General features: G+C 42.2%; 1 protein-coding gene and 2 pseudogenes across 3 annotated transcripts; 1 reads left to right on the forward strand and 2 right to left on the reverse strand.

Moving 5' to 3' along the window:
* Nucleotides 1-44,286: 44,286 nt before the first annotated feature.
* On the forward strand, nt 44,287-45,052 carry LOC118663302 (annotated as a pseudogene).
* A 1,064-nt stretch (nt 45,053-46,116) lies between these two features.
* LOC118662764 lies at nt 46,117-47,955 on the reverse strand (annotated as a pseudogene).
* A 759-nt stretch (nt 47,956-48,714) lies between these two features.
* On the reverse strand, nt 48,715-104,764 carry MALT1 (MALT1 paracaspase). Of its 3 annotated transcripts, none has more exons than XM_036321557.1 (17): nt 104,325-104,764; nt 94,720-94,886; nt 83,922-84,043; nt 79,634-79,793; nt 77,761-77,939; nt 77,230-77,326; nt 76,412-76,444; nt 73,088-73,114; nt 68,286-68,318; nt 63,565-63,768; nt 58,126-58,303; nt 57,307-57,381; nt 56,391-56,518; nt 54,505-54,654; nt 51,316-51,473; nt 50,340-50,465; nt 48,715-49,323 (listed from the first exon to the last, which is right to left on the reverse strand). In XM_036321557.1, the coding sequence occupies exons 1-17, from the start codon at nt 104,597-104,599 to the stop codon at nt 48,883-48,885; spliced, it is 2,553 nt and encodes an 850-aa protein (XP_036177450.1). In that variant the 5' UTR covers nt 104,600-104,764; the 3' UTR covers nt 48,715-48,882. The 3 variants fall into 3 exon arrangements, with proteins under 3 accessions (XP_036177450.1, XP_036177452.1, XP_036177451.1); XM_036321559.1 differs by lacking the exon at nt 104,325-104,764 and adding an exon at nt 95,397-95,962; XM_036321558.1 differs by lacking the exon at nt 76,412-76,444.
* Nucleotides 104,765-105,593: the final 829 nt, after the last annotated feature.

A 105,593-nucleotide genomic window follows, 5' to 3' on the forward strand; every position in this document is an offset into this window, starting at 1 on the left:
AATCATTACTTTCTTGCCTGGCTGGCATGGCTCAGCGATTGAGCGTAGACCTATGAACGGGGAGGTCACGGTTCGATTACCAGTCAGGGTACATGCCTGGGTTGTGGGCTTGATCCCCAGTTGGGGGTGTGCAGTAGGCAGCCAATCAATGATTCTCTCTCATCATTGATGTTTCTATCTCTCTCTCCCTCTCCCTTTCTCTCTGAAATCAATAATTTTAAAAAAAGAATCATACTTTCTTAAACATCCCCAATTTCTCTTCACTTCCAGGACAAGCACTTGGCTTTTTTTTCAGAGCTGTGAGTGTAAGCTATGGCACATCCAATTACAAGTAGGGACCACCACAACTGAGATGTGGGTGCTGGGGGGCTCCTTCAAGGCCAGAGAAGGCAGGGCACCACCCCCAGTGAGCAAGGTTCAAAGTCGTGGCTCAGTGAAGTTGGGAAAAACTCCATCCATATCATTTACATTGGAGTCACCGATGGAAATGTGAAACTATCAATGCCGCAGTGCCAGGAACATAGTATATCAATTATCTATTGCTGCAGAAGACATTACTCCAAAACTTAGTAGCTTGAAACAAAACAAAACAAAAATACTCTTGGTTTCTGTGGGTTAGAAATTCAGACAGGGCACAGCAGGGATAATTGATCTTTGCTTCACAGAGTCTGGGCCTCAGCTGGAAAACTTGAAAAGCTGTCAGAGTGAGGCCTCTGTGGCTCAGTGGGTGAGCGTGGACCCATGAACCAGGAGGTCATTGGTCAGAGGAAAGGGGTTGAGGGGGGAAGAGATCACCAAAGAACTTATATACATACTAGAGGCCAATCATACTTATATACATACTAGAGGGGCCAATCAGGGGCAGGCTGGCTAGGAGGAGGGGCCTTAGGCAGTTTGGCAAGCTGGCCCCGCCCCCTGGTCAAACTCAGGTAGAACTCCCGGTCAAGGGGACAATTTGCATATTACCCTTTTATTATATAGGATAGGCATAACCCATGGACACAGGCAATAGTGGGGTGATGGCCTTGGGAGGGGATGGGAGTGGGGAGGAGAGAGGTCAATAGGAAAAAAAGTGGGACATCTGTAATGCTTTAAACAATAAAGATAAATAAAAAATTTAAAAAATGATTCTCATCATTGATGTTTCTCTCTCCCGCTCCCTTTCTCTCTCTCTCTAAAAATCAATAAAAATTCTTTTGAAAAATAGAAAAAAATCATATGGGAGCATTGTCTAGTCCAAGGCCCACCTAAAGTTTATTTCATTCTCTAGAAGATATACTTTTGTTTTTCTTTCTAGTTACTAATGACTGAGGTCGAGAGTCTCTGAGGTTACACGTTAACTTGGAGATTTCCAAAATTAGTGAAGATCACGTCAAAGGTCTAGTTTTATTTCTCTGCTGGACATTAGCCAGTTTTGTCTGTAACTTGGGAAGGTTATTTCAGGGTGCTTTTCCCGGCTGCCTGCACAGGCCTCTGCCCATGGAACTCTCCTCTGAACCAGCTTCACCTCCCTCCTGGCACCCTCGAGAGTGACTTACATGCAGATTTATCTGCGAGTCAGGATTTTAACTTTTTGAAATGTATATTTTGATAGCCCCAAGTCCTATGCACCATGAAAACGAAAACCTAACTAGTGTGCTAACAATTCACTGAAGAGAGCTGAAGGGGTCCAGGAAAACTTTAAAGAGAAGGCTTTGTAGAAAGGTGTTCCAGAAGAGATCTTAACATATGTGAGTGGTTACAGAACAGCAAAGGGCTGGGGGCCTCCGTGCAGAGGAGGGGCCAAGTAAGTGCGGAGGTCAACTGAACAAACCAGAAACCACGGTCTGGGAGGGTAATAAATCACATTATGGAGCTAACTCCATGACAGACTACTGATAACCTCACCACGTGACCAGCTGTAAATTATTCAGATGAAAACCAGCAGTTGTTACCTGTTTAAATCATATGCACTTTTGTTTTGTGCTTTTGTTTTGCTTTTGCAACACAGAGGAAGTAGAAATCTGGGTGCCTCAGTGCTGCTCTCCTGCTCGGGTCTGCACCAGCCTGCAGGGGTGGCCTCCCAGGGGGTTAGTGCAGAAAGGAAATGAAATAGTGCTCCTGGGAGAAAGGCCTGGGCCAATGCAAGGGGTTCGGATTACCAGCTAGACTTGTAACATATAAAAAAGAAGTCATTTTCTGCCTTTGAAATCTTTCTTTAGGGTGCATGCATTTTTTAAATTCTGCAAATTAAAGAATGATCAAATGCAATGCTTGGAACCAGCCCAACCAACCGTGTTGCAGAAAGTCACAGAAAAGGGAGAAATAAAGTCTTTCATTTCACCTCTCCTTTTATTCTCCTCACGTCTGCTGCAGGCATCTCTACCCTCAGCCATGCTTTTTATCTTTCTTTAAATTGTGATAAACTATGCACAACATTAAATTTCCTATTTTAACCACTGTTAAGTGTACAGTTCAGTGGCATCAAGTACATTCACATTGTGGTACCACCATCACCTCCATCCATCTCCAGAACTGAAACTATGTACCCCTATGAAACAGCAATTCCCCACCCCTCCTGGGCCCCAGCAACCACCATGCTACTTTCCGTGGCTATGAACTTGACTACTTTAAGTACTGTGTGTAAGAACAAGTGTACAATATTTGTCCTTTTGTGTTCGACTTATTTCACTTAGTGTAATGGCCTCAAGTTTCATCCATGTTATAGCATATGTCAGAATGTCCTTGTTTTTAAGGCTGAATAATATTCCAGTGTATGTAGATACCACATCTTGTTAATCATTCATCCATCGATGGACACTTGAGTTGCACCTACCTTTTGGCTATTGTACTTAATGCTGCTATGGACATGGGTTACAAATATCGGCACGCTGCTTTTTAAATGCCCACTTGAAAAAAACAAACAAAAAAACCCCCCACAAAAACAAATGGTAGGCATTGCCCAGGAAACTGAAACGTGTTCAACACCCTCTCAATCTCACCAGGGACTTTTGAAAATTTTTTGTCCAGTCCTAATCCCAATTAGACTTCTACCCATTTTAATGAAGAGTGAAGTCATAAACTGTGATAGCCTCTCAACATAGCATTTCTATTTACCCCCAGATCAAATATACATGATTATCCATTACTGGGCGTTTTGGGAGTAGCCATTGCCGTCCTTCCGGCCTATTTCCCAATTTCCCACACCCCTTTTTGATATCATACCCAGCTGTCCCTAACCGCAGGAGGTGGGCAGGTGATGAAGCCACGCCAATCAGATTATATTTCGTGGGAATTTGAAAAAAATCACCAGATGGCAAGATCTCCAATGGAAGCCCTTTTTGAGCCTCTGCTACTGTGGTCCACAGCTCTGTCCTGCTTCCTGTTTTCAATTCTGTGAGTTGCCCAGTATGATTCAAATAACATCTTCCTTTTTTTGTCTGAAGTTCATGAGTTAATTTCTATTGCGTTTTTATCAAAGAACCTGAACTGACAAACTATTCAAAGACTGATGCTTGAATTTCTTCAAGAAATATAAGAATACCATAAACTCATTCAACATGAAAATGATGTATTTTACTATGGTCCATTTTTCTCAGCACATCCTGATAGCTATTTTAAAAACCTGCCCTGGCCCTGGCCAGTTTGGCTCAGTGGATAGAGCAGCGGCCTGCAGACCAAAGGGTCCTGGGTTTGATTCTGGACAAGGGCATGTACCTCGGTTGCAGGCTCCTGTTAGGCCTGGGCCCTGGTCAGGGCGCTGTGCAGGAGGCAACGATTCAATGTGTTTCTCTCTGTCCCTCCCTCTCGTCCACTTTCTCTAAAATCAATGGAAAAATATCCTCAGGTAAAGATTTAAAAAAAAGAATAATAAAAAAAAATAAAATAAAATAAAATAAAAATAAAAACCTCCCCTGGCTAGGTAGCTCAGTTGGTTAGAACACTGTCTTCACACCAAGGTTACAGGTTCGGTCCTTGGTCAGGGCACATACAAGAATCACATACAAGTGAATGCATAAATAAATAGAACAACAAATTGATGTTGTTCTCTCTCTCTCTCTCTCTCTCTCTCTCTCTCTCTCTCTCTCTCTCTCTCTCTTTCTCTCTCTCCCCCAATAAATAAATAAAGTTAAAAAACAAACTAGCCGAAACCGGTTTGGCTCAGTGGATAGAGCGTCGGCCTGCGGACTGAAAGGTCCCAGGTTCGATTCCGGTCAAGGGCATGTACCTGGGTTGTGGGCACATCCCCAGTAGGAGGTGTGCAGGAGGCAGCTGATCGATGTTTCTCTCTCATTGATGTTTCTAACTCTCTATCTCTCTCCCTTCCTCTCTGTAAAAAATCAATAAAATATATTAAAAAAAAAAAAACTAACAGAAAAGTCATACTGAAGAAAAATCTGTTTTCATGTCTCTGCCTTTATGTCTCTGTTTCTGTCTGTGTCACCCAGAGGAGGAGAAAGGAAGATTAAAGAAGAAGGCAGAAGAGATAAATGTTACAGAGCAGAAACTTCTAGAAGAGAATCTGTTTTTTGTTCCTAGGAACGCACGCCTTCGTACAGAGTGTGTTTCTAATTCAGGGCTTGATTTACTGTCTGCAGCCTCTGGCATATCCTCATAGTAAAGATTTACTTGGGCTGGAAAGTTATTCCCATCAGAGTGAGAACAATTGTGTCTGCATTTTCCACATTGGCTTTTGTGCTTTCTTCACGGAGAGAATTCCTCCAGAGTCAGATATGCTCCAAATGCGCTCACGACTTCTCGCGTCTGAGCCCTGCTCTCTCTCTGAGCTTTCTTCTGAAGAGCTGCTTCTGGAAGCTCCTCCACAAAGCACTTTAAAATGTGGTGTTGGTCTCTTTTTTCCGAACCACATCAAAGAGCACATATTGTTTCCTCTCCGAGAACAAAACTCTTTAATGACAAGAAAGAAGAAGAAACTAAGCGGCCAGCCAGCCCTCTCAGGAGAGACCCCGGGAACCCTGGCTCTGACAGAGGCGCTGTGCCTGCGATCTCGTTTTGAAATTTAAGCCCGAAGACAGTAATTATGTCCTAGCACATACATCTCCAAAATGCAATCACACTTTCCCACTTTAAAAACTCCTTGTGGACCCAGATTAACAATGAACCCCACAGGCCAGTTCAGTAATACCTATCACGTATTTAGCATGCTGTTGAGCAAAATCACAACTATTTAGCAAATTACAAACGTTCTTGTTCTTTGATTCAGCAATGTCACTTGTAGGACTTTATCCGGCATATGTATATATATGTAATCTGTATTATACATATGCATATATGCAAAACGACAGATGTGAAAGGTTATTTGTTGCAGCGCTTTTTGTAATAACAAAATATTGGAACCAACCTGATGTTCATAGATGCCCTTCCTATTCCATCTAGCTAGTGGAATGCTATGCAGCTGTTTTGTTGTTGTTGTTTTAATTCATTCTCATATAATGGTATGGAAGGATCTTGAAGACATGTAAGAAAAAAAACCAGGCTGCAAAACACTATGCGTGCAGTGGTTCTTGACTCTGGATGTCCATCAGAAACACCTGGTGAATTTATAAAACTACTGATGGCTGAGTTCCTCCCCCAAAGATTCTGATTTGCATTTTCTGGAAAGCTCCCCCGAATAATTACAATGTGCAGCCAAGGGGGCTGAAGGCTGGTAAAGGGTATATTTTTATTTGCTTAAAGAAATATGGGTTTGCTTTTATAAGTGAGATTATCTCTGGAAGGCTACCCAAGAAGATGGTGTCAGTGGTTACACTGCGGATGGGAACTGGGTATAAGTTCATTTGTGTTCCTTTCTACCATTTGAATTTCATGAGCAGATTACCTCTTTAAAAACATATAAATGACATTAAGTTTTAGAAACACTCTTCATAAATGCCAACTTGGAAAGAACAGGTGAAAGGTAGTGAGCAAAATGGTCTCTCCTTTATCTTCCAACCTCAAAGACTGAAGAGGAAGATGCGTAAAGAAAGCAACCACAAGAAAGAATGAGGACCAGTTTTCCTGCGGCCTGCCCTTTCTGGTTAGCTTAGAAATGGAGCTACGCCATCTGACTGTGGGGGAGGTAAGAAAGGCAATAGTTCATATCAATTGTTGAAAGTAAAATATTTATCCACCCACCCATCCATCCATCCATCCATGCAACATTTCAGTAAAACATATGCTGAGCACTTAATATGTGGCAGGCACAGTGCTTCTGGTCTTAAGCAGCTCAGTCTAGCTTCAATGAAGTGAAGCTTCAGCTAAAAGATGTTTCTGTGGTTTTTCTTTCTTTGTGTGTGTGTGTGTGTGTGTGTGTGTGTGTGTGTTTGTGGTTTTGTTTTTTTTTTACAAATTGAAGGTAAGACCTTCCACCAGCAAAAAGACGACGACGACTTGCTTTACTGTGGTGGTCTGGAACCTAAACCACGGTATCTCTGAGGTCTGCCTGTCCTTGGATTCCCTGAAACTTATGAAGATGTAATAGTGAAAAAACTCACGGATAGGGAATTGTAAATTTACTGACACTATGTGTTTTCCTACCTGGGACAGGTACGAAGGGAATTGTTACATGTGAGAGGGGACATGCCAACAATAGACAAAGGACTTCTGCCTGAAAATATCTCCCCAACTCATATAAATATTTAACTATTTTTATTGTTGATCCTCACTTGAGGATATTTTTTCCATTGAGAGAGTGGAAGGGAGGGGGAGGGAGGCAGAGACAGAAAGAAAGACATCAATTGGTTCCCTCCTGTATGTGCCCTGACTGGGGCTAGGGAGCGAACCTGCAACCCAGGTATGTGCCCTTGACCTGAACCCAAGACACTAACCCCTGTACCACACTGGCAAGGGCCAAAAATATGAATTAGATTTAGTTTATTACTAGTTCCAAGGCAATTTATTTTCTCTTTTTTTTTTCTTGTAATCCCAAATTCAGCTGCTTGATTTATAATGCTGTCTCAATAATTCATTTCAATTTAGCAAATAGTTACTGTCTCTCTGTTCAAGGCGCTGTGCTAGGCACTGGGGTACAAAACTAAAGCAGACATTGTTTCGTAGCAGGAAAGAGAGTCAGGCAATTCACCAGAATTCAATGTGCCCATTCTGCCCAGAGTATCCTTCTGAGTAAGCAGACAACCTAATGCAAAGTTGTCCAAGGTATGAGTGACCATGTTGGATGCCCTGAGGAGGGAGTGGTTGACTTAGGGTAGAGAGAATTTTGGTAGAGGTTAATGTGGGATCTACCAAGGTGATACGTGAATTTGGAGTTGAGGAATGTGGAATCATAAAGACATGCTACAAATAAATAAATATTTGTTAGAATTTGGAGGTCCGCTGGTCATGAAAATGATTATGACTCTCATGTAAGGGTTTGGGAACAGGAGGTTAGAGATGAGGTGAACTGAAAGAATATAATAGCCAGGGGTCAGCTATGAAGTGAACTTAGGCTTATTCCATTGCAATAAGGAGTCGCTGATGCTTTGCAGGCATGAGACTAACATGATATGCTTTCGAAAGAAAAGTCTAGTGTCTATAACAGTGGTTCTCAACCTTCCTAATGCCGCGACCTTTTAATACAGTGTCTCATGTTGTGGTGACCCCCAATTTCATTGTTACAAATTGAACATAATTAAAGCATAGTGATTAATCACAAAAACAATATGTAATTATATATGTGTTTTCTGATGGTCTTAGGCGACCCCTGTGAAAGGGTCATTCGACCCCCAAAGGGGTCACGATCCACAGGTTGAGAACCGCTGGTCTATAACAAGGAAGGATTATAGTTTGTAGCTATGAGGTGTGAGGAAACAAGATTAAAATCTGGACAAGCAATTAAACTATTGTAATAGTTTTGAAAAGCAGTGATGAGGGCTTCACCAGAGTTTCAGGAATGGGAAGAAGTCAAGAGAATAACTGGACACAGTAGAACTGTGAGAGGCAGGGGTTCACTTCAGCATGTGGAGTTGTGATGACCACAAAGACGACAGAGCTAGGGAGTACTGGAGAAGAAGCAAGCTTTGAGGGCGAACGTAATTATTTTGGTTTTGATCATGTTGAGTCTCAAATGTTCCTGAAACACCCAAAAAGAGAGGACAGTATGAAATTACATATGTAGGCACAGAGCCTGCATGGAAGACCTCTCTCTGAGGAGCCTGAGTGATTCTTTCGTTGCACCCAAATTGAACACACTTGCTTCTCTGCTTTCTCAGCTCTCAGTAGATTTCCAAAATAAAACAGCTGTTTGAAAAGAAATGCTGACCTGCTGGATGCAGGAAACGAAGGAGAAAAACTGGAAAACAGACTAAAGCAGTAGACGGCCAAGCAGCTGGTGATGCCGACTCTGAGGAGATGTGCAGGTCATGGCGAGTATGCTCTACTTAAGAAGGCAGGGGCATGCGTCATAGTTTTGAGAAAATTTCCATTAAAAACAAATAGTGTCAAGGTTTGGCACTTAAAGGGATAGAGCAAATTTTTTTTTTAATTAATCATTTTACTGTGTTTAAATATACCTATTGTATCAAACTTGTTAATTATGTTGTTCAAAACTTCTACAGCCATAATTTTGCTTGACTAATCTATCACTCAGAAAGGTGTGTTGAAATCTCCCAATATGTTGATTGACTTTTTTAGCTTCCTTTAAGCCAGCGGTTCTCAACCTCTGGGTCGCGACCCCTTTGGCAGTCGAACAACCCTTTCACAGGGGTCGCCTAAGACCATCCTGCATATCAGATATTTACATTACGATTCATAACAGTAGCAACATTACAGTTATAATGTTGCTACTTTCATTATGAAGTACCAACGAAAATAATTTTATGGTTGGGTCACAACATGAGGAACTGTATTTAAAGGGCCAGAAGGTTGAGAACCACTGCCAGTTTTATAAATTTTTGATTTATTTATTTTAGGCCTATTTTGCTAGATGCATCCAAGTTTATAGCCTATCTTCTTGATGAAAAAAATGTTTGTCACTATGTAAATGGTCCTCTTTCTCTTCTAGAATTTTTTACTTTAATTCAATTTTATGTTGTATTATTATAGCCCTAATAACTTTTTAAAAATTAGTATTTGATGTGTACTTGTTCTACTCTTTTACTTTTCAACTTTTCTATGACCTCTATCTTTTTAAAAGCATTCATTTATTTTATTTGTTTTTTTATCTAGAAGGGGAAAAAAACATTGAATTTTTTCTGGGAGTTTAGTTCTTTACTTTATTAATTTTGAGTGCTGATACATATATTTTTATGTTTCTTGGCTTATTTTCCACCTAGTTATTCTGTTTTTTTTTTGTTTGTTTGTTTGTTTATGTGTGTGTTTGCCTTTTCTCTAAGGCATTTCAACTGAGATTTATATTCCCCATTCCATTTTTTAACATCTACCAGTTCGGAAGTTCCACATTCAGTTACTGTTTCTTTTAGGGATTTCTCTGGAAATTTAACCTGTATTCTTAGATTAAGATGTTTAAAGTTAGTCAATATCTTAACACTTCTCCTAAACAGGAGATGAACTTTAAACACAGCTCCCATCACTCCTCCTTTCAAATGAGATTTGGTTGTTGTCCAGAATTTAGGTCTATTTTGATTTTTTTAACCTCCCAATTTATCTAATTAATGTTTGTTTAGATTTACCAACATATTCATTATTTTAATTTTTATTTACTTCATTTTCATTTCAGATACACCTTCTGGGGTCATTTTCTTTCCACCTAAATACAGTCCAGATGCACTCCCTTTATGAGGGTCTGTTGCTTGCAAACTCAGTTTTTGTAGGAAAATTTATTTCACTCTTGCTCTTTCTCAAGTGTGTGCATAGATTGACAAGTATTTTCTCTCAGCACTTTCTATATCTTCCTCCCTGACTCCTGCCTTCCACTGCTGTTCCAGAAGCCAACTTTCAGCCTAATATTTATTTCTTTTTTTATAACTGATTGTAAAATCTTCTGTCCTGTCTTCAGTGTACTACAAGTTCACTATCATGTGTCCAGGTGAGTTTCTTTTTTCTTTTCTTTTAAAATTTATCCTTATTATTAAAAGTGTTATAGATACCCCACTTTTTCCCCCTACTAACTCCTCCACCCCACACCCAGGCCTTCAGCACACTATTGTCTGTGTCCATGGCTGTGCATATAAGCAAGTAAGTTCCCTGATTAATCTCTCCTCACCCACCCACCCACCCCACCTTCCCTCTGAGATTCATAAGTCTGTTCCATGTTTCTCTGTCTCTGGATCTATTTTGTTTCTTTTCATTTATTTTTCTTGGGATTCATTGGGATTTTTTAATTGGAAACTGGTGTTTTTGTTTTTTGGTTTTTTTATCAATTCTAGAGACATCTTAGGTATTATCTTTAGAAGCATTTCTACTCCCCGTCTTTCTTTTGTCTTTGTTTAGACACTTGTAACTGTGTCCTTCATGCGTCTTAATCTTCCATTCCCTCATCTCTCTGTACTGCATTCTGGGTATTTTTTCCGATCTCTTTTCCAGTTCACTAAGTAGCACTTCAATTGTGCCTAATCTGCTGTTAAAACCACCCATTGCACAGCAAGTCCGTATCTAAGCTCTATGCCTCGGAAATACACAGTGCAAATAGGTTTTGTATAAATGATGCTCCTTGCAGACTTATTTGAAATATGAAAAATAAACAAAATATCTCAGTAGGAAAATGGTTCAATAAATTAAACGCATCTGTTTAATTAAATTAACATTACATAGGAATCTAAATAAAGAGTTTTGCTTCATCTTGGACCCATGCCCACCTATATACAGCAGAAACATGTAAATACAGTGTGTGTGTATACAGAATGGATTAAAAGTGACTACTCCAGATTGATACGTTTTTAGTATAAAACACATTCTAAATTGCAAAGACTTGTATGAAAAATGTAAATTATCTCATTAATAATCTTATATTGATTGGATGTTGAAATGGTAATATTTTTAATTTATTGGGTTAAATGTTATTAAAATTAATTTTGCTTGTTTATTTACACTTTTTCTTGTGTCTACTAGACATTTAAAATTACATATTTTTTAAAGCTATTGATTTTCTAATTTAAAATGTATTTTACATTTTTAGAACTACCATTTGGATCTTTACTAATAAGTGCAATATTGCTATTCCCTACTTCATCACACTTTCAAACATACCCATCACACTTATTTCATAGCCGTCCTCTGGTAATTCCAGCATTGACCGTCATTAAGGGTGTGATTCTGAAAAACAATGCTTCTGTTCTCCCCTGGTGGCTCGCTCCCTCTTGTATTCTTGGAAGAATTTATTTGTGAAAATTCTGAGTTTAATTTACATTTCTCCAAAGCAAATTTGCATTTTTTTTTTCTTCCAGGGATATAGAACTTGACCACCCCACCCAAATTACAGCAAATGTTCACCATATGAGTTTTGGGTAAAGTCACATAAGAAATATGATTTTGTAAGCTTTTTATTAAAGTATAAGATGACACTAAAAAATGTGCACAGATCAAAAGTGACAGCTCATATATTTTCACAAACTATGCATACCTGTGAGGTCAGCGCCTAATCAAGAAACAGAATATTACAGGCACTCAGTACGCAGAAATAGAAGACCTCCACAGGCTTTGCACTTATAGGGCTGCAATATACACGGGGTCCCCCAAAAATGTATACATACTTTGAATAATGATTAATTCCATGGGTTAAATCTGAAAAGAAAGAAACATCATTTGAGCAATTAGAAACCAGAGTGTATACATTTTGGGGGACACCCTATATATAGTTTGTTTTGTTTTAACTCCTTGGTACTTAAAACCAAGGTTGAGTTCACTTGATACATTTAAGGTCACCTCTATGGGTGAATACTCATTTTCTGGGGCTTGGTTCTGCGTTCTCACTTGTTGGGGTCCCAGGCTTTGCCCCTGTCCTTTTTGTGAGTGGCCAATATAACCTCAGGCTCCAGGCAATTAGGGATATGCAAATATTCCCAGAATAAACATTGTTTCTTATACTTTAATATTCTCAAAAGTTGAGTTCTTTCCTTAATTCTAACCTTATTTTCCCCACAAGCTCAGAAATGTCTGCAAAGAAGGGAAAAAGAGGAGAAGCAAGAGGAAAAAAGGAAGACAGAAATGTCAGGCTGTTGTTTTTTTTAACTTTATTTCCTATTAAGATTTTCTTTTAAAAAAAATTTTTTTTAAATATATTTTATTGATTTTTTACAGAGAGGAAGGGACAGGGATAGAGAGTTAGAAACATCGATCAGCTGCCTCCTGCACACTCCCCACTGGGTATGTGCCCACAACCAAGGTACATGCCCTTGACCGGAATCGAACCCGGGACCCTTGAGTCCGCAGGCCGACGCTCTATCCACTGAGCCAAACTGGTCAGGGCAGAAATGTCAGTTTTAATGTAAACCAGGAATAAAGAAAGCAATTCAATAAATTATTATAAATGACAAAGATACAAAATTTACAGCGGTAAAAATCTTGCTTTTTGGGGGGTATCTAATATCGTGAGAAAATGTCTATGATGCTATTAACAAGGAAACAATGGTTCAAACCTGTAAAATTTGGCCCCAATTTTGCAAAAACACTTCTGTGTTTGTACAGACCTAAAAACGGGGAAGAAATGAATTGAAGCATTAACAGTGATTTTCTGTGGGGAATGGACCCCTGCGTTCTTTTATGTTTTTCTGTGTTTCATAGAAGTCAGGATCCAGATTTTACAGTATCAACGAAAACGAGGAAGCATTAAGAAGAGTGATCAGGAGCCTGAAAACACCCACTGCACTCCTTCTCACACGCTCAGACTGTGTCAGTGACATGAGAGAAATGGAAAGAATTGAATAGAACCAATGATTCTCAACAAGAGAAATCTGCAGCGAGGCGGGCCGGCACTGCTGCGCCTTCTACCCACGCCGATTACCTTCCCATGGAAAATGGGACTCTGTGGAGGAGGAAGCTTTTGACTCTTTCCACCCATGGGTTTTCTTTTATGTTGGAGCATTAAGCTGCCTTCCTCCAAGCAGCACAATCAGGTGCAGAAGGGTTGTAACAAAACTCTCCATGTCCTGTCATTAAAGACTCAACTTTTCGTTTCTTCAGCTTGATTGACTTTGTGAAATACTGGAAGGCATCACGGGAGTTCAGGGAAGGAGGGAAAAGCAGTAGTAGCTTTTTACCAACTTACATTGTTTGCAAATAAATTCTTAAGGAGGACTGTGCCTTTTTCTCCGACCTGACATGGTTGCTCTGTGCTCATGCTTTTTGGGCAGTAACTAGAAAGTAGGACCAGTTATTTTTTAATTGTTAAAATAATTAAAGGATGGCAATCATTTGCCTAAGAGAATTCTTTTGTGATTGTCTCTTTGGAGGTGTGACGCGGGGTGCCTCAGTCTCTATGGTCTTGCCACTCAAAAATGTGGTACACAGATCAATGCATCAATATCGCCTGAGAGTTTGCTGGTAACACAGAATCTTGGTCCCCCCACCAGGCACACCGAATCAGAATTTCCAGGGAATCTGTGGTTTAACAGCCTCCCTAATGATTCTTATACACACAACCAGCTCAAAACCACTTGAGGGCATGCAAAAAACCAATATGAAGCAATCACAGTTCAAATCAAAAAGAAAAGGGGACAATTTTATTCCTCTGAATATCTCAGTTTATCTCTCCTCTGAGAGAAAAACTTACTATAAACCTTCACCCTGGTGCCACAATTAAGTGTGGGAACTCTATGCACATCAATAAACAGAAGTCAGGGCTGCATGTAAGCAGCCTGGCCCATAACTGGTTCCCTTTCACCATCAAACCCCAGGAGGGGACTTTTTGTTCAATTTCTCCTCTCATCCTCTTTGAAGAGATGCAACTTTGAACTAACAGTGACGCTGTTGGGAACGTTTTGTGCCTTCCATAAAGTGTGTCTCTCTGTGATGCTCTGGTGAGCCAGTGCAAACATAGGGACAAAACCAGCAAAACATGCAAGGAAAAGGAAACTCTCTGAAACACAGAAGTTTGCCAGCTCAATTTCTGCTTTTTTGTTCTTATGCATTGCCATGCTATTTGATTTTGTACCTTTATTTTTAGAATCATGAATTATTGAACACATAAAAAAGGTTTGACAACAAGCATATGACATGCTCTGGAAATAAGTGAAATAACTAAACTATGCTTTTGGAAATGTCTTTCTTAGTATCATTCACTACTAAGGAGCTATGCTCTCATCAATCTAACTTTTGAAAAATGTTCATTTGTTATTTACCATGTGTTAGGAAGGCTTCAGGTTAACCATTTCCTCCCACCAAAATTTATCTGAGGGAGAGGATGAGGGAGAAAATGAGGGGTTACTTTAAATCAGAATCCTGCATTATGACAATATAATATATTAAACTCTACTATAATAGTAATGGTAATAATGATATATGAATGATTATGTTCTAAATATTTACCTCCCTGTATCAGTTATCTATGACCATAATGATGCCAAGTAACAAACAACCACAGAGCCTCAATGGCATAATACAATAGCATATATTGATCACATGGCAGGTGCCAGCTGGGGACATGCCTGAGGTCTCTGTGTCTTTTAGCTGGGCTGTTCACGTGCCTGTGTTCCAAATGACTGTCCATTCATCTAGACGAGTCTCAATTGGGCTGACTGGGCACTTCAAGTCTCTGCCATGTATCTGTTCCATGCCAGTAGCTACCTCAGGAATGTCCTCATTGGGATGACAGAAACACAAGAAAGAGCAAGGCCTCTCATATTGTAGACTTAGAAGCACCATACTTGCACTTCTGCTTCATTCTATTACCCAAAGCTAGGCACATGGTCAAGTCCAGAGACAGAGGCAGAGGACACTTCAAACTTAAATGCCCAAGGGGGTGGATGCAGAGAGGGTAAAAGATCATTCAACCCATCAGCAAGACCCTCAATGCTACCTTAGAAATACTTTCCACACCTGTCCAATACTTCTTCTATCTTATTGCTACCACCACTTCAGGTTCACCATGATCCCTCTTATCTATCACCACCTGACTGCTCCATCCAAATCTTTCCTGTCCATTCCTTCTCAGGCCATTCTCAATGCAGCAATGAGAATAAACTTAAAAAGAAAACCTGCTCTGACCACTCATTTAATTAAGTCTGCCAAATGGTTTCCTATTGTTCTCAGGATAAAGGTGAAAATCCTAAGGCCTGAATTGTTTTTAATTTTCAATTTAGGGGTTATTTTAAAGCAAATAGATGAACCTAGTGAAAGGGAGAAAGAGAGTGAAGAGGGAGTGTGGGAAAGAGGCTTTGTAATGGCTTGCATGTGAGGAGAGCCTGGGATCCCTTTCTCTAACCTCATCTCCTTCCATCCTTTCTTTCACTTTATGGTTGGAACACATCATAATTCCCCAACTTGTACACTATTTCAAGCCTCTGGGGTCTTACTTGGACATGCAGAAGGCAACCAATTGATGCGTTTCTCTCTGTCTTTCCTTCTCTCTTAAAGAAACGAAAAGAAGCCAACCCCCAGTGGACACAGAGGGCAATGGTAGAGCATAATACAGTTGATGAGTGGGGACCGCAGCCTGGCTCTTCAATACAAAGGTTGTGATTACTGTGCTCCTGGGACCCTTGGCCAAACCTGCCCCTACAGGGCTAAGGAACCACATAATTTACCACCTAAGAATAACAGTCATTAAGAAAATAGCCTCTCTTTCCCCCAATTGTCCAAGGACTCTGACTTTCCTAGGCCATATCAGCTGTCTTCTCTACGCTCTCTACACAGAAAGGTTTTAAACTCCTAAAGATAAACATCTCCAAGAGGTTAAGGAAGTGACCTCAGTGGGAAGAAAGTGAAGTCCTCACTGGAAAATTTCAGTGCAGGATGGCTTTCTTTCCAAGAGGAAACTTAAAAAACAACCCACAAGAATACTAATAAACATCAGAATAAAACATATGTTAAAATAAGGGTTGAGACTCAGCTGTAAAACTTCACTGAAGTCTAATCTGGAAAAAAGACTTTGAAATAATAAACCCTGCTCCAAATTAGGAACGCCTGCAAATGTAGTAATTTCTACCTAAGAGGCTTTGTGTCCAAACATGTCATTTGAGATCCCAGCAGACAAAGGAGAATGCCCTTGGAAACAAGGCCGCCATTCAGCCCACAGCCCAGGGCATTGGATTTCCTCGCTGGGCTCAATAACATTTTCAGCCACATTAGGCACCAGCTTCAAACCTGGTGGGAAGCAAATTTAAGTGTCTCTTTTAGGAGAAAACAATGAGAATGCTATATTTCACAAAAGAAAGGAATCCTATCACTCTTGGACTGGCAGACCTGGAGTCTTAATTATTACATTTGACAGTAGCTTGTATTCCTAGATGTTGACTTTTAGAGACCCCTTTGGACTGGCAAAACTTATCCCAAAAGGGGAAACGCCTTAAGTTCTTGAATAGCATAGGAGAAAATGTTTATTCTATTTGTATTTATCTTTGTAGTCCCAGGGATAAGAAAATGAATGAATGATCCTGTAAACAGAAAAGCAGCCCCATGTTACTGATGCTAAAGAATAATACAGCCCTAGCCAGTTTGGCTCAGTGGATAGAGAATTGGCGTGCTGACTGAAGGGTCCTGGGTTCGATACCAGCCAGAGGCATGTACCTCGGTTGCAGGTTCCTCCCTGGCCTGGGCCCTGGTCAGGGCACATGCAGAAGGCAACCAATTGATGCATTTCTCTCTGTCTTTCCTTCTCAAAGAAATGAAAAGAAAAATACATCGCCTGGCTGGTGTGGCTCAGTGGTTGAGTGTTGACCTATGAACCAGGAGGTCATGGTCCCATTCCCAGTCAGGGCACATGCCTGGGTTGCAGGTTCAGTCCCCAGTAGGAGGCATGCAGGAGCTCATCATTGATGTTTCTTTCTCTTTCTTCTTCTTCCTTCCTCTCTGAATCAATAATATTCTCTCTCTCTTTCTCTCTCTCTCTCTCTCTCTCTCTCTCTCTCTCTCTCTATATATATATATATATATATATACATATATATATTACATTTTAGAAAAACATCAATGACTCACATTCAACAATTCATTTATTCATTCACTAACAAATTTATACTAATTGCCACCATATGCCAAGTGCCTGAGATACAGTGTTAGAGAGACCTGTAGTGAGAAATAGAAATCATGGCATTCGGGGTGGGGAGTGGGAGATTCCCAGGAGCTATAGAAGAGAGGAGAAGGGATGGAGCCCTGGCACAGGATAGAGGACACAACAATGGATAAAAGGATATCAGATCAGGGAACGGGGAAGAACTCTTGTTAAAAAAAATGACTAAGAAACTAAGGGTTGAGAAATGAATGGAAGAAGCCTTACTGTCAAGCAAGGATCCCAATCCTAGTGCAGGTCTAGGGTCCAGGGCAGCCGTGGGCAAACTACAGCCTGCGGGCCGGATCCGCCCGTTCGAAATGAATAAAACTATTGAAAAAAAAAGACCGTACCCTTTTATGTAATGATGTTTACTTTGAATTTATATTAGTTCACACAAACACTCCATCCATGCTTTTGTTCCGGCCCTCCGGTCCAGTTTAAGAACCCATTGTGGCCCTCGAGTCAAAAAGTTTGCCCACCCCTGGTCTAGGGGATGAGTTGAGGAAGAAGCAGACATCTTTTAAAGCTGAAAGACCATGGACCATCTCTGTCCCAATTTGGGAGAGCAAAGTCGCTGAGTGTGGCTGATGGGTTTGTTGGATAAACAAGTCCTGGGCTTGCTAGAAGTGACTGGCTATGGGTGTTGGAGACATTTAGCTCCTTCTACCATATATATGAGGTGCCCAAATTGGGATCATTAGGGTGCCCACTTAGGTTTCATCATTGTCAGCAGGTCAGGAGGCCAGACCAGCATTTGTCATGCCCAGGAGAGATCCTTAGACCCCAACAGTTCTTCCTTTTGCATATAAGCTGAGACCCTTGTGCTAGGAAGAATCATAACATGCAGCCCTTGTCTCCCCTCACCCCCAGTGAATTTCTTGTCCTAATCTCAGGACCTCGGAATATGATGTGATACCATGCCCTCATTGTGTTACATTACATGGCAAAAGGGATTTTGCAGATGTCATTAAGGTTACTTACTAATCAGTTGACTTAGGGACATGATCTGAGTGGGTCTAATCAAATCACAGGAGCCCATTAGGAACAGAGATTTTTATCCAGCTGATAGCAAAAGGGGAAGACAGAGAGACTGGAAACATAAGAAGGACTTGAGGTACCCTTGCTAGCTTGAAGATGGTGGGGGTCACATACAAGGACCAAAGAGCAGCCCCTAGGAGCTGAGAATGACCAGCTGACAGCCAGCAAGGTCATGGGGGCTAAGTCTTACAGCTGCATGGAGCTGAATTTTGACAACAACCTGAATGAAATGGCTTCTTCTCCAGAGCCCAGCCCTGCCGACATCTTCTTTTCAACCCCGTGATGCCCAGTGCAGAGAACCCAGTTGAACCTGACCTATAGAACTGTAAGTTAATAAGTGAATGCTGCTTTAAGTGGCTACGTTTGAGGCCTTGGTTACGCAGTTATAGAAACTAATATAACAATTGCCCTCGCTGGTTTGGCTCAAGGGATAGAGCACTGGACTGCAGACTGGAAGGGCACATGCTCAGGCTGCAGGCTCAGTCCACAGCAGGGGGCATGCAGGAGGCAGCCAATCAGTGATACTCTCTCATCATTGATGTTTCTCTCTCTCTCTCTCTTCCTCTCTTAAATCAATAAAAAAAGTTTAAAAAAAAGAAACTAATACAACCTTCTGAGAATCAGACTTTGGGCTGGATAACATGGAAACATCTGTAGTTTGTGGGACAACAAATGCAGGCTGATGCAGAGAAATGCAGGATTGAAGGCTAAATGACTGGGACATGGAAAATCACTACTGACACGTTCTGAGAAGAGAGAGGGCTGTGGGCAGAGGTGACGAAGCATGATGTCAGGAATGAGGGTGGGAGCTCCAATTACAACACAAACCCCCAAATGTAGGTGATTATGGGGCCCCAAGGATGACCTATGGAAGGATCAGTATGCATGTAAGAACAGTCCTCTCTTTTTGACATCAAAATCAATGAAAAAAGAATCTAGAAGTACAAATTTAGTTGAGAGGACATTGGGCCAAAATGTCCCTTGTTGCTAAAAATTAATGAATTGTCCCCTATGGTGTTCATCAGGGATACATTTAATGACCATATATGTTTTGCTGTAAACGATGCTGTTACTACTGCCCAATTATCCAAAATTCTGTTTCTTTTCAACAGTACTTCATAAAACGACAGCACATTAAAATAAAAGGAGTGCTTAGGAACCCAGGGGAGATTAAGCTGTCAGCCAGCTGAGGCAGGCCCTCTCTTGGGAACAGATTAATTCCTTCTCTTTTTATCTCTGCTGACTCTCCCCCAAAATCCCATGGATGAGGTTGTCAGCGAAGAAATACACCCATTGCAGACTTCTCCCTTCTCTGACAGGTGAGAGGTGGACGGTGGAGATGGGCGGAGGTTGGGCACTGGAAGGAAAGGAGAGGAAGAGAACACATGCTTATTGAAGTATAGCCTGAGAGGTCCCCAGAAACATCACCTCCAAGTTGGTCATTTGTATCCTGCCAATTAGCATCTCCAAAGGCCCTGATAAATGGATGACAGAAATATCCGTTGGCTTTTGCCATGTAACGTTGCCACAGTAACAGTTTGCTTGGCTGTGACAGAGTGTATCTTCTTCCAATTCAATGAACATTTGCCCTCTTCCTTTCCAACCTAAACTATCACAGCAAAGGATGGAAGACCTCAGACCATGAAGAAATCATCTAGTGCAAAATATTGACCACTGCACAAATCAACTTCTTAGCTTCCATTCACTTGAGTATCGGTCTTGAATATCGCTATGGTCTGAATGTTTGTGCCTCCCCACCCCCCCAAGTTCATATGTTGAAATCCTAATCCCCAAGATGATGACAGGAGGTGCAGCCCTGGGGAGGTGATTAGGTCATGAAGGTGGAGCCCTTATGAATGGGATGAGTGCCCTTCTAAAGGAGTCCCCAAAGAGCTCCTTGTCCCTTCTGCCCTGTGAGGACACAGAGAGAAGATGGCTGTCTATGAGAAAGCAGGCCCTCACTGACACTAGGTCTGCCAGTGGCTTGACCTTGGACTTGCCAGCCTCCAGAACTGTGAGAATAAATTCCTATTGTTTACGAGCCACCCAGTGTGTGCTATTTTGCTATAGCAGCCTGAACAGACTGATACAAGTTCCATGGGAGCTATTTTGGGGTTTGGACGTAGGTGGGAAACAGAGGAACCTGGTGTTGATTCAATCGTTGGGGTGTGCCTATCTCCTTGAAGGGGCCCTTGCCCTCCCTTCAAGGTCTCCTGTGGTTCCTTTGGGCAGGATATACACTCAGCCCTTGATGCAATGACTCTCTCACTTGCTGCCTGCAGGAAGTTTCCACATTATGGCCTGTCATGAATTGTTCCTGACCACTTGTCTGGTTTCATAGTTGGAATTCTTCCCTCCATCCTGATTGCTGGGCTATTTCCTGCCTCCGGGATATGCTGGGCTCTCTCTTCCCCTTTGCTACATACAGACCTTCTCTTTGTCTAAAAACTTCTGGGCACCTCCTTCTCTCTCTTCTAGGCACACTCCTACTGATTCTTCAAGTCTCCATGCAAACTCTAGCTCCATTAAGCTTCCCATGGTTCTCTCAAACACGCAGGGACTGGTTTCTCCATGCTCCCGCCAGCCCTTGATTGGCATGTTGTGTGGCAATTGTCCGTTTCCCCGAAAGGCTCTCCACTAGAGTCAACCGCTTCAGGCAGAGATCCTGTTGTGTTTTGTACAGTTTCTTTTTGCATTTGTTTATTATACTTTCATAATAAACAGCTGTTGTGTGGGTGAAATTGGTCAAGTGCCCTGCACAATATCTAGCTCATCCACCACAGGTGTTCATTCAATGTTGGGCTTTTGTATGGAAAAGGAGTGATCCCACTGAGAAAAAAGTAGAACCCTTTAGAGTGGAACCACCTGAAGTGCTAACATACCTGGGGCGGGGGTGGGGGGACCTTATTCGAGGTAGAAGCAAAACAATAAGGCAGAAAAGTGCAGCAGGTCCTCAAAATAACAAACCTGTTTTGTTCAGTGTCAGATGCTGTAGGAGCTAACTGTTGTTTATATCACTTAGCCTAGGCAGTGGTCGGCAACCTCATTAGTCAACAGAGCCAAATATCAATAGTACAATGATTGAAATTTCTTTTGAGAGCCAAATTTTTTAAACTTAAACTATATAGGTAGGTACATTGTTATTAACTTAATTAGGGTACTCCTAAGGCTTAGGAAGAGCCACACTCAAGGGGCCAAAGAGCAACACCAGCCACTGCAACACCAGCCGGGCAAAATTAGCACTTTTATACAACGATGGAAAAAGTCACGTGTCCAAGACTTAAAAAAAAATATATATATATATATATTATTGATTTCAGAGAGAGGCAGGGAGAGGGAAAGCGAAATAAACATATCAATGATGAGAGAGAATCATTGATTGGCTGCCTCCTGCACACCCTACTCGGAATCGTGCCTGACAACCGGGCATGTGCCCCAACCTACCAGGAATTGAACCGTGACCTCCTGGTTCATGAGTCGACGCTCAATCACCGAGCCACATCAGCTGGGCATCACACATTCATTTTATATTTGCACGAGTGTCATGATTTTACTCGTTTGAATAGAAATCTGTATGTTCCTATGGACAGGGTAAATTTGTGTGTTCAGTTTTCTATTTGATTTCTATCCCCACAGAGCTGTTCCATAGCTCAGTCAATCAAAAACAGTTCAAACCCTAGCTGGTTTGGCTCAGAGGATAGAGGCATTGTCGGCCCTTGGACTGAGGGTCCCTGAATTTGATTCCAGTCAAGGGCATGTACCTCATTTGCAGGCTCGATCCCTGGCCCTAGTTGGAGGTGTGCAGGAGGCAACCAATTGATGTGTCTCTCTCACATCGATGTTTCTCTCTCTGTCTCTCCCCCTTCCTTCCACTCTCCCTAAAAATCAATGAAAAAATATCTTCAGGTGAGGATTAACAAAACAAACAAAAACAGTTCAAGAGGCACTACAGCCCCAGCCCTCCCCCCGGCCCCCCTCCCCCGCAGACTCAGCTAACTCCTGAAATTCCACTAGAAGCCCCAGACTCTGTGCAAGGACACCAGGATTGTCTTTGCCCACTTTCCTGGCACCCACAGCTGGGTGTTCCTGCCCATGAGCAATTCCATCTTGTCCTCTCTTTCTCCTTGACACCCACACCGGCACCTTGATCCCACCCCACCCTCTTCTTCGAGGAACCAGATCTCAACCCATTTCTACCAGCCTTAGCGGAAAAAGCTGTCCCTTCCTTCTCAAGGACCCTTTTCTTCCAAATTGCTCTCCTCGAATGAACTCCCCTCTCTTATTTTTTCAGCGGTTCCCCTCCTCCTCCACGGCTGCTCGGCTTAGACACATCTTAAAATCCCTCTCAACTACAAAACAAACACACCAGCAAACAAAAATATGAAATTGCTCACCTCTAATTGTGCAGTAAAGCTGTGCAACAATAAAAACCTTGACATTTTGATGGCTTACAGCAGGGATCAGCAAACTTTTTCTTTAAAGGGCCAGAGAGTAAATATTTAGGCTTTGTATGGGCCACATATGGTTTCTGTTTCTATTCACTTTGTTTCTTCTTTACAACCCCTGAAAAAATATAAAAGCAGTTCTTAGCTTGTGGATAGTACAAAAAGAGGTTGTAGGCCGGATCTGGTTTAGAGAAATGAGCATTTGCTTTTCACTCCGTCTCTGAGGCCTAGTGCAGTGGTCGGCAAACCGTGGCTCGCGAGCCACATGCGGCTCTTTGGCCCCTTGAGTGTGGCTCTTCCACAAAATACCACGTGCGGGCGCGCACATACAGTGTGATTGAAACGTCGTGGCCCATGCGCAGAAGTCGGTTTTGGGCCTGGGCGAGTCTATTTTGAAGAAGTGGCGTTAGGAGAAGTGGGGGGTGTGGGTAGGTCGGGCGACGGGAGACGCGGCGCAGGTGGCCGCAGGATACACAGCGCGGGGCAGGTGTGCGCGATTCATGCACGAGTTGAGTGAGCCAGTCAGTCAGCAGTCTCATGTGCAGTGGTTAGTGCTAGTCGCATCCGCAAATCGTGCGCAGGTGACAAAAGTACCTACTCGAAGCATAAAGTTACCTGTATTTTTCCAACCAGCTGCAATTCCTACAGGTATTTTTGTCTTCAATTTAAGAATTGTAATTATTTTGTGTTGGTGGCTTTATTATTATAAAATGAAACATTTTTTTAGGTGCCCTGTTTGACATGGCTAGAAAGAAGCAGCAAACTACCTATATAGTTTAAGTTTAAAAATTTTGGTTCTCAAAAGAAATTTCAGTCGTTGTACTGTTGATATTTGGCTCTGTTGACTAATGAGTTTGCCGACCACTGGCCGAGTGTAATACCCCCTCCTCCCCCCACCGGCGTTGGGTGTGGCCGCATGATTGCTTGGCTGATGGAATATTAGCAAATGTGGTAGGAGAACATATGCTGGGTACCTGCTGGTCCAAGAAGGATGAAAGACAAGAAGGAGCAGAACTGGACCCAGACACCAGCTTGGAAATAGGGTGAGCTGGGCCCAGCTGAGATCAGCCAAACCTCAGCCATCCTCTGACGTACTGCAATCTGGATGATTGACTACTTAAGCAAGAACTGCCTGCGTAGGGGAATTCGGTAATTGCAGGCACTTCTGCTTTGCTGGTGAAAGTCTTATTGGTGTTCCTGCCAAGTGTGATCATAATTAGAGAAAGGAGGGACTTGTAAATCTGATTCCTGGGCCTCGCCTTGGAGGTGTGGGGGAGGAACAAACTTTTCTCTACCTTCAAGCTTCTTCCGCTGGTCTAATAATCAATTAGATATGATACAGATTAGCAAGAGAAAATAACTCAATTTAATACAGACATAGGTATGGGAACCCACACACATGAGAGAGTCAGAGACCCCACATACAGAGAGGTTCAGAGACAGCAAGGAGACATGGGGACATAAGACATCTGAGCTAGGGATGAGGAAGGTTACCTTGGGGACTTCTAAGGGTCATGGCAGGGAGCTGAGAAGAGCAGACGCTTGGTAAATAGACATTTGTCCTGTCCTAAAATAGGTCCAAAAAGCTTATCTCTTAGAATCTTTTATTATGGGCAAGGTCCCTAATTCAAATTTTCGGGACAGTTAAGGGAGCAGCAGAAGTCCCTCTTCAGCCCCCAGTAAAAGTTGCCTTTGGCTCAAAACCATCTGCATACCAGAGGCACATCTTGGAGCGACTAGGTCTGACCTCCCACAGAGGGACTAATTTGGAATATCTGGGGGAAGACTGGGTAATGTGCACGATCACTACACTCCCCGGGGAGTTTGAGAACCGCTGTCTCAGACTTTTTAGTTCTTTGGTTCAGATCGGTAATAGTTGCTTTTTAGGCACCTACCCTGCACCAGAGTCTTTGCGCTTGCGCTTGATCTTATTTTTAAACCCTGTAACAACTCCTAAGGTAGGAATGACCATCCCCATTTTACAGCCGAGGAAACTGAGGCCTGGAGAGGTTAAATACCTAACCTAGGATCACATGTCTACCCAGGAGCAGGGGCAGACTTACCGTGTTTCTCCCATTGTGCCTGCGGCCTGCTGGCATACTTAATTTGGTTTTCAGCGTTGGTCTTCCTTAACATATAATTATGCAAATCAACCTGTCTTGTCAGTCCTTCTAGCCAAAAAAAAAAAAAAAAAGTGTAGTGAAGCAAAAGAGGGGAGAGCCAGGGGAAGGGAGAAGACCGTACTGGGAAGCTCTGCCTCTGGACTGTCAGGCAAGGCAAGGGGAGGGGCCAGGGTTGATAGGCCATTTCTGGACCCCAAGGACACAGAGAAAGGGGGTGGGGAAGGGAGAACGGTCAGTAAAGAAAGGAGGCCCGGGCTGAGGGGTTGTGTGGCCACCAAAATGTCTCACAGTGGAGCCAGCACCTCCAAAGAAAGGGAACATGCACAGGTGGATCACATTCCCTCCGAATTGCCTGCAGAAGGTGTCTCAAAGGCTGGTTTTAGGCCACCCCTCAGATTCTGACTCAATAGGTCTGAGTTACGCCCAGCGATCTTCCTTTTCAGCCAGCTTTCTAGTTTGATGTTGGTGTTTTTAAATCACATTTTGAGAAACGCTGAACTAGAACTGATTCAGAAATCAGTTCTCTCTGAAAAAAATTACATGAGGAATATGTATAATTTAAATTCTAAAATGCAGAAGAGTAAAAGGAAAAAAGTCACTTGAAATCCTACCAGTCTGGGATACTCCTATCAACATTTTGATGTATATTCTTTCACATTTTTCCTGTGTGCATGCGTGTATGTGTGTGTGTGTGCATCCCATATATTGATGCGAATGTACACCACATATTACCCTGTAGCTTCCTTTTTGCATTTAACACTATACCTTAACACACCATTCCATGACAATAAATATAAATTTATATTGTATTTATGGTAGATTTCAGGTATCAGTGGAGATACTTGTTTTGAGGGATAGTCTGGGTCCCTATCTTGCAAACACACACTCTACCCTTGGGTAAGCTCAGAACATGGGTTCATTTCTGAACCCCAGCGTCCTGCATCCAGCTTCACTGTACAGACCCTCGTGGGCTGGGAGGTGAGGAGCTCTGGTTCTGGGCAGGGAGCTTCCTTCCCTGCCACTCTGGGCAGATGCCCCAGGAGCTTCTGAAAGCAGTTGGGAATTTTCAGCTGCTGACACCAATACTGGCAGTTTCCGGCTTCAAAGCCACTGTGAATCTGCAAGGTTTGCAGCTTTGGGTTACCCTGAGTGTCCATCCCAAGTCCCACCCCCACCTGCCACTCACGAAGACCTCGGTGGGGACTGGGTTCAGGACTATATCAGGGATTGAAACCATAAGCCCGGTGAAACCAGAGAGCTGCCTTTGAACTGCAGAACCCCAGGCCCCTGCAACAATGCAAAGTTCAAATCTATGGCTACTTGGAAGTGCATTTGGGAACAATCAGGGGCCCCCTGACTTCTGACCTGTGACCCCAAACCCGCCCGCTCTGCCCCAGAGCCTGGGCTTAAGTCCTTGGAGCCAAAGCGGGGTTAGGGGGAGGTGGGTTGGAATGTGTTGTAAAGGCCTGTTTTTGAGAAGAAATAAACTTAAAATACAATCACAAGTAAACTTTCAAAAAAGTAATTGGGATCATTAGTTTCAGTCTGAGAGATAAACAAACAACAAAGCAAACCCTTTAACCTCCAGTTCAGGGTTGTAAAGGGCCTGCGTTTGTATTTTCCCTGGTGCTTTTTATGACCTAGTGGCTGGCCCCTCTCTGCCCCTGGACTGGGGCGGCACAAAGCCTCGCTAATCACAGAGCAGTTTCGGAAATGAGGGTCTAGAATGGAATTTCCTCAACACGCCCTCCGTCTGCAGTCTCCTCTCTGAGCTGCCCCCTCTGAAGGCCCGGGCCCAGCTCTGGGCCCAGCTGGAGAACAAAGGAGCTATTTCTCTGAGTTTTCCCTGGAGCCCAGCCAGGCTCCCTGCTACAAAAATTCAATAAAAGCCACTCCTATGCTCCCTGCCCCGTGATAAATCCAGGGCTGCATATGTATGCGCTTACTGTGTATAAATATCTGTGGGGGGAATACAAAAATGTAGATTGTAGCGAGGGGCCTTGCCCTCAAAGAGCTTACTGTTCATCACAATGTCATAACGAATGGGCCACAGGGGAAAAGGCAACTCACAATTCAACACAGCAATTCGATCCTTTAGCAAATGGGAGTCACAGGCCTCCAGAGCTCAGGAGACGGGAAATATCTGTTGAGCCTCTCCTCTCCTTGCTAAGGTAGGGGATCGAAAAAACCTTACGGTGGTTACTTGTCTCAAAAGGTGGCTGCCATGAACTCTTTCCTTCCCGGCATGCACCTCTGCTCCCTCTTGGAGAGGAGACGTGTGTTTTCTTTTCTTCCTCAAGTCTGGGCTGGCCTATGACTGCTTCGACAAATGGAATATGGTGGAAGTCACCCTGTGGTGTTAGTTCCAGGCCTAGCTTTCAAGACTGGCAATTGCTCCGTCTTCTCTTCGACTCCAGCTGACATTCTGCGATGAAGTCCAAGAAGCCACATGAAAGTCCAAATGGAGGACAACCGAGGCGCCAGGACCACCGCCCCAGCTGAGCACCGGCTTGCCAGCTGAGTGCACCAGCCGTCTTGGCAACAGACCCAGGGATCCAAGGATCCGCTTCAGCTGACACTACGTGGAGCAGACAAGAGCTGCCCTCCAAGCTCTGCCTCAGTGCAGAACTGTGAGCAAATCCATGGTAGCTGTTGCATCCATGCATCTTCTTTATTCTCACACAATCCTGTAAAGAAGATACTATTAGTACTACTCCCGTTTTGTAGGCGAGGGGTGGAGATTGAAGAGGTTAAGCAAATCATCCAAGATTACCAGCTGGGAAGTGGAGATGTCATGAGTACACAGGATGTGTTCTGGGGTTGGTGCATATACCAATTTGGCAGGAATCAAGGATATTAATTAGGAAGTTGTGTGATATAAAACAGGAAGATGGATGGGTTGGGATTGAATTAAGGAGGGACCCACGTGCCAGGATAAGAAGTTAGCATTTCATTTAATAATGGCCATTTAAAAGTGGCCCTTGAAGACTTTTGCATAGAAGTGCCAGGATAAAAATAACTTAAACAAGCCTTGGCCGGTGTTTCTCAGTGGTTAGAGCATTTGCCCATACACTGAAGGATCACAGGTTCGATTCCCAGTCAAGGGCACATACCTGGGTTGCAGCTTTGGTTCCTGGCCCTTGTTGGGCTGCGTTGCAGGAGGCAACCAATCAATGTGTCTTTCTAACATCCATGTTTCTCTCTCCCTCCCTCCCTCCTTCCCAGTCTATCTAAAAATCAATGGAAAAATATCCCCAGGTGAGGATTAACAAATAAAGAAATAAATGACTTAAACAAGTGGTTGAATGTAGGAAAGTTTGAAAGGACAAGAGGTTGTAAGCAGATGGTCCAGCCAAGAGGTAGAGTTCTTCAGGAGGGAAGTGATGGAGGATGGCTGCATAGGGTGCCAGGGCTGAGTATAGAAAGAAACACATGCCAAGACCTTAAAACAAACAAACAAACAAACAAACAAACAAACAAAAAACAAACCAGTGTTAGGATTCTGTAGCCAGTGGTTCAAAAAATTTGAATCTGGGTATCCTAAAGAAAAATGTACCACTAAAGAAATTAGTGATGCAGGAAGACAGTCCCTGTGGGGAGAGAAGTACATCTTATGCACTCAAATCGTTATTTGTGGAAATGGAACAGAATTGAAGAAGATGCTGAAACTGAAGATCTGACAAAGAATGAAGGTGTGGAAATCATGGTCCTGCCATTTATATTCCTGAGTTCTCTCTCTCTCTCTCTCTCTCTCTCTCTCTCATAACACGCACAATGACACATACATACACACATGTACCCATATACACAGTTCAGAGAGCAAGCAAAAGTAGTACATGCTAAATAATAAAACAATAAATAATAATCATTATAAAATAGTAAATAATAAGGAGAACTGACTGCCAAAACATCTGGTTCTGAGAATAAATGCTACAAGCCATCTGGAAAGGAAAGCTGGTGGCCCTGGAGCACCCACAGGGGTTACAGTAGAATCTGAGGAGGGACCCTCCTGTAAGGCACACTTGAGGACAAATGTCCCAGGCCTGGAAGGACTGTGAGAAAAAAAAGATTATTGTCGCCAGTACACATTCTTTGAAAATGTGATTTCTAGTGACCACATGGTATTCCATCTCATGAATAACCACACTTTATTGAACGATCCCTGTGGGCTTTGTGCATTTATGAGGCTGATAACTTTGGCCATTGTAAATAACACTCAAAGGAGAGCCTCTGCAATAAATATTTCGCCTGCATGTGATCATTCTTTGAAGATAGATTCCTGGAGATGGAATTAGTGGGCCAGAGGGGAATAATTTAAAAATAGTCTTGATACTCACAGCCAACGAGCCTACTAACAACAACAAAAATGGCCATTTCACACTTTGTCCAGCAGCAGAAGGGGCCCATCCCACTTGTTAGAATGAGGTGAAAAGTGAACGAAAAGCTGCCTACTCTGTAGAATTTATATTGTGAATTATGTGAAAATAGATGAAAATATAACCCCGCATGTTAACAGTGCCTAACCAGGTGTTGAGGTTATGGGGGAATCTGTCTTCTTTATACTTCTGTATATTTTATACTTTTCCTAAATAGTATGTATATTACTTTCAAAAATTTTTTGAGCAGAAAAAGTAATATGCAGGAAGAATACTTTGCTCAAGTCGAGAAAATGGTGTTGTCCCAGGTCTGCTGGGGACAGTGCGGGCTTGGCCTGGTCCCTCGGCCCCTCTGGGCTCAGCTCGCCATCTCTGGACCAGCCGCCAGTGGTTCCCAACGCAGGGGCTCATTACAGCCTCCAGGGACTTCACAACACACCTTTCCCTGAGTCCCACTCTACACTAACAGAACCCGCATTTGCAGGTGTGGACGGGGCCTGGGAACGAGCATTTTAAGGTGTCCCATGCGCCCTAGTGTGTAGTTTGGGGACGGACCCCCCTGAGCCAGAGGGTCTCAGGGAGGACACTTCATCCCTGGAGGGGGCCGGAGGGTGGGCGCTGCAGTTCTCTGGGCGGGAGGAGATGACTCTGGCGCTGCGAGGGAGGCACACCTGGGTGTGTGTGTGCATCATCGCCTGGGCTGCAGGTAGAAGGTGATCCGACTCATTTCCACCCACGTTCACGACGAGTCAGAACCAAACAGATCGCGTCTCTCCCTAGGGCAGCCGGTTCCTCCTGGGTGCAGCGCTGGAGAGACCAGCGGCCCCGGGCAAGGGGAGCAGAGCCGGTGGTCGCCCTTTGGGGGGCTCGTTGTTGCGGAGAGGGGGGGTGGAGGTGGGGCAGAAGAGACGGGTCGGCCTCGGCCTTCCTCCGGCCAATGGGGCGCTGCCACCTCACCCTGGCGGGCTCCCAGCCTCCTGCGAGCGCGGAGATGAGGGCAATTTAATCCCCGGCTCCTCTCCTCCGGCTATTTCTGTGCGAAGGGGGTTGGGCGGCTGCTGTTCCCTCAGCAACAGGCCTGGCCGGGCTCCACGCGGAGGAGGCCCAGCTGGGAAAAGCAGCGGGAAGGAAGGGAGGGGCCGCTTCCAGGGCCTTCCCTTCGCGGGTGCTGGGAGCTGCGGGCACCCGAGAGCCCTGGGTTCCAGAAGGGGGGCCTTTTAGGTCCTCGGTCCCGCCCTGGGAGGCGGCGGCAGAAAGGGGCCCGTGGGCACAAGAGAGCTCATTGTTCCCGGGCTGAAAGGAGAGGAGGTGTTAGAAGGAGATCGGGGACTTTCTCTTTGATGGAGGGAGGAGGCCAGTCCCCGACAGGCCCGCCTGGCCGCCGTCCTGGCCCTCAGCCCCGAGTGCTCACGCTTGGCATTTGCTGAGCAGCCCTGTCAAAACAACTAGGCATTCTTGTTAGCATTTCTATCCAGGAGAGCCTTAGCCTTCTCCCTCCCAAGTCCCCTCTCCTGCGGGTTTGGCACCCTCCACCCTGGGTCCCAGTTTGGCTGTGGCCCGCTGTCCCACTCTGCTCCATTCAGGCCTCCTCCTGCCTGTTCCTCTGCCCCCTGCATCTTCTCTCTCTCTCTCTCTCTCTCTCTCTCTCTCTCTCTCTCTCTCTCTCTCTCTCTGTCTCTCTCTCTCTCTCTCTCTCCCTCTCTCTCTCTCTCTCCCCAAAAACAAAACAAAGTCTCCGGCCCTCTTTGCAGTCCTAAAAAGTTCAGACGGTCTTTGTGAACTAGACCTGCGATCCCTTTAGGAAGATTCTGTCACTTGTCACTTTTAAAATATGTTTTCATTGAATTTTAAAAAAAAATTTTGGAGAGAGGGAGGGAGAGAGAGAGAAACATGGGTTGGTTGCCTTCGGCCCTCAACCTGGGCACGTGGAATCAAACTGGCGACCTTCTGGTGCATGGGACAGCGCTCAGCCAACTGAGCCACACTGGCCGGGCGTCAGCAGTCACTTTTAGATCCCTTGGTACTTGAAGATGTGAGCTTTCGGATCTAAATGTTGTAGTAAGATGTTAGTGTATGTTGCATGTGTGATTTAATGAAGTCCCTTAAAAATAAATGTCTTTGGGAGGGATAGCAGGCTGTTTTTCATAATTCCCATCATGCCATTGGTTTCAACCTGGCAAATGTCATCTGTTAAGTGTCACATTGAGGAGACTCAGTCACCCATTTCCTGAGGTGCCTTTTTCTTGTTGGCTGCGTCACCAAACACAGGGGAACATACCCCGTAGAACAGAGCACGGAAACACATATCTCCCCCCTGATACAACCCCCTCCCCCACAGGCCACTCCTCACAGGGAGGAGTGGGACCTGGACCAGCATCTTTCTTTTCTTTTTCTTTTTTTAACATTTTATTGATTTTTTTACTGAGAGGAAGGGAGAGGGATAGAGAGTTAGAAACATCGATGAGAGAGAAACATCGATCAGCTGCCCACCTCCTACTGGGAATGTGCCCGCAATTAAGGTACATGCTCTTGACCGGAATCGAACCTCGGACCCTTCAGTCCGCAGGGTGACGCTCTATCCATTGAGCCAAACCGGTTAGGGCTGGACCAGCATCTTTCTCACGATGCCAACAAAACTTTCCTCAGACATCCAGGTGCCTGCAAAGCACTCACTTCCTTATGCTTCACTCTCGACTTTTGCAAAGTGGCGTCGTTGTGAGGATTAAGGTGATCCACGTGTGGCCAGCGTTTAGCACAGGCCAGGTGCACTGTAACCATAGTAATACCATCTTCGACCTTTTCCTCTTGGGCATGTGCCTGTGTAATCTCCAGGGCTCAGTGTGAATTAGTGCCCAAGGATTATTAACCTTGATTTACAGATACAGACAGGGAGCTCAGGCAGCTTCCCTAACTTGCCCTGGGCCACCCAACCAGTCGGACAGCACCGTCTGGAGTTGAACTCCAAGTACTCAGCCACACACAAGCTGTTCCAAAGCACGGACGCCTCTCCTCCTGCATCAGGACGGTGTACAAATGGTTTGCTAACCTGAGTCCCTGGAGGTTTGTTCTATGGAGATGGGTCCATTATGTCAGTGCATTTGAAAACTGCCGGAGGCAGTCCTTCCATGGATGGCTTTTAATGCCTATTAAGCAGGTGGAGAAAGAAGATCAATGAATGGTGATGTTTTTCTCTCCTGCTGTCCTGACTGTTCTGCCCAGGTTCTGGGGCAGGGCTGGAGTTTAAAGGCCTTTGAGGAGAACTTTACATGGAGACAGAGGAGGTGGGTCTCCCGTGCGGGTGTGGTTTTAGGGTCCCTCCTGCATGTGTCCTCCAGCTGCAGAAGGTCTAGGAAATGTGTCTGCAGAGCCAACATTAAAGAATCATTCCTCTGAGGCCTTGACTCGGCTAGAGTGCCCTTTGCAGATGAATATGCCTATTAAGGAAATCACCAGAATGACAGGGCCATCTTCCTGGGAAGCGACAAAGCATTGCCTGTAGGGCCAGAGAGAAATGGGGTGGAGGGGGGCTAGGAAACACAAGTGAGGGAGAGAATGGGGGGACAAAGGAGAGAGGACCCCACGTCTTCCCAAGGCGTCTTGGTGAATGGCTTTGATTTGGTGTTTGGTTCATGATTTCTGCTGGGTTTTCTTGCTCCTCTTGACTGATTTTTGACAAAGAATGGAAAAGAGAAGAAGGGGATGTGGGTGAATGGTGGGAGTAAAGGAGAATAGACATTGGCTACCAAGCTGAGTGATGGTACCAGTGGTCGGCAAACTGCGGCTCGTGAGCCACATGCAGCTCTTTGGCCCCTTGAATGTGGCTCTTCCACAAAATACCACGTGCGGGCGCGCACGTACAGTGCGATTGAAACTTCGTGGCCCATGCGCAGAAGGCAGAAGTCAGTATTTTGTGGAAGAGCCACACTCAAGGGGCCAAAGAACCGCATGTGGCCCGCGAGCTGCAGTTTGACGAAAGGGAAGTTGTCTTTCACCCATAACACGTGTGCACACATACACCTCATGCCACATACATGCACCAACAGACACACCACACACTACAATACGCACCCCCCACATCACCAGGCACACCACACACACACACACACACACACACACACACACCCTTCCACATTCCTGAAGCACTTTTAGAGAATAACAGTGCCACCTGGTGGCTATTTGTATGCAAAGACCCTCTCCCAAATCTGAACAGAAGGAGGAGCCCAAGTTGTGTTACTCTGTGCTTACTTACTCCGCTTTCCCATCCCTCTTCTCCCTCCTGTCCTCTTCTGAGAAGTGGAGCCAAACCGTAAATGTACTTCTGAGAAGTGCTTGACGGCGTTCCCGGGGGTGCTGGGTGAGAAACAATACTCAGAAAACAGCTTCCAAACAGGTCCTCGCTGTCTTACTACGCGGATGCTGCTGGTTGGGGAAAGGATCAGCAGGGCCGAGGAGCAGAGAACGGGGGAGAAACGTCTTGGTTTTAGGACCTGATCCCAGCCTCGGATTGTTTACTGTAAATCGCCAGAAGAGCAGAGACCCGCATAGTAGCCCTCTCATCAACGCCTGCTTCTCTGACCCAAGCTTGGCCTCTCCAGTAATGGCTCATCTCGCTTTGCTACAATTAAGTTAAATGGCACCCACTTGGGTCCCTGAGTCCCCACCCTGTGCCAGGCCCCGTGCAAGGAGCTCTTCCCACGATTGGTGACATCAGGGTCAATGCGAACACCCGCATGGGACTTCCTGTGCCTCCCGGGGACCCAGGAAGCTCGGGTCACAGGTGATCTTTATCTCCCCAAATCAGCAAGACCCTGTCTGTAATGAACTTAGCTCTCTGCCTGGCACACCATCCGTGTTCTGTGACAGCAGCCATGTACAGGCCATGCATGGAACTGCAAGTATGTAAGCATCTACTAGCTACGACTGGGGAGCAACACGCATTTTGAAGTGTTTCTGGGATTTTCTAAGGACTCATTACAAGACATCAGAATCCAAGCGGTGAGATCTTTTATTTATGTAGGAGTTCATGGAGTTCTTTCCAAGTGCTAACTCGTGAGTCCTCACCAAGTCCCCTGGAAGCGACTGGCTGGGAAAGAGGACACAGGTGGCCCATTGATCTGAGTAATATGGCATTAGAATTAGAGTCGGGACAGGGAACAAGCAGCTCTTCAAAAAATCTCTCCTCCTCCCTCTTCCCCCAGCCCGGGGCAGTAAAACTCCCTCATAAACAACCTGGTTTTGCACTGCATGTCCTAGGTAAGGGAGACTCCTTATCTGCCCCAAGGTGGAGAAGAAATAAAATTCTAAAAAATAATTCTGGATTAGTCAGTGAGCAGCACAACACAGGAAGGAGTTGGAGAGCTCACATTTTCCCTTCTCGTTCTTCCCAGCGTTTGAATGGGGCTGAACTCAGGTTAGAGTGAGCATCAGGAGCGCCTCAAGGGGAGGACGCAGGTAGGAGGGCTGGGAGGGAACACCAGGCGGGTGGCAGGGGCTTTGGGGGGAAGTCCATTTCCATGCCTTTTCAGCTTCGATGGGGTGCCTGTGATCCTTGGCTTGTGGCCCCTTCCTCCGTCTTCATGGAGCGTCCATGCCAGCTCTGCTTCTGGCAGCTCCTTTCACCTCGAGTCTCCCACAGTCCTGTCCTGATGATCCTTGTGATGACATTGGTTCACCACCCAGACAATCCAGGAAGATCTCCCCACCGAGACCGTGAATCGCATCTGCAAATGGAGCTGCCATGGAAGCTAAGCTTCCCAGGTTCTGGGGATTTGGATGCAGATGTCTTTGGGGGCCTCCTGCCTCCCACACTAGGACATCAGGGCAGAGAAGAGAGACACAGGGACATCACGAGGAGGAACCTCTGTCATATGGAAATCTTCCCATAATGTCTCTCTGAATCCGAGGACTATGGGAGGTTTCACCCTTGAGTCACCCACTGGAGTTCTGAAGGGTGCAAACGGGAGCTCTCTTTCCTGTGTCCCCACCATGGGGGCCAGGGAAGCCGTTCCAGAACTCTCCTGAGCTAGGGGTGGCTTGAGGTGTTGGAGCAGCACCAGTTTCTTCCTCCAGAACGCCGAGAAAGCCCTTGCAACTCCAGCTACACAGGTGGGTAGGGGATGCCCTTGGCCACAGTGGTCATAGGCAATGGAAAATGAATTTTACAACTGAAGCACATGAAGTTCTTTTTTATCGTCTCTGAGTAGACTGTTTCGGCCTTGAGTTAGAAAGAGCAGCCCTGATGGGGTTGCATACCCTAAATGTCAGCATTTCTTTCTGCTTCTCAGAGAACCAGATGTGAGGAGAGTTCTCAGCAAAGAAAGCTGGTTCCGAATGCCTTCAGGCTTATGAAGTCCCCAAATTGGCACCATTCAAAAGGAGGGCGCCTTGCCTCCCCAAAGAGGAAGATAAGGAGGTGGCGCCCAGAACCTCCAAGGTGGTCCTATTGTCACAGCTGGTAGTGGGTTCTAGGCCCTGATCTGGGCCCGGCTCTTCCGGCATCACAGCGTGACTGTACCCACACAGGCCCTGGGCACACCAGGTTTATCGCTGCCCGTTTAGTATTGTGGCTTTCAAGTCCCCAGTCGGAGGCTCCATAGAAACCATGCCCATTGGGTCAGCACTGAGGTTACATGATCCTCATGACCTCAACATCCTGCCAGTCACTCCCCTTGGAGCCCCGATTTCCTGCTGTCCTTCCCATTTGAGGGGCTCTAAGCTCCACCCAGATGAAGTCTTGGAAAGCCCCAAGTTGAGGGTAAGCACTCTTTCCCTCTTCAAAACTCTGACTTTTTATAGCCGTTCAATCCTTTTATTGTACAGGGAGGAAATTTGATGATAAGAATCTGTTAGGCCACAAAAACCACAAAGGACGTGACCAATCCTGGCTAAACAGCCAGGGCAGGTCTCAGTCTCAGCACTAGTGACATTTCGGGCCAAAGAATTCTGGTCGCGGGGGCTCTCCTGGGCATTGTGGGGTGTTGTGCACCATCCCTGGCTTCTAAACACCAGACCAGCAGTTCTCAACTAGGGCAACGCTCCCCAGAGGACATCTGGTAAGGTCTGGAGACATTTTGGGGTGTCACCATTTTGGGTGGTGCTGCTGGCATCTAGTAGGTGGAGGCCAGCAAATACCCCACTGCTAAAATAGCCCCCAGTTCCCAGGATGGCTCCCAGCAAGCAGGAATGATCTGCCCCCAATTTCAATAGTCCCAAGGTTGAGAAACCCTGGTTTAAAGAAATTGAAGTAGACATTGAAGTGGTTTGACAGGATGGGAGGAGAATGACATCCCCCAAACAGAGAATTCATATCCTATTCTCTCTGCAAAATCTGGTCCCATGCGGAGAAAGCTAGAAATAGTTCATTTTAACTAGTAATTCTGGGAGGAGCCGGCTCACCGGGGCACTTCCTGGCAAGGGGCTCAGAGGGGCACGGGTCAGGAGAGAGGGCACACACTTCTTTGTGAGGGTGGCTGGGGAGGCTGGAGACAGTTAACACATGGGCACAGTGCTCACTGGCCAAAGGGCCTGCAAACATCCCAAGGCCACGTGGTGCAGCGGCCTCTGGCAGCGTGGACACTGATGATCCCCTGGGAAATGAACAAAACAAAGACCGAGAGGAGGGGATGCGAGCGCGGCCCACTTGAGACGGGGCAGGGCTGTGTCCATATGCAACACCTTTTGTCGCTTGGATTTTTGTAGTACTCAGCATTTGTACAAACACTCAGATCTGAAAGGACATTCAAATATCATCCACTTGTACATGCAAATAAAAGCAGGCCTCAATTATGAAAAATAAGGAACAGATGCAGGAAAAAAGGAGTGTGTGCATTTATGCACAAACCAGTCAACTGCCGGGCACTAAAGGTTGAACTTTTTGTTCTGTAAGTACAGTTAGCGATGAGAAATAAATAGACGCGTGTTGTCACCAATGAGAGCAGCGCTGGGTCCCTCCCCTCTGTCCCTCCTGATGACAGTGGGTGGGTACAGGGTAAGGGGGAAGGTCAGATGCATAAGGAGCGAAAGATAGGAGAGGTTAGTAAAATTACTGTGTGCTCAGCGGCATGCACACCTGAAATAATACTGTTTTCAAATCTTTTCCTTTTCTACTGCCCCCTATGTTGATACTGTAGATAAGAGCCAAAATGCATGTTAGAAAACCACATACGGGAAAATAGAGAATCATTTCATATGTCCAGTTCTACGTTTCTCTCTGCCTTTTCGGGTCAGGGGAGAACACAAACTCTGTCCCCCGCCGGGTACTCTCAGGTCCAAGTCCCTTAGAAAGACGGGCAGCAAAGTCAAGAATAAAAAAGAAGGGACAGGCTGGGGACGGTCTTCCACAGGCAGCGCATCTCAAGACATGACAGGTTAGGAAGCATTCTGGCTTTTCTCAGGTCCTTGAGGACATTTTCTCCCTGACTAAGGCATGTGGTAGGAAGAGGTTGGTGAATACCTTTGTGGTTCCACTGTGGCCCTGTGAAAGCTTTCATGTAGAAATTAATTTACCCGTCAGAATAGATTTTGGGCAGTTCTAGCACATCAGGACTGGTGCCCCTGACATTGTCCAAAGATGGGACACTCACCTACCTGCCACTTCTGAGCTCCCGCAGGATGGGAGCGCCCCGCATAGCTCATCGCTGCCCGCCAGCACAGTGTTGGCAAGGTGAGGTCATGCAGCCATATTGCTGGAGCTAGGCTGTTGGGTCCAAATCCAGGCACCACCATCAGCCTCCTCAGTGGCCTCAGGCACGTCGGCCAAGCCTTGGGTTTGTTCCCCCTGCGGTGACAGGCATAATGACAGCGACGCCCTCGAAAAGGCCCAGTAAGCAATGTAGTCAGCACAGTGCCAGGCTCGTAGGAGGGGCTGTCTAAATAGTGCCCACAGTTAGTATTGGGGTTCAGGTTCTGTCTTGCTCGCTTTCTAGCTCATGGAAGGCCAAATGTCTAAGGCATGTATTTTTTTGTGTCATGATTACTCACCACTTCCCATTGGTCCCGTTTCTGAACGTGGACAGGGACCCCTTTGGCAGACTCACAGACCCTTCCAGGTAACTGTGGTCCCGTCTGGCCAGTGTATGGGGAAGGTGTGGGGGCAGATATGGCCGAGGTCTACAGGAGAGAACACTCCCCAGCGCTCCCTTGCCCCCACCCCCTGGGCAGAGTTGTCCTGGAAAGGCATCAGTGCACAGGCCTGAAGAACCTCTCCTACCCACCTTGGAATTCCTTCCATTTTTCTCAGTGAAATTATTTTCCAGGATCTGCCTTTTCTTGGAGCTTCACCTGAGGCATCTCTCTCTGTACATGAGAAACCACAATAAACATCTAGAATGGGAAAAATATGAGTACATGTAACATGATTGTACCATACACTTCAAATGGTGCACACTTTAACTTATGTACATTTTACCCCAGTTTTAAAACATCATCACAAAATGAAATTAGTGTGGATTTAACACTTTTATTCATGATTGACACTCCATTTGAAGAGGCTCAAGTCCAGGGTCACATCTTTAATTTTAAACTAGAGGCCCGGTGCATGAAATTCATGCATGGAGGCGGGGGTGGGGGTGTCCCTCAGCCAGCCTGCACCCACTCCAATCAGGGACCCCTCAGGGGATGTCCAACCGCTGGTTTAGGCCCGATCCCACAGGCAGTCAGACACCCCTCTCATAATATGGGACCGCTGGCTCCTAACCACTCGCCTCCCTGCCTGCCTGCCTGATCACCCCTAACTGCCTCTTCCTGCCTGCCTTATTGCCCCTAACCTCTCTGCCTGCCTGTCTGATTGCCCTTAACTGCATTTGCCTGCCTGTCTGATCGCCCCTAACTTCCCTCCCCTGCTGGCCAATTGGTTCTGATTGGTCAGTTTCTATGCCAGTCAGCATCAAAAGCTCCACCTCCTAGGCAGCCATTGGCTCCTTACATTCACCCAGATTTGGTTCTGATTGGTTAGTTTCTATGCCAGTCAGTGTCTCTGGGCCTATCAACAGGGCCTGATTAGAAAGGCAGGGCTGATCAGCAGCCCTGGTGGAGGCTTGGAGAGAAATGGAGGCCTGGCTGTTGGCTAGGTCGGGAGAGAGAGAGGCAAGTTCTGATCAATGGCTGCCATAGAGGCTACAGATCAGACCCTGCCTCTCCTCTGCAGGCCTCTCTCTGGGCCTGATCCGCAGCCCTCTAGGCCAGTGATGGTGAACCTATGACGCGTGTCAGAGGTGACACGCGAACTCATCTTTTTGGTTGATTTTTCTTTGTTAAATGGCATTTCAATATATAAAATAAATATCAAAAATATAAGTCTTTGTTTTATTATGGTTGCAAGTATCAAAAACTTTCTATATGTGACACGGCACCAGAGTTAAGTTAGGGTTTTTCAAAATGCTGACATGCCGAGTTCAAAAGGCTTGCCATCACTGCTCTAGGCAGTCAGTGCTGGGTTGGGGCACCACTTTTTTTTTTTTTTTTTTTTTGGGGGGGGGGGGCACCACTTCTGGTCGAGCCTTTGGTCCTTATGACCCTGGCTCTTTATTATATAGATAATTTTTTATTCAGGGTCACATCAGGGAAGCCTTCTGCAATCCTCTGCTTTTCTGGCTGGATGTGGAGATTCCCAAACTCAGCTGGAACTGGAGGTTCTTTGGCATCTGTGCCCTGACTCTCTCCCTCTAACCCCCAAAGAGGGGCCCCAGCTGGGCAGGAGGCAGGAGCCTCCCTCAGAGGAGGTCTACTTCCATGTGGCCAAGCCCATGCCCAGGAGAAGTGGGTCGTCTCATGGTTTCTCTATGCTGTTTGGTACCAGGGTCTCGGGAGTGAGAGGACAGGAGAGGAGACAGCAACAATCACGTGCAAGGGCTGGTTCATGGCCTGGCTGAGCCTGGCTGCCGCCCACGCTGCCTCTGCAGCCTTTCCTTGGCTCCCGGGGCCCCCCTGCGTCCCTTCTTCCTCCCCGCTTCCTCCTGTCACTGCAGTAAGTCACTGGCTGGATGGGTAGGCCCTGAGTGCGTGTGGGAGCTCCAGGTTGTAAACACACAAAATTGCCTCCTGGGTCATTCTTCCCACTGAAACTTGGGAATGTACATTGGCTCCCAGACCGGAGAGCCAAGGACAAACTCAAACCTGTGCTGCCCTCTGCTGGCAACTTCAGCTTATGGCCTCCCCAGAACTCAGAGGGGATCCATGGTTGCTGGCTGAGAAACCTTCTATACAAACTGAAGCTAACTTGGAAAGGCCGTCTATAAACATAAAAGCAGATTTGCTCCAGATGAAACAGAGGTGAGGGGCCCCACTCCCACTGTTTCAGATAACAGTGTGAAAACCTGGCCTCCGTATGAGGTCCACTGTTAGCACAGGAAACCAGGAAGGGAGACAAAGCCACCTGCCCACACTGGGCACAGAGTAGAGGCCACCGAGGCCAGATGATAACGTGGGCACCCGAGTCCGCCAGCAAGAGGGACAGAGACACATAGAAAATAATAAAACATAGAAAGGAAGTTTTTAGGGAAGACGTAAATCTTTGTAACACAGTAATGACCATTCTATACAAAGTTTTAAAAAGTGGTAAAACTAAAGCTTATGAAAATACTTTAAAAATATTTTTAGCACCTTTCCCTGTCAGAACACAGCAACATATGTTGAGCATAACACAGCAACGTTACTAATTTCAGGCCAACTCCTTTGGAAGTTTTTGGAGTGTGACCTGTGACTTTCTCACCTAGAGTTGGTAAATTACTTTCTCCTTTAAGAATAATGTTTCCAGCCCAGCTGGTGTGGCTCAGCCGGTTGAGCGCCAACCCATGGACCAAAGGGTCACTGATTCTATTCCCGGTCAGGGCATATGCTGGGGTTGCAGACCTGGGAGGTAGAGGTGGGTGCGGGAGGCAGCAGCTCTCATCGATGTTTCTATCTCTCTATCCCTCTCTCTTCCTCTAAAAATCAATACAAACCTATTTTTAAAAAAGAATGTTTCCATATTTAAAACATTTTTTATATTATTAGAACGAAATATTAAGCCACAGTGTTCACACACTTATGCCATCAAAAATCACTGTTGGCTCTTTTTCTGCTTGTTGGAAAAGCACCAAGATTGAGCTATCAAATTCCAGACGCCATTCCTTCTGTTTTCAGAGTAGGATGGCTTCTCGCAAACTTCATTCAAACAATGATTTATATCTCTTAGACAAGTATAGAAAACTCCAGCAAACCTGAGCATTTGCTGTCACATGACTTTTGCAGGGACTCAGCATTTATATTCAACAATGACTGTGTATCTATCCTGTGGGTATTGGACAATCAGCAGCAGCACCATGAGAAAACAATGGGCTAGGTCTGGGTTGGCGCCTCCCTGCCTCCTCTACTCACCAGTTGGGCTCTCCAGGATGAACTGACATCTCAGTTAGCCTAACAATTGGTTTCCTCATCGCTAGATGGCAAGGCAGAGTTAAGTGACCCCTGTGTGTCAAACGTCTGTACCTAGCATACAGAAAGCCACACGCCCACCCCAAGGCTTATTTGCTTTCCTTCTTTTACATAAACATTTACACCTTAAGCTTGGATAATATTGATGAACCACTCATTCTACTAAAATGGTAGCTGCAAGCAGCCTTTCACCAAGTGAGTTTGGGTGGAAGAGTGAACAGGACTCAGACTCCTTACGAAAGACAAGCTTTGTGTCAGATGCTGAAATACTTTTAATGGTGTCAAATTAGAAAAAAAATTATGTATTTATACAAACATTCTCATGTTCTGGGTATATTTTTCTTTACTAATATTATAGAATTATGAGAGCTCTATCACATAATTCAAGGGCAAGTATTAGCCCTGCCAGCATGGCTCAGTGGTTGAGCTTCGACCTATGAACCAGGTCACAGTTTGATTCCTGGTCAGGACTTGATCCCCAGTGTGGAACATGCAGGAGGCAGCCGATCAATGATTCTTTCTCATTGATGTTTCTATCTCTCTCCCTTCCTCTCTGAAATCAGTAAAAATATATTAAAATGTATATATATATGTTAGGTAGGCCTGGATAAAATTCAGTGTCAAACCAGGTAAATAGGGAGAAATGCATGGAAGTAATATGTAATTTCTGAGTATTTGGTATCAGTTTATAGTTAAAAGCAATGATAGTATATAAATAACCACAGAATGTTCAAATAACAGAAAACAACAAAAATTAAAAACCCTTCAAAAAACAGATCTCACATGATATTAAATTTGTGCTGATCTGTGTGTCAATAGATTAACTATCTAGGCTGTGGCTACATGATTGAATTTTCTTGAGTTTTGACAAGTCAAAAAATTGTGTTTACTGAAGACACCACCTCATTGTTGATTCTTGTGCTAGTCAGAGACTTAGAGTAGTAAGTATTGGTGAGGGAGGAGAGGGAAGGTCTGAAGGCACCTTTTCTGTTGGTATTCTCAACACACTTTCCTTCCTAGGCTATGCTGCTGCCTATTTATTTGACCTGTTTGCCTTTGGATAGATAGCCTTTAATGTCTTATATTCATATAATCTCGTGTACTGATATTTGATTTTTCTTTTATTAGAAAACACATTGTTTATAATGGCTACTTTGTAATAATTTTTAGTTACTGTCCAGAGATTACCCCCTCCCCCAGAATCAAATATTACCTTTGGATATGTAAGCTTTTAATATCCGAATCAATTCCTCATATTATAGTTAGCATTGAAAGGTCACCTTTGCAAAGTTCCACTGAAGTATAAATCCTATGTTAATGTTATAAAACAATTGGTGTAAGAGATTCAAGTAAAATAAAAGCAATGGCTGATAGAAGACAAGCACTGAACCATCCCTGTAGCTATTTAAAAATGTTTTAAAATTATACACACTCAGCTTAAAAATTCAAATACACACAAGAGTATAAGGTGAAAAGTAAAAGCCCCTTTAGCCTACCTAACTTCTAGCTCCACTTCCTACTACAGCACAAATATGGAAGCTATTAGCTAGATGTGGCTAAATTAATCCTAAAATTTAAAAATTCAGTTCCCCACACTAGCTGTATTTCAATCACTCAATTACCACATGGTGTTAGAGGCTACTATTTTGCTCATTGGTTACTGTTCTACAATAACTATAATTAGGCAGTAGCATATATACAGGATGTCTAAAAAATGTATACATAAACAGCTAATAGTTCAATTTTCAAAATGAAATGTTAATAAACACTGCCTTTATGATTATTCAGTGTATGTATACACTTTTTGGGACACCCTATGTATGTTTTATTATAAATTATACAAATTATATATTATGGATACAAGTCTCTTATCAGATAGGATTTTCAAAACTTTCCTACCATGCTGTGTCTTATCTTTTTACTTTCTCAATAACATCCTTTAAAGCACAAAATTTAATTTTGAAACAGCCCAATTTTTTTCCTTTGTTACTAGTGCTTTTGGTGTTGTTCTAAGAAACTATCACTTAGCTCAAGGTCACAAATATTTACTTCTGTTTTCTTGTAAGAGTTTTATAGTTTTAACTCTTATATTTAGGTGTATGATCCATTTTGAATTAAAATTTGTAGGCATAAGGTGGAAGTCCATTGACACATGGTTATGCAGTTTTCCTGACTGTTGAAAAGGCAACTCTTTTCCACTGAATGGGATTGATACCCTTGTCAAAAAATCAATTCATAAATGTATGAATTTATTTCTAAACTCTAAGTTATATTTTATATTCCCTTGACCTATACATCTATCTTTATGCCAGTACTAAACTATCTTGATTACTGTAGCTTTGCAATAAGTTTTAAAATTGATGTGTCTTTCAACTTTCTTTTTAAAGTTGTTTTGGCTATGGGTCCCTTGCATTTCTGTCTGAATTTTATCATTAACTTGTCAATTTCTGCAAAAAAGAGCCAGTTGGGATTTTGATGGGAATTGAATCTGTAAACCAATTTGGGCAACACTTCCATCTTAACAATGTTGTCTTCCAATCCATGAACAAAGATGTTTTCCCATTTTTTTAGATCTTCTTTAATTTCTTCATTATTCATAGTGATGCTACTATAAATTGAATTTTTTAAAAAAAGTCTCAACTTCAGAATGTTCATTGCTAGTATAGAAATAAAACTAGAGAGTCACCACGTTGCTTCCAAACATCCTGCTCACTGGTGCACCAGGGGTCGCTAGACAAAGAACTTGCATCAAGATCGGGACTGAAACATATTAGTGTGGGTGATTAAGCTCAAGAAGTCTGATCACTGGATGCATGGAGTCTGGCAGGATGGCTTCCCCAAGAGCATGCCAAAGGATGCGCAGATGATGGTACAAACCCTGAAGGATTATGGGGATTATAGAATATGAGCCAAGGGTTATCAGATGTTGGCATTTACTTATCTTCCAATATGTGACCACAATTCTAAATGATGCAAAAATTCCTTCGAGCCATGCTAAGAAAGCTGCTATTGATGCAGCTGATGTGCAATTGGCAACCCAGTGTCCTCCCCCAATAAATTTTTCATTGGATATTGCAAGGCAACAAAATCAAACCCTTTGCCATTGTCAAGCCACATTCAGGCCATAGATTGCCACCTGACAGATATTGCCTGGCTGCTCCAAACTATAGACTTAAGTCTTTACAAAAAATAGGCATCTACTTCTGCAGAAAGAATAACAGTTACACAGTTAAGCGTTGGTTAGTTACTAGAAGACCAACTACTCTCACACTTGGCACATCAACCCCACAAATTATGCCAGTTTCAACAAAAGCAGGGACTCCAATGTCCCTCACAGGACAAAGGTTTACAGTACAGATGCCCACTTCATAGTCCCTAGCTGTAAAAGCATCAATTCCTGTAAGATCAGCAGTTCAGAACGCCCTAATTAATCCATCAACTGTGTCCAAAATCATTCTTATTACCACTAACATGATGTCATCACAAAATACTGCCAATGAATCATCAAATGCATTTAAAAGAAAACACGAAGATGATAACTTGCAATCTGGCCTTGATGTATGTAACATGTGGTCTTGAACCCACTGTACTGAGATTAAACATGTGTGTTGGATGTTTTCAAGTTGTTTTAGAAAACTTTAACAGCATTTAATAAGTAAATATAGTTATCAGTGTTTGAGATGTGTTTTAATAGAATTTACAATGGTGTTTTTTATCAGCCTTTAACTGTAAAAAAATAAAGTTGTCATTCATAAAAAAAGAAATAAAACGGATTTTTGTATATTGATCTTATATCTATCCTATAACCTGTTGAACTCATTTATTTTTATTTTATGTTACCTGGTATACAGTGAAATATCTTGGTTTGCAGCCTAATTAGATAACAAACAATTGCAAAGTGGGTGAACTCATTGTTTTAAAATAAACTCCTTAGGATTCCTATATAATGTCATTTGTAAATACGTTTAGTTTTCCTTCTTTTCCAGTATGCTTGCCTTTTATTTCTTTCTCTTGCCTAATTACCATGGTTGGAACCTCAAGTAGAATGTTAAATAGGAGCGGTGAAAGAGAACATCCTTGTGTTCTTCCTGATCTTAGGAGGAGAGCATTCAACATTCAGTCTGCTGCCATCAAGTATGATCTTAGATGTGGGTTTCTGATAGATGCCTTTTATCATATTGAGGAAGTTTCCTTTCATTCCTAGCTGTTGACTAAGTTTATCATGAAAGGGTGTTGAATCAAATGTTTTTCCTGCATCTATCAAGATAATTATGGCAATTTTGACCTTTATGAACATGGCACAATTGATACTCATTATTCACAATTCTGAATTTTGAATTTGCCAATTTATTTGTAATCCCAAAATCAATATCTGAAGCACTTTTTTGATCACTCAGACATGTGCAGACCAGTGAAGATTTTTTTTTTTTAAAATATATTTTATTGATTTTTTACAGAGAGGAAGAGAGAGAGAGAGCTAGAAACATCGATGAGAGAGAAACATCGATCAGCTGCCTCCTGCACATCCCCCACTGGGGAAGTGCCCACAACCCAGGTACATGCCCTTGACCGGAATCGAACCCGGGACCCTTCAGTCCGCAGGCCGACGCTCTATCCACTGAGCCAAACCGGTTTCGGCAAGATTTTTTTTTTTTGACCCAGGAAATGCTTTAATTCCAGTCCCCGCAGAGTGGAGGCAGGCACCAAGGACTGCCTTGAGAAGACCTGAGGAGCCCGCCTTCTCAGCACAGCAAGAGCCAGGACAGCACCCCCCCACCCCAAACAGGACTTCTGGTTCAGAGTTCCCACGAAGTGGGTCCAACACACTGGCTCGGTGAGTGGGGAGCCATGTCCAAGGTCAGCAGGAAGGATGTGCTTTGGCTTAAGACGAGGCAGGTCTTCTTTGTCGGGGAGGGACCTAGGGGGCGGACTTCGGCAGGGGAAGGGAGGGGCTGTTGGGGATGAGGGACTCAGTCTGGCCCGGCTAGGACAGCTTGGGCCACAGCTGTACAAGCCCTGAGCAGGATCAGAGGAGTCCAGACCAGTGAGGACTGGAGGGGAGTGCCCAGCAGCAGCACTGGAGAGCCGGCTGGAAAGACCCCGATGGCTTGTCCGTCTGCCTGGCTGCAGTAGGAAAATGTAAATCCGGGTTTTGGTGCCTGTTGCTCCGAGGGGCCCCGCTGGCTGTGAATCGCAGGGTCACGGTCCATCTGATTTTCTCTTCTGAGGGGACACAGCTGCCCTAGCCTTTTTGATAGCCGTCCAGTCCTCCAGGATGTCGATCTCCTGCAGCAGGTACACGATGTAAGGGCCAGAAACGAGGGGTGCCTTCTTCCTCTTGCTGGGCGGCAGGGAGTCCCAGGTCCTTGAGCTGCCTCTGGTGTGCAGTTTGTCATCCCGCCACTCCGAGCTGATGTCCAGGCTCTGGCGGTCTTCCTCCAGCCTCTGCATCCGCTCCTGCAGCTCCCCCTGCAGCGTCACAGAGCAGCAGCTTGTCACTCTCCAGGTGCTGCTTAGCTCTCTGCAGCTCACACTCATACTTATTCCTGATCACATCCAGACAGAAGCCCTTGTAGATCTCTGCCACCTGGATGCGAATCTTGAGGCTCCTCTGCAGCCCCCCCAGGGGCTCTGTGTATTCGGGTGCTCTCTCAGCCTCCACTTCCTCCAGCCACACCTGCAGCTGACTCAGTCGTTCCCTGAACAACTTCTCCTTTAGCTCCGAGAACTGCTTCTCCAGATCCAGCATCTCATTGACGCACTCGCTGCGGCGCCGTGCGTAGTCCTCATCGTCCATCTCTGAGCTCTCCACCTCGGACTCGGTCTGGCTGCCACTTCGTTCCTCCTCACTCTCTTCTTGCTCTCGGTTCATCTCGGCAGCTGAGTCACCCTCTGCTTCCATCTCTTCTGTGTCTTTGCTTGAAGGCTGGAGTGGCATCTGGGCTCGCAGGGAGTGGAGCCTCTGGCCTCAAGTCTGAGACTCTCCGACAGGTGCCCGGTGCCCGCTGCTGCAGGTGCTGGCCGCTGCCCCCAGTGAAGATTTTGAGTTCCTTGATGTGCATGCTCTCAGCTGAGGCGAACAATGCAATACCTTCTTGTTTCCGCTTTCCTACAGAGATGACCAGAGGATAGAGCAGACAGGGGACAGGGCAGTGTAGTGCAAGAAGGTCTGGCTCTGGGGCCATTTTGGATAGCTTTGAATTCCCAATCTGACACCTGTTAGTGGGATGGCCTCAGGCAGGCACTTAATATGTTTGAACCTCACTTTCTCTTTTGTAAAATAAAGAAAACAGAATATACCAGGATAAGTTGTTTTTAGGATTTAAGATGCTTCTGGGTAGAAGCAAAAGCAATACAGTTATCTCTCTCTTTTTTAAAAAATATATTTTTACAGAGAGGAAGGGAGAGGGTTAGAGAGTTAGGAACATCAATGAGAGAGACACACTGATCAGCTGCCTCCTGCACACCTTCTACTAGGGATGTGCCCGCAATTAAGGTACATGCCCTTAACTGGAATCGAACCTGGGACCCTTCAGTCCGCAGGCCAACGCTCTATCCACTGAGCCAAACCGGTTAGGGCACAGTTATCTCTTAAAGTGAGTAAAATTCAATTAAAAAATACATGTTATCAAGGAAAACATGTCTAATGTTTGTAAGAGTCAGACCAACAGCTACCAAGATTATCCAGTAGCAAACTTATCTTGATGTCTAGCTTTAACAGAGACAAACATTTTGTCACTTCTCATGTGCTTTCATGACCTTAGGAAAATTTCAGCTTGTTCTACAAAAAATTTATATAAAAACCTTTTAACTCACAATTGTAGCAAAAAGCCCTAAAGTTTGTACATTTCTAGATTATTTACAGATATATATATATTTACATATCTATCTTTAAATCTATCTACAAAAGTAATACCTATCTCAGAACCAGTCAGGGAGGCAGTGTGTAGTGGCATAAACATGGGCATAGAAATCTGGAGGTTTCAGTGCCAGCTCTCACTTAAACAAGATGCCTCAATTTGTTTCTCCTGCTGATAAAATAAGATTAAGCTTGATGATCACTGGTTCTAAAAACACAATGACTTATTCTACAATAATGCCATTCCCACTGTTCTTACTTTAGAGTGGTCAAAATGAAAATATTTTTGTTATATACAAGTAAACTGATATACATCCATATCTCACTCTTACAGAACAAACCAGCCAATTCACAAAACCTTAAAAGAGAAAGGACGAGGAAGTCTGTGGTTAAATAATATAATTGCAACATCTCAAAGTCCTGAGCTTGCTGTGAAACAGCTGTTATTTTCTCTCTCTACATACACATACATGCTTTCCCCCCTCACTTTCTATAAGACTGTGGCATATGATGCATCTAGTAATTCTGATAACGTTCAAAAACAAGGAGGTCACTTTTCAGAAATCCTGAGCCCATCAGAGAAGTTAAATGGTATTTCATCAGTTGTCTCAACCGGCACGTTACTTCTAACAAAATGACACGAATAATGGTGTGTGTGATGACTTGAAATAAATGCGTCTGCAGTCCGGCTGCATTGACAGCTATCCGACGGTACGGCACTACTTGAATTACCAAGATGTGAATGGTAAACACCAAGGAATGAGTCTTGAGAAGAATGATAATGTCCAGCTCCCACTGAGGTGGATGTAGAGCTCTGGTAAGGGCCACTGCACATAATACAAGTTTGAAAGCAAGTCTTCCTTCCCGAACCTCGGTGGATGTCTAGTTTAGCAATGAGAGGTTTCCCAACATTCACTTCCTGCTTTTCCTCTATGGTATCTTCCAATCCGGAGTACTGATATGATAAGCATACTGTGAAGATCAGATGTTCCTGAAAAGGAAAAGGAGTAAGTATATTCAAACAAGTATAGAAAAACCAAGCAACAATGAAAATCCACTCCAGGTTCCAAATACTCAGGCATCCTTTACACCTTCCCTACACGAAAAAGGCCGGCTATAGTCTTCTCATTTCCCCTCAATCAATACTTTTAATTCATATAATTCTAGTTCTTACTATTATAGTCAAAAATCACAGAGATCCTGTGTTATATTCCTGATGAATAGTGAAAAGGCATATTCAAAGCAGTGGGGCTTCAGAAACTTCCCCTTCTCTACTGTTGGAGATGATGGGGGTAATCCTTTAATGAAACAATAGTCTGGCTTTATACCCAAGCCAAAAGGTTATCTGTTTTTAAAATATTGTGAAATAATAATCCACAATTATAGGTGGTGTAACTAAATCAGAAAATGGGCTGATTTTCAAAGCTCAAAGGAGAATACAGATTAGCTATGAACAGGGTGACAACAGGTTATGTCGGTTGTCTTTCTGCAAATGTCAGTAGGGCCCACTTATTCCCTAGGTTTTGGCTAACACATCCAATGGTCATGCAGCTATGAATACATTACAAACTCAGGTTTGGCAAGGATATGCTTTTATGAGAAAGCTCAATCATACAGAGGTAGTGATATATAAGTTAACAAGAAATGAAAAATAGGTAAAATAAGTTCTGATTCTAATTTGCTATTTGTTTTGTAGAAAGTCATGGAACTAGGAAATAATTATTTAAAAATGCCGAGATATTTAAAAGCAGACTAAGCTCTATGTCTCTAACTTTTCAGCAACATGGAGGGTAGTCACATATACTCTCATGTGAAAACCCTCAGGCTGTCATCAGAAACTGAATATAATCTGAAAAGGGTCACTGCTAAGACTCACTGTATATCAGTTATCTCTACTTTAATTTCATACTCAATGAAGCAGCACCTCCTATACAAAGATCACATGCCCAAATAAATTTTTGCTTTCATAAAGTTTTCTGTTAGTTATAAACAGGAAAAAATAGTAACCTTTAATTTTTGCAGTGAACTGAGTCTAGTGTAGAGGCAATGCTTGGGAAGCTCCTTTGACACTAAATAGCTGCCGGTTTCTTCAGGTGTCCCTTTATTTGCATCTTTTGGATCAATATCTAGGTCCTGTGAAAATCAGTGAATGTTATTAATGAAATCACAACATTGTCTAGACAATAAAAATCTCAACAGGTCTTGCTCTCTCATGAATACTGGCCTAAGTAGGTAATCATTTATCCAGGACTAAAGAAACAATGTTCTAGGAATAATAGGAATCTAAAATTTTGTGCTGGTACATGTAAAATGTTAGCTCTAAAGGAAGTTACTTTCAAACGATCTCTAGAAACACTTCTTAACCTACTCAAGATTCTTTTTAAGTTTGAGCCCCATGTAGCGGCTCCTGGATTCTCTCCTTCCTCATTCATCACTTTGGGGAAGGGGTAGAGAATTTATATGACTCGTATATTTAAGAAGAATAAATGGATACACCAAAGACTGCCTTTCTGTTTATCTTCTTTTAGAGCAGTGGTTCTCAACCTGTGGGTCGCGACCCCTTTGGGGGTCGAACGACCCTTTCACAGGGGTCGCCTAAGACCATCTGAAAACACACATATAATTACATATTTTTTTGTGATTAATCACTATGCTTTAATTATGTTCAATTTGTAACAATGAAATTGGGGGTCACAACATGAGGAACTGTATTAAAGGGTCAAGGCATTAGGAAGGCTGAGAACCACTGTTTTAGAGCCAATCTTTAGACATTTCTAAACCTGACAAATTTAAGGTATGCTGGCGATTTGTTTTCAAATAATATGACCATTGTTACTAAAATTCAAATAAGTATTTACATATGTTCTATATATGTATACATATTTCTTTTATATTTACCATCAACTTTAAATTTTCCAAAATTTAGTCTTTAGTAATAAGGATATGTCATTAATTTTAAATAATAAAAAAAGGAGAGCCTTACAAGTGGAAAATCGGTAACATAGGCATCGCACATTATTATATCCGGTGGTTTGTGGACTATACTTGTATAGATTATCATGACGTTGGAAAATTCAGCCGCAAATCCTAACTGAATCTGAACACCACATTGAAATTTAAGACACATACTTTCAGGAAGTTCTGAAAAAGAACAGTAAGAATAAAAAATATTTAAGGAGTGCTTAGTAAGTTTTCTGATGGCAAACAGCTAACAAATATTCTTTCTTTTAAAATTTTATTTTATTTTTTACAGTATTACAGACACCTCCCATTTTCTCCCTTTTTGCCCCCCTCCACCAAACCCCTGCCCCACCGCAGGCCTTTCCCATGCTACTCTCTGTGTCCATGGGTTATGCATATATGCATGTATGTTCTTTGGTTAATCTCTTCTTGTCCCCTCACCTCTACCCCACCCCCGTCCACAAAGATCTGTTATTCTGTTCCATGCATCCATACCTCTGGACCTATTTTGTTTGTCAGTTTATTTTGTTACAAATATTCTTTATAGGGCAAAATACAGTTAGAACACTTTCTTTTGTTTAAAATTGTTATATAATTAACAAATTGCTTGAAGATATACACAATTAAAAAAAAAAAGAAAAAAAACAAAAGCCCAATATTCTGCTGGTCAAGTAAATAAAAATCTTTCATTCACTGTTTTCTTATGGTTCTTGTCCCTTCACATATATAATTTTTATAGTGGTAATCAAAAATATGCATACAGCTATAAATATATTTTTCCTGTAGCTGCAATTTTCATGAAAATAGCATTTAAAAAAATTTTTTAACACCAGTCCATTACGGTTAATCTTGGATTTTAATAATATGCTTTTATTGATTTGAGAGAGAGAGGAAGAGAGAAGGAGAAGAACAGGGGAAAAGGAAAGGAGGGAGAGAAACATCAATGTGAGAGGGAAACTTCGATAGGTTTCCATAACCTGGGTAAGTGCCCTGACCAGGAATCCAACCTGTGACCTTTCAGTGTACAGGACAATGATCAACCAACCGGCCAGGTTGGCAATAGTTTTTAATAAAGCATAATATTACTCAATGTTTTCTTACCTTTAAAATTTTGCTACTGCTAAATATAGTATTTCTGGGCTTTATTGTTTTTGTATTGTAGTAATTTCTTATATATACTAAATTCTTTAGGGTTGTTGGATATAACTATTTGATGGTGCCTCACAATTGTGACAGTTTTCCATTTACATAGAATATAACTATAATAGAGTTTCTCCACAACATTTCCACAAGGTAATATTTTCAAAAAGTTTGCCTATTTGATGGGGTTAAAAAAAAGAACTTATGTCAACATAGATTTAATTTTCTTTTTTAAAATGACTATTTTAGTTTGTCATTTTCTATATTTGTTTCTTAATTACTAATATATTCTCAACTATGTGAATTGTTGAATTTGCATTCTTTAATTATTAAGGGGGGTCTTAATGTTTTAATTTTACTATTTTGCATGAGCTCTGTGTTATAAAAAATTATCTACTTATCAAGTTTGTTACAAATACTTTCTATCTGACCTTTCAGTTTCATTTTATAAAAAGGTTTTGTTTACTGTTGTCTTTACTACTATGATTTTTGTTATTGTTGATTAGAGATTTTTTGAAGGAAGAGAATAAATTTCAATTATCCAATTATCTGTAATGTCAAGATAATTTATGGCATTTTACATTTTAATATGTTAATTTACCCAAAAATATATTCTCATATATTATAAAAAATATATAGGAGTTCAACAAATACAATTATTTTCAATTATCCATAAAGAGGGATTCACAGCATAGATATGTGGACATAGAAAATCCCAAAATCTTTATTTCAGTCAATAATTTAAACTTATTTTTTCACAAAATCACAAAGAATTACCAAAGGTAATTAAGTTGCAGATATGAATGCTACCTCACCTTCCTTTTCTCTTCATCACCAATCCACTTACTCTTTCAAGTGTCAAAGACAAAATGCTCAATGATATTTATGGGCAGATAGTATTTGCAGACGACCATGTGTATCTTGTTACATGTGTGATCTCAATCAATATCAACAGCCCTATCCAGTAAGTACTATTTCTTCTACCCATTTTATAGATAACATGTTTATTAAGTGGTAGAGATAGGATCAGAACCCAGGCTTGTCTGAATTTTGAAACAGAACACAACAGTTCACATATAAGACAATCTAAGAGATGGCACACGAGGTAAATTGAAAATTATTTTTTAAACTAGAGGCCCAGTGCACAAATTCGTGCATGGGTGGGGTCCCTTGGCCTGGCTGGCAATTGGGGCCCATTGGGGCTGGTCAGCTGGGGGGAAGGACCATGGAAGGTTGGCTGGCTGTGGGAGGTTGGCTGTGGGAGTGCACTGACCACCAGGGGGCAGCTCCTGCACTGAGTGTCTGCCCCCTGGTGGTCAGTGCATGTCATAGCAACTGGCTGACTGGTCTTTTGGTCGTTCAGTTGTTCAGTCGCTTAGGCTTTTATATATATAGATGATTATATTCTAATTTTGCCAATGGTGAAAATAGTGAATTAAATACTATACTATTTCCAACACCAAATAAATCAATGTAATACCTGTAACCAAAAAATTTGTTCAGTTTTATATTTGTCCAATTGGCTAAATTATTTTCACTGCAAAATTGGGAGGGCCCTGCCTGGTGCAGCTCAGTTAGTTTGGTTTTGCCAAAAGGTTGCTGGTTTGATTCCTGGTCAGGGCACATGCCTGGGTTGCAGGCTTGATCACTGGTAGGGGGTGCTTAGGGGGCAGCCGATCAAAAAAAATTTTTTTAATATATTTCTGTTGATTTCAGAGAGGGAGAGGGAAAGAAAGACAGAAACATCAATGATGAGAGAGAATCACTGATTGGCTGCCTCCTGCACACCCCCTACTGGGGATCAAGCCTGCAACCTGGGCATGTGCCCTTGACTGGAATCAAACCCGGGACCCTTCAGTCCACAGGCTGACGCTCTACCCAGGTCAGAGCCAAACCAGGTAGGGCTGATAAATGTTTTGATGTTTCTCTCTCTCCCCTTTCCTCTCTCTTTAAAAAGTAATACTTTTTTTAAAAAAATGGGACGAAAGCTGTATAATTAGGAGGAAAAAACTTTATGATTTAATATAAGCACATTCTAGAAAGAGCTCACAAAAAGCAGCCTTTGCTGTACCGTGTGCCTTGGCCCACTGCAGGTTCCGCACCAGAGACTCTGCAGAGTACGCGGTTCCTTGTATTGGATCAGTCAGTGCTCTCTTTTCAGACAAGCTACTTCGAATCTCTAGAGCCTGCTTGCCTTTGGTGAGATGGCATTTACCCATATCTAAAAGATAAGAAGTAAATATTATTTTTTAGAACATAATCCTTCCATTACCTTTTAAATACTTAGGTCAAGAACTCTCCCATACATCAGGTTATGTTCTCAATAGCATTTATGCTCAACCAATATTTACTAAGCACCTAAGTGTGTCAGGCATGGCTAGGATGTGGCAGGGAGCAAACATACAATTACTGAACCGGCTTGCTTCTAAAGGCCCCTCTCTAGCTTTTATCTCCTATAATTCTAATAATGCACCCTTACTAGTAATATTCTAAGCCTTGAAATTCACAAAGAGCTGCAAAGTATATTTCTTCACTGAAAGGGTACTTTTATGTCTATACTCTGCTGAGAAATAGATTTAGTTAGTAAACATGACTACACATCTATGAGAAAGTTAAGATATCCTGTCTTTACCACAGATTTCTTTATTTTTAACAAAGGAAATTATGTGTTAAAACCACCAGCAGGGTTAAGGCACCGCCACTGCCCGCCGGCCGTTACCCCAGGTACTGAGCATCCTCCCACGCACATTTCTACTCGTGTGGAGGTGTTGGTAAGCAGTGTGTGTTCAAGTTTTAGGTTCTGAACTTAACATAAACGTTATGCCATATCTATGCTTGGTATATATCATATATGGGTGAACTGACGCTTTTTATTAAGTTTTTAAAATAGTTAAATTATATTTAATTATACAAAATTAGAATAAACCATTTTAAAGTTTCTGAAGCACCTTCACAGATCTGTTTGAAAATAACTGACTTACTTTCAAAGGCTTTTTTTTCAGCAGCAGAAACCTTTCTTCAAATAAGAGCTTAAATAGAAGCTCAATATGTAAAACAGATAAAAGCAGAACTTGTTTGGTTGAAGGAGGTCTGAGCCCCAGCTGTCTATGTTGAATGGGAAAGTGGTTAAGTCAAGTGACCCAGCTAAAAGATCTGCACTGATAGAAACATGACAATAAACAAATGTGACTAACAGCTGTTAGTGAAGCATTCAGACACCTTATATTCAAACTGCCATCTTTGGAACATGAAACTCCAGTAACTAGTTTGCAAAAGAATTGCCTTCTTTTTGATACGGCTTATAAAATGATATTTCAAAAAATACATGTCAATCTAATGATGTAACACTACCTATTTAGTACCTGACCCAAGCACAGCATGTACTGGGCTGATAGGGAAGGGAGTGGAAGGAAATGAAAGACCTGGTGTTACATCTCTAGGATCATGTCCTTAACATGTTAAGCGCCATGTCAGTCACCGGTGACTGAAACGGAAAGGAAGACAAAACAGGCTTGGCGCTTAATGTGTTAAAGCAAAAATTTAAAACCATTAAGTTCATCAAGAAAAAAAATGAACCCAGTTTTTTTCCACTAGGGCCTCAAAATTTCTGTAAAGTTTCATCTGTCTGATGCTAAGAGAATGGTGGTTGAATAGTTCTTTTGCAAACAAATAAACTTGGCAGCATGAGGCACTAGGCATAGAAACAAGGTAAAGAGCTGTGAGGATCAATTTTTATTCATTTCTCATCATGTCTGGGGTCAGCCTTGTAGTTCAAGGAGCGCTGCACATGTGGCATGTGGCTAAGTCAAGAGAGAAGGAAGGAATTAAATAGGAGTGCTGCTGAGCATGACATTAAAAATTATTTTATAAAGTAAGTATTAATTCCAAACCTGCACAATAATAGGAATAAAATAATTACAACACAGAAAACCCTGAGTAGCTTTCTTTCTATTTTACCTTCTGCAACTTCATCCAGTAACACAGTAATTTTCTTATCTTCTAATAATCTGTCTTTTAAAAATTTCATGAAGATTCCATTTGCCAATCCAGAATGCTGGATTTCAAAAGCTTCTGCTCCTTGACACCTTAAAAACAGCAAAAATAAAATATGTTTTCGAAGCAAACACTTGCCATGTGGGGTAAATACTGATGAGCCTCAATTGCTTCTCTGCCTCTTGCATGATATCCTAACTAAAGAGTTAACCTCTACACAGGAACTAAATGCTTTGGTGCTTAGTAAAAAGAAAGGTGCCAGGATATGAAGTGCTAAAGTAAGTTATTTAAAATTGCTATAAAAAATATCAAGGAGCTCTAACCAGTTTAGCTGAGTGGATAGAGTGTTGGCCTGCGAAATGAAGGGTCCCAGGTTTGATTCTGGTCAAGGGCATGTACCTTGGTTGTGGGCACATCCCCAGTAGGGGTGTGAAGGAGGCAGCTGATTAATGTTTCTCTCTCACTGATGTTTCTAACTCTCTATCCCTTTCTCTCCCTCTCTGTAAAAAATCAATAATATTAAAAAAATATCAAGGAGCCCTGGCCAGTGTGGCTCAGTTGGTTGGGTGTTGTCCAGTGCACCAAAGTGTTGCCAATTTGATTTCTTGTCAGGGCACATGCCTAGGTTGCAGGCTTGAACCCCAATAAGGGGTGTGCAGCAGGCAGGAGACAGATGTTTCACTCTCACATCGATGTTTCTCTCTGTCCCTCTCTCTTCCTCTCTCTCTAAAAATTAATAAAAGTATTTTTTAAAATGTTAAAAATATTGAAGAGGAAAATTAATTCCTATATGTCTATGGATATTTCTAGGCTTCTATTCTACAATAAAAAAATAACAAAGAATAAAGGAATCTTAAATATAAACAAAAAAGTTTCTTACGTGGCATATCCAAACACAATGTTGGCAGTGACTTTCAATGCATCCAAGATTGGAATGGTATCATCGTAGTCATTTCTATTTAAAAGGTAGGAGGGGAGAAGGCCAAATACAAAGGTAAAAAGTTAAACAGCATTTTTAAAAAGAGCACAACAATGTAATAAAAATATAACACTATTCTACTATACATAATTAAAAATTATAGATTCAAAATTCCTTTATCCAATCACCTACATATCTACCAAAACTAACCCAGGGCACCTACACTGTTGAGACATCTTTTCTCTTGTTAGTATTTACACTGGAGTTACATTTGAACTCTGGCATTGGATTTTGGCTGGCAATGCTCAGCAAGCAAAAACGTGTGACTCTGAGAGGCATTATCATTAGTTCCCTTCCTTAGTAACATGGGCAGACAGATGGGATCTGGTTCAGCTAAACTCTCTGGATCTGCAAGACCAGGACTGACTAGAGTGAGCAGTGCCCAGCACTAGGGGTGCTATTTCTATGAGTTTCCAGAGGAATAACTGCAGTGGCCTTAGAGGCGTCTGAGCAGCTGCACCATTCATAGAATGAGTAAATATCCAGACCCTTCAGTTCTTTACTTTTGTCCTACAGCAAATAGAAAAAAGTTACAATAATTAAATACACACAGAGAAAATATAGTTTCCTCTAGTTTTCTTCTTAATCAGCCTCGATCTATACTCTACACTTCACAAACTTAAGGGGTTCTTAGCATGTGCAGGTTTGCCATAGATGTAATTTGCCAAGGTTGATGTTTAACTCCAACAAGCTCCGTTGAATAAAGATGAGACAGCTTACCTTTTCCTACACATGTCCAACAGGAACACATTGAGCCCCGTTTCTTTTTCTTGCATCAATTTCAGTATGTTTTGCACACACAGACAGTTTTCAGACCTATATGGATTTGGAGCATCAATAGGAACCATAAAGCTGTTCCCAAAGTTTTCATAACCATGTCCCGCATAGTATAATAATCCTGAAGAGGGGCAAAAGGGGCAAAAGTTAATTCTAAATCGTACTCTGAACATGTATGTAGCGCTCTTTAAAAAGTATAACTTTTATTTTCTTCAAGTTAATGCAAACTTATTTAAGAGTTTTCCAGTTATAAATACAGTTAATGTTAACTAAATGCGCATTAAAAATTATTTTGGCAGCAGCCTTCATTTTAGTACTGTGTTTTTTGCCCATTCATACAATTGGTTTATTCAATTCTTTCATTCATTTAGCAGATCAGTATTTAAAGGGAAGACTCTGTGCCAGCCACTGTCTGGGCTTCAGGATTACTAACAGAGACAAAAAAACCCTGCTTTCATGAAGTGGCAATCTTGAGAACACAAACAAATAAATACATATATGACAGATGGAGAAAAAACATGTTCCACGGAGAACTATAAAGCAGGGCAGGTGAAAAGGAGTGTGGGTTGGGGCACACTCCTATTTATCTGTTTTATTTTGGGTAGTCAGTGAAGGCCTCCCTAATATGGGGACATGTGAGCAGTGGCCTACAGCACATGGTGGACAAGCTAAATATTAGGGCAGCACATTCTAGGGATCAGCTGGAGGAATCTCCAAGTGAGAATGTGCTTCGCATGGGGACAGTTGCAAAGTCGTGTGGATGAGTGGTGTGAGCTGGGGACGAGCAATAGAAGTTTAGTACTGTTTTATTTTTAAAATATATTTTTATTGATTTTTTACAGAGAGAAAGGGAGAGGAATAGAGAATTAGAAAAATCGATGAGAGAGAAACATCGATCAGCTGCCTCCTGCACACCCCCTACTGGGGATATGCCTGCAACCAAGGTACATGCCCTTGACCGGAATCGAACCTGGGACTTTTCAGTCCGCAGGCCGATGCTCTATCCACTGAGCCAAACCGGCTAGGGCTTAGTACTGTATTTTAAACCAACATCAACATGCTGTTTTGAAGCATGTTTTATTTCTTTATTTCTTTATTTATTTTTCTTTTCTTTTTTCTTTATTGATGAAGGTATTACATGTGTGACCTTATCCTCTCCATCCCCCCACCCCCCACTCATGCCCTCACCCACCTGGTGTCTGTGTCCATTGGTTAGGCTTATATGCATGCATACAAGTCCTTTGGTTGATCTCTCCCCTTTACCCCCACCCTCCCCTACCTTCCCTCTGAGTTTTGATGGTCTGATCGATGCTTCTCTGACTCTCAATCTGTTTTGTTCATCAGTTTATGTTGTTCATTATATTCCACAAATGAGTGAGATCATGTGATATTTATCTTTCTCTGACTGGTTTATTTCATTTCAGGCATTTCAATAAATTAGTAAGTGTTCTGATAATATGAACAACTTTTTCTAAGAGCAGGGAAATCTGATTTCACGAATTATTACTTCTTTTATGTTATGATAGATAAATATCATTAATTTTTCATCTAGAGTCTCTTGAAGTAAAATCTAAAATTTGGGTTATTTCAGAAATCAATAGATTAGCCATTATTTCTTTACTGAGAAATGATACTATGAAAACTGCACCCAACAACTCTAAAGATTTTTTGAAAAGAAGTTTGTTTTAGCTGTAAAAAAAGACACAACAAAAATATCAGGATAGGCTGCCTTATAAAAATATTTGAGAGAAGTACTTGTGAAGACATCCCTTAAGCATGCAATCTCTAGAATCCACTAATTTTGTTCTCTTAGATTCTGGGATGACACTTCTTTATATAGTATTCTAAAATTAATAGTAAAAAGGCCTTTAGATAGGGAACAACAAAAACACCAATATAGTGGTTACAGGCCCAACTCCAGCAAAGAATGTGGCTTTGAACACACACACACACACACACACACACACACACACACACGCAGGATCCAGGTCTTCTACTTAAACTCTTATTAAAATAACGAAAATGGTTCTTTCATATGACAAAACAGACAACACATTAGTTCTGTATGGGTTTAATTTAGATATCATGTGTACCCTGAATATAATCATGTAGATACTGCAGGAAATGAAAAAGAAAAGGAAGACAAAGTTCTTGTCCCCAAAGTTCTTGCAACTCAGTCAGGCAAGCTCATGTTGTTATTTAAACAACAAAGGAAATTAGCATATAATTATTACCATAAATAATGCGATCAGGGAGGCCCTGTATGATATGAGTGAAGCACAGAGTGTGAGCGTAGTAAACACAGGAACTTGGGAGAAAGAGTACAGTCTGGAAAGGCAGAGGGAAAGAGGTATATTGCAGGTAGGGAGAACAGCAGCAAACAGGGCTTGGACCTGAATGACAGCTAACAGGAAAAATACTATTTTGGCAAGGAATTAAATAATCATACATGAAAGTAAGAGCACACAGATAGGGAGCATTTTAAAAATTATGACAAAGGAAAAAAAATAAAAAAATAAAAATTATGACAAAGGAAGTGGGTTTCATTCACTAAGTAATGAAGATCAAGCAAGCGAAAAGACAACCCAGAGCAGTGGTCGGCAAACTGCGGCTCAGCAAACTGCGGCTCACGAGCCACATGCAGCTCTTTGGCCCCTTGAGTGTGGCTCTTCCACAAAATATCGACTTCTGTGCATGGGCCACGAAGTTTCAATCGCACTGTACATGAGCGCCTGCACATGATGTTTTGTGGAAGAGCCACACTCACGGGGCCAAAGAGCCGCATGTGGCTCACGAGCCCCGGTTTGCCGACCACTGACCTCGAGAATAGGAGAAAGTATTTGCAAATCATATATCTACAAGTACAGCTTGTATCCAGAATACATAAAGGGCTCTTATTTTCAACAATTACAAGGACAAATATCCAAGTAAAAAATGGGCAAAGGATTTGAATAAACATTTCTCCAAAGAGAATATACAAATGGCAAATAAGCACATGAAGTGATGCCCAACATCATTAGCCATTAGGGAGATTCAAAACAGAATAAAGGTACCACTTTGCACTTCTTAGGATAGTTATAATAAAAAAGACTGGCAATAACAAGTGTTGGCAAGGATGTAGAGGAACTAGAAACCTCATTTATTTCCAGCAAGAATATACAATAGTGCAGGCAAGTTGGAAAGAGTTAGGCAGTTCCTCAGAAAGTTAAACTTAGAGTTATCCTATGACTTAGCAATTCCACTCCAAGTTACCTAGCCAAGAGAACTGAAAACATGCCCACAAGAATGTGTATATGAATATTCACCGCAGCATTATTCATAATATCCAAAAAGGGAAACACCCTGAAGGTCCATCTTCTGATGGATAAACAAAATTTGGTCCATCCATATAATAAAAGATTGCCCAACCATAAAGATAATGCTACAACATGGATGGACCCTAAAAACATGCTAAGTGAAAGAAGCCAGATACAAAAGGCCACATATGGAATGATTCCATTTCTATGAAATGCCTCAAATAGGCAAATCCCTAGAGTCAGCAAGTAGATTTGTTGTTGCCAGAGGCTTGAGAGAAGGAGGAATGGAGAGTGACTGCTGATGGATATGGGGCTTCTTTTTGGGGTGATGAAGATGTTCTGGAATTAGGTGACTGATGTAAAACTTGTGAACATACTAAAAACCACTAATCTGTACACTTTAAAAGAATAAAATTTATACTTTTCTATCAAGTATTCAAAATATGACTATTCCCTATCAGTCTCTTTACTGCTTCTAGAGAAAGGTATGCTTATTTTTTTTACATCCATTTCCCTGCTCAAGTCACCCTCTCTCCTGTCTATCTACCCGTATCTAACCAATCCTCAGAGTTATGTCGACATAAGTTCCGAATCTTCAGCCAGTTGTCATCTGGTTTCTGCTCTTTTCACACACTCGACCCTCTTGCGGCACGCTGACTAAACACATACTAGCTTTACGGACATTTTACAGTTCTATGTATATTTAATTTCTCTGACAAAAAGTGATCACAATAAAGACATTGATCTTATAACATTTTAATGGTTTTCAAAGCACCTTCATATACATAATCCCATTTTAATCCATATAATAAACTTTAAATGATTTATCTCCCTATAAGATAAAAAAAATTAAATTTAAAAAGATTACGTGATTTGTTTAACATAATACAGCTGGTAGGTGTTTGGACTCCATGTACAGCATTTTTTTCTCACTACATTAAGGGACTTACAATGTGAGAGTAGATCATGCTCCTTATTTTCTGGATGTCCCTCAATACCTAGCATGCTCCTTATCTGGGCTATGGATATAATAGGAACTCAGTACAAACATAATGAATGTATTAAATTAACAATGCGAACCAATCAGGACAGAGGTAGATCTGGAAACCTTTTGTAAAGGCTCTGATTTCCAGTGGGAACGGTAACATTTCTACAACTGATCTTACTTAGAGACAGCCATGCAGAAAGCTGGGGTTTCACTCCCACTGTATCACTAACACGCCTGGCTCTAAAAGGCTTGTCTTGGGAACAGAAGCAATGTGGCGTAAAAGTTTAGTCTCCAAAGCTAAGTGTGGCCCATTATTTCATTGCCATATGCCCAGCGCTGCAATCGCTGGAATGAAGGCACTTTCAACAAAATACCTTTTGCCTGCCCCAAAATAACTTATAAAAAGTGTAAGCATTTGTATAAAAGTCTACATCCAAATTATATTGCAGGAGATTAAGGTTTTTATGTAAAATGAACTAAAACAAATCACTATACTTTAAAAATTCCATATCTAGTACTGCTTATTATTTTAATTACCTATCCCATTACTCAAGGACAAAAGGACAACATATATATCTTTATAAATGACAAAAAATTTAATGCGGTTAGAAATATAATCCTATAAATTAGATCTTTAGAGAATTTTATTTCTTGCGAATATGATTTCCAAGAACATAGCTAGTTACAGATATTTATTTTGTCTCAGTTGAGTTAAAGAGCAGTATACCTAGCACAGTGCTCTCATTAGAAGACCCTCTACCACCACCATCAGCACTATGGACCCACATACGTGAGTATACAATCTGTCATTTGTATTGATGACATTAATTAAAAGCAAAATCACCTAAAATTGGTAAGAATTCTAATAAGAACAATATTGTTTTGACAAAGCAAAAAACATGAATGTAAAGACACTAAGCTAATTAGTTATTCATATGGAACTATAGCATAAAGACCAAATCTATTACCTTTTACAATAAAACTCTTCAATTCAACAGTGTATTTATTGCATCTTTCTTTGATTTTTAACTCTTAATCTAACTTGTTTAATGAAAAAATAGTGGATAATTATTAAAATGAAGATTATAAATATCTTACCATACACTCCTTTGTCTAAAAGTAGTAAAAATTCATCCACAGCGTTGCGCATCTCATATTCAGTCAGATCCAATAGTGAAACAACTTTGAAATCCAGCTGTCTTAACAAATTGGTCAATTCGTACACATCCACCAAAGGAGCTTTAAGCTTGGGGTGCTCCCAGTAATTCATGTTTCCTATCAAAAGGGCAACCTTGTCCTTAGCTGTTAAAAAAGGGGGGAGAGAGGGATTTAAAGAAGGATATAAGAATTAAAATAAGACCCATGGAAATGATATCATTATAATAAAAAGTATGCTTTACAAATAGGAGTTCATTATTATTTAATTTCATCTTAGGATGATCACTTTATGCAGCAGACCAACATACTGAGGACCACAAAGGCTAATAAATCAAACAACTGAAATTAAACTTATTGAGACTTTTGAGAATCAGGCAAAAGATATTTATTAGCTGCATATGAAATATACGGATAACTAATATAAAAGTATACTTTTATTGAAGTACAACAAAAGTAAGGAATATTATTATAATTCAACTAGACTTTTGGAGCAAATTTTAACAAGGTATGTTTGAAATTGGGTTCCCATCAAATTAGGTTCTGTTTTGCTGACAATGGAAGATACTAAACTAAAGAAAAAAGAAAAAAAAAAAGAGGAACAGGAAGAATTTGAAACAGAGCAAGTAAGGAGAAATACCAAAGAGGACAGAAAAGCAGCAGCTTAATAAGTACTGCATCAGTATTTTTTCAGGTGACATATTGTCTTCTCTTGGCCTTAAAAAAATTTTTTTTTTTCCATTTGGGTGAGATGCAGTTACTTTAGGGATATGCGAAGACTTTTGTAAGAATATGTGTTTTGTTTTTAAATATATATTTTTTTATTTCAGAGAGAGGAAGGAGGGGGGGGAGAGAGAGAGAGAGAGAGAGAGAGAGAGAGAGAGAGAGAGAGAGAGACAGACAGACATCGATGATGAGAGAGAATCATGGATTGACTGCCCCTGGCACACCCCCTACCAGGGATTGAGCCTGAAACCCAGGTATGTGTCCTGACAGGGAATCGAACTGTGATCTCCTGATTCATGGGTCTACTCTCAACCCCTGAGCCACACCAGCCGGGCTATACAAATACCTTAACAGTTTATTTTCTGACCTTAGTGCACTAAGACTTTGTTCAAAGTTGTATTCTTATACAAAGAATTTTTGTTTTTAAGGGACAAAAAGATCTCCACCAATGCCTTAAAAAACTATCAGCTAGCTTAATCAGGTGTATAGCTTGTCCAAAAACAGCTGTGGAAGGCTGGACATAGCTTAGTGCTTAAGAGGTCTTCAAAATTGTATCTTTGTTAGTTTGGGTCAGATTAAAAATTAAATACTTGAGACCATGCCACAACTGTAGGAACCTGTTACAATGTTTTTGCTGAGGATGTTACAGTGAATCTGTGAAGGAGACAGAGGGAGCAGGGGAGATGGAGTCACAAGAGCATCGGGCAGCACCTGCCAACTGGCTGAAGAGCCACACTGGGCAGGACTGCAGGCCGCCTCCTCTGACACAGGCCAGGACTAGGTGACCAACCTCTGTCACAAAGTGCTGTTAAGTAGTTTATTTAGAAATGGCTATGAATACTACTCTTATGAATAAGCACAAATAATCACATTGCTGATTATTTGTATAAAACTTAACATCACTGTATTTCCTTTTTAAAAAATTTCTTCTTAAATAAACCAGACCAAGGTAATCACTATATGGTAAGACTATTAGCTGGCTAATCCATAGAAAGAATATTTTCAGTGCATTTGTTGGTGAGTCCAAACAGCTTGTCAGAACTCTGACCCAAGCTCAATGCAGAGAAGGGCTCAGTACAATCTACTTCTAAGGAAGAAGAGATGTGTCGTCTCTGGCTTACACCATCATGGCCCAAATCATGAGGTTCCAAAAGATATTCAGGTATAAAGTGTTTGTAAATCATAGTGGGGTTTTTGGTGGAACATTATAATAATTTAATTTTAAAATCTATCCTAAAATAGGTTTTATTGGCAGAAAACAACTAGGAGGTATGTAAAAGGAAAAAACCCCTGGAGTCTTTGGGGGGAAAAACAGTTGTCAAACTATGCATGATAGGCTGTTTCTGCTAATCTCAATTCTTGTTTCATTGGTTTTGCTATCTGATTGCAAGAACACTTGGTATAGTTTACTAAGTGGAAAAGTTCAATAATCTAAGAACTATGTACATTGAAATGCATGTATTCACAATTGACCATAACACTTCAAAATACGTTCCCTCATGATAATTTTTAATAGTTAGCTTCTAAAATGTCTTTGAGCATTTTCTTGAAATAAATGGTAATAAAAATGATGAGTAAATAAATCTTACCTTGTCCAATCTACTTGTAAAACAGTTCTTGAATGACAGGCAAACTGGAGAAGATTTAGAATAGAGAAGCAGACGGCAGTGGTCGAAATGAGAGATGACAAACACATTTCAGTAAATTAGTTGTAGGAAGGAAAGAAAAAGCCAGAGTTTAGAAATATGATAAAGGACGAAACAGTAAAATTTGAAGTTGAGAAGATAAGAGTGAGGAATGAAAGAAAACTTCAAAATAACAACCGTATAAGCAATTTATGATGTTTTTCAGGTGATAATATAAATGGAAGAAACTTTCTATAGAAAAACATTTACTGTAAGAGCCACCCACAATTTCTTGAACAAAAACCACTTATTGGAAAAAGGAAACACAAATGCAAGTTGATTAAGCAATAGAATAAAACCACTTCAGAAATGTATTTAACTACATGATCCCAGACATTTTCCAAAGCTCAATGCAATGTGTTCTTTAAAAATTGGTACAGTGTTATATCATTAATTCTATGTCTAATAATCTACTGGTGTGTTACTCATTTTATCTAAAATGGATTAATATTCATAAGTACCTGGAAAAGGGTCTGGCACATATTTAGTGCTATGTAAATATTTGTTAAAGAAAATCTTTGATCATCTGTCAAAAATTGAGTATTAAGATCAAATCTGACTGGTTGAATATACAGTCCTTGTTGGTCTTATGAGTAAAATCTTTTATTCTCTGTGTCCTACTAAATATAGCAAAAAATCCCTATCTGGTAAACAAAGCCATTCATATTCTAGCTCATGCCTGCCTTTCCAGCTTTGGTAAAAGACGGCCCCCAATGAGACACAGTGTCCTTGCTCTCACATAGTGTAGTCACTCCCACTCCAGTCACCAGCCTCTAACCCCAAATCTGGGCTACCCTGTGGTTCACTTTGAACCACATAATGTGGTGTGACACTCCGCCAGTTCTAAGTCTCAACCTGAAGAAGTCTGGCAGCTTTCAGTTTGGGGATCCATGCAAAGAAATCAGCTACATGGTAACACCACATGGGGAAGGAGGAGAAGGAGAGAGTGAAGTAGACCAAAAGCTCACAACAGTAAAACAGGGGAGCGCATGCCTCTTGAAAAAGGCAGCCACTATTTAGACACAACTGACAGCTACCACTTTTCATAAGAACCTAGAAATCTGAATTTTTATGATATCTGATCAATGGCAACTGATTATGATTGTTAAAAAGCACGGCATGCCCCTCCCAAAAGGTCAGCCTGTTTTGTGCTCTTTTCTCTGTGGCCTACAGCAACCTCATGTTTTCTGCCCCTTGGTTTTAACTTCCATATCTATGCTAATGACACTCATATCTATATCTCCAATCCTGGCCTCTCCATAGAATTCCAGATCTATGTATACAATTGCCTGCTGTATACTGTCACCTAGATGTGACACAAATACCTCAAACTGGTTAGGTCCCAACTGATAGTCATCTGTCCTCTGAAGCTTGCTTTTGAATCTATATTCTCTAACTCAATGGACCGTGTCACTACCCACCTACGGGTTCAAGCAAGGATCCTAGCAGGCATGGTGATTCTCCTCTGTATTGTATACCCTATAGCAAGATGACAAAAAAGCTTACTGATTCCTAAAGATCTCGTGAATTTGTTCTTGTCTGCTGCATTCTCATTGATAAGCCTAGTTTAGATTCTCATTTCTTCTCTAGACTATTACAACAGTGTCTTAATTGTTCTCCTAAGCAAAACATCTCTAACTACTTTACTTTCTATATCAATACAAGACTGGCTTTGGGAGAGATACATCTCATTCACTCCTCCACTAAAAAGTTCCTTCCAATGGCATAAATGAGAAACGTGGCTCCTGAAGATCTAGTCTCACCCTTCTTCTCTCGCTTCCTTCTCTTTATGCTCCAGAGCAAGGTGTGTTACTTGCAGTTCCCCAAATTCAACGGTCTCATTTCTTAGCACTTAGGATTTCAGGCTCCCTCTGTTTGGAAGGCCCTTCTCCTACTTATACTTCAAAATACAGAACAGCTACTGCAACCTCTCTGCTGCTTTTCTAATCTAACCCCACCGAAAGATAGTATTACTCACCTCTATGTAACATACCTGTCTGTTTGCATGTTGCCAAAACAAAGAAATCATTCTACAGAAATTGACTTGGTCCCAGAAACTGAATTCAAAATCATTTTAAGTCTCCTGTTCTATAACTTATTTTACAAATATCCAAAATAAACCATTTGGTCTCAATGTCATTCAAGTATTTATAAAAGTTGTCAAATTGAAATGACTTAAATTCCTTTATGCTCACCATAAAAGGAATATATGTATAATTATATTTTGAGCAGGTATTTTAAAGCTTTACTCACCCAAAGGTTGGTCAGCTGTTTGCTCTTTATTATCTATAAGAAAATAAAAATGCAAAGAAATAAGGTGTTATTATCCATTATGATATAATTATCTCCAGGGTTAGAGATACAGTGGGGCCTTGACTTACGAGTGTCCCGACTAACGAACGAGTTTTTTGAGATACGAGCCGTCTCTCGGCCGATTTTTTGCTTTGAGTTGTGAGCTAAAATTCGGGTTACGAGCCAGCTTCAGATGACCCACCGCTAGTTGGCGCAGCGAACGTCACAGTGAACGCCACAACATATTAATGGCATTTCAATTCATTGTAATGGTGAAAATTGATTTGACATACAAGTAATTTGAGTTACGCGCTCCATCATGGAACGAATTAAACTCGTAAGTCAAGGCCCCACTGTACATAAAAACAGTGAATACCAACAGTGGCATTAAAAGACAGAATATGGTTTCTAATAGCTAACTTATGATTTTAAGATTCCCAGATTTATTTTGGAAAAGTTGTTGGGTTCAGTTTGTTATCATTTTTGTTGAGGATTTTTAAAAAAATTTATATTTTATTGATTTTTTACAGAGAGGAAGGGAGAGGGATAGAGAGTTAGAAACATCAATGAGAGAGAAACATCAGTTCAGCTGCCCCCTGCACACTCCCTACTGGGTATGTGCCCGCAACCAAGGTACATGCCCTTGATCGGAATCGAACCTGTGACCCTTGAGTCCTCAGGCCGACGCTCTATCCACTGAGCCAAACCAGTTAGGGCCAGAGTCCTCACTCTTACTCTGCCTGTCATCTCAGTTAATGCTTTCCCTTTGGCTGAGCTTGTTTAGAAATCTGTTCTGATTAAAATTGGCAAAGAGCCCAGGTGGCATGGCTCAGTGGTTGAGTGTCAACCTATGAACTAGAAGATCACGTTTCAATTCCCAGTCAGGGCACATGCCTGGGTTGTGGGCTCAATCCCCAGGGTGGGGGTGCAGGAGGCAGCCAATCAATGATTCTCTCTCATCATTGATGTTTCTCTCTCTCTCCCTTTCTCTTTGAAATCAATAAAAAAATAATTGGCTGAAGAAGGATGAATATTCCTGCCAACAGTCAATTTCTTAATGGTTACTGACTAACTATTTATTTATATAATGCACTAGAGGCCCAGTGCACAAAAATTTGTGCACTCGGTGGAGGGGGTTCCCTCAGCCCGGTCTGTGCCCGCTTGCAGTTTGGGACCCCTCAGGGGATGTCCACCTGCTGGTTTAGGCCTGCTCCTCGGGAGATTGGGCCTAAGCTGGCAGTCAGACATCCCTCTGGCAGCCCGGGAGCCCTCGGGGGATGTCCCCTTGCCAGCGGGGAGCAGGCCTAAGCTGCAGTCGGACATCCTTAGTGCTGCTGAGGAGGCGGGAGAGTCTCCCACTACCACCGCTGTGCTGTCAGCTGTCAGCCTGGCTTGTGGCTGAGCAGAGCTCCCCCTGTGGGAGCACACTGACCACCAGGGGCAGCTCCTGCATTGAGCGTCTGCCCCTGGTGGTAAGTGTGTGTCATAGTGACCAGTCATTCCCAGTTGTTCTTCTGTTAGGGTCAATTTGCATATTACCCTTTTTATTATATAGGATAGAGGCCTGGTGCACGGGTGGGGGCTGGCTGGTTTGCCCTGAAGGGTGTCCCAGATCAGGGTGGGGGTTCCACTGGGGTTCCTGGCCAGCCTGGGTGAGGGGCTGAGGGCTGTTTTCAGGCTGGCCACACCCCCTTCAGGGTGGGGGTCCCCACTGGGTGCCTGGCCAGCCTGGGTGAGAGGCTGATGGCTGTTTGCAGGCTGGTCAAGCCCCCAAGTGGGGACCCTCATCCCATGGGGGTGTGGCCAGCCTGGGTGAGGGGCTGAGGGCTGTTTGCAGGCTGGCCACAGCCCCTTCAAAGTGGGGGGGGGGTGTCCCGCTGGGGTGCCTGGATGAGGGGCTGATGGCCGTTTGCAGGCTGGTCACAGCCCCTTCAGGGTGGGGGCCCTACTGAGGTGCCTGGCCAGCCTGGGTGAGGGCCTGATGGCCGTTTTCAGGCTGGCCACGGCCGTGGGCTGGAAGCAGGTATCTGGGATTTATTTAACTTCTATAATTGAAATGTTGTAGCCTTAAGCCGAGCCCAGGTCGGGTTGCCCCTGGCAACCGAGGCTCCCAGCCCCTCCCTGAGCTGAGGCCACGCAGGCTGGAAGCAGATATCTGGGATTTATTTATCTTCTATAATTGAAACTTTGTAGCCTTGAGCGGAGCTCAGGGCCAGCCAGGCCAGGTGGGAAACTTGGCTTCCTCCATCACCAGGGGCAACGCAAGCCTCCTGCTTGCTCTAGTTCTGTGGCCGCAGCCATTTTTGTGATGGACTGAGGAGTGATGGTTAATTTGCACATTACTCTTTTATTAGATAAGATATTATTCCCACTAACACACCCCTTACTTCAAATAAAGACATCTCACCCAACTAGTTCTGGTATGTTCTATGAATGAGCAACTTTGAACAATGTCCCAGGGGTCTGGCAAGTTTAGAATTGTTACCCTGTTACTCTTTTAAAGACTGCTTCTTGTCTTTCGAATGAAAAATTACTCACTTCCCCCATTAACTGTCTTTTTATGATATAGACAAGTTCACAATGATAAAAAATGCATTCATATTTTGTGTTGCCTCAGTACACTTTTCTATCCTTATGTAGTCTTACAATCTAGAATATTTTAAATCTCTTCACTTGCATGAAATTCATGCAAGTACTAATTTCAACCCTAAATCATATTATTTTAATAAAGAAAAATGGGCTGAGAGAACCAAGATGGCGGCATAGGTTAACGCCGGAGTTTGCTGCTTTGAACAACTACTTCAAAAGTGAAACCAAAAAACGAAAGGGACATCACCCAGAACCACAGGAACACCGGCTGAGTGGAAGTCCTACAACTAGGAGGAAAGAGAAACGCATACGGACACTCAGAGGAGGCGCAGTGCTGAAGTCAAATTCTGAGGTGCGGAGTGCGCGGAGCGGGCTGGCGGCGGAGGGCGCGGTTGGCGTTTTCAATTGGGAGGGAGTCGCAGACTCTGAGCTCCAGATCCGGGCGAGTCTTTAGGGACCCTGACTCAAACGGGAGAAGCGGGACTGTCTGGCTTTGGTCAGAGCGAGTGCAGCTTTCTCTCCGAGCTTTGCAGCCGGTGCTGGGACTCAGAGAGGCAGAGCCCCTGGGGACAGGACTGAGAGCCTCCATAACTGCTCTCTCCGGCCCACCCTGATGATCCTGTGCTACCAGCCCTGCCCAAGCCCTGCACACAGGCATTTGCCCAATAGCCTCAGGCAAACGCCAGATTAGCACCTCCCTAGAGGACAGAAGTTCTCTCACTGCTGACACAGCTGATTCTCATAGCCACCTGGCCTGGAGGTCAAACCCTCCCTGGTATTAGCTACAACAATCAAGATTTAACTATAAGACTTCGAACAATGACCACTAGGGGGTGCACCAAGGAAGCATAACAAAATGCGGAGACAAAGAAACAGGACAAAATTGTCAATGGAAGATATAGAGTTCAGAACCACACTTTTAAGGTCTCTCAAGAACTGTTTAGAAGCCGCCGATAAACTTAATGAGATCTACAAGAAAACTAATGAGACCCTCGATCTTATATTGGGGAACCAACTAGAAATTAAGCATACACGGACTGAAATAACGAATATTATACAGACTCCCGACAGCAGACCAGAGGAGCGCAAGAATCAAGTCAATGATTTGAAATGCGAGGAAGCAAAAAACACCCAACCGGAAAAGCAAAATGAAAAAAGAATCCAAAAATGCGAGGATAGTGTAAGGAGCCTCTGGGACAGCTTCAAGCGTACCAACATCAGAATTATAGGGGTGCCAGAAGATGAGAGAGAGCAAGATATTGAAAACCTATTTGAAGAAATAATGACAGAAAACTTCCCCCACCTGGTGAAAGAAATGGACTTACAGGTCCAAGAAGCGCGGAGAACCCCAAACAAAAGGAATCCAAAGAGGACCACACCAAGACACATCATCATTAAAATGCCAAGAGCAAAAGATAAAGAGAGAATCTTAAAAACAGCAAGAGAAAGAAACTCAGTTACCTACAAGGGAATACCCATACGACTGTCAGCTGATTTCTCAACAGAAACTTTGCAGGCCAGAAGGGAGTGGCAAGAAATATTCAAAGTGATGAATACCAAGAACCTACAACCAAGATTACTTTATCCAGCAAAGCTATCATTCAGAATTGAAGGTCAGATAAAGAGCTTCACAGATAAGGAAAAGCTAAAGGAGTTCATCACCACCAAACCAGGATTATATGAAATGCTGAAAGGTATCCTTTAAGAAGAGGAAGAGGAAGAAAAAGGTAAAGATACAAATTATGAACAACAAATATGCATCTATCAACAAGTGAATCTAAGAATCAAGTGAATAAATAATCTGATGAACAGAATGAACTGTTGATTATAATAGAATCAGGGACATAGAAAGGGAATGGACTGACTATTCCTGGGGGGGAAAGGGGTGTGGGAGATGCGGGAAGAGACTGGACAAAAATCGTGCACCTATGGATGAGGACAGTGGGTGGGGAGTGAGGGCGGAGGGTGGGGCGGGAACTGGGAGGAGGGGAGTTATGGGGGGAAAAAAAAGAGGAACAAATGTAATAATCTGAACAATAAAGATTTAATTAAAAAAAAAAAAAAGAAAAATGTTACCAGTACTACTATAGCAAAAAATATCTATAGTATCTTTAAATTATTATATTCAATAACTTAAAAATATAAAACTAATGTTTTATGCTTATATTACTCACCAGGATGCCCAAGATGATGTAATTCATCTGAAATTCAATTAAAAAAATAGGTTAGCTTTAAATAGCTTAAATGCCAATTTAGCACAAATTAGTAAGGCTAATCAAAGAAGGTTTTGAGTTATTAAATCATGTTAAAATGTTTCAATAGTTTAAAACTTTTCAAATACATTATCAGAAGCCATGCAAAACTGAATAGGAAAGTATAATGCTGTGGATATCATTTAGGACTTCTAAGCCATTATTACTTTCATTAAGTGACAAAAGGCTAACCAGATTCATTCACAATTTGTTCAAAGTTTTAGGTATTCTGTCCAGTTATGGAACAAAAGCAGTCAAGAGATAGGTCTGTTTGTAGTCTCAATCATAAACTTCTTGAAACTAGTTAATCTCAAATGATCTTTTCTTTTTAAATAAACTTTTAATTTTAGATCAGCTTAAGATTTATAGAACTAACGTGAAGAAAATATAGAATTCAGGTAAACACCCATACACCAGTTCCCTATTTTTAACATCTTATGTTAGGAAGGTATATTTGTCATAATTGTTAATGTCCTTTTTTGTTCCAAGACCCATTAGGGCACCACATTACATTTGCTTAAGTCGCCATAGGCTCCTCTTTCTTGTGACAGTTTCTCAGACTTCCCTTGCTTTTGATGACCTTGACATTTTTGAGAATTACTGGTGAGGTATTATGTGGAATGTCTCTCAGGTGGGATGTGTTGATGTTCTTCTCATGGTTAGATTGGTGTAATGCAGGGGTGGGCAAACTTTTTGACTCGAGGGCCACAATGGGTTCTTTAACTGGACCGGAGGGCCGGAACAAAAGCATGGATGGAGTGTTTGTGTGAACTAATATAAATTCAAAGTAAACATCATTACATAAAAGGGTACGGTCTTTTTTTTTTAGTTTTATTCATTTCAAACGGGCCGGATCCGGCCCGCAGGCCGTAGTTTGCCCACGGTTGGTGTAATGTGTTTTTGGAGGCACAGTGGTTTCAGAATTGTTAACCTGCACCCCCTGGCTATAGGACATCATCTAAGCAAATATCATGACATTATAGCCATCTATGTTATACTATTCATAAGATGGTAGGTAGAACTTATTCTTATATGTGATATAAAATCAATTAATGAGTAGCATGAGCTAGAGTATATGGCTATGTACAATTTCTTTTCCCTTTTATCTTACTGACTTCACGCATTTCTGATTACTTAGGTCAGTAACTTTTTCTTCCTTCCCCTCTTCAGTGAGGTCACTTTATACATTTGTAATAAGTTTGTATTCTTTTGTCATATTCTGCATTCCATCCTGGGATCTACTCTCCTCTGACCTCCTACTAAATGATTTTTTAAAAACTTGCATACATCCCGGCTGGCATAGCTCAGTGGTTGAACGTCGACCTATAAACCAGGAGGTCATGGTTCGATTCCCAGTCAAGGCACAAGCTGGGTTTGGGTTGCAGGCTTGGTCCCATGTGGGGCATGCAGGAGGCAGCCGATCAATGATTCTCTTCATCATTGATATTTCTATCTCTCTATCCTTCTCCCTTCCTCTCTGAAACCAATAAAAATATATTTAAAAACAAAAAACTTGCATACATGTATTCACCATTACAGTGGTCATACAGAATAGTTTCACTGCCCTAACAAATCCGCTGAGCTTCACCTGTTCAATTCCCACCCCTTGTCCTCATCAAATACCTTTAACAAAATACCTAAAATGAAATAGGTAACATCATGTTCCATGGGTAAAAAAGGTATGATATTAGGACACTTTTCATGACATGAGTCAACCCACCAATTATAAAAGGTCTCAATTTTATATATCTTTTAGAAAAAGAAGTTGGGTCTGATTTTTCCATCTGAAATTTCTGGAGTAGTTTCATGGTTGGATTTTCATTTCTAAGTGTTCTGAACAGATTTATTTGAAAATTATTATTTAACAGTGTGTTTGTTACTACAAAAATTATAGGGAGAATTTTGCAGATAAAGAAGCATCACAACAGGTGATAATTTACAAACATCACCCTGAAGCCAAACAAAACAGCAATGCTGGTTTTATTTATTTATTTATTTACTCTTAGAAGTCTCCAATGTTAGGAAGTTTTCAAAATAATGCAATTAGGCAAAAAAGGGGAAAGAAAAGAAAGAGGAGTTGGTTAGTATTTCTTCATGTAACTTCCCTCAAAAAGGGTCCAAATACGACAGGATTGAAATCGTCTTTTGCTAGAGAAATCATGTTCACAATTATGTATTAGGATGAAAATAGTAATTACAGTATTTCAGAGTGACATAATAGTGATACAAAGAACAAGAAAACCAGGAAACATAATATTTAACATGATTTTCTTTTCCCAAGTAGAACCTAAGGCAGGGGTCCTCAAACTATGGCCCGCGGGCCACATGCGGCTGCTGAAAACATTTATCCGGCCCACCGGGTGTTTTTGCGGCCGCTGTGTGCATAGGAATTTGTTCATAGTTTTTTTTAAACTATAGTCCAGCCCTCCAACGGTCTGAGGGACAGTGAACTGGCCCCCTGTTTAAAAAGTTTGAGGACCCCTGGCCTAAGGTTATAATTTAAAGAGGCAGAAATTGAAAAAATACTTTGCTATCCACAAACCTAATTTTGTAAAACAATGTGATATCATACTGAGGGAACTTAAGTTTTGAAATTTACTTATTACAACTTATGTACAATGCTTTGGTTAATTAGCACAAATTAGAAACTTATGTTGAAAGAGATTTTCAATTCTCTTTATATATTATGGTAAAGGTGACATGGTAGATGGCCTTGTAGCTTCAAAAATGGGTCATATCAATTTTATATTGAAACAAACTGAGTATTTAATATTTGATAAAACATGCGTTAAACAATAATAATCTGTCCTGAAACTTTTAGAAAAACCACATTCAAATTTGAGAGGCATATTATCATGGCTAAAGAATAGATAAGAAATCTGAACAAGTCTCCATGACAATATAGCAATCTATATTTTTTCACAATTTTTATAAAGATAAAAATTAGCATTAAGAATTAATTGCAAATGTTTGCTATTCATAAGATGTTATGCAGGAAGTTTATTTTTATATACTAGTAGAGTAGAAAATCAACTGAATAGTAGTTATTTTAATAGTGTGTCAGTTTAGCAGTGTCTGTGGCACTTTACAAACCCTCAAAGAGTAAGATACAATATCCTTCGAGTGAAATGATTTCTTATAGCTAGTATTTTTTCCATCACTGCACTCAGCAGGCTAGAGCATGCCACCAGTCCCAAGAGGAGCCAGCATGCAGGATATCTGGTTTCAAACCAAAGATTACACTACCTTCAGTGCACTCCACTGCCTCATCTGTTCTTCCTTGTTCCAGAAAAAACAAATGTGAATATATTGTAATTCATGATCTTAGGAAGGGCAGTCATCAAGCAAACAGAGAGATAAGTATCACAGAAATATGTTGGCAAACCAACATATGCATCAACACCTCCTACTATTAACAACATAACTATAAATGCATTAAGCTCAAATAAAACAAATTCCCAAATTATGTACTTTGTGATGGGACTGTTGATTGATCATTCTTTCCTTCACATGTCTGTGATGTTTGTTTTTTAAAAATGTTTTCTTAAAAATCTTTTTCCATGAAACCAAGTTCTTTATAATTAAAGTTTTAATACATTTTTTTGCCATAAATGTTTAAAATAAACTATAAAATTAAAAAATAACCAAAAAGTCTAAATAAAAAACTATTTTTCTAGTACTATCTGGTCATCCTATATAATAAAGAGCTAATATGCCAATTAGACCGAACAGAATGACCATCCGGACGACCTTCCAGGCGAAGTCAGGCCTGTGAGGGCTGGCCGAGGTTGCGCAGGGCTGCGAGGGTCGGCGGAGGCTGCGCGGGGCTGTGAGGGCCCAAGCCCCTTGCACGAATTTTATCGGGCCTCTAGTAGTATATAAAGCTAGATTATGAATTTAGTATGTGTTCTCTCAAATATCTATATGGACAATGGTAACTCCTGATACTTATCACACCATTAAGTAGAAGGGGGTAATTAGTAGAATTTCCATTGCTTAAGTGTTTTATTTTATATAGTTTCTATTATACTCCATTTGTCAGAACACTGAGTAACACTGCTTACCTATGATGACTTCTACCTTCTTGCTATCTTGACTGTCGCGATCATTATGTACACGACACCAATAGGTTCCTTGATGTTCCAATTCCACATAAGGCACCTATATCAATATCAGAACACACACATTTCCTCTTCAATTTTAATTTAAATTGGCTTGGAGAAAAAGTTATTTTGTATTTTAAAAAACTCCTACAGTAAAATTTCAGAATGCTTTAGACAGCCTGAATTATTGCCATTCATTAGGTTAAGAATAAATTTTAGCAAATGACACAATAAATCCAATTATGATGAGTTTGGTGTAATACTACATTTGACATTTTAGTATAAGCCCTTAGATGTGGGCTGGTGTTATTTTCTGGAAATTTTGCAAATATACAAGTCAATTAATATTAAGTAACAAGGACTTGAAACAAAAATACTGAAAACATAAAAACACCCCCAACAAAGATGAATTTTAATGTTCACCTTAATTTTCTATTACACTGTTTATTTTACTTATTGGAACAAAAAATGCCCCGAAAACCAACTTCATACCATGAATATCTTCTTTGTCTCATGCACTAAGGGTGATTCATTTTTGAACCATTGGTAGTGAGGAATAGGGCTTCCAACAGCAACGCACTGCAGGACCAACGTGCTGCCTGGCATCAGCTTTTGGGACCTTGGTTCAACACAGATTTGCAACTTGGATTCAGAGATGCCATTCGAACTTCCTTAAATTAAAAGAAAAGCATCATTAAACATAAAATCTCTAAGTTAAAAATAAAATTTCCCCCTATAATTTATAAAAGTAAATGAGTTTTCAAGTTCATCCTTCATTTTTACAATCTTTAATAGCAATGTTTAATACAACTACAGCATTTTTAGAAATATTAAGAAATGCTGTCTGGATAAAAGAATGTGGTGGGCAAATACATTCAGAAAATTCAGAGTTAACAGATTTTTTTTTTAATTGCAGAACTTGTCGAGCTTTCAAAGTGTTAGTATGCATTGTGCATGTAAGAGGGGAAAAGAGCTGAAGTGGCTTCCAAATGTGTTTGGCCACAGAATCTCTCTGGAGGGGGCAAACAACTTATTAATATCTTGAGTGACATTCACGTTCACAGAAAGATCTACATTCTTCAGTTTGATTTAACTTATTGCAAAAAGGAGTTTTGTTATTAGCACTGAATAAATATGGACGGATAATCACTAGCATTTCCTCCCAAGGCAGATATCAGAAAACATCATTTACTGAACACTCATTGTTACTCTGTAAGTTCCTTGGGGACAGAGGGCTTGTCAATGTTATGCAATACCAGGTCTCCATCATGAAATTCAGTCTCACAAACTGCAGGTGATTAATAATATTTTTTGAATGAATAAGATTGTATTTATAACCATAGTAAATTTTATTACATGCACAGAAATATTCTAGAAAGATAAATAACTCTCTTAATTAATCATGACTATTTTTAGAGATGGTTTATTTATTTAGGTATAGGAAAGGCTAAATTGAGAGGGAAGAATGAGTCAGACTAGTAACAAAAAGCCTGTTTCTCTCCTATTCTTTTTTTGGGCAAAAATGACAAAGGATATGGTCTTGACTATGTGTGTAAATAAATAAAATAGTGTCTGATGGTTACTCTTTAGAGTAGACTTGATTTTTCCTTGATCAATACCAGTTACTAGACTAAAAAGATGAATGACAAAGAGTAGAAAAATAGTTCAATGTAATGTTTTATTGCAGCAAATGATATACTATATATGCCCTTCTATGTCAACGTCCACTCTAGTTTTATTCCACAACACAATTTTTTAGGAGTAATACAGTTACATGGGAGAAAAATGTACAGTGTAGAAAGAAACTGTAAAGTGAGCAAAACTGTGCCTGGCCAGTGTTGCTCAGTGGCTCAGTGACTGAGTGTTGACCTATGAACTAGGAGGCCATGGTTCGATTCTTGGTCAGGGCACATGCCCCGGTTGTGGGCTTGATCCCCAGTACGGCATGCAGGAGGCAGCTGATCAATGATTCTCTATCGTCATTGATGTTTCTATCGCTCTCACTTCCTCTCTGAAATCAATAAAAATATTTTTAAAAAATGAGCAAGACTATTAGATTTTTTCCTCCTCTAAAACCAGAGACATTCAAATCCAAGTTGGAAGAGGCCATCAGCAGGGCCAGATTGAGAAGAGTTCTGTCATCTGAAGGTATGTGTGTGTGTGTGTGTGTGTATGTATATATATACATCCGTAGAGAAGAGAATCTAAGTACACAGGATAAAACTGTAACAACTGCTGACCTTATACTGGGTGCAGTACATATGTGAGCTTTTTGTGATATTTTGATACTTGAAATTATTTAAAAGCAAACATTTAAAATAAATGAAAATAAGGTAATTCCCTTCTCAACATTCAACTTACTTACCCTGGAAGCTTTCTGTTAGTTCTGTGACATCACACACATCCAGTTGTGACCACTGGCTGAATTCAAAGGTGCAGTTATTATTCACTCGACAGACATAAAAGCCTGCATCTTTTACATGCACTGTGTTAAAAATAAGTTCTGATGCATTTCCGTTTGGAATCTGTGAAATAAACAGTAGAGAACATCAGTGAATGACTCAGCAACACACCTTATAAAATGTGCTGTACAAAATGGATGATGTCTTTGGAGTTTTGAAAAGCATATCTTTTTTCCAAGATCTAGACTATTTGTTACTTAAAAAACAAATAACATTTAGAGTAATTCAGGACTGAAGTCTTACAGTCTTCTACAAATTCATTAACTAAAGAGCTCTCTTCCATATATCTTCCCCAAACTCACTAACAGAAAAGTATTGTTCTGCCATCTAAAACTGTGCAATTGTTGGTATTTAAAGAACCCTCAATGTCAACATTTACGAGTAAAGTAGCCATATGACATGACAAGCACCAAGATGAAGTAGAGAGCACACAGGGAGTTAAGCCTGGCTACTAATTTCAGTTCTGACCAAATTAGTTGTTAGTACATGAGCAAGTTACTTCCCCTCAAGACCCATGTTCTCATCTGTGAAACCCTGTGAGCGGACACACTTCTAATACAGTACAATTCTTTCAAGGTCTGGGTGGAGCAGGGCTATGGAAAGTATATCAGTGATGGGGAGAAATGGCCATCCAAGGGTTTCCCAAGTTTCGGTCCCCACATTAAGGTTTATTTCACCTTTGCTGCCATCGATTTATCAGCACCACCCAACTCTGCACACTGTCATGGAGTTTAATCAAGTGCCAGGGTCTATTACATCGGCTCCCCTGCAAAGTACTTGAGCAAGCTCGGCCTTCTCTCTCCAAACCTCAATCAACTAAATTCAACTCTCTCTCCTCTCAGGACCTGCACCAGCGCATGAGCATTTTGCTGAAGGTCTGACCACTGGGGTGCACTAAGCACTGCCTGACGATCCTACCACGGCAAATGCCAGGTTAAGAGGTTTGCTTTCCTATCAGACCATTCATGTATACTTTCTCTCTCCTCAAACCTACTGCAACCCAACTTCTCTCAGCCTTTGACTTCAGACAGAAACTCTTTACTCTTCCTGCCACCAAACTGCACACCTATTTACAACTTCTCTCTCCTCTCCTGTAGAAATGGAAAAAGGTGCCTTCATAATAAAGGCTACTTGGGCTTAGGATCTGTGGGGATCCACTCAGAACCTCAGAGTTGGTATAAAGATTAATTCAAGCTGAAGACATTTGGGATTTAACAAATGCATAAATCAGCCTTCTCAGAGCTTCCCTTTTCTCCTAAAAGCAGAAACTTCTGTGAAATGAGGCTACCATAAATTCACTCTTCAGGGCAGCTTTTACTCACAGGAAGGAGACCCAAGAATGAACCTACAAACCCCTCTCCCGAGGAGTTTTATGGCCCTGAAGAGGATGGAAAGACCACTTGCACCTGCGCGAATAACCAATGTCACAAACTTTCTTGTCTCCCATTTATTCTTCTATAAATCCCTTTGCATTTCCTTAAGAAACCCACTTGTTCTTCCCAGAGAGGCCTTTTCTTCCTCCTCCCTTTTCCCTACTAAGTCAGGTATATAAGCCTCTAAATCTAACCATTCATGGAGTTACTTCTTTCGTAAGTTCCCAGATGAATAAACGTTTTCTCTTTTTCATCTGGATTTTGTCAGTTAATTCACAGGCCTCCAGGGACTGAACATAAGAGGGTAGAGAAAAAGGATTTTTCTCACTGACAGTCCCATCCTCTCTGACCTTGCTCCTGTAATTTTCTCTATGTTTGAGCATCTATTTCTCTTTTTTACTCTCGCTCTCAAAAACATACTCTAGTTTCTTGTGTCTTAAATAAACAACAAAAAACCCAAATAGGCCTCTCCCTTGGCCTGCACCCCCTCTTAGCAGCACTGAGAATGCTGACCATCCTTTCCTGGTTTTCTTCTTCTCTCTCTTGCAGATTCTTTAGTCTCTTTACTGGTTCCTCCTCCACTACAGACACTTCAATGTCATCTCCCCAGATTTCCAAACTGACTAGCTGATTCATTTGGATGACGAACAGGCATTTCAAACTTAACAGGTCTTGATTCTTGATTTTTCTCCCTAAATCAATCCTCTCCTAATCTTCAACACCTCAGTACATAACATGTCCCCAGATGTTTAACTAAAAAATCCAGAGGGTCATCCTTGATCTCTCTTCTGCTTTCCTCCTACTCTTTTGCCAATCTATGGGGCTTGGCTAACTCTATCTCTAAAATAAACTCACTGACGCACTTGAATCCACCCCTGAGGCCACACCCTGGTCCACACCACCTCCATTCCAATCTGGCACATGGATTAGATGACTGGTCTTCTTGCTTCCTTCAAGCAGTAAGTCTGTGTTTTAAAAACATAAATCCTATCATGTTATTCCTTCTGCTTAACACCTGTAGTGGCTTCTCACTTTCTATCACCCTGCTTACTGTCCTCACAGCTCTTAGCTAAGGAATTTATTTCTTGTGTTCTGTCTGCCCCTCCCTGCTGAGGGTGGCAGTGCTCCATCATCAGGCCTCGGAGCACAGTCTGGCACAGGCACATGCTCATCAAGTACTTGTAAACCAACAGCTCCTAAAACAGACTGCAAACGTCAGAACGGTCTGACAAATTCAGCTCGTCAGAGCTTTCAAGTCTGTTACCGCTCTCCAAATCTAAGACATACTCCTCAGCTCTCCACTTCTGACTTTCTCAAATGAGGACGTAACTTACTAACGATATATGTAATATAGTACTTTTATCCATTATTTCTCCTGCAAAAGTCATTTAGGAAAATAAAAGCAACTTGGCAACAGAGACAATATCGTAAAATAGTTACCATCTCTTGAAAGCCTAGGCACATAGAACATCCTGTCTATTAAATTCTCACAAGCCCAATGATGAGCATTCACATCGCTGGTAATGATAGCCAGGGTCCAACACGGGCCTGTCTAGCACCAGGGCCTACATGCAGTCTTTTTACTACGGTTCACAGCTGCTCTCCCTTACCTGCGTGTGAGGTCTGGAAGGAAAAAACTGTATAAAACCACACATTGCTTCCAAGGCAGAGTGACCCCATTAAAGGAAAGATCACAATCTTAGAATGAATCTTTAACTTAGTTTCAGGTTTGCAAATGTAGACCAACATGGGTCAGCCAGACCAGTGAGAACTCCCCAGTGGCAGAGTGGCACAAAGAACTTTTAAGAAAAGAGAATTCCAATATGTGATTTTATTTATTATTTTTACTTAAAAAAATTTTTTTAATTGATTTCAGAGAGGAAGGGAGAGGGGGGGGGGAGAGAGAGAGAGAGAGAGAGAGAGAGAGAGAGAGAGAGAGAGAGAAACATCAATAATGAGAGAGAATCATCGATCAGCTCCCTCTTGCACACTCCCTCCTGGGGATCGAGCCCGCTACCTGGGCATGTGCCCTTGACCAAAATCAAACCCAGAACCTTTCAGTCCACAGGCCAACGCTCTATCCACTGAGAAAAACCAGCTAGGGCTATTTATTTATCTATTAAAACATATTTTTATTGATTTCAGAGAAGAAGGGAGAGGGAGAGAGAAACATCAATGAGGAGAGAGAATCATTGTTAGGCTTCCTCCCACACACCCCACACTGGGGATCAAGCCCGAATCTGGGCTTGTGCCTGACCAAGAATCGAACGATGACCCCTGGTTGGTCAATGCTCAACCACTGAGCCATGATAGCCGGGCTCAATGTGTGATTTTAAATTATTTGTTCGGTGGAGCAGGGATACAAGGCTTCCCCAAGAGGAAAACATGCCCCCTTCCAGACTCCTGATTCTATTTCAGAATCTCACAACAGCCTCCATCTTTTGACATAATATAATTATGTGGAATACTTAATATTGCATTAGCCTTCCATGCCAGCTTAGAAGTCTTTAAAGAATTTCTATAGCTATGTTAGAATACTCTGGTGATGTTTCTTCTTTGTTCACATTCTTGCTCCAAGTAATCCCTACTTTCCACAATTTTTAGAGTACAGAATTGGTTTTATTATTGCTTACAATCTATTTGGAAGACAATTTTGGAATTGTGTTACCAAAATAAAGATTCTTGAATACTTCAGTAATAACACAGTAATATCTGTCAGATCAAAATTCTAAAAACATATTGAGGCTAACAATGCTAATTCATTTTCTATCATTCTGTCTTCTTATGATAGAGGAATTAAAAAACACTAAGAAATTACCTCTTTATTCATTTTGAACCATTGATATTGTACAAAAGGATGTCCAGTTGCCCGGCAACACAATTTCACAAACTGTCCAGCCAAGACTGCCTTTGATTCTGGGTTTACAGTGATCTTTATTCCTTAAAAAAAAAAAAAAAAGTAAAAAAAAAAAGTTAAGTAAATAAAGTCACAAAAGAGAGGTTTTCCTTGTTTATATTTCTGAAACCAAAAAAAAAAAAAAAAAAAAAGAGAAGTATTTTGGAAATAACCTGCATATTCATCCTTGTAACAAATCGCCCATTCACATCTCCCCCACCAGATTCTGGGTTTGTGAAGTTCCAGGCTTTGTAAAACCAGGAGGAAAGAAACTTGCCCGCAGAAAACTTTGATCTGTTGTACTTCCCACAACTGGGGCAGAAAACTGTTTGTCATATTTCTTCAATTCTTAGAAATATTTTTTCCACATTCTAACACATCTGAATCAGGATGCACCTTGCAATAGACATCTGCCAGGCAACAGTCACAATATAGTTTTCAGTGCCGGCTCTTTGAATATTTGGTCATAAATGCACATATGGCCTAAACTTCAATTGAGTGCACTGTTAGTAAGACAAGTGCTGAGTTGAAATGCCACTAAAACTGTCTACAAAAGACATCTGAATTTCAATGCTATGATTTAGTATTAAAATGACAATTATTCTGTAAGCAGAAAGATACAGAACCAGAAGAGCAGAATGTAAATTTGATATAAGTGATACAAACATTTCTCACTTGAGAAATGACTACCAGCATGTTAATTTGGAAAGCTTTTGACAGGAGTTTAAAGAAAATCCTGGAGTCAATAATGAAAAGAGACCCTTTCCCGCCCTCCGTCCCAGCTCTCAATCATTCCCCCTGGGGAAACCTGCTGCTATGGCACAGGGATGCTCAGGCAGCCCTGAAGAGGCCCAACCAGTGAGGAAAGAAACGTGGCCTCCTGCCAATAGCCACGTGAACCAGCCACCGGAGAAGGGGATTCTCCAAACCCAGCCAAACCCTCAGGTGGCTTCGGCCTGACCGACAGTGTGATTGCCATCACATTAGAGGCCCAATGTGAGCCCAAGCCACCCGGCAAAGCCACTTCTGAATTCTATATTCAGAAACTGGGTGAGAGAAGAAACGATGGCTGCTACTTGTTTTGGGGTAATTTGTTATGCAACAACAGATAACTGACACAAAAGAAATCAAAGTTAGGAAATTTTACATTTGCCAAGGTTATAACACATAACACTGGGTTGGGTGGCTTTTAGGAAAGAAGGAGAAAAGGTCATCGAAACATGCCCTGGCCGGTTTGCTCAGTGGTTAGAGGGTTGGCCCACAGACTGAAGGGTCTCGGGTTCAATTCCATCAAGGGCATGTACCACAGTTGCAGGTTCAATCCCTGGCCCCCGCCGGGACGCCAGTGGGAGGCTCCAATCCATGGGTCTCTCTCATGTTGATGTTTCTCTTCTCTCTTTCTCTCTCTTTCTCTCTCTCTCTCTCTCTCTCTCTCTCTCTCTCTCTCTCTCTCTCTCTCTCTCTCTCTCTCTCTCCCCCCTCCCTCCCTTCCACTCTAAAAAAAAGAAATCAATGGAAAAAATATCCTCGGGTAAGGATTAAAAAACATATGAACTTAATTTCCTGCACCTACTTTTATTTTCTTTCCTCCTCTATTTTTAATATGCTCTCTTGACAGTTTATTTTTCTTCTCAACCTACTAATCCAAAGGAACAAAACAAGATTACAACTTAAGAGGAATTAGTCTAAATAGCAGCTTAATACATCAAAAGTACCAAGTTTTCTACGGAAAAAAATCACAGGTAAGGTAAAATAGCTATGTGAAATCATGCCAGAAAGATACCATATAAGACCAAAATCCAAAATGAGTAAATATTTATTACTTTTAATGGCCAGAAGAAACCCTAGAAAATCTTTAGTAAATAGAGTAGAGCCTCTCAAAAAAGAATTTCAAACTTTTGCCAGGGGAGAGTAATTCTTTATATTGAAGCCAAGTTAGCAAGGATGGATAACATAACAGTTTCCCTGAATCCTATAATACACGTTGGTAGAAATGTAAGCCAGCGAATTCACAAGAGTGTATTTTAATGCCAGGAGAGACTTACAGCACAACTTTAAGATTCAGAGACTCTGAATTTCAAACTTTAGGTGAGACAAGAGGAAATAAAGTTGCAACAATAGAAGGGAACAAGTATTATTCTGAAAAATACAGGAATTGTGACTAAATTGGCTTTAAAATGTGGATGTCTTATAGCCATCTCAAACCTAGCATGTCCCACCTCCTTCCTGAACAGTGTATCTCCCCGCCTGCCCCCAGACCCTGTGCTCTTCCCCATCACCGGGAGAATGGTTTCCAGCCTACACCCATGTGCCCGATGCAGGACAAAAATTTAGCAGGCAACCCTGAATCCCTCCTTCCTTGTCTCTCTCCACATGGAATTTACCTTCAGGTCCTGCAGTTAAGCTTTTCCAGGTCTCATCACCTGCAATGTCATAATCTTAACCCAAGCCACCACCTGCTCTTGACTAAACTACTGTTACAGCCTGCTAAGTTGTTTCCTCACTTCTAACCAGCAGACCAATGTATTCTGAAAACATGAATTAATCCAAATCACGACTCCAATTAAAATCCTCTACTGCCCTCCCATTGTACTTAGAAAAATCCAAACTCCTTACCATACCCTAAAGCCCTCACGAACGGATCTCTTTGACTTCGTCCCTACTATTCTCCTCCTCCTGGCTCACCACACTCCAGCCACTTTGGTCCTCTTTCCTTCGGAAAACACGCTATTGTCTGCCTTTCTTTCTTTCTTTTTTTTTTAAAAAATATATTTCATTGATTTTTTACAGAGAGGAAGGGAGAGGGACAGAGAGTTAGAAACATCGATGAGAGAGAAACATCGACCAGCTGCCTCCTGCACACCCCCTACTGAGGATGTGCACACAACCAAGGCACATGCCCCTGACTGGAATCGAACCTGCAACCCTTCAGTCCGCAGGCCGAAGCTCTACCCACCGAGCCAAACCGGTTAGGGCTATCTGCCTTTCCACTTACTAGTCCCCTGCTGGATTTTCCCTCCAGCCCCCACTGTTCCATGGCAGATTCTCCAGCTTCTTTGGGAAATGTCTCTAAATGAGCTATTCCACCTGGTTCTCTACTACATCCACTCTGCTTTGTGGTCTTCATTGCACTAATCACCTGAAACCCCTGTTTCTTAATTTCTGTCTCATCTACTAAACTGTAAGCTTTGCGGTAGCAATGACCTTGTTTTTCTTAGTCACCAGTTTACCCGACGCATACCACAGCGCCTGGCGCATAATGACAGTGTTCAACACGTATTTGTTGAATGAATATACAATAATAAAAACAATTATTGTAGCAGCAATTTCCTGACTGCTTTATATGGGCCAGACATTTTGATCTTACCTTCAAAATAACAATGTGAGTTAGATATTAATGAGATCTATGTTGCAATGAAAATGAAGTTAAGTAATTTTCAGTAAATTAACTTGGGTAAATTATTTAACCTGAGATGATTTCTTTGTTCCACTGTTAAAATAGCAGAACCAGGATGCAAATAAGGGTTTTCTTGGGCTTTAAAATCCTCATACTTTTGTTATCCCAGTGACTCCTTTTCCTCTAAGCTTATTGAGGCATAATTGACAAGTAAAAATTGTATATATTTAACATGTACCACATGATTTAATATACGTACACATTGTCAAATGACTACCACAATCAAGTAAATCAGGCTAATTAACACATCTGCCACCTCACATAGTTCAGTGATTCTTTTTTTGGCTTAAACAACACACAACACACATTTATTTCCTCCAGTTCTGAAGGTTGGGAACTCCACGACCAAGGTCCCTCCAGGCTCAGTGTTTGGTGAAGACCCACTTCCTGGTTCACAGACTACTGTCTTCATGCTGTGATCTCACATAGAGGGAAGGAAAAGTGTCCTCTCTTAAGTCCCTTTTATAAGGACACTAATCCCACTCATGGGGGCTCCACCTCATGACCTAATCACATCCCAAAGGCCCCACCTCCAATTCCTAGTGCTAATGAACCTCCCATGCTAACCCAGCTTCCACCACAGTGAGCTCTCACTGGAGGGAGCATGACAGGCAGTGTGCGATGTCTTGCATCACGACAGTGCTTCTCAATTTACCATGGCAAATATTCTCTGCTGTTATACAAAGAGAAAAGAAACAAGCGCAATGGAAGTTAAATGGCTTTCTCCCTAGAGGAGTGGTTCTCAACCTGTGGGTCACGACACCTTTGGCGGTCAAACGACCCTTTCACAGGGGTCGCCTGAGACCATCCTGCATATCAGATATTTACATTACGATTCATAACAGTAGCAACATTACAATTATGAAGTAGCAACGAAAATAATTTTATGGTTGGGTCACAACATGAGGAACTGTATTTAAAGGGCCAGAAGGTTGAGAACCACTGCCCTAGAGTGACTTAGCAAGGAATAAATGACATTAGTGGAAAGGGCTCATAGGGCCAGAATGTTTTAAAGGTATCCTTCCTTGCCCTAGCTGGTTTGGCTCAGTGGATAGAGCGTCAGCTTGCGGCCTAAAGGGTTCCAGGTTTGATTCCAGTCAAGGGCATGTGTCTGGGTTGCAGGCTCCAGAATGTTTTAAAGGTATCCTTCCTTGCCCTAGCTGGTTTGGCTCAGTGGATAGAGCGTCAGCTTGCGGCCTAAAGGGTTCCAGGTTTGATTCCAGTCAAGGGCATGTGTCTGGGTTGCAGGCTCGACCCCCGGTAGGAGATATGCAGGAGGCAGCCAATCAATGATCCTCTCTCATCATTGATGTTTCTATCTTCCCTCTCCCTTACTCTCTGAAATCAATAAAAATATATTTAAAAAAAAATAAAGGTATCCTTCCATGGTGTGGGAGACAAGTCTAAACGATTTTTAATGTACATTCAAACTCAAAGTTTACACGTCTGTCCTGTACCAACAATTTTACTTGCCTAGTCTTTAACAAGCAAGCAAATACATGTATTTATTATCTATTGCTTCAAAGACTGAGAACTGAAAGGAAAAATGTGATTTGGAAACCGCCTTAGTAAAGAAGAGAAGTCACAATACCTCCCATGTTTTAACCACACATATTTCCTTCCTCCTACAGAGTGTTGTGTGACAGGGAACCATGTTCAACCTGTAACCACCCTCGCACTGCCCACAGTTAGAGGTGCTGAACAAAGGTAAGGAAAGAAGATGGCACAGTGCTGTGGAGGGTGTACCAAGGCATACGAAAGTCCTATTTTATAGGGTGAATGCAGCCCTGGCCAGTGCTGCTCAGTGGTTAAAATGTTGGCCCTCGAACCAAAGGGTCATGGGTTCGATTCCTGGTTAAAGGCACATTCTTGGGTTGCAGGTTCTATCCCAGACTCTGGTAGGGGCATGCTTGGGAGGCAACCAATCAATGTGTCTCTCTCACATCAATGTTTCTCTCTCTTTTTCCCTCCTCCCTTCCTTTCATTCTCTCTGAAAAGCCATGGAAAAAATATCCTCGGGTGAGAATTAACGAAACAAAACAAAACAAAAAATAAGGGGGGGGGGGGCAAATACATAGCTTCCTGGCAAACAGGCCTATTTTCAGATAACATCTGCAAAGAAGTCAGAGATTACTTGGTTTCTTGGAAGCCAGGGGGAATTTGACTAGGTATGATGGAACACGAGGATTGTGCTTTCAACATACACCAACATAGAAAAATTAGGGTAATTCTTGAGTTGAATAATGGATTCATCTTTGGTATCTTTAAGTTATTCTCTCACACAAAGAACTTAAATATAGATGTAATTTATAAACAGTGTTCTCAGGAACAGATCTATTGTATCCACTACAGTGCATCCATCTATTTTCAGAGGCCATGAACCAAAAAATTTTTCCATCAGTTTTCATCTAAAACTCTTCCTCAAAGTTATTCTGAAAATTTCTAAGCTATCATTGAAGAGTTCCCCACAGTGTGCAGAATAAATGCCATTCCCCTTCCGCTCACAATCTGCCCCCATCACACAATCAAAGTATGTCCATGTATGTCCTTCTTCTAAGTCAATTCACATGTGCACCTACTGTGGCTAACCCTAGGCTCATCGCATCCCTTATCCTCCTGCGCTGCCGTGACCCTGAACACCCTGGTGCGGAGACACACTCTTTCTGACCTCATTCACTGCTCCCTTTCTATCTCTGCTTCTTCCTTACCCTTATTCCATCCATTCCACCTTTGCCTCCTTTCCCTTCTTGGTATTTTTACTTCGAAAATTTCTGCCACCCATGAAACAAGAAAAGTCCTTTAGAAATATGATCTAGTATTTGAGTACTTTTTAATTTGGCAAGAAGAAAAAAATGGAAGTCCATGGGTCAAAGAGGCAACTGAGGTAATAATCTGTAACTAAGTTTCCCAAACAACTCAGAAATTTCCCAGTGTCATGGGAATGACACAGTTCAGATCAGGGTCAGCAAGCCTGGGTTCTAACCTACCTTTATCAATAACTGTGATTCTAGCCAAATGATAACTTCTGGAAACTTCATGTTCCACACAAATGTTTGCTCACCTTTAAATTTTAAATGTTCAGAACAGTACTCTTCTGTTCCTTCACAATGTGAAGATAAAATGTGAAGTGGAGGTATTTTGGATACTAAAAAATAATATTCAACAATATTTGCTCTTGTTTTAGAAACAATAAAAAAATTAAAATTGATATTAGAAACATAACAATGAGTGTGCTACAAAGGACTAGAGAAAAAAGTGAAGTGCTATGAAATAAAAAAGGGGTGGGGCAAATGGAAAGGAGGTCTCACATGCCACCCAATACGTATGGGGAGTGAAGCCCCTTTTATATGACGAACTAGAGGCCCAGTGCATGAAATCCGTGTACGGGTGCGGTCCCTAGGCCTGGCCAGCGAGGAAGCCCGAGCGTTTGGCGTGGAAGGGCAGGTCCCAGCTGACCTCTGGGCCCTGGGCAGCACCTGGGCCCCCATGCACCCGCTTCCGCCTGAGTCACAGCGCCCAAGTCCCCACACGGAGATGCGGTGAGCATGGCCAGACGCCATGGGATGGGGCTCAGCGTGGGCCTCTGAGCCACACAGTGGCGCTGCACGGAAGCCGGGCGGGCAGTGTGCTCTCTCCTGGCCGGCCTCACAGAGCGGCTCCTATGCGAACCCTGGGGAGCCCGACCAGCCCCTGTGGTCCTGGCTCACCTGGAAGAGGCCGCCACATAGGTGCGGGGTGGACTCCTCTCAGGCGCCCTGCACCTGAGCATGGGGGTTTCCCCAGAATGCAAGCCCTGGCATCCCGGGGGAGGGCAGCAGGGGGAGTGAGAGGGAGCTTGGCCACCCTGTATTCTCACTGCACCTCCACCCCATCACCCCTGCCGCCAGGTAGCCGGCAAGAGATTGCAGCGTATTACTGACGCCCGCCATGTTCCGTGTCGCCCCCTGGTGGTCAGTGCACATCATAGCAAGCGGTTGAACTCCTGGTCTCCTGGTCAAACAACTGCCTGAGGGCATAATTTGTATATTACGCTTTTATTATATATGATGAAAATGGCAACATCATAAAACTGGAGTTAGGAAGAACCTTAGGATTCACCTAATAAAACCCACATGTAAAATGTTAATTCTCTCTAAATACCCGCCATTGTCCAGCCTCTGCTAAACCAATTCCAGATCAGGGCATTCCTCCCTTGGCAACCATTTCGTCGTGATCTACATAACTCTAACTGATACAGCCTATAAATATGCAGTCAAAATGGTTCAATGGTTCAACAAAATAAACAAATAAGAACACCACATCTAAGTTTACCTACATTTACTAAGGATACAGAGACCAATATTGATTGCTTTGGGATCAGAGTTTTTGATTTTTTAATGAAAATTAGAAAAGGTCTAAAAAAAATGGACTTTTGGTTCAAACAATTTCAACACATTTATTTAAAGCCCCTGTCCCCTTCCAATCCCTCCTGAGATGACCAAGGAAACAAAAAGTAGGGAAACAATTAGTGCTAGAAAATGGGGATGGACACCACCCAAGCATAAAAACTAAACCATTTCTCTAATAAAGTAGAGGCAAGACCAGACTGAGGGACAAGCTGGCCACCCAGGAGCTGTGGAAAAGCCCAGTTTGAGAGAAAGCAGAAGAGGGTACAACCTCAGTTCTGTGGTATTCCTTCAGAAAACAAATCAGGTGTCAGAGCCCACGGACTACAAGCTCCTTGGTGTGAGTTACCCTCAACTCAGACCTCATGCTAAGTGAGGGACCACTGAAGTTAGCTCTTAATCAAGGGAATTGCTCCAGTCAGAGATGGGGGGACGTTGCCCAGTTCCTTCTGGACTACTCAAATACATAAAAGAAACTTGGTCAGCTTCTCAAAAACAGAGAACTCTACTACAGCCATTACCTTTGGCTATCTCTGGCTGTCATCCACTAACCACTGGAATGGAATATGGCAAAGCAAGGCTGAAAGAAAGCTAACACTTTCTCTGCTTCCTGCATTTAGGCTTGAAAGGCCTGTTCATAGGCTCACAGCATTTTTGACAATCAACTTACTCACTCAAAACAGACCTCTTTATAAAGACAATCAGAGAAAAATCATTGGACTGTTTGTGAAATAAGAACTATGAAAGTTCTCCTATGAAAGTGCATTTCTACAAAAAGAGAAAACAAAATATTTCTAGTGTGCATTTTCATCAAAATTCAAGAAGACACTGAAAAGGAAAAAACTGGAGGTCAGATAAAATTTACTCTCTATATATTTGTTATGAAGAGGCAATGAGAAACACTTCAAGCATCCAATTCAGTTATAACACAAAGGAGGCATTTATAGGAGGCCTATTTTATCATCTGCATTTGGCCTTGTAAAGCAGAAGATAACCTGAAAGTCCAAGTTTCCTGACTCATAATCCAGGATCCTTTCCATTTGTAGTAGGTATTTTAGTAACCTCCCCAGCATCTGTTACTCCTTTCTCCTTCCAACAGACCCACTTTTGCTTGGTGATCCATGTGCAGACTTTGTTTGGTGTGCTTTGTGGAAAGCTGACTCAACCCAACTGGACTCCTGGCTCTAAGCCGGGCAGTTCAGCACATTCCATTTCCCTGGCTAGAGTGACAGGTGTAGGGACAGGCACATGACCAAAGTTAATTAACTATAAGAATCTTAGGATTTTTGCTGGGACAAAGATGAATGCAACAACAGCTAGTAGATATCTTGTGCATATGCAGAAAGTCAGTCTTAGGGGAAAGTCAACGATAAGAAAAGAAGAGCAAAGATGAAAATGAACCAACTCCTTGAAAACAGGGCTGTCCCTGCCTCCTCTCTTGAAGCCCAATCTGCTTTATTATGTCAATCTGAGCTGAGGTTTCTGGTCAATGTAACTGATAGCACATGACTACCATGTGCCCTTACTTCTCCAACCCCAAAACTGACAAAGTAAAAAATAAGACCTGCCGAACCGGTCTGGCTCAGTGGATAGAGCGTCAGCTTGCGGACTCAAGGGTCCCAGGTTCGATTCCGGTCAAGGGGGAATGTACCTTGGTTGCGGGCACATCCCCAGTGGGGGGCGTGCAGGAGGCAGCTGATCGATCTCTCTCATCGATATTTCTAACTCTCTATCCCTCTCCCTTCTTCTCTGTAAAAAATCAATAAAATATATTTTTTAAAAAAAGACCTGAATTATAACTTTACATTCATCCTGTTACCTTAAAAATATTATCACAAACAAGTTTGTTGTGTAATTGCATACAGCAAAACCATGTAAAACAGAGAGCACAGAGTCCTTAGTCCACAGCCCTCCAAATCTTGACTGGCTTCTTTGCTTTAAATGGCAAACTGAGAAAGAAGGTGTGCAGTGCTGCTGCCATCAGAAGACTGAGCCGACTTGGTCCCTTCTGCCCGACACTGCTGTAGTTGACTACTTCTACCTGTAGTTGTGGATGACAGGCACTGTTTCCTGTTCCTCACATCTAACTTTGGAAGTGAGAAACCTCACTCAATATTGATATACTCAGGAAAAAAATCACATGGTTGAGTCAATCAACATTTCAAAAGCATCGTGTTGACAAAAATCATAAACAATGAATATTTGTCATACTTGCTTCATCTCATTAATATACACACATATATATCAAGAAATATGTGTATATTTATTTTTTTGGCTATACTGTTTTAACAGAAATCTTACCCCTAAATACTTTAGCATGCATCTCCTTGGAATAAAGACATTCTTCTATAGAAGTACAATACCATTATCACATTAGATATATCTACTATCTAATATCTAATTGCAGGTTATATTCAAATTATTCCACTTGTCCCAAATGTCTTGAATAGCTGATTTTTTTGAACGACAATCCAATCTATGTTTATGTACCGTATTTGCTTTATATATGTCCTTTATATGTTTCAACTTGGGGGGAAAATGAAGCTCTATACATTTACTTTTTCCAAAAGTATTTTTACTGATTTTGAGAGGAAGGGAAAGGGAGATGGAGAGAGAAACATCCATGTTAGAGTAAAACATCGATCCGCCATCCCCCGTGTGCCTCCCACCAGGGATCAATTGAGCTGAAACCGGTGCATGTGCCCTGACTGGGAGTCTAAACCAGTAACCTTTTGGTGTATGGGACAACATCCAACCAACTGAGCAACACTGGCCAGGGCCCAAAATATTTAACACAATTCTTCTGGTCAAGTATGATAGTTCCCTCCACGTTTGTTTCCATGAACTCCTGGAGAACATACCCAAGGGAAAAACCTACCTGGGGGGCTGAGAAGCTGAAGAACTTCAGTGTGTTCCATAGTCTGCAGGAAGTCACTCAGCTCTGTGACTGTACAACCTTTTTCACCCAATAGCTTCAGTAAACATAGGCTTGGGCTTCCTTCAGGCTCCAAGACCTTAAGAGAACATTGCTCCAAGTCCAGACAACTGAAAATAATGAAATTAATTCAAGTTAACGATTTTCTTCAATACTAGGGGCCTGGTGCACGAATTTGTGCATGGGTGGGGTCCCTCAGCCTGGCCAGCAATTGGGGGTGATCAGGTCTATCTTGCCCAGTCCTGATCAGGGCCAACTGGGGCTGGCCGGCTGGGGGGAGGGACCACGGGAGGTTGGCTGTGGGAGTGCACTGATCACCAGGGGGCAGCTCCTGCATTGAGCATCTGCCCCCTGGTGGTCAGTGCGCATCATAGCGACCAGTCGACTGGTCCTTCGGTCACTTAGGCTTTTATATCTATCTATATCTATATATTTATATATCTCTATATATAGATATAATGTCTATAGATATAGATAGATAGATAGATAGATAGATAGATAGATAGATAGATAGATAGATTATAGATAGATAGATTAGATGACATGCCTGCTCTATGTTTGGCCCCAGAGCTGTTGTAGAAAATAAAGCACGGGGTGTTGAGTGGTGAAAAACTATTTACATTATGAATGCTACTGTTCTTTCTTCATTCTTCTGCCATCACCAGGGATTCCTCTTTATTCCCATGTCCAACTCAGCTTCTATGGCTACTAAATTAGGAGAATGAGAGAAATCTAGAAACTTGATGTGTGAGAAATCTGGCCTTGATTTTGATCAAAATTTTTACTTGTAACTTGGGAATAGGAAGATCAGACACATTTTTCTACTCTTTCTTGTACTTATATAAAATATAATGAAAAAATTAACATGAGTATTTATGTGTGTACTCACATGAAAAAAAGTAAGATACAGAACAGTGTATGTCCTGTATGATACTATTTTAATTAGCAAGAGTATGTGTTTGTTCTTATATATACAGAGTTAACTTTGAGGAAAAATTTCCAAGAAACCGGTAGCAGTGCTGACCTAGAGAAGGGACCAAGGGAGCAGAGCTCATGGCTGGAGGATTCACTTCTCACTATAAAGCTTTTTGTACTATTGAACTTTACTATGTGCAATCATTTTTTTCAACAATTAAAAGAACAGACAATTGAGAGAAACCAAGATGGCGGCATAGGTAAACACCTGCCTCACACAACCACTTCAAAACTACAACTAAAAGACAAAACGGACATCATCCAGAACCACAGGAAGGCTGGCTGAGTGGAAAGTCTACAACTAGAAGGAAAGAAAAAAGCACACTGAGACTCAGAGGAGGTGCGGAAGTAAAGTGCAGAGGTACAGAGGCACACACGGAAAGGGCTGGCAACTGAGGATGCAGTTGTCTTTTTCAATCAGGAGGGAGACACAAGCTCCCGACTGCTCTGAACTCCAGTTCCGGGTGAGTCTCTGGGGACCCAGACTCATAGGGGGAGAAACTGGACTGTCTGGCATCGGGCGGAACTCGAGGGTGGCTTTCTCTCAGAGGTGCTTGCAGCAATTACCGATTACCGCGGGACACTGAGACCTGGGGCCTCTTAGGGCAGGGCTGAGGATCTGCCATAGCTGCTTGCTCCGCCCTGTTGATTCCCTGAGACCCTGCTCCACCCAAGCTGTGCGCAGAGGCTTTTGCATATGAATGGCCTGGCCCTTTGCAATCTAAAATTACCTAACAAACTGCAGCTGGGTCAGAGAGACCCAGAACACCAAAAGAAGGCCCAAGGCCCCACAGCAGCTTGCACTGCTTCACAGCTGGGCCTCATTTGGACACCTCCAAACCCAAACAAAGAAGAGGAATCTGCAGATCTTTCCGTAGCTCCTGCTGGGTAGCCTTAGGCAGAGGCTAGATTAGCACCTCCTTAGAGATCCAAGAGCCAGTGTACCCAGTGGTCAGAGTGGGACCATCCAGATTACAACTCCTCAGATCCATAAGGGACACACTCAGGGGGCAGACTCAGTGAGCACCAAAGCCCCACTGAAGCAAGTCTTGCCCCATAAGGGTGTCTCCAGTACAGAAGTTCTCCCACTGTAGACACAGCTGATTCTCATAGCCAATTGGCCTGGAGGTCAATTCGTCCCAGTGATACCAACAACAATCAAGGCTTAACTACAACAGGACTGTACACGAAGCCCACAAAGGGGTGCACCAAGAGTGTCCACCTCAGGTAATTAGGGAGGCTGAGCTACTGGGTCCTATAGGACACCTAGCACAGAAAGCCACTCTATCAACACAGGGAAGCAGCCAAAATGCGGAGACAAAGAAACAGGTCACAAATGACAGAAATGGAGGAAAGCAAACTACTGGATATAGAGTTCAAAAACACGGTTATAAGGTTTTTCAAGAATTTTCTAGAAATCGCTGATAAATTTAGTGAGACCCTCGATAAATCTGGTGAGACCCTCGAGGATATGAAAAAGGACCAACTAGAAATTAAGAATACACTGACTGAAATAAAGAATATTATACAGAGATCCAACAGCAGACTAGAGGATTATAAGAATCAAGTCAAAGATTTGAAATACGAAGAAGCAAAAACACCCAACCGTAAAAACAAAAGGAAAAAAGAATCCAAAAATATGAAGATAGTGTAAGGAGCCTCTGGGACAACTTCAAGCGGACCAACATCCGAATTATAGGGGTGCCAGAAGATGAGAGAGAGCAAGATATTGAAAACCTATTTGAAGAAATAATGACAGAAAACTTCCCCTACCTGGTGAAAGAAATAGACTTACAAGTCCAGGAAGCGCAGAGAACCCCAAACAAAAGGAGTCCAAAGAGGACCACACCAAGACACATCATAATTAAAATGCCAAGAGTGCCAAAACCGGTTTGGCTCAGTGGATAGAGTGTCGACTTGCGGACTGAAGGGTCCCAGGTTCGATTCCGGTCAAGGGCATGTACCTGGGTTGCAGGCACATCCCCAGTGGGGGATATGCAGGAGGCAGCTGATCGATGTTTCTCTCTCATCAATGTTTCTAACTCTCTATCTCTCTCCCTTCCTCTCTGTAAAATATCAATAAAAAATATATTTAATAAATAAATAAATAAATAAAATGCCAAGAGCAAAAGACAAAGAGAGAATCTTAAAAGCAGCAAGAGAAAAAAAGTCAGTTACCTACAAGGGAGTACCCATACGATTGTCAGCTGATTTCTCAATAGAAACTATGCAGGCCAGAAGGGAATGGCAAGAAATATTAAAGTGATGAATAGCAAGAACCTACAACCAAGATTACTTTACCCAGCAAAGCTATCATTCAGAATTGAAGGTCAGATAAAGAGCTTCACAGATAAGAAAAAGCTAAAGGAGTTCATCACCACCAATCCAGTATTATATGAAATGCTGAAAGGTATCCTTTAAGAAAAGGAGGAAGAAGAAGAAAAAGGTAAAGATAAAAATTATGAACAACAAATACATATCTATCAACAAGTGAATCTAAAAATCAAGTGAATAAATAATCTGATGAACAGAATAAACTGGTGAATATAATAGAATCGGGCATAGAAAGGGAGTGGACTGACAATTCTCAGGGGGAAAGGGGTGTGGAGGGTACAGGAAGAGACTGGACAAAAATCGTACACCTATGGATGAGGACAGTGGGGCGGGGGTAAGGGCAGAGGGTAGGATGGGAACCAGGTGGAGGGGAGCTATGGGGGGGGGGGGGGAAGAGGAACAACTGTAATAATCTGAACAATAAAGATTTAATTAAAAAAACAACAGACAATTAATGCTATTGACATTCAAAGGACTTGTAAGTGCCCGGAAATACCCTAACACAGGGGGCAGGCAAACTATGATCTGTGGGCTAAACCTATCTAGTCACCTGATTTTGTAAACAGTTTGATTGGAACACAGCTATACTAATTATTTTATGTATTTACAAATGTATATGGCTGTTTTCCTATTCCAACAGAGAGCTGAGTAATTTGTCTGCAAAGTTGAAAATATTTTTAATTTGGCTCTTTATAGAAAAGTTGGCAAATAGTAAGTACTCAATAAAAGCTATTGTTATGCAATAAAAATATGGGAATATCAAAAGAATATGAAGGTCAATTTCTTAATTATGTTTATTTCTGGAACTCTTTTAACTTTACCTTAAAAATGTTTTTGAGTAGCTACTATTTTGGTAACCTCATTTTGTCCTTCAAGGCCTCCTACCATTATATTAACTAGGTATTCTTTTCTAAGTATCCTAGTTAAATTTATATATTCAATAAATGTGAATCTCCACAATATAGATGAGCCATTACCAAATTCTGCACTTCAGACTGGTGGCAGCACAATAAATCCATGGTAAAATGATGAAAATAAGGGCAATAAAACTGTCTTTTACTCAAAGGTGGTTTTTCTATATTTTTAAGTGTTAAAGTGTCCTTTCATTTATGGAATAATTGTGACCACAATAGTAGCAAAAACAAAAGCTGATGATGCTATTTAGCCTTTTATTTTGTAAAAATTTATTTTACCAGTCCTTGTAATGGCCAAGTTAAGGAACCAGTATTAGAGACAATGTAAGGATTACCAATTTTTTGAGAACATGAGGTTTATAAAAACAAAGATGTTGTGTGCTAAATATGACTCAGAAAGGTTATCAGAATCTGATACATGAAATTAAGAAGGCATCTCATTAAATGCAACCAAGTGATGCTTTAATTAATGTTTATACTTATATAGAGAAAATGAAAAACAAATTGTCTTTTTCCTCACAAAATAAATAAAGATCAAATTGAAGTCAACAATGATTTATCTTCCAAAACAAGAGGCACAGGAGAAAAACAAATTTCTCTATCTCCTTTCCTTTTACTAATTTTCCGCACAGGCATTGGCTTTCAACTAAGATGTTCCTTATACATACCCGACTTTTCGTTCTTTCCTTTTTTTAGTTGCATTCCTGTAAGGCTGTGCTTTGAAGTGGTTTCTACCAGGCCTAATTTGGAATTTCTGATTTAATTTAAAAGACTCTTACTGAACAAAATGGACTTTGCTTTTTTTAAAAAAATCTATATTTATCTTTACTTTTACAAGAATATAATCTAAACATACTCACCCTTTAAGGTACAAACCATGGCACTGCTTTTAGGTTCTTTTACTTCTCTTCTTGGTACATTTACTCTTTGGAATCTTTATTCCTTAAGTCAAAAACTACTTATTAATCAGCTAAAATGGGCCAGCCTTTTTCCTAGGTATAGAGGATACAGCAGCAAAATTCCCTATCCTCCTGAATTTTTCTATATGAGGATACACACACACACACACTTACTTCTCTCTCTGTATATCCAGCCACCCAATAGTCATAGTTGCTTTGGAGAAAAGAAAAAGCAAAGCAGAGTGACAGGCAATACCGAGCAGAGAGCAGATGTAGGGGGTAATTTTAAATGACATCATCAGAGAACTCATTGAGAGGGTGACTTTTAAGCAAACATTTGAGGGATGAAGGAGCAAGTCATGTGGTTTATCTGTGAGACCACCTAAGTTGAGTAAACAGCGGTACAAAGACCCTACTGTGTTCAAGGAGAAGCAAGAGAGTGAGTTTGAATAGAGTAGAGAAAGGGAAGGAGACAATATAGGACAGCAGGTCCAAGAGTTAAGTGGTAGCTCAATGGTGTTTTCACTGAGTTGTAAGCAGAGGAAGGATAAGAACGGATTTAATGTTTAAAAGAATCATTTGGACTGATATATTGAGAACAGACTGGGGTGGGACAAACAAAGCAGGAGGAGAATTTAAGCAGCTACTGGAATACTCCAGGTGAATGACACTGGTGCCTCACCCTAGTAAGTCTAGAAATTTAGAAATCTATGAATCCAGAATGATAGAATTTTGGAGGTTGTATTTTGGATCTACATTGTAGGGACAACAGACAGGATGTGCTGAGAAAATGGATGTGGTGAGTGGAGTCAAGAAAGACTCCAGCAACTGGAAGGGTGTAGTTGCCATTTAGTTAGAGGCAAGAAACTCCAAGAGAAAGAGGTGTAGGTTAAGCTTTAGACATGTTCCGTTTAAGATGTCTGTCATTCAAGACGTGATGGCAAATAGGCTTTTACACAATGTGAATGGAGAGTTCAAAGCAAAGATATGGATTTAAGATATGAATTGAGAGTAATCAACCTAAACATATGTAAGGTCAGATTAAAGGATAACCCTAAGCAGGGGACTAGGTGAAGTGTGGATAGAGACACAAAACCTGAGCCCTAAGGCGACAGACAGGAGGAAAGCTTTTGTTCCGGCCTTTCACACAAGTTCTCATTCCTTCTACAAACTCCCAGAGGGCAGGGTTTCTGCAGCCACAGGAGCACCTCTGTACAGCAGTTGCGCAGAGAAGGCCCGGTTTCCTAGGTCCATGTTCAATAGCCCCATTCCTAAGCTCCCTCAGACAAGGATTTTAGGCAGCTCTGTCATCTTTGGGGCTTCCATGTTCTATGCCAGAATTGTGTAGCTTGGGCAAGACACTCAGAACCTATGCCTATCTACAAGGACAGCAAAGGGTTTCAATATTAGCTCAGTCTGGAATGGAATTAGGGCATTTCCATATGTACATGTTTGTGGGAAACTAAACTACTATATGCTAGGATTTATTCTCAGTCATCAATAACAATCTGAAAACATTTACAATTATTCCTAATCCCTGATGGACAGTTTTGAAGAGGCTATTCTGGTTTATTTATTCTCATCTAGTTTGAGGAAGGACATATAGAGTCAGAAACATGTGAAAGAAACAGAATAGGCCACCTTCTGAGGTTTTAGGACCGTGAATCCAGTGACCCAGAGGAAAGCACTTCACATTTTCCTGTTAACTGTTATCCACTTGGACTCTCACACTACAATTCCTAGGTTTGACTGTGGACAAGACTTCCCTTAGGACCCTTTACTGTTATAGGTGCTCTTCTGCCATTAGTTTGAAATGACTTCAAAATAACTTTTTGTCTTAAGAGAGTAAGCATCACCAGTTTACCTTGCCCCACCCCAGCTGCCACTCTCTAGCCCCCAAGTTCCCAGTGCTAACCTTTTGTTGTATCAGCTGAATTCTGATTTCAATAGGTATATGAGCTTAATGTTACCCAATTCACCAATCTTCAGGGTGCCCTGACTCTCCTCACCACAACCAACCTGCTATGAACTAACCTTCAGCATCCTGGAAGACTGGAAAAACTCCAGCTGTCTCTTATCAGACTTTCCACCCTGAAATTCCCAGATTCCACAAACACATGCCCTTTGTTGCTTGTCACCTCTTGCTAGGCAACTGCCCTTCTCTCTCTACTACTTTCACTAGAAATGTGGCCTCAAATTTTCTGTTAGTCCCCCCAAAGAAAGTTAACACCATCCTGTAGCCTTTAACAGGAGCTGACTGAAGTCGTGGGGAGGAAAACTGGACACCTGATGCTAGGTATCCACTACATATAGACTCCATCAGCCTTCCTTCTTCAGTGGCAGAACCTTACTGTCTTCCCTCTCCTTCATGACCAAGTAGGAGCCCTTTTCAGGAAAGAGTACTAGATAATATCACAAATTAACCAATCACAGACCTAGTGATCTGACCTCCAAAGAAGACAACTTCGTACAGAAATTTAGAAATCTATGAATCTAGAATGATAGTATTTTGGATTTTCTTTGCAGAGCCAAAAGCAAAATGTGTTTTTTCCTAGTACAAAAGAAAATTATGCCATCTGTCTGCTCAACTTTGTGAGCTTACCACACTTGCTCATTCCATCCTCTTGTCCGTTACTCCTCTATATAATCCCAAATCACCACTACTCTGGTTTAACCCAAACTGAAACTTGGGGTTTTTGTGAGGATTAAAGTAGAAAATGCACGTAAGCACTTAGTACATTGGTATCTACTAAGTGCTTAATAAATGAAAAAATTTTGTTATTATTATTCACACCCAATATAGCATTTAACGTGTTATTTGTGAATGTTCCAGGATGACAGTCCATTAAGTCCTTTATGAATAGGAGATAAATATTTGTCATCTTTTTATCTTCTGAAACTTCTAGCAAATAATAGGCACGCAATAAATATAATTTTTAAAAATCCTCACCTTGGGATATGTTTATTGATTTTAGAGATAGAGAAAGAAACATAGATGTAGAGACAAACATCGTCAGACCGTTTGCCTCCCTTACATGTCCCTTTTGGTGTATGGGACAACACTCCAACCAACTGAGCCACCCAGCCAGGGCTAAATATAATTTTGAATGAATATCTCTCATCTTAATTCAAAAGTATTTAGAGTGTAAGTTCTATGCATGATACATAGAATCTTAAGTAATCATTGCTGTTCTCAAGTTTATAAAGAAGTACACAAATAATTATAGTAGAAGACAAAGTTTCGTCATATGAGAAGTTAAAAAAACTGCTAGGGGTTTAAAGGATGGCATACAACAGTGGTTCTGAATGTGGTTTGGGAACCCCTGGTGCAGGTCTTGAGACCCTTTCACATGATGCACAAGTCAAAACCATTTTTCAAAGTAACATTAAGGTGTTATTTATCTTTTTCGTTCACTCTCTCAAGGAGTGTCCACTGGAGTATCTGGTGTTCCATGACCTGCGACAGTGCAACAGACTGAATGCAGAAGCATGCAAAAGCAGCCAGCTCTCTGCAATCTAGCCAAGACATTAAAGAGATTTGCAAAATGTGAAACAACGACACTTTTGTTTTGGAAAAGTTTATTTTTCCACAAAAACATGTTATTTCTGTTAACATGTAATGGGTTAGTCCTCTTAAATGAGGTAACACTTTAAAAACGTCTTACTTTTAATGTCTAATATGGCAAACATCAGTGTATACTAGATGTATGTGATGTACAGAACCCACATGAAAAAAACTCTCTGGGGTCCTCAATAATTCTTAAGAGTTTAAAGGAGTCCTGAGACCGAAAGTTCAAGAACCGCTAGCACAGGGGGCCCAAGCCGGCAACAGGGAAACAGTTTCACGTATAGCTTGTTGCTCACGGTGAAGCCAAGAAGGGAACCTGGTGAGCTGGTCTGAAGACGGTGCGTTTAGTTTGTCTTTCCCACCATCCTTCTCTCCCTACATAAAAACCTTCACGATCAACTCCTGCACCCAACCCTTCCCTCTCATTCTCTCTTTACCTGCACTTCTTCCTAACCTGCTGAAGTCTCCAGGTCCGTGTCTATGTCCATTCTAAGCCCTTGGGAATCACTGCCCTATGAGAATGGTCTCCAGGGGGCCTTCCCGCTCTCAAAATCCTCCCAGTCCACGTCCGCTTCTGTTTCAGCTCAAGGAGAGGGGCGCAGCGAAAGGGTGTGAACGCCGGCCCTCTCGCTCGCATTCCCAGCACTTTCCTGGGGAAAGCGATCGGAAGGCGAAGTTCTCCCACGCACACGCCCCACCCCCGCGCTCCGGCCACCCCCGCGGCCCCGCACCGTCCCGTGCGGCCACGATCTCTCCAGCACTAGCCCGGCCAGCTCACCCGGGCCCCCCGCGCTGCGCTCGCGCCTCCCGTCCAAGTCCGGCCCCCGTGACCTCGCCCCTGCGCCCCGGGCGCCTCACCTCAGCCGGAGGCGCCCCCGGCTCCCCGCCAGCTCGGCCAGCCTCCGCCAGCCGCGGCCCTCGGGCGCTCGGTCCAAGCTCCCGCTGAGCCTCCGCAGCAGCGGCTCCGGAAGACGGTTGAGGGTCGCGCTGCCCGGAGCGGGGAGCGGCAGCCCCGAGGGTGCGACCAGGGGCAGCTGCGAGGCCGGGGGCGACGGGGCCTGCAGCGGCTCCCCGCACAGCGGCAGGTCCCGCGCCGGCGACGCCGCGATGGCCGCGGATCCCGCCGGCCACATCGCGGTGTCGGCCCCGGCGCACCTTCCGCTCGCCCCGGCGCCGCGCAGGTAGGGGCGGAAGGACGGAACGGGCGACGCTGCACCGCACACGGAGGAGGAAGCTCCGCTCCCCGCCTCGCCGAGACAGGTTTGCTGGGGGAGCCGGGGACCGACCGCACCAGCCGGGACGAGGGGGCGGGGCTTGCCGGGGGCGGGGCCGCCCACTGCGCGCCTGCGCAGGACCGCGCACCCCGCTCGCCCTCCTCGTTGCCTAGGCGCTTGCTGAGGCGCGCGCTTCAAACCCCGGGAGGTGGAGTCCTGGCCCAGCAGGAAGGCTCGGGCGGTTGCCGCTGGAGGAGGAAGCGGTGGAGGAACTACGCCCGGGCGGCTCCACTGGGCGAGGAAGCCTGCGGCGTCGGGGCTTCCCGAGACCGTGGGAGGAGGATTGCCACGGAAGGGAGCGCAGGGCTCTGGGTCGCCGGCCCCGGCCGCTTGCACGCAGTGACTTGCGTGTGTCCAGTGACGCCACCAGCACCCCGCATTGGGCAACCTCCGCGGAGGCTTCCTTGTTTTAGGGACTGATGTGTGTGGCATTGTTAAAGGAAGTGGTGCTAGATAGCCAGATAATGGAAATAGCCCTAAATCTGTGCCTAGACCTCCCCCCCCCCCCCCCCCCCCACACACACACGGCTGTATCGCATTTAAAAGCTCTTGGAAATGATTGCTTTTAGCAGGGATAGCCCGGTTTCCTCCCAAGTCAGACTGCCACTCACAATTTTCATAAATCAAAGCAGGCAACCTTACAGAGATTGCCCTCTCCTGGAGGGGTCCAGCACAGATTACATAAACGCTGACTACACCTAAGCTCTCTCTCCCAATCTTAGCAATATTCAAGGTCGGTGTCCCATTGAAAACATAGGGTCGCTTGGGACAAAAGCAGCACAAGGCTTCCTGGCCCAATTTACTTTTTCATCACAGGACAGCAGGGTTTTCTGTAGCAATAATTTGTACACCC

Source organism: Myotis myotis, unplaced genomic scaffold (assembly GCF_014108235.1).
Source record: "Myotis myotis isolate mMyoMyo1 unplaced genomic scaffold, mMyoMyo1.p scaffold_m19_p_9, whole genome shotgun sequence".
Taxonomy (NCBI): Eukaryota; Metazoa; Chordata; class Mammalia; order Chiroptera; family Vespertilionidae; genus Myotis; species Myotis myotis.

Coding starts and splice junctions, on each gene's coding strand:
- MALT1 (XM_036321557.1), bottom strand. CDS start 104,599: ATGTGGCCGGCGGGATCCGCGGCCATCGCGGCGTCGCCGGCGCGGGAC. Junction 73,115..76,411: donor GGCAGTGGAGTGCACTGAAG/GTAGTGTAATCT, acceptor ATTGAATTTCAG/ATGAATTACATCATCTTGGG. Junction 56,519..57,306: donor ATTGTGTTTGGATATGCCAC/GTAAGAAACTTT, acceptor GCTGTTTTTAAG/GTGTCAAGGAGCAGAAGCTT.